Below are 134,567 nucleotides of genomic sequence, written 5' to 3'. Positions count from 1 at the left end.
GCTGCGGAGGTAGAAAATCAATCAGCGTCTGCGGAGGTAGATACTCATGGTTGTAATTCAATAAATTTTTATTACATCGTTGAATAATTTAAACTCTTAAAATTACTTAAGGTCTGATATCTATTTTTACACATTTAATGGTAAATTGATACGTAACAGTATAGTACCCAAAAAATCACTAAACTTTGGCTTAATGGCCACCAAAAAGAGGTTAATTCTTTCTTTAGATTATAGGTCGGAGGTTAAACCACGCCCCGTATATTAGGAGATACCAGAACACCCCTTTGGCCTATTAGGTTCTGTTTACCTCCTAACCCCGTATAAAGCCTCCTTAGGCTCCCCTTCCTGTACAATAGAATAGATTAGATTATAGAAATGTTATAGTTGCAACAAAGAAAAAGTGTATGAGAGTGTTTGGATAGTGTATTATTTGAAATAAGTACTGTAATATTTTTTGTCATGTGATTGAGAATATAAAAAGAAAAGTAAAAAAATATATTTATGGTACAAGCGAAATATTATTATTTGACAAAATTGAGCTATCCAATAGTACCCGAAAAGGTACGGTAAAACTCGGTAGTGTAGAACTCTCCATGCATCCTCGGAGGATACCTTTTAGAGCCCGAAAATTATGCAATTCCCTTATTTTCTCAATACGTATATCATATCTTAATTATAATAGTAATTTAAATTTTAAAAATTTTGGAATTTTACAATCTAATCATCTAAAAAACAATAATAATTTTATCATTCAACGTTGAAATTAGACTACGACACCCAAAAGATCTCCATATTTGTTTGTTTTTCATGTGTGATTGTGTGTAAAGGATTTGTTTGCTCACATGATAAGACCTCTTGGTATAGAAATAAAGAGCTTATGCAGTTACGTGGCTATGAAATTAACGTGGGTCTTACAAAAAATCTTGAAACAATCAAAGTGATGGTTTTGCAGATAAGTACTAGAATAAATAAACCATTCAAAGCGGGGCCTTTTCTGGACAGCTAAACCACTTAGTCAGCCAACCGTCCTCCTGGCTCCTCCTCCAACCTTAAAAAAGAAGGGGAAAAGAAAATCCAAGTGCAAGTCATTTTTTCCGTAGAGTTTAAGGAACAGAGACAATTTACGCCTTATCTAATACGAGTTTGGGTGGTTAGTATATTAGTTTCCTGTGAGACCTTCAAAAGTTATCGGCTTTTGAGGATTCTCACGGGATTAAGGTTAGTTAAAAATTGTCCAAAAATCTGCTGACTTTGACAAAAAAAAAAAGACATCAACCTAATCACGAGGGGGTATGGGGTCTCTTTAGATCTGGCAAGCTCCCTTGTGGAGGTTGATATCCCACATCGGAATTGGGGGGGGTTTGGGTGGTTAATATATTAGTCTCCTGTGAGATTTTCAAAAGTTTCCGGCTTTTGAGAGTTCTCACGAGGTTAAGATTAGTTAAAAATTGTCCAAAAGTCTGCTGACTTTGACAAAAAAAAAAATAATACGAGTTTGTTATCAAAAATCTAAGGGAAAAAAAAATACGAGTTTGTTATCAGATTGCTGCTCTAAGAAGGAATCTCCCAAAAGGACCCGCCGTCCTTTTTGTTTCTTTAATTTATCTTTCTGGGGCTCATTGCTTGCTACGTATTATTGTCTCCCAAATAGATTTAATTTATCTTTTTTTTTCTCCTGTTGATCTTTCTCTTAAAAAAAAAAGTTTATTAGGTACGGATGAGGACACAAACATGACGACTTATGCTGTCGAAGCAAGTTAATCCAGCTAGCTCTAGATCAAGAAATAGAAATGAGAGATGAAGTAGTGGTTTCATTATCTTGAAACAAGTTGTAAAGCTGCAAAAGAATTTTTGTCAATTGGTAAATTAAACATGCCCTATTAAATTGGGATGTATGATATAATTGGGATTCCAAATTCTCCATTTATTTTTTTTAATTCAAAATTATCTTTTATTGTTTACCGATTTAGTTGATAAGTGAGTTTGTTTAATAATTACTGCATGAATTTTTTTTCCCTTCCTTTAAAGGAACATGGGTGACTATCTTTAGACAAAAAGGGGAGATTGAAGTCCATTGCGAAATATAGAAAATTAAAAAGCTCTAACTTTAGTTCATTTTAAATGAAAAATTGGCTGTAAATTGAACAGTTAAACCATCTCATCATGCTTGGTAAATGCATTTAGAATTTGGGGATAAATAAATAAAAGGCACATGAGAATCAACAGCTGATCCCCCTTGATAATCACTTGAGCCCTTGTCTTCTGGATTACAGGTGAAGCGTTTTATCAATAAGATTACGCTTTGTTAATCACATACACTACAGTTAATTGTCGGAGAAAATTGTTGCTAATTCTTTACTATATGTTTTTTTGTCTAACTTTGTTGGATGGGGACCAAAAGAAAAGGAAAACAGACAGAGACAAAAAAAGGCCGCGGGGACTCTGATTTTCGGGTCATAATGGTGGAGACCGTTTCGTTGGATTTTAGAATGATTCTAATTTGTCTCGTTATTTTTAATAAATACATAAACTTTGTAGTGATTTTCTTACCACACATTCCAAATACAAAGATCTCATTAGTTTCAAAATCAAGACCTTACAAATGATGTTTCGCAAAGAGATAACTGAAATTACAAATACATTTCTGGTCAGAAAATTAAAAAGCGCGAGGGGATGGAATAATTAGAAAAGAAGGTGGAATTTTGACTTATTTGTGATGAATATCAAGAAGCTTTAGTATCAAAAACCCCAGAAAAAAAAAATCAAGAATCGCTGACGTAATTTGCAAAAGGGGGGTGGGAGTGCTTCCTGTAAAAATGCAATAATGCAGTAAAAACTTGTGCCAGAACGACATCAGATCGGGCAAATCATCAGATGGATCACTGCGCTGGTAAAATCAAGTCATTTGCCTTTGGGGTACTTTTTAATCAACCCCACCTTGAAAAGGCAAATTAAGCTCATCCTTCATGATTGTGGTCTTGGCCGATCATAGAAGCACTAATTAATTACTACATGATAAGATATAATCCCTCCCATCATAGTGCTAATCATGTTCTTGGTCAATTTGAACATCTATTTCGATCCCATCGATGAGAACTATCAGTCATAAAAAAAAAAGCATCATGATAATGCGGATTCTTGATGCGGCCAGTTATGCTTTGACACATTATTGTTTTTCTTGTCTTTTTCTTTTTTTTCAATACTTGTCTTTTCAACTTTTGGCCTTGTACGCTATAAAGTAGACATACCTAAGTCCTTAAACCACGGGTAACTAGGAGCATCTTTGGACCTTGAGTTATTTTTTTTTTTTTTTTCTGACGGAGTGGGTATCCGGCCTTTAGCCCGATTAATCTCACTCCGATTCGGGAGAAAAGATCCTATTCCACTCCGAGCACGATAGTAAGGGGGCTCGAATCCTAGTTGCCTAGGTAAGTCTACCATATCCTTTTTAGGAAGAGTTGACCGCTCGAGCTAACCCTTGGAGGCACCTTGAGTAATTCAGTTTCATTTTGAAAATGCAAAACAAGTATTTATAGTTTATTCTATGTCAATTGTCATGATATATATACGAGACAAAATTTTAATTATCATTTTAGTTTTGAATTAATCTTCTTTACGTTGATAGTGTTAACCCAATCGATGTAAATGTATACCACGTCATTTCAATCTAAATTTCAAATTCTACAAATCGGTATGCATCCAAATCCATTAATATATGCACTGTCAGTATAAAAAATATATATATAATTTAGTTTTTCTATAATTCAGTGCTCGCGACGTTGTTGCTTGGATTGTCACTTGTTTGGATGCATTTAATAATTAAACATTCAGAGGAGAAAAACTAAGGTCTTCAAATACTATATATATATATATATATCTGGGTTACCGTGGGTGCTCCATTAATTTAGTGGATCCAGCACAGAAGGCAATTTACTGGGGCGATTCTTTCTTGTGTCAGTTGAGAGATTGAGAGTTAATTCACAGAAAACTCGAGTGCCAAGAAGACTAGAAACTAATGGTCTAGCTTAACACGGTTTTCAAATCTAATCCGTGGGTTTACAATGCCTGCTATATAAGATGGACTGTCTTTAATAGACCAGACCCCTCCTATGCAAGAAAACAAAAGAAAGTTAGTTCATACCTGTAGACTTTTTAGTCATAGCTTCATGCTCGAAACAGCCCTCATCTTTTGGCAACGATATGGATACCATCATAAATCTATGCACTTCTTCAATGTCTTAAGAACCAAATTGAATCCCTGGATTTTCGTTTTTTTCCCTTTTCTTTTTTAAGCGAACTTTTAAAAAAAAAATTGCAATTTCACCCAATTAAGCAGTTGGAAGAAGTCCATACGTTATACTGGAGTATATTGCAGCTCTTTTCAATTGCATTAATATGATGCCTAAAGATTCTTCCGGTCGCTGTCCTCCTTGGCCGCCAGAAAACGGCATTTCAATCGCTCTGAAGATATATGAGGGCAAGATGGCCCGTACAATTATTTCTGTGACAAAACAGCCACACCGGCTCATGTGATTTCAAGACCGTATGGGCATTCTGGACCACTGACTTCCTTTGTCCATCCCGTTCTGGCTCACAATTACAGGTTCCATGTTAGGAGGTGAAGAAGCATGCTTGCTACTTTACTTCTCATCACGTTTGATGATCAAGGGGTGAAGCCCCTGTGTCTCTTCTGTTTTGATAAGGTTTGAGGAAAAGAAAAAATAAACTCAAATAGGATCTCAGGAGAATAGGAGATGAGCCTATATATATATATATATATATATATATATATATATATATATATATATATATATATATATATATATATATTGCAGTTGCTATACAAATGCACTGTTTCATTGGGGACATGGAGATCTCTGCAGATGATGCAACCGAAATATTATTTGGGATAATTGAAGTATTCAAACAAATTCAGTATTATAATCTTAATCCTGTTTAACTTAGAAGGTGAAAATTAAATGACATACACGCAACTAATCACTTAGGATGCGACTAGTTAATTAACTTGGGGTGGGAGAGGCATGGAAAGGGGTGGGAGGATTAAAAAAGAAAAGAAAAGGAAGGGTATCCTTTTCCTTATGTTACATGTATTCTCTAATTTACATTCACTTTCATCTATTACGTAGTACTGAATTGGGCAATGCGGGAAATCAATAATCATTTGTTACATAAGCACTCGCCATTATGTAATACGAGCTTTGTTTGGATAGGGTATTATTTGAAATATTATTTGGAATAATTACTGTAGTACTTTTTATGATGTGATGTATGTGAGATAAAAAGGTAGTTAAGAATATAAAAACGTGGATTGAAAAATGTGTTTATGATGTAAACGAAATATTATTTAAAATAATAGTGCTATCCAAACACTACCACACTATTTTGATTTTAGTTACCATTATGGAATACTGATTTTACCGTTCGTACGGACTAATTTTGCATTTTTAAGTATTCATTTCTTGACTTTCGATGCAAGTTAACAGTGCCGAAATATGCCCCGTCAATAATACTTGAGAAGTTGCCTTTTAAAATGGTAACACTTGGGTCTCTTACTCAACTAGTGCCCTAGGAGCAATTGTTAGACAAATCCTTAAAGTTCTTTTGAATAGTGAATTATGAACAAATAAAATATATGCTTGATTTATTTTTCCCTTTTAATACGCTCTCTGTCCCACTTTGATAGGCTTGTTTTCCAGTTTCATCCGTTCCGAATTGTATAGTTTACTTTACAAATGAAGAGTATAGTTAACTTTGAATTTATCTAAAATGCTCTTATTTAATGTAGGTTGTTTTAGAGTATAACCTAAGTTATTTAACGTAGGTTGTTATTGAAAGGTGTGATTTTCTATCAATATTATTGTTGTAATTAATGTAAGGCTAATTATTCATACTTCATTTAATATAAGGGTGCGTTTGGTATCCCATAGAATTGGGGTTTAGAATTGGAATTGGAACCCCAATTCTAATTCTTGTGTTTGGACGCTGCATTTTCCATAGAATCAACATTGAATTCTAATTCCAAGAGGTTCCAATTCCACAATCTTAATTCTTTGCCGGACCAAAAGAATTCTAATTCCAATTCCACATCTGAATTCCTAATCGGGTCGACACGCGGGTCTTCTTCTAGTAAAAACTCAAAAATGGGTCAACAATAAAACGGACGGAAAAAACGCAAACCTCTCTCCTTCCCTTTCAATTATCGATGGCCATATCAGAAGCTCTGATGGAGCATTCTTCGTCGCCGCCGCCGCCTCCTCCTCCAATTACGCTGAGATAGAGGCACTTTTGCTGCCGCCTCCACCCCTCCATGCCCCACTCCCTGCCTTTTTCACAACTCAAGTTGAAATTTTGGGGTTCCAATTAGTTTCTATTAGTCTTTTCCTTCCCCTCTTTGTGAACAAAAGAATTGCTCCGCTACCTGCGGCCATGGCGAATTTTCGAATGCAAAAGTAAATTGCAGTACTAGGGAACAAGTTGTTCTTGGATGGTAGATGCGTCGCAATCAACTTTTTATTCTGAGAAGACAAATGCTGCTATCCAACTATCTGCAACGGGGAACAAAGAAGCTAGGGTATGATTTATGAGGATTATTACAGTTTCAAGTTAGACGTTTTGAGGGAGGAAGAACTTTTTCCCCTAAAGTACAGTCTATATTTCAACTGTAATCTTCTTCTTCTTTTGCATCTTAAAGGAGTTGTATATTTCTTTCTTTCTCTTACATGTGGAGTTGCAGAAGAAATTTATATTGATGTTTGTACTTCTAAGAATCAAGATTGCTTCTTTGAACTGTAAAATGATCTGCTTACTGCATTTCTTTGGGTACTTGGGCATTTTTTTATTGATTATGAGGCTTTTGGAAAAACCACCTTTGGTTAGAAGTAAACTAATAATACTACTAGTACTATCATTTTATTCATATCTTGATTTTCTATCTCTTGCTTTTAGCTTGATTCCCAATATTAACTAGTAGTACTCCTTAATTGCCTCTGCTTCTGGCGTTTAAACATCTCCTATCCTAGTAATTCCTCAGCCTATCATGGTTAATTACAGGTTAGTGCCATCTTCTAGCATGGAAGTTTCAATTCTTTTAACGGTAATAGAAGCCCTGCAGTTTGTGTAGTGGATGCCTGAACTTTTGTGATCCATAGACTGTTGATTTGATAACTATTAAAACACTGATGAATTTACAGTTCAGATAGTGACCTAGTACCCATTCTGCTCTGCTGTTGGTTGAGGTTGCACATCCTTATCCCACTTCATAGCTATTAGAGCTATCCAGTATAAGTTTCGCCTGAAGAAAATCTGATCCTGCAGGCATTATACTCATCTGTTTAAGTGCCCTGTTTATGGTCTCATCTCATGTAAATTCAATACGTAGACATTGTCACAGTTCTTTGTCTGCTGGTCTTGGAATGGCCATCAAGAAAAGGACAAGGAGCAAACTGGAAAGACAAGAAAAGGAAATTGATAACCATTTTGATTAAGTTATCTAATTACAACTATAAAATCTGTAGTTTGAAGTGCATCTCACAAGAGACAGCCAATTGTATGTGCTGAGAGGAGGCCATATTCAATTCTTGCCCTTATTCCTGGATTTCAAGTAACTTGCATATGAAATGGAAATACGATAGATGCAAAATCAGATGAGCATTAACAAGCGAACCTCTAGTTTTGGCCACTTGTGCATTATGATTATGCATTAAAATCTACAGCTACTTCTCTGATACATATAACACAAATCCAATGGTTTTCTTCCCTTTGTAATGTCCTCGCTCTTTCGTTGGAGCAGCACAGCAACTCGTACGTAGGTCTGTTTGGATAGTTTAACTTGAGAAAAAAATTGTGCAAACATTATCCTACTTGCATTTTGGGCAAATTATACTTAACCCCCCTCTAGTTTAGTATTTTTTATGTAGCCTCCTATGGTTTCAAAAGTTATACATAAGGGGCTTTAGGCAGCTTTTGATACCTTCCAAAGAGAAAAGACTTGAGTTTCCTCAAGGTTTTCTGGAAGATATATCTAGTTTTGTGGAGGGATCTTCTCAGCAGCATTTTCTGGTTCTTTTCTTGTTTCGGATAGCTTGTTTATATATCTTTCTTTCTTTCAGCAGTGGGCCATTTTGAGAGATGCATCTTTTTTTGATATTAAGACTCATGTCATGATAATTAATGCATGTGCCATCCTTCATAATCTTATTCGAGTAGAACAACCAAATGACCCTTACTTGGATGAAGTTGATGCTGAGATGCGAAGAGTACAACATGAGGTTGATGATGAAGATGAAATGGAAGATGAAGATGAGGAAAATGGAATGGAAGATGATGGTCCAAATAATGATGGTGGTGTAAATGCTGTTAATGAGAATCGAATTCGAACAGTACAACCAACTAGTGAGTGGACACAATTTAGGAATGCTTTAGCACGAGCAATGTTTATTGACTATCAAATTAGACAAGGCCATCATGGAAGTTGAAATTTGATAGGAATTTATTCGAACTTAATTTCATATTAGAATGGTCATTTATTGAAAAATAGTAGCAATGTATAATTGTGCTTTTCTTTCTCTTTTTTTTTTTTGGCTAAAAACACTTTGTTTGCGTATTCCTCTATTTCTTGTATTCCTATATTGAAATTTCTTGTAAGATACAAAACTCAAATATTTATAATAGGTACAAGTTATGACTTTCCTCCCAATTCATATCATAGAGTAGGCTTTTGATTTTCTAAAATTTAAAGTTCTTAACTTTAAAAACGTATCAAGGTTTTAACTCGATAAATATTAACTACTTTTTAAGTTAGAATATACAATTATTTTTTATTTAATATAATTTAATTTTTTTTTAAAAAAGAATTTTTTATTTTTGCAAAAAAGGAACTAATTTTTTTTCTTTTAAAGCTTTATTAATAATTAGTTAAATGCAAGAAAAAATAAATTATTAAAGGTACTAATTGGTTTTTTCCTTAAAGCTTTAGTAACAATTAGCTAAATGTTAAAAAATTATTATATAGTAAAAAAAAGAAATTTTTTATGTAAGGAAATATTAGTTGGAAACAATTCTAATTCCTAATGAATTCTTCTCTCATACAAACAAAGAATTTGGAATTTCAAATAAATTCCGTATCAATTCTATGCATTTCCCAAACGAAAGAATTGAAATGATTTGGAATTTCAATTCATAGAATTCCAATTCTATAGAATTTCAATTCTAATTCAATTCTAATTCTGTAGAACCAAACGTACCCTAAGGGTATTTTAAAAAGATAGTAATTTAGATTTATTATTTCAATAAAATTACTTAATTTTTCTTAAATTGTGTAAAAAAATTGGAACTACCAGAATGAGACGATAGAAGAAGTACATAAATCATATGTAGAAACCAACTCCACAGTAAATGAGTTGGCAGGTGGTATTTAATTATTAGTCAGTTGACGCATCAAATTGCAGGGTAAGTGTTAGGTTGTAATTGGAAATGCTGTGACAAACAGAAGAACCGTAGAATCAAGCCCAGCAAACATCAAACAAAAGCGAGAAATATATGGCCCATTCAATCCCATTAAGAATATGCCACGGGGGCAAGAAAGTCGTGAACGCCATCATAAACAGTATGTATAGTATAATTTATAGTCATCTAGAGACCAGACGAACCCATACAACGTCTAGGTACTGAATATAATGGAAGTTGTGAGGCGGTGGGGGAGAGGGGGGGGGGGGCCTTTACCAGCCTAAAAGCATAGTTGTCAAAATTGCGATCCGGATAGTAGGATCCTACGATCCTACGATCCGAATAACCAAAATCGATCCGGATCGTATGCAGAGTCGCAAATCATATGAATCTGTGCAGGATCGCATAGAATCGTAGCAGGATCGGTAGGATCGTGTAGGATCGTAGGATCGTACGATCCTACAATTTTTTTGTAAATTTGTGAAATACGAAGCTCCATTTTGCAAATAAATGAAAATATTTGTGGTATATTTGTAATTTATCAAAGAATTGCAACCTTTAATTGCAATTAAGAGCTTTTGGTAGGATCTTATGATTTTACGATCCGATCCGATCCTATGAAACTAAAATCGATCCTACGTAGGATCCCGATTTTACAAACCTTGCCTAAAAGTCATAAAGGGAACAATAGAAAGGGTTGCGGATTCCCGTATGAGAAGTTCCTAAAACATCAAAAACATTTAGGACATTGGCCCTACTCTTGTGGAGAAATGAGCTGTACATGCACATGCACGATGCTGGGGATGAAGCTTTTCTTGAATTGAAGGGTATATACATAACGCAGAACAAAAGAAAGAGTTGCATGTGAGCAATTATTTGCAGAGAACTATAGAGGAATGGACTACTCCTTGCCGAGGGGAACGGGAACCAATGTGGCCATGTTTACATGTGCGTAGGAAGTGTTCTTGTATGGTAATTGGCATTTTGAGATGTGGAAATTAATGCAACCAATCATTTGGCTATTTATGCTTCTGAGTTTCTTTTTTTTTTTTTAAATTTAAAATTTTTTAGAAGGTGATGGGCGTTTTCGAATATGGAAAGATTACAAGAATGATATAGAGAAGGATTTTTTTTTCTTTTTTTTTTTAAATATCTTTCCATCATTTTCTACGCCCTTTTCACTCCTAACTGTCAGACACAAGAATTTAAACTTTGAAGTTGATAGCAAGAGAGGCTGTAATAACTCTCCAGTTGGGATGATATATAAAGATGTGTACGTATCATTCAACATGTAAATATATCAACTTGGAATTGCTTTCCGGGGAACTACTTGTTTCTTTACCCCAATAATTTGGACGATTGAAATGACCATGCCAATGGGCGTTCAAAGGATTGGGTTTTTTGCAGCTTTAGAATGTGGTTTGCAAAGGACTGACTGTTTAGGCGTAGGCCCATAATTCTGGGCCACTGAAATGTATAAGGTTATGCACTTTTGATGGACTACTAAGTTTTTTTTTTTTCCTTTTTTTCCCCCTTAATTTCGTGAGAGAGCTTCAAGGTGGGAACTGGGAAGCGCCAAACAGTTGTTAGCTTGTCCTCCATTGAGTGGCTAGATATTGCAAGAAAACTTGACGAAATGTCAAAAAATTTTTTTATGTTTTTCGCTATTTTTCGTAAAAAAATTGCGTTTTCCATAAACACATTTCTCGATTATTTTTTTACCTCATATATATCAAATCTCTACATTGTATTTCTCTACAAATACACTTAAAAACAACAATCCAAACAGGGCCTAAATCAGAGGAAAGCAGCAACTTTTGAAGTTCAGAAGATGCCACCTCATGTAATTGATGGAGAACTTGCATGAAGAAAACAACTTACCGACATGTTATCCGAATTGAACTTCAAAGATCATTCAAGTCTTGCATTTTTTTTGTTCATTTTAGCCAGAACTACAATAACCAAAGATGGTTTGATCTCAATCTGGTCCAATCTAGTTTGCCCCAAAAGGGCTGCTCTGATGCTTGGAGACAAATTGTGCCTTCCGGGCTTTTGTGTAGGCATTTTGGGACATCCTAAGCTAATGAAACACAGATCATAGTCTACCATTGCTCAAACAAGATCTTTTGTCAATTAAGGAAAAGGGTTCTTCTATTCGGTGGCCTGAGCTAATGAGGTTTTGTTCTTTCTTAGTTGAGAAAGCTTGAAGTTACTATGCCAAATTGAACCCAATTGGGTCTAAGATCAAACTTTTTATTTTGGGCTTCATCCTTTTTCTTCCCTGCCTGTTTATCTTATACCTTAAAGACACAAAATTTTAAAAATTAGGAAATAAGTTGGTCAAGTGGCCCTAGATTTTTATTTTGTTTTCTGTATCCTAGTGGCGAAAGGAGTTGGTGCTACCAATCCAGTCCATGGTCGATTTCAACTCCAGCCACACAGATTCACTATGTCAATGAAGGAGTGGAAATTAAAATAAGTATGAATTAATTTTCTATATACTGATAGTATATATAATTTTACTATTAGATGCACGATATAATTTAAATTTAAAATTTGTATATATGTCGTGCATCTAATTGTGACAGTGTATATACTGTCAGTGCATATAAGATTTACTGAATAAGTACTAGTAACTATTACGTGCTATTTTCTCCTTGAGTAACACGAGTGTGGATGATCTCCTTTAGCTGCACCAATTGGTGGGCTACTTACCTTGAATGATTCAAGGATTAGTAAGTCAAGATTGTCATTACATTAAGCTGCGTCCGTGACTATGTGTCTCATCTTATACGTATGATTCCCCTTTTTTCTTCCTCTAAATCTTGCACTGCAATGCTTGTTCACTAATGAATAGATATGTAGCAGATGTGGTTGAGGATTTAATGCAGTTGTACGATTATTGTATATTGTACATAGTTTGGGTACACTTCTCAATCTATAAGCACAACCCTGTACATATACCCCAAAATTATACCAAAAGCTAATTGTATCTATTCCCAATCCCTTAATAGATGAGAATGGTAATCCAACTTAGAGCAACAGCAGCGCGGGTGTAATGGGGGGCCATTACACGGCTCCATGACGTGGTCTCCCATTGGAGTGTCATGGAAATTACACGCATCATTAGAAGGTGGGATCCATGATTAAATGTAAAATAATTCTAGCCACCAATGGTTACGTCCAATTTTTACTTCAACGGTAAATTTGTCAGCACACAACACATTTTAGCTTTCCAACGGTTATATCCAACGGTTTAGATTTTAGCCTTCTATATAAACACACAACACTTTTTTTGTTTAAAAACATATCCCACTATTCTACTCTATTATTTTTTTTACTCTCTCACACACTTAAAACATATCCAATTTTTTCAATTTAATGAAAGTTAGTACTTTATTTTTTAAAAATAACAACATTATTTTTAAAAATTACTTTATTTATTTATGGGATATGAGTTATGCATTATTAAAATAAATATTTGATTTAATTGTAAACCCATGCTATTACACCTTATGGAGTGTAATCCATTGTGAGTGAAAGTGTAATAAAACAGGAGAAAATGGAATGCTGGCGTAACATGTGGATTATACTCCACAAGGTGTAATAGCATTGTGGATGCTCTGTTTGAAGGCCGCACACTACCATACGCCTTGTAAATTGATTAAAGGCATAATTTCATAAACCCTCCTCAGGTTTACCACAATTACAGGTAGTACTTTTTAGATTTTAAAAATTATGCTTACCTTCCCTCAGTGCTATAAAATGACAAGAACTTCCTTTCTTTAAATAATGAGTCTAACATCACTAAGGCAAGTAATGGACTCTAAATTGAAATTACAAAATAGTAACAAAAATTAGAGAAAACTAGGAAGACACTTTTACTCAAGTTACCTCAAATTCCTTCTTGATCCTACCACCTATTCCGTAACCAAATAGCTCCATAGTCACACACTCCTTCCAACAATTCCATTATTCCTCATTCTCTACCCTAGTCACCATGTCTTTCTCAAAAAAAGAGAAAGAAAAAGAAGACCCTCTCGAAAGAACCTTCCATGCATGGCATAAGGTGTGGAGATGGTTTTGGTGACGTTTTGAATAGAGAATTGGGGAATTAGGGTTGATAGGAAGATAACAAAATGATGGTGATTTCTAGTTTTCAAAATATTTTACAAAGGTTAAAAGGTAGGAGATGGAAGGACATAAAATGGCAAGAAATATAAGTTGCTAGTAAAGTAGTGCATTCCTATCTCAAATGATCTTGAAAGTCAAGGTAGGAAGAAGGAATGGTGGTGGTGGTTGATGAGCTTTTAGTGTTATGATTTCAAGGGAAGGAAAAAGAAGAGAAGACGATTGGATAAATAACGTGAATAAAATATGGCAGAAATCTTTATTACTAAGATTTTTTGGCGATGGAAAATCATCTTAGTTTGCAAACTTAAAAAGTATTGTTTGCAATTATCATAAGCCTCGGGAGAGGCCTATGAAATATGAAATTATCCCTTGATCAGATGCAGGTGTAGAATTTGAACAACTCACAGACACGACAACTGTAGAGGGATTGTGACTGCAAGTCCCACCTTGTGACGAAATGGCCTTCGACAAGTTGATCAGGTTTCCAACTTCTTGTAAGTTTGCAAAAATGGATATATACACCGTCACCATCCCTTCGTAATTAACCAAATCCAGTAGTCACATATGTCCAGTATCCACCGTCCCACCAGTTCACGAGAATGTTGGAAAGTATGAGTCGCATTCAGTCACCAACATCTGCAAATGTCCGTTCAGGTGTGTGCATTGTACAGGATTAAGATGCATGAGGAGCTGTCGGGCTGTCATCGCAATTCATGAACTAGTAGTACTACTATTTTAATTTAAGGAATCAGGATCTCTTCAGTTGAATCTGTCCACCTCAATCCAATTGTTATGGTGCAATAGTATGCACCACCATGTTATTATTTGGTTTAGTCCAACTCAGCACAGCTACTGCTCACTGAGTTCACATAATTGTCCACTAACATGATGAAGTGGAGGACGATGGATTGATAAGCCCTCATCTGTAACCAACTACAGTTTCATGGCATTCATGATTGGCTGCACCTCCTTTCTCGAAATTATGATGAACAGAGGCGAGAAGAATCGAAATACATCATACATCCCCTGCTGCCATCACTTTCCTTCTATCTAGTATATGCAGGTCGTGATCAATTGTTTCAGTTTCTTGTGTCGAAAATAATTTCTTAGTTATAAAACATGAAAATTTGTTGTTATTTCTTTTTTTTTTTTTTTGGGTTCTTCGGAACTTGTTAGGCCTTTAAGCAAGAAAAAGTTGAAAGAAAGAGTGTGCGTGTTTGTGCCACCAGAAGAAAGTAAACTAATGGTACCCTTTAAGCAAGAGTTCCAGGATGTGCTGCGTGCAGTTTCCAGATCATTTTGAGGCTAGGGAACTGAGGACCACCAGTTTCTTGATTGCTAAAAATTAGGCGACTAAAAGTTTTACAAGCTGAAAAGTGAAAACACACCACAAAATTGAGATTAGTAGCCCATGGATGCTGGAAATTATCCAGAATCACCGTTTCTGGAGTATTTACTTCTATTGCCATATGCGAGTCATGTGACAAAAGCGAGAAAATTAAGGAGCAACCAAGAATGGCAGCCCAGGCTCTCTTTTCTTTTAGCTTATCCTTAAATACGTCCAACATTTCTGTCTAAGAAGGCAAATCCAGCCTGGGGGCTTCATATCTCAACATAGCCCCTATCTGAAACCGATCACTGGGGGCTTTTTTGCAATTAGATTCATTATAAATTCTCATTGCCTCATCTATCATCATTAATTTATCCAAAAATTTTTTGTTTGTTTACGCTCCCAATTTATGCTATTTCTGTTTTGGCTTCTTCTGTTTCTGAAATCTGCTCATTTTTTCTTTTTTGGCTTGTTCTGCATCCAAAATCAATCCCTATCACATATTTTGCGTCAAGGCACAAATGGTTGTTCCTGTCTCATCTGGGATGTTTTAGGGTGAAAATGAATCGCCTGTTTGGATTGCTGTTTTTTTAAGTTTTTATAAAAAAATATACTGTAATGATTCGATGTATATAACATAAAAATATGATTAAAAATATGTTCATAAAAAACATAAAAATTTTTGGATGAAAATTTCAATCCAAATGAGGCAGTAGATGCATCCCAATAGAAATATATATACATATATCTGCACAGTTGATGTAAATAAATTTTGGCCTTGAATGTACATTTCTTTTTTCCTTGCACAGGGTACAGACTCATTTAATCCTAAAGACCACTATAAACGAGTGAATAGCCGAGGGGCAATCACGTTGGCCCTTGAGTTGATGACAGCATATCACAAGGCTTCCTTTTTTTTCATTGCCCCGAGGTAGCTTCTGCAACCCCACCCATTGACCAACCCTAGCCTAAGCTGTACATTTTTGCAAACTAGCCAACCAACTTTGTATGTCTGTGTGCTGGTCATCTGAAATTCTGCAAGCTTTCTACTCATAGTCATAGAGAAAAGGATACATGGGGGGAGCAAAAATGAGCAATAGTAATTGCACCGGCCACCGTGGAGGCCATGGGGCTATCCCCTTTGCCGTTCATGTTGTTCGAGGACGATGGTTCTCACTTTTTGCCTCCTTTTTGATCATGGCTGGAGCTGGTGCAACTTATCTTTTTGGAACTTACTCTAAAGAGATAAAGTCTTCTCTTGGATATGATCAAACTACACTCAATCTTCTAGGCTTCTTTAAGGACTTTGGTGCAAATGTTGGAGTTTTATCGGGCCTTATTGATGAGGTAGTTCCAACATGGCTTGTGCTCTTGATTGGTGCAGGCATGAATTTTGCTGGCTACTTCATGATATGGTTAGCTGTCACCGGGAGAATTGCCAAGCCAAAAGTTTGGATGATGTGCATCTATATATGTGTGGGAGCCAACTCTCAAAATTTTGCCAATACAGGTGCTCTTGTTACTTCTGTTAAAAATTTCCCCGAGAGCAGGGGAATCATGATTGGCCTATTGAAAGGTTTCACTGGACTCAGTGGAGCTATCTTGACACAAGTATACTTGGCTGTGTATGGGAATGATTCCAAGTCTCTTATTCTTCTTATTGCTTGGCTTCCAGCTGCTTTGTCGGTGGTTTTCGTGTACACGATTCGCGAAATGAAGGTTGTTAGGCAGCCAAATCAGTTGAGCATTTTTTACTACTTCCTATTCGTGTCAATTGCGCTTGCATTGTTTCTTATGGTTATGACCATACTTCAAAAAGCAGTAGCTTTCTCACAAGCAGCTTATGCTGGAAGTGCAACTGTGGCTTGTGCTTTGCTCTTTTTTCCTTTACTGATTGCCATTAAACAAGAGTGGCTAATCTGGAAGCAAAGAAACCGTCCTGATATTTCTAGTCCTACAGTATCTATCGAGATACCGTTAGAAATTGAGCCAAAGCAGACATCAGCAGCTCAATCTTCAAGCAAAAAGATTGATGAGAATCAGACAGCACTTTGGTACCAGAACATCTTTAAGAAGCCAAAGAGAGGAGATGATTACACTATCCTACAAGCACTTTCGAGCACTGATATGCTCGTTCTGTTTCTTGCAACATTCTGTGGACTGGGATCAAGCTTAACTGCAGTGGATAACTTGGGACAGATAGGAGAATCATTAGGATATCCCACAAAAACCATAAAGTCCTTCGTTTCACTTCTCAGCATATGGAACTTCTTTGGAAGAATCTTTTCTGGTTTCGTCTCCGAAACTCTTCTTGTCAAGTACAAATTTCCAAGAACTCTAATGATGACATTTGCCCTACTCTTGGCTTGCACTGGCTATCTCCTTATTGCCTTTCCTTTCAATGGCTCGGTTTATATAGCATCCATCATAATTGGATTCTCATTTGGTGCACAACTGCCACTGATTTTTACCATCATTTCCGAGCTTTTTGGCCTGAAACATTACGCGACGTTGTTCAATTGCGGACAGTTGGCTAGCCCTCTTGGCTCATATATCCTAAATGTTAAGGTCACCGGACCTCTTTATGATAGGGAGGCATTGAAAGACCTTGCTAGGAGGGGAATGACTAGGTCATCCGTGAAGGATCTGACATGCATTGGAACTCAATGTTATAGGTTGCCTTTTATCGTATTGGCTAGCATTACTCTGTTTGGAGCTCTTGCTTCATTGATTTTGGTTGCTAGAACTAGAGAATTCTACAGAAGTGATATTTATAAAAAGTTCAGAGATGCAGCAGAGGCAGATGATGATCCAGATATGACATTGCCAACATCCAAAACGGCCACTTCAAAGTAAGTAAGAAAGCATTTGTGGAGATTTATTTAATCCTGATTTGGCTGCCATAAAAGGGGAAGGAAATGATTATGCTTTTACCTTTTTCCCTACCTTCTGGAAGGTAAAATATACTGCCAACATCATGATGTGCAGTAATAGATTTTTGCCATCGGCTACAGGTTGTAATAACTAATACTCCATATGTTAAAGCCATGAGGTTATCTTGACCCTCTGTGTCTTTCCTCAAATCCTTGAAGAAGAGGATCTGTACCAAAGTACCAGAGTTTATTTACATCAAACATATGCAGTTGTATTGCTCGATCAACTCAAAAGTATAAAGCTTTTCAAGATTTTGTCCAAACTAATCTGCTCGTTGTTGATAATAGATGCCAATGAAGTAGCTCATTGTTTTGGCCGCTATGGTACAGAAGTGGCCAGGTATTCTGAATGGGATGATAAGATTCCTTCATTTGATCATATCCAAACTAGTGCTGATGAACTTAAAGATTAATCAAAATGAGCAAAAGCTGTGTGTCATTCAGTAGATGTTTTGAATTTTCTGTTTTCTTTTTACCCGAATTGAATATAACCATTTGGACAAAAAAACACACACACACACACACACAACAATTTACCTGACTGACGATTGATTGAACAACAAGCCCAGGTTCGACGCCCGTTAGTGTCTAGGATTTAAATAATCATATGTCGGTGGAGTTTGTCAAAATAGGGGTCACAATTTGTCTGTTTGTCTGTAGTCTTTCCGTCATTTGTTTGGAATCTCTATATCGATGTGCTCTGCCGGCGGTGGTCGTCCACAATTTCACTATTGGACGTCAATTTTCTAGCATAATCTTCTGTCTCTCTATGCCCGTGGCTGATGATAGCCAAGCAGCGCATAGCATACAGTAGAAAATTTGGGATTTGTCAAATAAATCAACTTTCTATTTGTGGGATAATAATATGTCAAACCATATAGCCTGCCCTCCTTAACAATTGACTTGATCTGAAGTTACGTGACGTCCAATCCCTCGCCTAGGTGCTCTCTTGTTTTTGAAATCTTGTGATTAGAAGTGACGCGGGTGAACTGAACGCGTCTTCAAAAAGTAATGATCATCACAGCACCTAAAGAATTTCATCTTGTGGGTTCTGGGTATCAATAAGACAATAGAAGTGAATCTTACTTAGTATTTAGGTAGAGTATTATTTAAAGAGTAAATTTTATATAAACTATCAGCGTTCGCGCTATCACTACGCTATCACGATTGAATGAATGGTACATGAACAAATTTTGAATTTGACAGTGATAATACAATATAAAAATACTGTAGCATTTTTTAAAAATGATTTAATGTATAAAAAGTTAATTGGAAAACATGTATGTGATGTGATACAAGCACAATTTTTAAAATGTCTCCTATAATTTGTACTTCCATCGGATAATTTTCGCTTCAATTCTTGCCTGCAATACTCGAAATTGATACTTCCTTATCTCCTAGTAGTCTCTGAGAAGAGACAAACCTGAAGAAAAAGCAAAAAACCAAAAAGGCCTCTATGGCCAGTGCCAAAGCACAAGGAATTGCAAAAACCCTTTTTTCCTCCCCAATTTCTGATGATGTCCACTGCAGGAGTTACATTACCAATTCCATGCTCTAAATACTGCAAGCTCTCAAGTACACATGCTGGAAAATTACAATAAGAAGCTGACTAATGATGCATATCATTCAATTAGGTGTCAAAGAATAAGATATATGTCACTCAAAAGGAAATTCTTAGCGGAGCTACTCAAGCATTAGAGTGAGACATATTTCCTAATAACTGAAACAAGTGCAATGATAAAACACTTTCGGTGCACCATCATTTTCTCTTCCCTAAACTTGAGCCACCTCACCCGGTCAAATGTCCTTTTTCTCACTCATATCTCCAGCAAATTAAAACGAGGATGTACTTCTTTCACATCGAAGGAAACCACTCAGGGTACAATATGGACTCTCCAATCAAGGCTTCACAAGATTTCTAATGAAGTCTTCCAACTGACTTATCTCACCAGTTAAACCAGAAGCTTCTCCAATGACGACTTTGTTGTGACACTGGGAAAATGCAAAGGCTTCACCAGGTGTCCCAAGTGTATATTCATCAGTGACATCTGCCTCAGATACTGCTGTTCTTGATGTCCGAAGCTTGTCACTAGATCAGCAAGAAAATTAAAAAAACCACAACTCAGGTTCTGAAAAATTTAGCAAATAGACGATCAATGAAGATGAAAAGTCATTAGTGAAATTGAAATTGCTATTAAGTGACGCAACTTAGTCACATCAAAATAGGCAACAGCATGCAAAACATTGCACAGAAATAATATATATATGTATTAATCTGAAACTACTTGAGCAAGTTGGTGCATGAGATGGTTTTGACAGCCAAAGCTAATAATCATAGAGAAGCTACGCAGAACAAAATTTGAATTTAATTATTAAAAAGCCAAACAACAGATTTGATGAGCTTACATTTCTTTCTCCAGCTGTTTTCTGATGAAATCCTTTGTGTGTGCGGTGACTTTATCCACCTTGTTGCAGAGGATGAGAAGTGGAATCTTCCTCTTTACAACACTTGCAGCTGTAAGAACTTCATAGAGATACCTGGGCACATACCAAATAAGAAATACTAATACATTGGTATCTAGAATAAACACTGGTAAGAACAAACAACGCAAGGGCGGATTTAATTACTCTGAGGCAGCACGGCAGTTAGGTAGGAATTCCACAGCATCAACAACAAAGACAACGCCAGCTGCTTGAGGCAAGAACTCATCTAGTTTGGCTCGAAGACGAGAATGCCCAGGAACATCAACAATGTGAACAGGCTTTATCTTGCCCTTCTGCAAGTCCAGGATAGTATCTTCATTAAATGACACTTCAAAACTTACTAACTGGAAAATAGTGTTGAAATGATTCCATCTCACAATATCTAACTGGAGAATCTACTAGATGACAGGTCAACTATCTTATGTTATTGACGAGAGAACAACTAACATGTCTACATGCACCTTCACTATCACCAATGAGATGGTGACACATATTTTTCATGGTTTATCAAGTCAGATATTATGATATCTTTAGCACTTTCTGTGTTGTATTATCTAGACCTAGAGAATTTTCTATTCCTGAGATAAGAATGGGCAATAAGAGCTGACAAGGATAGCAAAAAAGTTAATATAAACTGGTGTGTTTTCTTGTGTTATTGACAAGATCAGATATCTTCTCAGTAAAAACTCAGCAGCAAGCATCTCCAGTGTCCTAAATGTATCTGAAGTTTCTTTATGCTCATGCATGCTTCTGGCGTAAGCAGGTTACCTTGGTTGTCTCAGAGTGCAGTACAAAGGTGCCTTCATTAGGTTCCATAGATGTCACAGTACCCAGATGAGAGGAGCCATCACGGAGCTTTGATAAAGGCAACGAACAATATGTCAATAGTGAAACACATCAAGTTAATGAAATTTAACACCAAGAGGTACCAGGCACCCTAATTATACTAAATTCTTACTTGGTAAAAGAGAATGGTTTTTCCACTTCCACTGAGCCCAGTGAGCACAATGGTATTAGATGTTTTGCGTTTGAAAAGTTTAACTGCAATATCAACAAGATATGTATAAACTTCATTAGCTTCTGTGCAGGAAGAAACATTCCAAAAGTAATAAATATCACAAGAAAACATGCATCCTCCAATCAATCAATGCTCATAGACGTGGGGAAAAAAGCATTTATCATAGCAAATGATAGGCATCAGTTTTTAATTTTCTGCACAGAGTAAGTCGATATACTTGAAGTTATTACATGCTGGAAAAAACTATTCACTGAAAAAAGTGCGCACAAAGAGCCTATCTAGTTTCACCTAATGCAATACTAAAAACAAAATCAAATGCCTTGTTTCAATCATATCCATAATTGCAATTTCATGCTTCACACAACGTCTCTTCACCAGAGACAATTTACAGTAGCCCAGACAGACAAATTAATGTTAAATGTGGCACAATCTCCTCTTTTGAAGATATGAGCCGTTATGGTTAAATCTAACTCAAACTAAAATAAAGGTACACTTGTGGCCCTCAAAGAAATCAAATAGGCCAAAAGAGCACATTATTATCAGAGCAGCATGCAGCACATTGAAAATATATGATAAGCACACTCACGCACACAGGGCTCAGATGTACACATGTGTATCCACAGACATGAAAGTTTCTTCTGAATCTCACAGGTCAATGGAAATCTACTGTATGGTAACTCCACCATGCATTTACCAGAACCAGAAAAGCTACATTTGGCAATATCATTAACATACACCATTTTCAGCATAACTAAGATGGTCTATAGGGCACACCAACAAACATAAATGAAGCAACTCTAAATCAGCAGATACGCTCCCCATCGGCAGGTTAAAGGGAATAAAAAAAGGTTCTAACTAAGCAAATACTTATAAGTATGCGGCTGTCATGCAAAAAACTGAAAAATGAAAATTTCATCGTCAACCAAAGTGTTACCATTGCTAAACCTTTTATGTAGGTGACACGCCAGATAGATTACATCTTGCACCCTAATTTAAACCTACAGTTTCCAGGACTAATTACACATATCAAAACTCCAAATAGCATTCATTCGCATTTTAAATAAATAGTTTGATCTATATATCCGTAACACCACTTGCTCAACCTTTAAACCTAAATTACAAGAATAGGAAAATATGCCTTTCATGTTCCACTGCCTAGTTTGTGATCAATTTAACCGGTTTTGCAGACTGCAAATCTCATCAAGTACAACAGCGCTTTAAAGTCACACCCTTTAATTGTTAAGGCGTCGTGTAATAAACATGCAGGAAAATTGATACAGTTCATTCAACAAATAACTTTAGGGTAGCAGAATAAAGTACAGCAGAAAATTCCAATAAGCAAAGCACAAAAAGAAAAGGATATTACTGAGTATGAGTAAAAGCATGGTGAACACGACTACGGCAACGGCGACATAAAGTTGAGCTGGTGGTTTCCTTTGAATCAATAACTGAGCTTCTCCTACCCATTTCTGTACATGAATCTTCACTTCTGTCTCTATCTTTTCAAAGTCCATCTCTCACCTACTAAACATACACCACCAAAGAATAGGGATTAATCTGCAATTCAGATTGCAGTTAAAAAAACCCTAGAATTGATAACTCTCTGCTTTCCTATCTATTTGGGCAATTAGATCCCAATTTCAATTTCAGTTCTTTCAAAACGACAACAAAGAGGATTTATGAGCATGCTATATTTTCTACCTCGACAAAAAGGGGTTGAAGTTGAAGGAAACTCCGATGGCGACGGCGGAAGACAATCTGCTCGTGCTGGTGAAACTTCAACCGAAAACAAGTTGGGAAGTTTAAGGGAACGAATAATGGGGCAATGTTGTGGTGGTGGATTTGGGGGAATACGGCAAAGGAGTAGTGTTTGCGGAGGTTGGAGGTGGAGGTGGTGACAGTGGCCAGGACCCAGTAGAGAAAAGATCACAAACGGATTGGTTTATTTGCCCCAGTTACCCAAACCCGTTTTTTGAATTTAGTATTGAATCCTCCGTAACAATAAATATTTATAACTTGTTTGGAAGTCTATTTAATATTTCACTCTCTATTTTTGATTTTTTTTTTTTTTGCAAGAATCTCTTTGGAAGTCTATTTAATATTTCACTCTCGATTAAATCTAGTACTAAGAAAGTTGTATTTTGGACTTAATTGAATCCAGTACTTGCAAATGATATAGGTGATCCATACATGTTAAATCTAGCAGCAATTATGGCACAAAATGACACAATGAAAAATATAAAAAATTCATCATTTTTAAGATGGTTTTTTCTAACAGTGCCTTTTAGCGCACTTGTTAACACACCTAATATTCACCTAATTTACTATATATACATACACATACAAACAACTATTATCTTCTTTTACATTTATATATTTTTTTTTATTTAGTCTTATCCACCCTCCCTTGTGTTTATTTATTTTTTTTAATTAATCTCATATTTTAAAAATTCAACACAAGAAATAGTAACCGTTTTAAGATTTATTGACTATGGAAAGAAAGAACGAAAGGGACCCCAGTGCTCGTATTCCACGATGAAAGCAGTCATGGTTTTGGACCATGTTAGGAGAGTAAGCTGCTGAACACGGAATTCTTCTTCTTGCCATTCATCATCAGATGCTACATTTGATATTCATGGCCACCTTTGGCCATATGAAACACGATCCAAGATCATTATTACTTAGTTAAGCAGGAACTGTGGAAGTTGGTTGTTTGGTAATATTATTGGCATTAAAATTTCAGCGTTAAGTTCTTCCGACATTCTTCTGCCTCTCTCCAAAAAACCATCCATCAGATCAGACTATTATCGATCGATTGGGATGGCAAGTGAGATGGTCTCATGCTTTGCAATGCATTTGCTGCAAGAAGCTGGATAGTTCTCAATACAGTACTTGGGAGATGGGATGCAGGTTTTTTGGGAGATGCTCACAAGAAATAATAAAAAGCTTCCTTGGAGTTGGGGGCAATGATCAAAGCACTCTCAATCTCCTAGGCTCTCAAAAGAGCTTGGAATCAACCATGAATTTGGGAGGCTCTTACCTATTTTTACTCAAATAGGTTGTGTGTCCATCGATTTTTTCAGTCTCAAAATCCGCAAGTAGTTGGCCAGGCGGATTATGGAAGGTAATTGGCACCATTTTCACAAGCAAATTTGGAACTTGAGCACAATACTATAAGCATTCAATACATTTCAACTTCCAAAGTGTACATCATAATCATGTATCCCACAGAAATTAAATTACGAAAAAGTAAGTTTCTTCTTCTTCTTCTTCTTTTTTTACATAACAACAACAAAGTTTTTTTTTGTTTTTTAGAATTCTTAAGACCCAATTAATTGAAAGATAAATTTATGAGTCGTAAATATTTTATACCTATACCTATACCTACTCTACTCTTACATTCCAGGAAGGGAGACAATTTCAAGAGGACTTAAAGACCTTCCCAAGACCCTAGTGATCATTTGACCAATAGTTAGTTGGAACATTAATGGGTCAATTATCTGGCTCTCAATTTCCCTTATTTCCTTTCTTTTCCAAAAGATTTACGGTTTTTGGAGAACACAAAAAAAAAAAAAAAAAAAAAGAAGCTGGTCTATAAGCAGAAATAAATTGGGCCTCAAAAACAATCTGAATGTTCTAAAAGCAGCAGACTAGGCCCAGCCAAGCCGGCTCCCCAGAAAATGATAAAAAACAAACAAAACAAAATTACTACTTAATATACTTTCCTTGCCGCGCCTTTCCTCCGGTACTTGGGGTTGTGATGAATTTTGGCGCCTCCGACAGTTAATAGTTTTTGGAGGAAAATAAAGGGAAACCATTTATCTGTTTATACATTTGCCTTAGACAGACCAACTGTGTGTTGCGGAAGAACGAGATATGGAGGACATTGGTGATTATTTGGACTTCGAATTCGAGGAGCCCAGCAAGGTTCCTGCCGCCATAACCAAGAAAAAGTAAACCTTTTTCTCTTCTTCTTCTTTTAAAATTGCAAACTTACGATTGTCATAACTCGTAACTGCAATTTCGGTTGAATCTTGAATTTTAATGTTAAATTTTGGGCAGGAAAAAGGTCATAGGCTTGGATGACCTTGTAGCAGATTATTATCAGGAGAAAAGCAAGGTTATTGAAAGGGAATCCAAAAGGGCCAAGTCTGAAAAGCAGATATGTGATTCTGATGATGATTTGGATGAAGAAGATGCTAGACAAGTAAAAGAGTTTGAGGATCATGTTGATGAGTTCCAAAAAGATGTAAATTTACACCTTCTCATTTACCTTTTATTTTAATTAAGATGAGTGATGGAATTGTTGTGTTAACCTAGTTGAATTTTGCTTGCCCTCTTGAGTCTTGAGTTTTTTCTTCACAGCTCTTATTTTTTATTTATCTCAACTACAAGCACGAATTTTATGTTTAGTGTCTCTTAAATTTCTCAAAGATTAAGCCTCAACTGTGAAACTGCGAATGGCTCGTGAAATCAGTTATGGTTTGTGTGGTGTACCTGCTACTCGGATAACCGTAAAGCGTCAATTTTTTGGTGTTGTCATGTGGACTAGTTTAGGTCAATTTTGTTACTACATTGAGGTCGAGAGTCTGTCTAGTTTGGAGTGTTATTAAGCATGATCTTCTGTTCTGTAGATGGGTCAAATAAGCAATGATGATGACACACATTTTTGGGGTTTTCAAGTTTTTGGAAATCAGGTGAACTTTCCATGTTTAATTGAAATTCTTTTTCATAGCGTGACAGTTTGGTTGGCAACCTTTCAGTATAACTTGTGATGTCATTTCTTTTCGTGAAAGCTGCAGGAAGTGCTGTCTCCTGTGCGGTTTGCTGAAATTGATAGTTGTGAACTTTTACAGTCTTTCCAAAATCACAAACTGAATTCTATGGTTGAACTCGAAATGGAGAAAGGTCTTCCTTGTTGCTTTCTTATACTCACTTTTAGATGATCTTACTCTAGATTAGTTTTACTAGAGCTACTGTTTATATTCCACTCAGTTTAAAATTTCAAGCTAGCTTGAATTGCACTAGGAACAATTTTCTAATGCAATAAGCAGTTTACATTGGATGTCAAAATTCATTACTTCCTGTAATGGTATTGCAGGAGAAACTTTTCTTGAAGGATTACTAACAAATGGGTGGCTTTTGAAGTTGGTTTTTATAAGTGGTCAGTTGGAGGATTCCATAGCAACATGGACGTTCAATCTCAGTAAGTGAGAGTTTCTTCTGAAGAGATCAGGTTGCAGTGCTATTTACATTGAATTTAACAATTTTCAGTTCCCTTATGCAGTGTTGTATTCATCAAAGGATGTGCTGAGAAGAAGTGCATGTGACTTATGGTGTAGCATCCTTCTGCACAAAAACAAGGTTGCTTCTTTTCTGTTTCATGGCGCACTAGTCAAGTTTTCTACATGCAGACAAACATGACTGTCTTTCTTTTGTCTGGAACTGTATTAAATGTCTTCGTTATTAATCAGCCGGACCATTCGAGTATCAAGTTGGTACGGGTACCTAGCCATTCTGAACTAAAAAAAGCGCTTGAAGTATATGGCTTTCAATTGGATTCTTCTTCGAAGTCATCGTCTGATGTTGAGATGGTTCCTGCAGGTTGAAAATCTACATCTTCAATGCTTTAGTTCTAGAAATTGTATTCGCATATCTTCTGTTTTAAGTGGGTAATCCTCTTGAGAGAATGTATAATTACCTTTACTGAAATAATACTATAGGGAGCTTATTAAAACCATGGAATTCAGAGTATGGTAAAGTACCTGTGGCGTGGGGAAAAACCCCTTTAATGGGTGTCACAACTTTCTACTGTATGGCCTGTCAAACAAAGCTTGCCTTTGGCGTTTAATTTTCTCCTTCCAAAACATGCTTCAGATACACTGAAAACTGGTGCTTTTCAGGACACTGCTCTGACCTTACCAGTTGTTGTGGCCATGTGTAGTCTCAACAGTGTAGAATAAGAAACTTGACTAAAGACAGTTCTTTTGAAATGATTTCCCTTGTGAGAGAAGGGGAAAAAAATGAAAAGAGACACCAAGAGCACAAGGATGCTAAGGACCATAGATATGGGGAATACTAATTTAGCCACATATTGAAATTTATCCTGCATTTTCCTTATCAATTTCAGTCTTTAAGTTCATGCTTGTCTTGTTAAAGTGAATAAAAATAAATAAACAAAAGTAAAAATTCCAGGCTAAGCTATTCTGTGGATTTTATGCTAGTGTTAAATGCTTAACTGAAAAACAGATTTTAGGTCATAGGGTTGTTTTTCTTTGATTTCATTCAACAAGGTAGTAACTTAAGAATTTGTAACCTTTTTTGTTTGCATTCTTTTCGATTCTTTTCAGATTCTGATTGTCCAGGACCGCCTCAGAATATTCAATACTGGATTAAATATGTTAGAGTTTGCTTCCAAGTAAGGTATGACCTAACTGAATTTTTCGCTGCTTCTAATGTTTCAGCTATATAGAGAATCCTCATATTAAGTACTGCAAATCTTCTACTGGTTTGACTGTACTTATCTTTTGTAGGAACACATGGCAAATCTTATCTTCATCAGAGGCAGAGGATTTGACATATATAATTATCACTATGTGTCTAGATCGCGTAATGTTGGGCCTCTCCGTGGTTCTACATGAGTGTCTGGTTGCAGCTATTAGTTACTTCAAAGATGATGAATGGCAAGCAAGCTGTCACCAAATAGCAAAATGCCTTGCATTAAGGTTTTCTAGATGCTTATAATGTTTTAGTCCCTTCTGCATTAATTTAGAGAATTAGTATGTCTGCTTTATCTGGTGCCTTTCCTTGTCATTTGTCTCTCTTTGGTTATCATATAGGAATTTTAGAAACTGTACTTGGAATTATCCTTAATAATGGGCATAGACGAAACAAAAATGAGAGATTTAAAGGTGCATAAGTATTGTTCCTGACTTGGTTGAGTTTGATATGGTAAATCAAGAGGATATTCCCATCCATGTTTCTTTATGAGACAGAAGGCCAAAAGTTTTGTATCCGACAAGCGTTGTCAGTGTGACAACTAATTGCTCATATCATGAGACAGAAGGCCAAAAGTCTCGTATGTGACAAGTGTTAATTACTCATATCAAGTATGGGAACTTTCTGCTTGTGGATAGGTTTGTGAAGTTATGGATAATGCATTTAGTATGAGCTTCCAAGAATGCTACTTCCCTGTCCCAGATTATTTGAGCATTATAAATTTGCACATATTTTAAGATGTATCATTTCTATAATCATGAGACATGTCACAATACACCAAAGTTACCTTCAATTTACATTTTGTGATTAATTGTCCAGAGGACTAATGCATTCTCAAAAAGGGAATGTTGTTTATGAGTCTATGACTTAAAATTCTAGGTTATCTTTATTTGTATCCCACATCCAAGTCTGATACCTACCAATCGGTTCATGAGATTGTACATAAGACACGTAATGATCAAGTGGACATTTTCTGGAGAGAGTGAAGTGGATGGAGGTTAACATTGGGCAGAGAAAGTGCATGAGAATGTTGGAATTGCTCTTTCTTATGCTTTTAGATGATCTGCTAAGCAAAATTATCTGCTATGTTTAAAGCCATTGTCAGCCTTCTTCTTCATCCTTTTGTTTTCCTTCACCAAGTTTTTGCTGCAGATAATTTGCTGATCTTTTCTTACTATGGATTTTGTTTAATGAAGACTGCCTACAGATGTAAATTGCCTGAGAATTGTAGACAGTATCTCAGCAATTGATGGGCGTAGTAAGCACCTCAGAAGTGCTGTGGCTTTCCAATTTCTTGTGAAATGCTTTGATGCTAAGGTACAACTTGATGTCGGTATCACTGTTATATCAATTGATGGTCTGCAACCATTTGTACTTTTGTGCACAATGTGTGTGTGTTATCATAGAAGATACATTTCTTGGCTGATTGTTGGACATAAGCTGCCCTTTTTAGACTTTTCTCCTACTTTACTTCAGAATAATTTTATTTCCTAGTAACTCACTATATGTGAGCACCTAACCTTGCTGAAGCATTCATTAGCTTTGACAGAAGACATCAGATTCTGACACTAAGACAGATTTTAGAACCTAGCCTTTTTGACCTGATCACTATACGACTAAAATTAATGTGACAAAATCTGAAAGCTGCTAAACTTAATAAGTATTATGTTGCTTGACTCTACCCAGATTGGTGGAAAGTATGTTCTAGAACTGTCAATCTTTAGAAGATTAACTGATTCTTTTCTAGTGCTTTATGCTTTGCTTAGCTAATTTACCTTTTGCGGTCACGTTCTTGCTACCTTGATGTAGTTTGAATCAAGTTGTTTATACCATTGGTTGTCCAGTAGCAAGATAGTAATATGTCTATAATATTAGTTTGCAGTATGTGGTTTCTAGCTAATAGGCTGTTTAACTTGATGACTGCTTGCTGGTGTTCCTATTTGCTGCCCTGTGGTTTATCAACCAATTGTCCTGAATTTCTGCTGCTTTTCATCTTGTTACTCCATTAAAGGTACTTGATGCAGAAGAGATCTTGAGGTTGCTGATCTCAATTAATGTGAGAGACAACAAATGTAACCTTTTCAAGATGTATATAGGCTTGAGTTTGGCAGAAAATTGGCTTTTATTCGATCCCCTGTTGAACGACAAACCGATCCTACGTGAAATGTGGGGTCTCTGTTTACGTAACTGTTCTTGTCAAATTACCAGTACGGATCTGAGGCCCTTTGCTTCAAAGGTAAGAACTTGATGTTCTCTCTCATTTCTTAATAAATTTATAAGTAGTACTGAAAATATATTGATATTGCAGGTCCGGTGTAAAGCTACATATCTTCTTCAAGGAACTTCAAGTAGATGATTAAGGTAGGCCTTCCTTGAGCCGCTAGGTATTGTTCTGGGAACTCTTCTCATCTGCTTTACTTAATACAGCCAGAATAAGAACATCTGGCGTATAATTTGTCTTTATTCAGTGACGAGTCCAAGGCTGTTCTAACTCGCGAAGCAGCCAACAGGGGATTTGGCTTGTTTAGTTCAGACGATACTCAGCTGTGACTCCTTCCAGCACTAGAGTTACTCAAAGCCAAGTAATACCATTTTCGTTGTCATCATGGTTATTTTGGACACTTAACTGTTTCCTATGGATCGGTGCTTGAAGAGTGTTTATGGAAGGCAAAGATAGCTGCCCTTTTGGATGTCCGGTGAAGTATGATGATGTCCCAGCCATTTTGCCTGTAAGCAAGTCTTTTTTGTGTAAATGTTGGCAATATCAGACCTGGAGATTAACAAACTGTGTCTCGGGGTGACTGGGCAGAAGTAGTCCTGTGAACTTGCTAGATTTTTTGCTTCACTGTTCTCGTAATCTTCTGAACTATACATGTCGGGTGATTGTCAACAATTTTTTGGCGAGATGTTGAAGAATGAATGATGTACAGTGCAAATCAAGAATGAAGTCAATATTTTCTTTTACTAGCTTGGCGTGTTTTGTTTTCACATTAGTTCTGCAATGTTAAATGAAGATTAAGATGGGCATTTGCCTTGTGCCATCATCGAGTTACAATTGATAATCCTGAATTGTAAATCTAAAATTATTGATGCTAAAATTAAAACAAAAAAAAAATCATTTTCGTAAAATCTATGGAAGTGTAAAATATGTAAGTGTAAAATATGTAAATAGTTATAGACCAACTATGGAAGTGTAAAATATGTAAATCTATCTTTTTTCGTAATAAATAACATTCAAATCATTAGGATCAGTTTAGTTGCAAATCATTTTTAGGATTTTGCACACCTTTCAAAGCCAATCTTAACAAAGTAGTGTAAAATTTTTAGAACTCCTTTCTTCAATTTTAAAGTTTGAAAAACGGGTTAACATAGGCTCAGGGTTCGGAGAAAGCGCTCTGGCAAGTAGCAACTTTTAAAAGTAAGAGGCTCGGATCCGTGCCAACCACCCTTTAGCTTCGGACAGCCGTTGGCGATCCGAACCTCCGCTCACTTTCCCAAAACTGTGCCTTTTCAATTTTTTTGTCAGTGCTTGCTACAGTACTGTATTGCATCTTTGGCGCTTTCTCAATCTTTTTCTTTTGCTCCCCTTTAATTTCAATTCTCTCGTATCATTTTGTCTACTGATTCCTTCTGTTTCAGAGGGAACGATTAAATCTTTGGTAGGAAAGTTAAAGGGAAATTCTTGCTTCATACTTCTTTACAGACAAGTGTGTTCAAGAATTCTCCCTTCTGATTCTATTTCTATAGAAAAAAAACTTTATCAATCTATATATATATACATACACCACATTCATTCATTGATTTGGTAATTTTATTACACAATCAGAAATCCCAGAATACCATTTTTCTTATTTCTTGTCCCTTTTTTATTTTTACTTCTGGGGCTCCGGGTGATTTGAAAATAAACTTTAATCTTAAACATTTTATGATTTCTGTTCCAAAAATTTTCTGGGTTTTAAATCTTGAACTTGTCTGTTGAACACAAACTTCATTTTCACAAAATTGAAGTTTTGGTGTAATTTAAGGTTTAAGGTCACTTCGAGGTTTTATTTGGTACACAATGAAAGGGGATAGAATGGCAAAGAGGTCTTCTTTTGGGAGCGTCGTCAGGAGAAGATTGTCAGATATTACCAATTCTGCTCCACAGCCTAGATCTCCAAGCAATGTAGAAAAGCCCTCCTTGGATCCTTCTTCTAAGGAATATATTGATCATCTTGCCAAGGTAAAGTTTTTCTTGGTCATATTTACTTCTGCTGGTGTTCGTTGTACTTGGTTATTATTTTTTATAATTTGTTTGTATTTGGATGTTTGGAACAGGAAAATATGGCACTGGTCAAGCTTATTCAAGATAAAAAGTACGCTTTAATTGTTGTTTTTGTGTTGTGATAAAAAGTATGCTCGGCAGTTTCCCTAGAACTTATTTCTGGAATCTAATTACAGTAAGGTGATTGAATTGAATGGAATTGAGCTCCAAAAACTCAGAATCAATCTTCAGAAGATGCAAATGCAGAATTGGAATCTTGCTCAAGCCAATAGTGTTATGATAGCGGTTAGTTTCTTTTCCATCAGTTCTAAAGTTAGTCCTTTTAATACTCTACAAGAAAATTTTGCCATTGTCCTCTATAACGTGTCTAATCTTCTGATTGTGCAGGAACTTAATTTCGGGAAAGAAAAGGTTAGCTCTTCTTATTGCAATAGTAGTTAACGAATTCTGCTCATTTCTTGAAGGAGTGGTCTTAGAAAATTTATCTTGTTCCAGATGATGACCCTACAGCACGAGATTTCCTGCAAGGAGGCACTTCTTAAATCAAGGAGTTTGGAAATCAAGGCAAGTTTTTTTCAATCAGAAGGGATTCCTTTAGTTTCAGTAGAATCTTTGGTTTCAGATGTTCACTGATCGGTACATGAATAAGCATTTCCCCTCCGAAGCTGGATATTGCACAGCGAAGCTAGATTTTCTCCTTTTTCAAGAGAAATTGTGTGACTTTTTCAGCTCATATTTGAAGTTTCACAATGACTAAGAGAATCTCAACACAGCTTAAAATATCTTTTGCATTAATTAGAAGATCAGAGCTTAGCAATTTTATCACGAGAAAGGCATATGGTAGGAGGCCATAATTTAGCGTATCTGGTGTCTGATCTAATAATGCATTTGAAGACCATACTTAGCATTCTTATGGAATTATTTTTGCTAATTCACATGCCTATATTATGGACGAGTGACAATTGGGAGAGCTTCAAGTAGGACACTTGAAGGTGCATCTAAAAGTTAAAACAAATTTGTGATTGCATTTTCTCAGACGTTCATGGAAGAGATTTTCCATTATCTCTCGTGTTCATGCTTTTGAAGGACGTAACCGAGTGGAAAAGTTGGACTTTACTGTTTAAACTTGATCAAAATAACAATTATGTGTTGTCATAGCTGAGTTTGATCTATGTATTACTCTGAAATTAAATTGAGAACGATTAAAGGCAGGAAGATAATAGGGTTCGTAACTACCATTTTCACCAATCAGTAAGTCATTGTAGTAATCAGTTTATGTCACTTGCTGGCTTCAGGAGAGAGAGCTGACTCCTGCAGAAGAAACCAAACATGATAATAGCAAGAACAGAAGGCCCCGCTTCACAAGAAGTAGATGTAAGTGCCTAATACATATGATTTTGTTGCCTGCTTATGTATGCATTTTAGTTATTCAAGTTTGTGACTTGTCTGTGCTTTTGCAGCCGTAGGCCATTGTACAACTGTATCCCATCAAGTTGCAGCAAAGGAGGCAGCAGAAAACAAGAGGTTCAAGTCCTCGCCCTGTATGATTATGCATTTGTGACTGAAAAATCACATCTTGAAAGTTCTAGGCAGATAAGCTGTGGGGTGAAATTATCCCTAAGCTTCCAGCTCTCCTTAGAATCCGTACCCCTGTGGCCATCTGTTGCATTTTAACGATCATTTCAATATCTTATCTAAACAGTTATCAGCCTTTGCACATAAGAAGATGGCTTTTTCTAATCTCTATTCTACATTCTTGCTGCAGGCTCTGTTTAAGGAGGCAGTCAGCTAGTTCCAAAATGCAACAGCAGGAAAACAAAGAAAACTTGTTCGAACTAGAGGACGTGATGCTGCCAACTGCTGGCGTACCGACTGATTTTGGACCAGCTTCATCACCTTTTACTTACAAAGACTGTAAAGATGATAAGCAACATGGTGCTGAACTTAAATCTAGACGACCAGAAAGAACCTCAATTGGTGGAAGACCATTAAGAAAGGCAGCTGAGAAGGTTCAATCCTATAAAGAAGTCCCTTTAAATAGTAAAATGAGGAGAGCAAATTGAGCTGTATGAAATTTGAAAATCAGAGTCTTGTGCTATATATATTTAGCCTGCAGATTTGCTCTTCTGCACTCATAGATTATGGTTATGTCAATTTGGTTTTGATTTTGTGTAATGTGTGTGTGTATACTTCATGTCACCATCTATAACAGTACAGCAACTCTTCATTGTCCCTCGTCTTTTTCTTTTTCTTTTTTTTCCTAAGATGAAAAAACCCTCATTCTCCATCATTTTTAATTGTGTAGTTGTAATACATACATACATACATACATATATTGAAAAGGGGGTAAATTTAGTTAGATAATTCTTTTTTCTTTTTCTTTTTAGTTGGTGGGGGGTGGAGATGGGGTTGCAGAAAATTATAGGCTGGATAGAAAGCAACATGGTTAATGTGACATTTTAATAGGCTTACTATTTAAGGTTCTTGCTTGCTGCATGTGAATTGGCTTGGGCTGATTATGGTACATTGTACTTGCCAAGAGTAAGTGTTTGGACTGAACCTTGTAGCCCAATGCAACTATCTGTCAAAAATAAGATTGGACAAGATAGCAGCAAAGGCTGCAGCGTTGGGCACCTGTCCTGGAATGCAACAATAATTACATGACCGTTGGCTCCGTTCAAGTATTGCCATTAGAACCACTGAATTCATGGCCGGCCGCCGCAAAAAAGGGACTAAATCTCTCCTTTTAAACTATAAATCGAGGGGTTCGAACTTCACTTATAATAAAAAAAATAATTTAAAGGAGATATTAAAGTATTCTTTTAATTTAATCAAATTTTTATACACAATTTTTTTAGATTTTTTTTTTAAATTAAGACAGATTAAATTATAAAAATATTATCGATGCCATAAAATAAATAAGTAGACCATAGCTTTCTGGTCAAAACAGGAAAAAGCTGATATGATGAGTGATGACCCTAGTCGCAGATCCCAAAACACTGTCCACTTGAACATGCATATAATTTTTGCCGGCTACACGAACGTGCAGGTTGTAAGACGGGGGAAGGATGGTTAGGCAAGTGTGGTTTTTTGGTAAGAGGAGCTCTGCTGGTTAGACGACTGAGAGCGTACGTGAATGAGCACTTTTTTGGGATAGACCTCTATTGGCAAAAAAATTTTTTAATAGCACCGCAAATGTGTTTTTGTATTGTTTTTTAATTATTTTTTCATTTCATATATATTACATTATAAAAAATCTTATGCTATTTTTTTAATATATTATTCCAAATAAGTTTCTATCCAAATACACTAGACTATTTTATCTGCATCATATTCAATCACCTTTTTATTATTTTACATGTATCGCATCACAGAATGTGCTATAATGTTAGCCTAAATAATTTTTCAAGTAATCTTCCATCGCATTTAAGAATATTTAAATGTACAATTTATATTCCAATTACATCACTGCAATAAACTAAAATGAACCCCTCCCCCCTCCCCCAAAAAAAAAAAAAAAAAGAATAAAAGGGAGGATGAAATGCTTTATATTCCAATTACAAATCACCTTCTGCAATTAATCACTTCAAGAAAAATCTCAAACACTTCCCCTCCTCTTTTGCTTCAAAAGGGAGGATGAAATGCTTTAGTCTTCTCATAAAATTCAAATGTTAATTGCTTTCACCTATTAAGCCAAGTGCCCCCAATCTTGTTTATGCTTCTTGAACACCAAATTCCACAGGACTAGTACTCAATTAGTTATAAACCCTTGTCAAGATTCCAGTTTCTGAATGCAACTTACTTCTGGAAAACCGAATTCCACATGACTGGGAACTCAATTAGTTATACACCCTCGTCAAGATTCAAGCTGATTGCAGATCTCCTGCCATAGAATGGGAAACAGTGACTTTTCATACCTCTCATTGGTAGGGACAAAAAGTAATATTAGTCCATCATTATACCACTCCAATACCACATCGAGACAAGAAAACGCGTTATATCATTTCTTGGGTCATCCACGTGTTTTTACTTTTCCTTTTTTTTTAATGCTTTTGCTTTTGGGTACATATACATCATGATTTTTAGATTTTTGGCAAAAAAAAAAAAAAAAAACATTTTTGAATAGTCATTACATTTTATATTGAAATATGCTCATATAGAGACAGAAATGTCCATTATATATAAACTTATAAAATCGCATAGTCAATATGTACAATTATAATTCTCTATTCTCATTAAGTTCTAAACTGTTGATTTAACTTTTTTATTTAGACCAAAAAAGTCGATCTGAAGCGATTATTAAGTATGTCTAGTAGTTGAATCCAAAAATCCACTTGGACACACCAGCATTCCACTTGATTTTATTTAACGTGTCAAGTGGACTCCACTTAGCATGTAAATATGCAAATGGAATCCTTATATATCCACAAGAAGCTTCTCTGTTGATCCTGGACTAACTACTAGTAGTTGTTTCGAGAACCGATATAAAATTTCTAGTTTAGTTTAGTTTTTGGAGTACAATTAACATTTTTTTAAGAATAATGTAGCACATAGTATTTTCTCGTGAATATGATGTATTTAGTGGAGTTCTTATTGGAGTTTAGTGTAGATTTTTGGGCTTTGCTTTTGTTTGGACAAATGACTTGGGATTCTCCCTTCGATTTTGATCTAAAAATTGACGACTCACCTAAATAAGAAGGCAGGTAGAGACTATCGGCATGGACTTTGGATCCCCAACACTTTCGCCATCGAATGGATTCTACCACTACTACTACTACTAGTACTACTACTACTTTTTTTTTTTTCCTTTTTAAATTCATATGACGGGGGCCCACAAAGCTTCACAGAAAACACACTGCCCCACACGGATTTAAGACTCGATTTTCCTGGAGTCAGTTGCTTTGCTCATTGCCCTCTGTACTACTATGAGATTGCGGGTGGGGTCCCCAATCCCCCATCTGGTGACCGGCAATTTGCAATTTTCAACTCTCACAGTTTTGCCCTGCTGCGTCCGGCGCACCTGCGTTTTCAACGGTTTGAATGGGTCGCGTCATTTCGTCTTTGATCTCAGCCGTCTCTTTCAAAAATTATATGTGTCTTCTTTTTTTTTTTTTTAAAAAAAAAAATTTTCAATTAAACAGTTTTTTTTTTTTTTTTTTTAAGTGTTCGAGTCTTCAAATCTTACGAGGGAGAAAAGGAAAAGGAAAGGCTTGACGGTCAGAACCTAGGAAGCAAAAGTTTTTGTTCTTAGCTCCACATAGTTAGTTGATGCTATGTTACTAAAACATTAAAGAATATGAATTGATAGTTTTGGTAGAAAAATTTTAAAATATTTTTTTAATACACTTTTCAAACGGTCATTTTATTTCACATATATTACATTATTACACTATAATTTTCTACAAAAAAAAAAATAAACTTAAAAAGATGGCAATCCAAATGAGACTGAAATCAATTTTTATGTGTATGACTTCTTAAAACGAAATTCCTAAAGTATATATATACATATATATATATATATATAGGCTAAGAGTTTATGTCTGATAAAAGAGGGTACAATTGGACGATCTTTCAGATTTTTTTATAGCCGTCCCATTGAAAATTTGAAACTGAGTTATCTATATAAGATAAACAAAAAAAGAAAAGATTTAAGCACTATTTAAATTGTAAACTGAACCAGAGTCAATAGATTAAGACCCGTTAAGAATTTGGTGTGGTCTGCCTTTTGGTGGACAGTTTTACTCCCATTAATCCATCACTTGTTTATCCCTCTTTACATTTCCAGTTTCTGCGTGAAACTTGTAATTAACCTTCTAATACCAAATCAAATATGTGCGTAGACTGTACGTAGAATATTATTTGAGATAATTTTTTTTATATAATGTATGTAATATAAAAATATATTTATCGTACGAGCGAGCAGATAAATTTAGGTAAATAATTTATTATCCAGACACAGTCTTTACCACGCCTGGAAATTGGAATGGGAGGGGACGAAAAGAAAAAGCTTTGACACAGTGACATGCAATGGCTCTTCAGTTAACTCACATCTTTTCTTCTGTGGATGAACGAAAAAATCCATTTGCGTTTCGATTGACAAGGTACCACCCATCCGACATAGACGGGTTATTCTTGCTTCGAACACAAGCATTTCCATAACTATTGATGATGTCTCTTCGGGGACATCCGATAACTATTTCATGGTGGGGTTTTGATGGTTTCTTTGCCTAATTTTCTAGATACACAATGATACGAAAGTGATTCTCGTAACGGGTGTTAATTTGGCTCGGCACTCGTAAGCATATTTAAATTACACTTAATTTATCACGTAATTGCACACATTCACATTTATTATTACTGTATTTAGACTTTTTTTTTCAAATTAATTTTAATTTTGTAAAAATATAACATCTGAAATCTCTTTTAACGAGTGCTGCTACGCTCGTATAAAATTAATAATGTCTTTTGGTATGATAGTTTTGTTACAAGTGCCTAATATTGCATTTCAAGATTCTTAAAAAGGATCTACATGTTTGATGTTACTCTTCATCCTAGTTAAGATTGAGGTCCTGAAACTTCTTAATCAACCAAGATTCAAGGTTCTACAAAATAGTGGTGGAAAAAAATGGCATTGCATTTGTATAATCTTCCGCGTTCTGGGTGCTCCAGTGATCCTTTCCTTTAGCAACTAATTTTTTTTTTTTTAAAGAAGAAGATTACAATTCAAACATACCCAATTGTTTGACAAAATTTCTCTACTGCTTTGTAATTCCAAGAATTCTCAAGACCAACATAGAGTTTAAAGGCGAGAATCACAAATCTGACAGTAAAGGATTATATTAATTAGTGCGTTTGGATCGTTGAATTATCTCAAATAATATATCACTTGCATCATAAATATATTTTTTCAATATACTTTTTCTTAATATTTTCAACTACTTTTTTATCTCATATACATCACATCACAAAAATGTTACGGTAATTATTCCAAATAATATTCTATCCAAACACTTAAACTCGGACCGGAGAGTGAACCGAAAAATCCATCCCATTCACGATTCGACCGGTTCAATTCCAGTTCAAAGGTTTAACAATTGTTTATTCATTTTAGTATTAAAAATATCGAATAAAACTAAAATATTTATCTTGGAGACTAAAGATTTAATAAGTACCGGCTGAACCTCTGGATTTTTATCGGTTTTATTGGTTCAATCGACTCTTGACCGAGGTTGATTGATTCAATTGATTGTTTAGATTTTTAATTGAATTGGATTGGAGGCATAGGCGATTCTCGATTCGATAAGTCGGTCTGGTCCGATTTTCGAAACACTGCTGCAAATAAAGAAACTAAATGCAGCCTAAGGGCTTTTCGAACGACAAGTAAAACATCTGACCGAGTTAACCGTACATCAAAGAGTACTGAAGAAAAAAAAAAAAAGATTTCATCCCAATTTGCACATTATACATGCACTTATATTATTAAGAAAACACTGAGGATTACAACTATCAAAGCAAGCTAGGTTGAGTTGCTAACTTTACCAAGAACATAAAGCATGCATGCCGTGAACATTATTCATATCTAGTTGCAAAATCTTTTATCTTGAAATTACTGATGCACATGCTGTATTAAATAGCCGAATTGTTCAGATAGACCAATAATTCACAATGAGCAGAATAACAGGTCGTCAACCTAGGAAGTAGTAAACCAAAAGTCGTTTTTAAATAATTAACTCAACACCATGAGTTAATAATTAAGTAAATAATTAATGTCGAGGGAGAGGGAGAGGATAATTAGTAGGTAGAGAGTGAATAACTTTTTCTACAAGAGTGAGTATGGAAGAATATTCCAATCATAGAGAGAAATGCTTTTTAATTTTCCATGAAAGAAGACTTCACCCCTCGAATGGGTCTTTTTTGTGCCAAATTTTGGTGGGAAAATTTGGTGTTTCCCAGCATCCTTTTCTGACAATCGCGTACATACTTATGTTGACTGAACGGTGAAAAGAAAAGAAGATTTTAAAAAATGGTTTTGAAAATGAAGTGAGGAGAAAAAGATAGAACTTGAAGAGGGCAGGCTGCATTTTGAAGGGTTTGTGTGCTATTCACTTCCACCTTCCAGCTTTATGTTGGGAAAAGCACATGGAGGCATCAGTACTCGAGTCAAATATAGCCATTCGGTGATGTTACACGTTAGACTATCATTACAAATCAATTTCCCTTGTATTGAGTTGATGCGTAGAATGTTTCCCTTTGTAGCCAAATTAGAGATTTTTCGGTTTGAGTTACAAATTCATATGTTGAAAGAAGTATTAACGCGCTTGCTGTGTTAAAAATCATCTCAAAATGACTATAAGATTATTGTGACGAAGCAATTCTCGAATCTTTTCGGGGATATAATACTACTCATTTCTTCAATTACTTATATATATATATATATATAGTTGACGAGTATATTTAACTGGGAAATGGCCCCGGGGGTTAGCTCGACCGGTTCCGTAGTCTCCTCTTTAGGAGCAGGTCCCGTGTTCGACTCTCTCCCCGTACCGCGCTGGAATCCTTGGGGCAGGCTCTTCCACTCTGGGGGCTAGTCTGATCAAAAATTGACCGGGATACCCCCAGTCGACAAAAAAAATATATATATATATAAACTATATATATATATATATCTAACTGGGAAATGGGAATCATAGCATGCTAAAGGTACCAAACAAGCGTAGCAGATTACTTATATTAAACTTGGAACTCTCACTCAGTACTGTTGCAGAAATTCGAAAGCACAGTCGAGTCCAAGACATAACATGACGGTATAACCACTTCCACATAATTAATTAATCAAAGAAGTTTAATTGACGGGACATTTTTTTAAGCCAAAAACAAAAAAAGTTAGCTCGAATTTCTAGGCAAAAAGTAAAAGATACCCACCTAATTCCTCACTTAACTTTTTAAGAACGAATTTTATACATTTTCTTTCTGGTAGAAAAGGATGTGTCTGCGTACCTCATATTGGCGGTATAATACTCGTCTGGTCTACGATATTCTGAGGACTGAGGAGACTGCTCATCTCATCTTTGTATAATTGCATTGTACTATTCTAAAACAATTGCAAAATTTTTCTCCCTTGTTTTTTTTTGTCGGCAATAAGACTAAAATTGGAAAGTATAATGCACTGCAGTACGGGTGGAACAATAAGAACAGTCAAAGGCGGTTGTTTGTTTCAATTGTTTGTGTGGATGGAGTATTATTTGACATAATTACTGTAACACTTTTTTTTTGTAATACGATGTATGTTAGATAAAAAAAATGGTTGAAAATATAAAAATATATTTATGATACAAGCGAAATATTATTATTTGGAATTTACCGTCTGGTGGTAAAAAAGAATAGTAAAAATAATGACAGCAGTGTAGTAGGCTAGACGTTTTCTACTGACTATTGTAGAAGTTAAATTTGGAATTTTGGTAGTCAAGTGGAATAATACTGGTAAGGTAATAGATATGTATGTAGAACCAAGTAAAATTAACTTGGATCCGTTCAAATCACTAGAATGTTTGTTAGAGCAGCATCATTTGCTGTTGTGGATCAATCGATAATTGTATATGCTGTTGTGGGTTCCGCTCCAGCTAATGTCAGGATTAACTCTCTTTTTAAGTGCAATTTAAGTAACAAAGAAGTTAAAAGAACGAGAGAGGGAGGGAGGGAGTCGGATGGAAACTGGAGTGACAAAAAGGTAGAAAGTGTTCCATAGCCCTCAAGGAAATTGATTAGTAATCAACTGCTCGTGGAAGAAAGATAACTGAAGTGGATATGCATTACAATTCTATCAAAGACATATAAACTAATAACAAAATAATCTCTTTGAATAACATCCCAACTCTAGTTTCATCCTTTGAGTTGTTAATAATGACTAGAATGGCAAGCATAAACTTTTTGTTAGACATGGGAAAGAAACAAAACCAACTGCCATCGGCCAACCAAAAGTGCATTAAACTTTGCAGGAATTTATTAATGTCGTATGCCAAAGCATCCCTTTTCTTTTCTTTTACGTGTAGAGTATAAAGCATATAGATAGTTTTGTCCGTCTTAAGCAGTCGAGATATTTTCTAATTCGACTCTCAAGTTCTTAAAATTTTTTTGTTTAAAATATATGCGTATACAGATACAGTCGGGGTAGGAGGATAGAATTGTCGTGTGATTGGTGCAAGACGATCAAGAGGCTGTATTTACCCCCGCATTTGGCGCTGGCGTGTAATTCTCACTTCTCCCATAGATCTATGGACAGATAGATACTCTACTCCCACTAGTACCGTACTATATGTGCTGCGCCGAGCCATCCGACTGACTTGTTGAGTGTACAAAACAAATACTACTACTAAAAAACCCCCAGTCAGATCAAAATAATATCAAATGTGTTTCTTGGCCTTTGGGTCCCCTCCAACCCCGTAGGCTGCTCTTGGCCTTTTCTACATTTTTTCTCCCACTCCACAGTCTATACACCCACTCTTTCGGAGGGCGGGGGAGGAAAATGCAACACAAACAAATGTGCAAGTAGCATGCAATTGACTACGCTACAGCAAACAAGTCCTTATAAAATGACCACAATTATCGCTCCCTATTAATTACACATTCCTCTTTTAGGCCTCCTCCACCCGACTTCCCTTGTCTTTCTCCCTTCCAAGCCTCCGACTTCATCCATCACCAATTTAACTTGCTACAACTGCAGCAGCACTATGGAAAGCCAGAGGGGTCCTCTTCTGAATTGGCCTTACCTCTACCAGGGAAAGGTTAGGCATTATTTATATCTTCAATCCATTCATTTGATCTCATGAGAATTGTAATGTGTACTAAAGATGTTTGTTTGGCTGAAACAGGGCATGGATGAACTGAGGCAATCACTACTGCTGACTACGATGGAGCTGGAGAACACGAGGCTAAAAGCACAAGAGGAGCTCAAAATGAGAGATGATCAGCTATTTCAGCTCAAAGATTTGCTCAGCAGAACCATCACGGAAAGGGATGAAGCACAAGAACAATGCCAAAGACTTGTGCTCGATAAGCTACTGCTCCAGCAGCAGCAGCTGATGCTTCAGCGCCAGAATCAGCAATCAGCACCCCTCTCTGGAATTTCAAGCATCGAAGATGAGCCCAGAAGAGGAGGAGGAGTGGACTCCAACAACGGCTTTTCTTCCTCCGACTGCGAAGAAAGCATTGTTTCATCGCCAATTATTGAGCAAAATCCGCCGCAAGAATTGACTCATCAGCTTCAAGTTCAACCGCAACATCCCACAACAGAATTAGACCCAACATTGCCTATTTTGACAGACAGGCCATTGCCTGAAAAAGGGAAGTTCTTGCAAGCTGTTATGAAAGCTGGGCCGTTGCTTCAGACACTTCTTTTAGCTGGCCCTCTCCCACAGTGGCGCCACCCCCCACCACCACTCGACTCCTACCAGATTCCAGCGCCACCGGTGGTCGTTCCACCGCCGCCTACACCTCCAACACTATCGGGTCACTCCCTAAATCAAGATTCTTTACTCACCATTGCTGCCTACAATAGTAACATTAACAACTGTGGCAGAATGAACAGGAAAAGGGGTTACTTTGAAGGCTCTGATTCTTCAACTGAAGCCAAGTATCAAAGGCTCGTTCTTCAATGACCAGTAGTGCCGTTAATCTACTTCCACCCCATAAAGCAGAGTGATATACAAGTAGTTCTTTTCTTAGAGGAGGCTTGGAGTACGATTTTGGAACCTGGGGTCAACTGATCATATACTAGCATTCTGTACATAGTTCAGAAATTCTTGAGTTAAGAGGCTGAAAAGATCAGAGTTAATCAGAGCTGTAGGAGAAGACTAGGGAGACAGGGATGTTTGTTGTGGTCCTGTTTTTTTACTTTTTAGCTTGCTTCTGCCTCAGTATTGGTTGGTTTGTCTGCTGCACCAATGTCAAAATTCCCTCTACCTTGTGCAAAGGGGATTTGATTTTCCAATATAATTCCAAGGGGATATTTTGCAGATTCGACGTGCAATTCAAATACTGTTGAGTTTGGTTAAGTATGCAAGTAATAATGCAACAATTTTGTCGCTCATAATTTAGTCATGATGCAGATATATGATGAATAAGAAATGCACGCTTGTGATTTGCTCAAGCGAAAGGGGCTATCAGCAGAATTAACCTGACTAGCATGGTCGTACAAACGTTCACTCAACGTGCAATGTCTGATGTTCCACCAGCTATAGTTTCTTGACAATGTGTCATGCAGTGGGAGGTGGGAAAATAGAGTGGGGAAAGAGGGGTTTGGAGGAAACATCAAAATGTTTATGTAAACGGAACATCAAAATGTTTTTTTTTAAAATTAAAAAAAAAAAGATCATGAAAAATGGTATTTTAGAAATGAACGTGGATTGGTTACACTGGAGGGTAGCAGAAGGCCATAGCCAAGAGCCACTAGGTCCACGAGAGCCTCCCTGTCGGGTCGAGTGGTTCCCACAAATCAGAATCAGGATCTGCTACTTGTGTGTGATTTATTATTTTAAGTGGGATTTGATGCATCTCAAATCATTTTTAGGTACATTTTGATCCAAAGTTTTCTTTAATCTGCTGCTGCTACTGCTTTCCCCGTTTCTCCATCCACCCCCACTCCCCTCAATATTTGGTTAGCTAATTCCAAAAAGTTCAGTAATTTTCTTGTGCCGGTCAATTACAGAAGTCCAAAGCAAAGGCAAATACAAGTGTGAGTGCGTGCTGCAGTTTCTTTCTTATGTTCACAGGGCATCCAATTGTTAATAATAGACTAATAGTATGGACGCAGGGAATAATCCACCTTTGGGCTGCTTCTAGGTGTTGCCATTTCAGAACATAGACTTGGGAAGCTTTCACTGCCGTTTCCTATGGTCATAACACAAGCTACAAAGGCCAATTTAGTATACTCTTCATTTCTCTTCCTTGTCACTATCCTCCTAAAAACAACCAATTTCCAGCTGATGGAAGTGCGGGGCAAGGCAAAGAAAGAGCCTCTACTCAGAAGAAAAATGCAGAGTCGAGTCGAGTCAAGAGTCTAGGGTCCGATATTTTTAGTAGAACCATAGACGATCAGCTATCAGACGTTTTTAGCAGTGAATTACTACATTTGATCATGCGCAAGTGTGAAAGAGGATAGCGGTTTAGGCATCTTGCAAATTTCAGACCAGAAACTCTCTTCTCCTCGTTGCAAAAATTAACGGCAGAGTTTCAAAAATCCAATCCGCCCTGGTGGCGGAATTTTCTGCTACCTGATGATGACTGGAAAGAGTCAGATGGAAGTCCCGACGCGATTGCGGTTCTTTGACTTCAAAAGTCTTTTAACGAACTCTTGAGGGATAGCAGCCTCCAAAGGGAATGCTCTCAAGCCATGAACACCCATCCTTTTCAATCCCATACCTAACCTACCCCCATCCGTGCCTAATGCGCGTTTAACCAACATCATTGCCAGGTTTACTAACGTTTCCAAACCCCACAGCAGCACAGCAAGTAATCATTGGTCCCAAGAACCCAAGTCTGGTGCCCCCAAAGAAAATTTGCGAATTGATAGAGAAAGACAATATCGTGCTAATCACCCCAGACGTAGATATGAAACTGTGTAGAGGCATTCCAGTTGTATCGCAACTGGTAAACTTGAAATCCAAAACCCAACTGCGTTTTCCCGTGGAAACGCGACGTCTTCTTCCTCTTGACAACATGCACAAGCAGGTCAAGTAAATGCTCGGTCTCCAGCTGTAACATGTGCCATTTTCTAGAACACATTCAGACCTGAGGGATAATATGCTCCCAACGTATAAGCAACAGTCTTGGAAGTCCGTCTTTCTTTTTCTTTTTTTCCGCCTTCTTTCCTCTGCCCAGATATAGATCAAATTATACATGTAACAGCTGGAAACTGCTAAAGCCAGATTTTAAAATGAATCAACAGATTATATGGGAAAACTGGAACAGCAACTAAAAGAATCCGAGTCTATCTTTGATAGCAATAGAAGAAAGTTTACAGCAGATGGGAGGGTCTGCAACTTGAAAACCAGAACTGTCACCTCTCGAATTTTGGGTATCAGTATTGGAAGGATGGGAAACCAGCATTAGAATGGTGACAAACTTAATACCAAAATGGCAAAATCCTAAATGTGTGTGTGTGCGCGCGCGCGTGTGAGAGAGAGAGAGAGGGAATCCCCACCAAACAAACACACACCACCACAAAAAAAAAAAAGTTGTAAGACACGGATATGATTGTGAAATAAATACAGGGTTTTTATCTATAAAGATGCATGCAATCAAAAGTGTCTGGACAGGTTTTAACATTATTTTGGTAGCTGTGACTCATAAATCATAATTCAAGAAATTAAATGGGTTTTAAATGACATGTGCCATCGGTTATATTACTCACACTGTGAATATTACTAAGATCAGTGAAACCAGTGCATCAAATTTGAGAATAACACAAGTTTCCAGAGGGCACGACTTACTTTTGTGGTTGCCCAGACATGCACAATAGGCATCATTTCTATAAATGAACTAAAATATCCAACTAATTGCTTTCATTATTGCTCATCATCATCGCGGTTACTTTGATTGTGTTTCTGAGCTCTATACATATCTGCCACCTGCAATCCAACAACAATTCAGAAAGAGGCCCAGGCAACATTTCATTAACGTGTGAAAGATTATCAGTGAATTAATAAAGAACCAGTAATCAAAAGATTTTTCTTTACCATATCAGCAGAAGAGGCATCCTCTGGATTCTTATCTTCTCGAACCCGTAGTAAACGTGGAAACCGAAGAGAAATTCCCTTTGGAAAATTAAAATTAACAAGGTGAAGGGATATCAGATTTGAATCACAGGAACAAAATTTTTCATTGTCTAAGAATAACTCACGATCTACATAACAATAATCTCAACACCCGGTTTACCACTAGTTTGGTATGTCAGAGGAAAAAAAGGTGCCACGATGTGGCATGAAGTTCAACAGCCATATACACTTTCCTTTGGGGGACAACGAGAGGCAGCACTCCCTCCAAAATTGAATGAAGTCTAAAGATTTTACCATGTACATAATTTATTTTCAAAGTAGTCCTTTTTGACAAAAGGGTTTGCCCCTTCTAATGTTTTAAAAATCTTATAGCACTTAACAGAGCACCGCAGCCCCCCCCCCCCCAACAACAAAAAAGGAAATAAAAAAAACACCCAGCGGCTAACAAAAAGTCTTGGTTTTGCCAATGCTTGCAAAAAAGGATAGAATGATAGAAAAAGGGAGGAGAAAATGACCAGTAAAATTAATCTTAAGAGCTTAATCAAAGTATGATGGATTCACTGCCAGGAAGTTCAGATGTATTCTTTAACTTAATTGTACACGCTTGGAAGTAAACAAATACCTTGTCTGAATCCACAATACCAGTAGCAGCACGATGAACAGGACTGATAGTCAGATCAGCAGCTTTTACCTCCCAAACCTGAAAGAGTATATGACTCAAAAGATCACTGTATGAGGCAGAACAATAATCTGCATAAAAAAGGAGCATGCTAGAAGAAAGTCTATATTCACAAGGAACGGGATTCCCACATGTACAACGCGAAGAATGCTAATAAAGCATCCAAATTAAGTCTAAAAAAATGGATGTTTCAAACAAAACCCATAGAGCAAGAAAACTTCGCTCCCAACATTCCTTCCTGAGTACAGAAACAATCTGGAAAAGAATATCACAAAACATTGGCATAGAATTATTGCCTAATTCATTACGATCAATGAGAATCTCACAAAAGAATAGACATTGAAAGATTATGTGAGCCAGCTGGCACTGATGTAAAAAGCAGAGTAATGAAAAAAAGGAAGAAAATCACAAACAATGAACAGAAAAGGAAGCAGAGGATAACTTTTACTACCTCAATAGGTTCAAACCATACATCTGGATTGATTGTATCTGAGTACCGGTAATAAGACTGGGATATCATTTAAATCCAGAAGCATGTCAGAATCCGTATAAGGTTTACAGAAATACAAAATTCTTCCTATTCAATGAGGAAGTAAATGAAATACCTTTGGCTTGGGAATAACTTTAGAGCGCAAGCTGGCAGAGCGCTCTTCAAGCACAGCTTCAGAAAATCCAGTGCCTAAGCAGAACCAAGAAGTTTCTTATCACTTGATGTCAAGGGATGTATGTATTTAGAGTTTAGACAACGTAATTGAAGTTTCCTATCAAGGTAAATTTCACAGTGAACCATTAAGTAGTCACATTACCAATTTTACATATGCTCTGGAATTCTTCGTTGTTGACATCATAACAAGCAAGGAGAAAGGCTCCATAAACACCTAAAAATGGTTCAACAAAGTTATGAAACCAACTTCCAATTCATGCAGCAATACAAACCCAATTAAAAAGCAAAAGAGTATACACTGGTAACTATATCTGAAGCTAGGGTGAAGAATGTCAAGCATAGTGACACAAATCTGAATCTGAGCCAAAATAAGCGAATAATCACTTTGTGTCCTCTCAAAAATATGATATGTCAAATTACCAGTACGTTTTCCCCGGCCATGGAAAGCAGCAATGGGAACCAAATCCAGTGAGTCACCCGTACTGCAGATCATACAAGGTGAAAAGTAAGTTGCTCAAGCCCAAAAGGAATAGCCAGTGCTGTGAGTTCAATGCACATACCTATCCATGTAATCCTTTTTCAACTTCAGCCAGTTATTTGACCGCTTGGAAGGCTCATACGTGGCATCTTTCTTCAATGTCTTAATTATCAACCCCTCACAACTGCAAAGATGGATAGACAAAATAACAAACAGTTCTTGTAGAATCTGTAGAAACATTTTTGTTGATTCTGCAGAAAGAAGCTCCAAGCTAGGAGCCCTCAGGTGAAGCTAAGCACATCTCAACTTTGAAGCCAGAAAAAAGGGAGAAACTACTACTTCTTAGACAAATAATATTACATTTCACCATCTATTAATGCAGGGAAAAAAAGGGAAAAGAACTCCTTAGACCACAGCACATTAGGAACATATAACAAGAAAAAATGACAGATGTACAGAGAAAAAACTGAATTAAATTATCTAACTAGTTGACTTTTCTGACCGACCAAAATTCTAGTGCACTAGAAGCCATAAGGTTGGATGATCTTATATTGCACTAGGCAAGCATAAGATCATCGAATACAACAGGTTTGACCTAACAGAGAGAAACTGTATTGTACAAAACTTTGTCCACAGGCAAAAGTTGACAGATATAATAATTACGATTCCGCCAAGTGCAGAAGTCAAAGATTAAAAAAGAAAAATTCTAACAGTAAATAAAGTAGATTAAGCCAATTAGTAACAATACAATAAGGCTATGACAGGAAAATGATCTTGAACTCTGCAAAGACGAGTTACCTGGCATCAACAGCAGCTTCAAGGAACTTCTGTATTTCCTCAAGATCATTTGATGTTACTGCTGTAGCAAATTGAAAAAAGCCAGGTCCTTCCTCAAATGACTCGTAAAGATGCTGCATAAAACCAGTCATAAAGAGTAAAGGAAAATAACATGACTGCTAAAAGGTCGACAATCAGCATTAAAGATAATAGCCTGAGACATGTTTACTGAGCAAGCACTGTCATTTGGATTCTTTTTAGTTTATTTTATCATGGGAAAGGAGAGGAGGAGAGTCACAAGACGTTCTTTATGCGATACTCAAAACATTTTGGTCAAACCATTTTAGTAATTTGACTTTAAAAAATCCAAGAGTCTTTTGCCCAACACTAAAAGCAGATAAAGATATTAACATCATTGAACAAAAATTAGCATACCTGCCTTCGACTGTCAAGCTGTGCTTGTAGAAGAGGTTGGCCATTGATATACAAGATATCAAAAGCATATATGCAAACACCAACCTTTATTTCACTCAAGACCACATTTTTACGAGCCCGTGTGCTGAGGACCTGCCACCAATTCATACTTTTAAGTCTGAATTTGTAATACCATTCTTACAACTCTAGCATTTCATCAATTAACAATTCATGTGTGACACTCTTTCCAGCAAAATGAAAAGCCGAACACCAGAAGAAGCTGGCTCCTAAATGACAAGAAATATACTTAGAAGGATAAAGTGTAGAGACAACATATGTTTAGGAAACCTAAATGTGTCCCCTTTATCCTCCTGGTGGGTGGTAGGGACATGGTCAGTGGAAAAGAATAGCCTGATATATATAAATCAGTAAAATTTGTGGACATGTTACAAGATTAAGGCAAGGCCCCTGATGGAGACTAATGATGGTCTGTTTGCCAAAGCATGACTTGAATTACCTAAAAGAAACTAAAAAAAGTGCTTATACAAAAGCATCAAATCAAATACAATATATTCCAAATTCAATTTTCAAGTTGTTTGGCCTAACATCCATGTAGCATCATCATCCCTCAAAGTGTAAATTCCTCATTTGATCAACAAAAAGTAGCCCAATTAGTAATGAATCTACCCTTAGTCATATTCATCAAAATTTCACCACCTTCAAATATTTTAGAGCAGACACTGGACAGATCAAATTGGCCGAAACTTTAATACCTCAACACTCAAAAATCTCCAGTTCCTATCAAAGAAAATCAAGAATTATATGACATCAACTGACTCAAATGAAGCACCTGAAATAGATGCAAGAAAGAACTTGCACGTGTAGATTTAAGATATCCCATAGGGGGACTGAAGGTGTCGGGAAGCATTTCATGGGCCAGGCCCCAGGCATGCCCCATTTAAGTTCATGATGAGATAGCCCATAACAGATAGCCCTAGGATTTTGAGCATGCTCAATACCAAGATGATTCTTACAGCACCCAAAGTTGATGAGTTCACAACGAAAAACAAAGATGACTCGACCACTTTCTTCCCAATACAGGATTGAAGGAGACTTGTTACTTTGCCAATTTAATGCTTCAGCATTGATTGTACATAAATTATTAACATTGTATATGTTGTTGTCATATGCCACAACAAAGATCATGAAGGCTACACAATAAGCAATGCTAGAGCCAGAATGGGAGACTTAAATCAGTTAGCAATCGATTTTTCTATTTAACTTCAATTGTTCTGATGTGCTAGCATAGTTAAAAGGACCACATCAGCAGGCCCATGACAAAATCAGATTTACAAAGATCTTGCACTTAGGCAAGCTCAATATTACAGAAGTAAACAGTTCACCTGGAAGGGGAGAATTTTTTTCTTCTCACGATCAAATGCAACAATTTCACAATCAAGAACAAATGAGGTTACAGACGGCCTTTTAAACCTGCAATAAAACAGCTAAACGTCAGGAAAATTGAGAGAGATTTTCTGGCAGACTTGTAATGTTAGTAGGAAACAACTAGTCATTCTTAAAAATAAGCTCTACTGATATACTCTCATACCCAACTATGTAAATTATGTTTCTGCTCATTAAGAAAGCAATAGACTACAAAAACCCATCATGAGAAGGCCCACCACAGCAGTGAAAGTACAGTGCTAAGCTCAGACAGCCTTGCTCAACCAAGTAAAGAGACCCTTCCTGTTCATCAAACCATTAACCAGCTTGTGACAGCATGTTCCAAATCAAAGTTGGAATGGGCTACAATAAAAGTACCTTGAAATTGCATCCACAACATCAGGATACTTTCCCGTGTTTCTTTCTGCATTTCGACTATATATCTCCACTGTACCATCCTCCATGTAGTGAATCTGCAGGACATGGTTAGACAAACACACATCACCAAGACTGTGAAAGGAAAGGCATATAACATAGGCGTCATGTCTAGTTTCTTGCTACCTGAGCACGTTCTCCATCATACTTGTATTCACAGGTGAATTCAATATCCTGAAACTTATCCAATATTTCAGAAACTCCCTTAGTTGGTTTTGCTAGCATAGGTCCAACAGGAACACCAGGTGAAAAGCTACATGTCTTGGGAAGATCCCATACACCATCAGCAAGAAGAGCAGGGATTATTTTATCATAGACTGGAATTACCGAGTAAACTTGTTTCACGATTTTAGCAGCCTGAGGGAAGGAAAGCAATTTCACAACATGTTTATGCAATAAACAAAAAACTCTCTCTTAAATTTGCACATAGTATTAGCATAATAATAAAATCTAATTAAAAAATTGATTCAAACTCTCTCAGAAGTTTAAATTCATGCCAAGATACCTCTTCTAAAGAAGAATCTATATTTGCAGGAGTTGAAGATTGCTTATCAGCATAAACTGCAGCATGGCCCAAAGCAGCTAACAGAGTTTGCTCAGCTAAACCAATGCGCAGTTTCGCCTGCATGTAGAGTTCAAGAATAATTTTCAGGGATTAAAGGTGCCAATTTGTGATATTAGATCTTCAATTGTCTGACCTGGAGCAGACGAATCAAGTACTGAGGTTCACAATCAGTAGCAGCAACCAGTAGTGCCTTGATATGATTCTTTTTCTTCTCTTGACTATCCTTACCAGATTCCTAATGCAAGTCATGAAGAGATACAGTTACAAAACTAAAAGAAGTTAACCGTTATGGTCTTCTCTAGATCAATAAATTATAAGTTAATAAACAAGCACCAATTCATGTGCATATCTCGGCTGATTACCCATCATCCCAAAAAAAAAAAGCCTCTCTCTCTCCCCCCTGATGTTCAACTTTTCTCACCCATCTCTCTCTCATCCGTTTCCTCTGTAATCTTTATCTTACTCTCTCTCTCTCTCTCTACCTATGCTTCTCTTGCCCCCCTCGCAACTTTCACTTTTACCTCCTAACCCATCCTCTCCTCTACCAGTCAGCCCTCCCTTCAACATGCAACGACCATGGAAGCCAAGCTAGAGATAGATAATTGAGGTTTTTTTTTTGTTGGTCTCATGGTAGATCAGTCTTTCCTACATATTAACAGTGTTGTGGGGATGTTGTTGGGAATTCATGATGGATCAAAGTTTTGATTAACAGTTTGTGGTGATTTTGGCGGTTTTGCAGATATATGAAATTTTGAAAAAATAGTGTGCCGTCATTTGAAATTGGTGGGGATTAGTGGGATGATTCAAAGAGTTGAAAACATTTCTAGTTTGGCAAGAATGGATGTGATGTTAGCTGCTGCTTTTGTTGTTTGTTGTTGGCTGAGTTTTTTTTTTTTTTTTGAATTTCGTTGTTGGCTGAGTGCGGTGGCGGTCTAGTTGCAGTCATACAGAGTCCATTTGGGAAGAAAGATAACAAAGTTGGCAAAAGGGGGAAAAGAATTAGCTAGACATACTAAAAAAAAAAGTTCAGTGGATTCCTATTTCACCACAACAAACCAAACATATGAAAAGAAGTTGCTAAAACCCATTACGATTGAGGACCTTTGATACTCATTGCTATTGCCATTCCAGAATACCAACCAAACAGGTAGTTAGTGTACTCTAGCTCCAAAACATTTCAAAAAAATAGATTTCAAGTTTCATGTATGGAAACCAATAAAGGCAGCTATGAATATCTTAAGGAATAAGGCAATCCAGTTTAACTCTCATCTACAGCGAATAAGATCAAAGCTCATCATCCAAGTCCATGAAATGGGAAAATTCAAAGGTACCTTAGCAATAAGGCGAAATGTATCAAAAACTTTAACAACAGTTAGTGCTTCTGGTTTGCGCATTAAAGACTGAGACGAACGGCTTGCTTTTGCAACAAGGCCTAGATCACCAAGCTCCTGAGGCAAGTCGGATAGTGAAGTAATCATTCAAAATCAAAAAGAAGAAAGAAATTGCGGGCCAAAACTTGCAGGATTTTGATATGTCAGGAGATTCCTGCACACAAATTATTAAGCAAGTATAACTAGACTACACCATTCGCAAGCTTTGAATGAAATACTGCTCGTCTAACTACAAAATTTCTTAAAACAAGTGCAGTGTACTCATTGCAGAAAGATCAGCCAGAGCCTTCCATTAAATCAAGCAACAGAGTCACAGAAGTCAAGTAAATCATAAAGAGAATAAATGATAAATTTTTTTTTGCAAATTGTATCTTAGATCAATTAAAAAAAAAAAATTTCCAGACAAGCTACAGCGTACAAAATGTAACAACAACCAACGTACAGCTGCAGCCAAAGAAAGTAACAAGATAAAACTAAAGCAGCTTCTCAAATTATGCAGTTACTTTGTAGAACCAAAATCGAGCCCAGAACTAAAATCACAGGCAAAAGGTCGAATGTTTTTGACATCAACATAGCACCAAAGCTAAATTCAAAATATTCAATTAAATGTAGCATTTGACTGGACAAGCTTTTTTTCTAATCCCATTCTTGATAATTTGTATAAGAACAATAGTGCTTGTACTGAGTTAGTAGATACCTTGCAAACCGAATCAGACAACATAATAATCACCATAGCAGCATTCTACAGCATTGAAACCACAGCTAGGCAGAGGCCTAAATACAGCGTGGGACTTATGTTTCTTTCTCCTCCCCTATTCTCCATCTCATTTATTAATGTTTTGCAATTACTGAAACAAGGCCAAAAATCTCTAGAATTTCATTTACTAGAACTGAGAACAAGGTACCAGCGATCATTCTGTCATTTCACTTGAAGTACAATTTCTTTAATTTCTTGGCATCAAGTTAAGAAAAGCCAACTCCACAAACAATAATATTCAGAAATAAAAAAAGAAATTCAATCATTTCTAAACCACACCCAAGATTTGATAAACACGAGTGACTGGAATGTAGTAGAGTTTCACCTTGTACTGCTTCTTAATTTGTGCTTCTTTTGTTCCGCACGCCTCGGACAGAGCCTTAATAATCGAAGCATCCCCAATCCCAAGCTCCAATCCTTCATGGGCTGGAGCAATCCGGTTCGCCAAAAGGTAAACAACAGCCACCAAATCCTCTGGCGTCGTTTCCATCACAGTCCTCAACATGTTACAAACAATTGCAGTTATCGCAATCCGCCCTGATTCTTTAGAAATAGCATCCAACGCCTTCGCTACAAACATAAACGGCACCCTTTGTCCCTTTCCCCAATATGCCGCCTTCTTGGGATCAAAACTTGTCGCCTTATCCTTCAACTCAAGAAGGCTCTCATCAGGAGTAATTACCACCTTAGGTTTCTTAACCACCGCTTCCTCACTTTTCCCCAGCTGGGCATCCTTAAAGTTGCTCGAATCGTCATTTTTCATATCTTTTTCCAGTTGGGCTTCTTTAATTTGAGCTGAATCAGGTTCTTTGACTGAAATCGGAGCAGAATTTTGAGAAGTGATGGTGGGGGTGGTGGTTTTGCGTTTCTTGGGAGATGGTTTTTGTTGTTTCTGCTCGGACTTTTTCTTGCTGGCATTGGACATGAGGAGGTCGAAGGCAGAAGGGCGAGAAGCCATTGCTGCTATTGATCCTGGGTTAACTAATGGAATCAAGAGAAAGAGGGATCTCTGAGAGAAGGGTTTTGCGGGGAAGGAAGAATAGACGAGAAAGTAGGGCTTAAAGCCGAGTGGTTTTCTGAGGGGATGAAGCGAAAGAGTGTGGTGGGTAAAGTGGAGTGAAGAAGAGCATGACCTGAATGCTGTGAACATCAGCTGCCGTTTTTCTGCTACGGAGAGGGAGACAACTGACACGGGTTGCTGTTGCGGATGCGGATGGATGGAGGGAAGAGGAAGGCAAATGGCGGGAAAGGAAATTGAGGGTTTTGTGCACTTGGATTGAAAATTGCCAGAAAATTGCCAGAAAGAGTGGTTTATTATACGTTTTCTTTCACTATGTTCACGCTCTGAAGTCTGAATTATTCCAACCCAATTGATGAAAAATGTTTTAAAAATTTTTAGGACAAGTGCAATATCCATATAGTTTATTTTTGTGATATGTCGCATCGTGGAGCGGAAATGGTATGCTTGGGCTCGTGAGTTATCAAGTAATTTAGATTAATCATATTTTGTACCCCTAATTTGGCTCAAAAGTTAATTAGGCCAACCCGCGGATCAAAAGCGTTACAATTTTGACTTATTTTACTGATTCGAGTTTGTTCAAAAACTTTTTTTGGTAAAAAATTTATGTGACATGGAAACATAATTTGGCCAATTCACAAAACCATGTATATTGCACACGCAAAAATCAACTCGAAAGTGGATTGTCCAACCCAATTGTAATGATACAAGTTTTAAAAGATTAGCAAAGATGCATACGAGGTAAAAAAAAAAAAAGGTGATTAGCAAATGTGTTTATGAAAAAAATAAAAAATTTTTAAAAGAAAATAGTTTTCTAAAATTTTAACCCTCGTGCCCCCGTTCCTATACTTTTCTACTCCCAACTATCAAGTTCAGAATTCGAACTTTGAACTCGACGACGTTGGTCATTGGACTAATCCCAGTGCTTAATTTTACCAAACTTGCAAAACAAGAAATAAGAAATAAAAACCGACCGAAACGCCTATAAGTATACTGATCATCACAAATAATATAAAATCTGTTTTGACTTGCCAAACTTATTAGGTTATTTGCATGAGTTTCTTCATTGTTTTTTAATTTTAATAATAATTGATATCCCTCTTCTGAAGGTCTCTCCACAGTCTCCATACACGGGGCTGATGGAACACTTTTTGAATGAGAGCCATTCAAGTCATGTTGTTGATTGGAGTTCCAGAAAGAAGAGAGAAAAAAAAAACTCCAAATTCCGTCCGCAACTGGCTGTGGTGGTACACTGGTACAGAACAAAAAATCCATAATAAGATAAACACTGGAATGTAGTGGTAATAATGAACCCCTACCTAAACCTAAATAAACGGAATAATTAATACACCACCAAATCAATAATTGTAGTATCATATTCTACATGTTCTTTCCTTCTCGAACTAGCTTGCAACTGGTTTTGATACGTCAGGTTTCTTTACAGGGACTAGACTACAACTGCTTGTATGGAGGAAGAAACTCCTCCAAGTTCCTGAGTCCACAAATTTCGGATCCCACCACTGGTGGGATTTTTGTGTTGTTGGTCATGATTAGTTTCTTCATATCTTCTCTCCAATGCAGGACGGTTGGTCAACTGAACATGCAAGTTGATAATTGCTCAATTCTTCAATGATGATGAAAAACTCACAAATTATGCAGAACGATATGGAGCAGAAGGGCCTGCATTGATTGCTTATCATGAGAATCCACTTCACTTGGGCAGAGAGCCAGGGGGTGAGCATGAGAAATGGCAGCTACCCGTTTTGAATCACATTTTTCATGAAAAATTTACTGTTGCGATTTGACGTATGTAAGAAAAAATAATAATAGAAAAATATGATCACGAAAAACGACGCAATTTTCTGGCAAAAAATGGCAATCCAAACACACTACTGGCGTCAACTACTTGGTCCACTAATATTGCTGCTGCAATTTTTTTTTTTGTCGACAGAATGGGTGTCCGGGTCAAGTCCGTAAAGACGGCCCGACTAATATCACTTCGGCCCGGCCCAGCACCCCAACCAAACCTAGCACGTTAGATGCATGGAGAAGCCGATGTTGCTGCGGAGGTTCGACCCCAGGACCTGACGGTCCGAGAAACAGGGATTTCAAGAAAGTGCAGTAAACTTTTTTCATTCTTATTATGATACTATTATTATAGTTCTTAAGCCCCAAAAAAAAAAAAATGTAGTAACATTTGATTCGTGTAGTCATTATATATATTATTAAAATGCATGCATATACATTTATAATATTTTTTTAATTTAATTTCACCCTACTCATTTTTCAAAATCAGCTCTTGTAATTCCACTTTCACCTGCAGTTCACGGGCTTCCCATAGAAAAATCCATCCTAATTTAAACTGTGCAGTTTTTTGCGGGGAGACCGTCCATCTCTCCATCTGGTAGGTCAAGACTTGTATAGGATTTAGGCTGCTAATTGATGGGTCAACAAAAAAAACAAAAAAAAAGAAGAAAGAATCTTTACCCCTGAATTTTAAACAAACAAAACATTAAATTATTGTAGACATGACCTCGTGGAAATCTGCTCTTATATAAAAATGTTTTGAAATTAACCAAGCAGACAAAAGAAGATTTGGCATTCCAAGGAATACAAAATTAGTATCAGTTAATAAGGGTTAATTTGGTTTCTTTCTCATGTTTGGTGTCCTTCGATTTGGCAGCATTATTTACAAAGGAGTCAGAGTGACTAAACAATTGACCAAAAGAGGAATGGAACATTTGCAATGTTGACTTGACTTGACTTGACTTTTTTTACGTTTTATTTCAATTAATTACTACAGAGTGATCAGTGGCCACAATAAATTACTCTCTCCGTCCCACTTTGACAGTCATATTTTTTTTTTCGTCTGTCCCAACTTATAATCCACTTTTCAATTCTTCAAAATGTAATTATATTTTAATTTTTCTAAAATATTTTTATTTAATGTAAGTTATTATTACTATAAATCTACTCCATTTAATGAGAGTTGATTCTTTTTTTACCATCAATTCAAGTTCTCGTAAATTTATACTCTATTTAATGTGAGGGTATTTTAGAAAAATAGTAATCTAAATTTATTTTTTTAATAAAATTAATTACTTTTTCTTATATTGCGTGAAAAAATACTAAAGGAAAGCAAGTAGAAAGTAGCGACATCAACACGAAAGTCATTTCATCACTGAAACCAAATGCAAACAAACATAATAAAACGCCAAAAAAAAAAGCATAGTAAAAGCCAAGCAGATCCCCCCTGGAATCAGCCAAAATAGATCTCTCCCAAAAAGCCAAGGCAACAGCAATGAGGCCGAGCGTTATAAAGAACAACAGGGGAGGGGAAGGGAAGGGAAGGGAAGATCAGAGTTTTTATTAGGGGATAATTGCAGAAACCTCCCCTGACTTTTATAGTAATAGCATTGACCTCCCCTATCAATTTTAAAATAGCACTGACCTCCCCTATCAAAAGTTGGAGGTAATTTAATAAGCAAAAATGGATCAATTTACTAAAGTACCCCTGACATGATTTAATTTTACCAAATGAATGTGATGAGTACTTCTATCAAACCCAACAAAACATTTGTTAATAAAAATTACACTAAATTAACTATTTCTACATAGTTTAACTAATTAATTAAATAACTAATAATCTAATTAATTAATAACTAATTATCTAATTAACTATTAACTAATTATCTAATTGTTAAAAGTTATTAACTAATCAAACTATTTCTACATAATTAAACAAATTAACTATTAACTAATTATCTAATTAACTATTAACTAATTAACTAATTACCTAATTAATTAATTAACTAATTAACTAATTTCTGTTTATCTAATTAACTAATCTCTATTTATCAAATTAACTAAAGCTGTTGTCTGTCCGAAACTAATAAACTATTTGCATGTTAAACTAATTAACTAATTAGCTGCTTAACTAATTAACTACCTAATTATCTAATTAACTAATTAACTAATTTTTGTTTATCTAATTAACTAATTATCTAATTAACTAAAATTGTTATCTATCCGAAACTAACAAACTATTTGCATGTTAAACTAATTAACTAATTAACTGCTTAGCTAATTAACTAATTAACTAAAGCTGTTGTCTATCCTAAACTAACAAACTTAGCATGTTAAACTAATTAACAAATTAATTGCTTAACTAATTAACTAACTAATTATCCAATTAATTAATTAACTAATTTTTGTTTATCTAATTATCTAATTAACTAAATTTGTTGTCTATCCGAAACTAACAAACTATTTGCATGTTAAACTAATTAACTAATTAACTGCTTAACTAATTAACTAATTAACTAAAGCTGTTGTCTGTCCGAAACTAACAAACTATTTGCATGTTAAACTAATTAACTACTTAACTAATTAACTAACTAATTATCTAATTAATTAATTAACTACTTAACTAACTAATTATCTAATTAACTAATTAACTAATTTTTGTTTATCTAATTAACTAATTAACTAAAGCTGTTGTCTATCCGAAACTAACAAACTATTTGCATGTTAAACTAATTAACTAATTAATTGCTTAACTAATTAACTAACCAATTATCTAATTAATTAATTAACTAATTAACTAATTTGTATTTATCTAATTAACTAAAGTTATTGTCTGTTCGAAACTAACAAACTATTTGCATGTTAAACTAATTAACTAATTAACTGCTTAACTAATTAATTAATTAATTAGCTAACTAATTAACAAACTATTTGCATGTTAAACTATATGCAGTACGCATTACCTATTTAAAGTATCGGTTCTTTATAGGTATTTTACTTTCAAACATTTAATTTATGATAAAAATATCAATGTTTGTAAGTAAAATTCAAAAAGTGTTACAAAAAATATCAATATTCTTACTTTCAAACATTTAATTTATGGCCCTATACCCCTCCCGTTTTGTAAGAATATTATTGTAACACTTTTTGAATTTTACTTACAAACATTGACGTTTTTATCATAAATAAAATGTTTGAAAGTAAAATACCCATAAAGAGCCGATACTTTAAATAGCTAAGGCGTACTGCATATAGTTTAACATGCAAATAGTCTGTTAATTAGTTAGTTAGTTAATTAGTTAATTAGTTTAACATGCAAATAGTTTGTTAGTTTCAGACAGACAATAACTTTAGTTAATTAGTTAATTAGATAAATAGAAATTAATTAATTAGTTAATTAATTAATTAGATAATTAGTTAATAATTAATCAAATAATTAGTTAATAGTTAATTAGTTTAACAATTAACTAATTAGATAATTAGTTAAGTAATTGTCAAGCAAATAATAATTGTCAAGCAAGAAGAGGGCAAAATTGGAAGAAATTTCTTATCTCACTTCTACAAAAGCTGTCAGGGAGGTTTCTGCAACGAATTGTTACTGTTCAGGGGAGGTGAATGCAATTTCAAAACCTAGAGGGGAGGTCAGTGCAAATATCAGAAATCTCAGGGGAGGTTTCTGCAATTATCCCTTTTTATTAGAGTAGAAAGCAGAGTGAAAAAGATGGAGGTGAGGTGGGACGGTCACGGAGGGAGGTTGGGTTGGTTGTGTTGGGGACCCTAGGGCTTTTGGGGTAGCTTTCCAGGGAGGCTACTGCCGTATCTCATCCGTCACTTTCAAGACTAGTCTGTTTCTCTCGAATCCATCTCTCTCTCACCATCCCTCATCCCTTTCTCCTTCTTCTCTCTCTCTCTCTGTGGCCCTCTGCTCTGTTGTTTCAGTTGCCATAACTCCACTCCCTCACTCTATCAGAATCAGAAACAGCAGTAAGAAGAAGGTAAGGTAGTCCAGTGAGTCAGTAGTAGCGAATTCCATTTCTCAGCCATAAATTCATTTCTTTGTCCCTACGCTGCTACACTGGAATATATACACCACACCGGTACATGTATATCCTCTCTTTACACATTATTACTCTGTCTCTTACTGCATTAATTCTCCACCCTTCCTTCCCTCGCCATTCCTCCTCTTCCACTCTGGCTTTCCTGCCGGCCCTCTCTCTGTCTCCGTTTTCTCTCTCACACACTCGCACAGTTGGAGCATCAAAGCAGGAGCACTCTATTACTACTATGTAGTATTATGTATGTGCATATGAATATGTGTTTATAATCATTACATGCATATGATTTCATTAACCACGCGCATCTCACCCCTTTTTCCTTTTTTTCCCCTCTCTCTCTCTCTCGTGAAATGAAATTAATGTCTTCAGGCCCTCTCCTCCCGTAGCATAAAATAAATAATTATAGCCTAGGATAATTATAGGTTCATCGTATCGAGACGAAAAAAAGGAAAATTAATCTAGTACTACTACAACGTTTTTTTTTTTTTTTTTTTGTTTTTAATATTCTCTCTCAGTTGTGAGATCTACAACTATTTTTGTTTGCACTCTAAGCTAGTTGAGTTGCTATTTTGAAAGAAAATGCAATAGCTAAAAGCCCAAAAAAAAAAAAAAAAAGAAAGAAAGAAGAAGGAGATAAGAGGAAGGACGTTGAGAGATGAATGAGGAGCGATCATTGAGGTCATGAGCTAGGGTTTTGAGAGATGGAGGGGAGAGCCTTTATGAAGAAGCACTATAGCAATAATAACAATAGTAGCAGCAGCAGCTGTAGCAGTAGCAGGCAAGTGAACAACGGTTCCAGTGCCAGTCCTGAGAGAGCTAAGGTCTGGACGGAGAAGTCTCCCAAGTACCATTATCATCAACCCCGTCACCATAATCGCAATCAGAAACAGCACCAGCAAAACGGTAGTAACAATAACACTAGTAAAGGTGATTCAAGAGTGGCGGTGGTTTATTATCTATGTAGAAACCGCCAGCTGGAGCATCCTCATTTTATCGAAGTCCCCCTCTCTTCACCTGATGGCCTCTACCTTCGAGGTATCTTTTCTTCCTTGTGCTTTTCAAACGCGTTTGAGGAGTTCATAATCCAATTTGTTTGCTTAGTTCATAATCCAATCTTGTACTAGAAAAATTGCATGGTCGAGAACACGCGTTTGAGAAGTATAATCGCTGTTGCTTTTACAATTAAAGCAAGTTGGGTGAAATCACGAGTCATAAGCTTCAGAGGACATTCCATCAGCCTTGCTCGTTTACGAATTGCATGATATGGTGAAATGAGAGGCATCGACAGACCAAAAAAATTTAACAATACAAGACTAACAAAAATGGATTTATGCAGTTGACAAATTATTGGATAATAAGAAATTTTTATGTTTACTGATAATATGCATGCGAGTATGTATGTTTGTTTGTTTCTTTATCAGTTAGAGATTGGATTCTTGTATGAAGTTCTGATTTTTTTTTTTCCTTTTACCCTGCTGAGTAGATGTAGTTGAGAGGCTAAATGTTTTACGAGGCCGAGGCATGGCTTCGATGTATTCTTGGTCTTGCAAGAGGTCAGAACTTTTTCCAACTCTCCTCAATTTATTATAATTGAAGATTTCCTTTCTGTTTTTCTTGTTTTTGGATTTTGGATTGGTTTGTAAAATGCAGGAGCTACAAGAATGGCTTTGTGTGGCATGATCTCTGTGAAGATGACTTAATTCTTCCAGCACATGGTAACGAGTATGTTCTCAAAGGCTCGGAGCTCTTTGAAGATTCTAATTCAGGTACATCAAAATTGTGCCAGTGGTTGCAGGGCGGGTCAGTTAGGAGCCAAAGTCATTTGGACCCTCCTTGATATTCATGTTTTTTACTTTTAGGACAACGTTACTCTAGGTTAAAATGTAACTAATGGTTGGTTCTTCAAATTGTGGCAGTCTCTGTTCTTTTGAATCATCTTTTTTGGATTTTGCTCAATTTTGCTCATCACCTTTTCCCTTTTCACGAGTCTGTTTACATGCTTTCTGTTTTCAGGTCGGTTTACCCCTGCTGGAAACGTTAGATTGCAACTTCCAAAAGCACTACCAGAGCCGCCATCTTCTAGAAGCCAAGATGATTCTTCATCCTCTTCTAGCATGAATGAGAGAACTACAAAACATTCTCAAGATGATGAGTTGTCTCCTCCAGTTCAGCGTCCAGGTTCATCGGCTGTATCCCCAGAGTCTAGTGTTGGGAAGAATTCCTCCTGGAATGGTTCTCTCAGCTTGGCAGAATACAAAGTTTACAAGAGTGATGGTCTAGCTGATGCCTCCACTCAGACTGATGAGAATGGCAACCGAGTTAATAAAACTCGAGAGACTTGTACACGAGGCGTTTCAACTGATGATGGGACATCAGAACCTGAAAGTGGTGCCACTCAACCACGGGATTCACAAGTAAAAGAAACCTCAGAGATCTGCAGGGACAGAGATTATGTTTCACCTCCTCCATCTTCATCAAGTGCATCATCTTCTGGTGCTAGGACTGATACCTTGGAATCCCTCATCAGAGCTGATGCAAGAAAATTCAACAGCTTTAGGATTCTTGAAGAGGAGGAGTTCCGAATGCCATCCAGTACAAAATTTAAGGCTTCAAATATGCTTATGCAACTGATCTCGTGCGGGTCAATTTCAGTAAAAGATCACAGCTTTGGCCTTATCCCAGCTTACAAGCCAAGGCTTACTGGCTCCAAGTTTCCTTCTCCTTTCTTCTCGTCATCCTTCATGTTGGGAGAGCTTGATTGCCTTACAGAGAATCCAAGGTTCATTGGTCTGAGGCTGGAAGATAAGGAATACTTCAGCGGCAGCTTGATTGAGACTAATGCTCGGAAGGAAGGAGTAGCTACCTTAAAACGATCTTCTTCATATAATGCTGACAGGTCAGGCCAATCTCTGTTGTAGGTATTGCTGCATTGGTTATTTCTTTGCCTTGCATCAAAAATGGTAAGATGAAATAAAGAGTGGAACCATGTTATCTACCTAAGCCTGTTACATGCACCGATGCTTAAGCTGTAGTTTTCTGAAATCATGTAATGATAGTGATTTGACTGAAACAATGAATTATCCTTCAATTTCTCTCAAGTACTGCACAATGGAGTAGCATAATTCAATGTCTGTGTTTATTTTGTTGATTCTTATGCTTAATTGTTTCTTCTCCTTCAAAGATTAGGTAATACTGCTTATCAAAAGGAAAACAGAAAAAATATAGCAAGTGGTAAAATTTTATTGTGGTTGCCTTGTGTTGCTTTGCACTTTTTACGTATGTTGAGAAAGAGTACTGGAAACTGCAGGAGCAATAAACAATTTGATTTAGAGGAGGACAAAGAAGAGACAAGTACGACGCAATCAAAGTGCATCCCACGATCAATCAAGGCTTCTTTGTCTAAGCAACCAAGAAGTGAATCAATGAGATCTCCTCTTTCAGATGGACCTAGGATCTCATCTGATGGAGTGGAGAGTTCACGAAGTATTTCGTCTAATGTATCAAATGGAGGAAGTAAGAGACACACAGAACCTTCTTCTGGGAATAACCAATCAAGACGAACAGATTCCTTCAGAGGCGAGAAGGAAAATGTAATCAAAATTGAAGAAAGTTAAGTTTTGATTTTGAGTTTCTCAGAATAGGCACTCTAGTTTAAAACACAATTTTTGTTGCTTGTCATTGCTGCCCCCTGCCCGCCCTTCTCCTTTTCTTTATCTGTTTGTGCGTGTGTTCATCTGAATTGATGGGCTTTACTAAAATGTTTCAACAGGCTTGCTTCAGGAGCTCGGGTTATAATACAATCAGAGGCACCTCCAGATGGTCAAAGTGACTTGTAACCATTATCTTGAAGGTTGAGAAATTCAGAGTTATAGTCACCTATGTAGATTTTTACGTCTTTTGCTCTTGCAAGTGAATAGCATGTTCTGAAAATCTGCACTTCAGAAAGTGCAGAGCAATCAGGTCACTAGCTGTCCAGAAAATTTTGATGTAAAGTTAGCTGTAGACTTGGGGAATTCTCAAGTTCTATGGGTCGGGGAGAGCTTTCAGGTACAATGCTGTATGAGAAGGTAGTGTTTCACGGAGAATTCGGTTTAAATTGTTGCAGCTTCTGCTTTTGTAATGTGTATATGTGTTGCTTTTATTTTGCGCTGGGAGCAAAGATTCTTCTTCTGTAGGTCATCTAGCTCGTCTTAGTTAAAGAGTTCACTTCATTTAATGCTATTGTCGGTGAAATTACCAATGTTCCATTTAACTCATGCTAGTTAATTTAGGTCTAAAATGGGTAAGCTAAGCATTAATCTCCAATTCTCCAAAATTTTTTAAAAAAAAACAATAAAGATTTCAGGAGCGTTTTTGTTGGGAGGCAGAATGCATTCAAATTTGAAACCAATGCATTAATGCAGAACATTCTTCAAGGAGCATGGGATTCCTGCAAATTGGAAACTTTCTAGTATTTGGCTAAGTTACCTTTTTATTTTCTCCTTTCCAAGGTCAATGCTGCCTTTACGTCTAAAGATTGATGCCTCGAGGCCTTAAATAGTGTAAAAGGTGATATTAACAATTGAATGCTACAGGAAAATGTTGGCGGATAGCATTCCCTCCCATGTTCTCAGCTCTTCCCCAATGGAATTGCAGTCAACCCGAATTCTTAAGATTTTCATAAACAAATAGCAATACGCGGATTATGTCATGATTAAAGGCTCGTAATCAGTGTTTTACTTTTCCAACAGAATTGAATTCAATTTATAAAAGCAATTAGGGTGCTCGAAACATGGGATAAAAAAAATATATATCTGGTTTTGTATAAATGCCAAAAGATTTCTTCTCTAAGTTGATTGGATTCTGCAATGTCTTGATCGAGGATTTCTTGAAATAATTGAATGGTGCTAGAAAGAGCAAAACAATGTGTAGATTCAGTTCAAATGCAAGCATTTTCTTTAATCCTTGAAACAAGTAGCAAAATTGCAATTCAGCAGAAAACAAAGAGAATTGTCAAATTGCAATTGCTTAATAACCAACAAGTCATTTGACAAACAATAATAATAATAATAACCAAGAAGTTAATGTAATTCAAGACCTCTTCATTGGTTGTAGTGGTAATTGAGGCTATTAGTGGTTAATAACTTGGTTAACCACTAATAAGCTCTATAAATCCAATAGGATTTGCAGAAACCGAACGGGGTGTGTAATGCAACAGCGGCCAATGCAGCAACATCAATCGTTTTTTTTTTTTCAAGAAAGAGGAATTTCATTGAATAGGAGACCACTCTTTCAAATTAAAGCAGCCTGCACAAAGGCACTTTATTTACATGTGCAAACAACCAACCAAATTGAAGTGGAATATCCCGAAAAGGGAGATTGGGCTCTGGGGCATTCAATGGGCCGTTTTACTTGCATTGCCTTTTCCTCTGGAATCGCATTCTACTGAATTTCTTTTGCTTTGTCCTACTTTTTGGTACTAAAAGCGAAGAAAACTTCAGAATTTAGCACTTTCTAAGTTGTTTGCATAAGCATGGCAGGCTGTCACTTATTTTGAATCTTGTGTGCTGACTACTTATAGTTACTGTCAATTAATACACTATGTTCTAGACCAATCTCAAAGCAATGCTGATTTTTGGGGTCATTTTATTTTTATCCCTTTTTCAGTTTTTGTCTTTTTTTTTTTTTTTGAGGAAAATTTTGGGATCTTGATGTGCTGCCAAAAAATAGTTATGACATAGGGAAGACTAAGCACAAGGTACTTCTCGTAATCCATCCCAATGAATTGGGGCGTTAGGGTCATTTGGGCTCCTGAAGCTCTGGGCACAAGGCCTAGTCAGCTGAGCTAGTTTGCTTTTGCGGTTTTGCCAATGGGTTTCTCTCGGAAAGCCAGTCGATTGCATTGTTGTTTTAGATTGAAATTAATAAGATTGATAAGGCTCTGGCTCTCCCCGCTTTGTAAGAATCTTTCCTAGTTTCAAGCCAAGTGAGAAAAGAAATGATAAATTAACTTTCAAAGAAATGGCATCCAGGAATTGAAACATCAGCTGGTTAGCTAGGTTCTCTGCCCAGCTACCCCTTACAAGACTGACAAACTTCTTGAACCAATTAATCAATTATTCTTTTAGAACATGCATAAGTTCTAGCTTAGATACATTATTTCCTTGATCCCCCAAAAGTTCTTTACGATACTACTACTTTGTTAGGCGTATCTATGGATGGAGCCACCGGTATCATCTAAAAGCTGCCTTGTCTAAACCAGAAGTGTCATCTGACTGCCTCGGCAATTCTATGGCCAGAGGATGATGAGCACGAAGATGCAGGGCCTCCTTGGATCTGTCTAGTGTTATAAGACTTGCATCTTAAGCATCTGTGTGCCAAAATGTGAAAATGCACTTCAGCAATTGCACCACAGTCATTGCAGAGGATCCACACCTACAATACACATATTTCCCAGAATATGAATACTAGGATTCAGTTTCCAATAGTATTAAATTTAACTTCTTGCATGTTATCTTTATCTAGGAAACAAAGAGCCTTACCATCTTGTCCTTATACATCTCAGGCATTTGAGTTGCATCAACCTGAGATCACAAATTTAGTAGAAAGTTTTAGTGTAATCAACCTTGTATTACCAACAAGTATTTATTGGGAAAATGGGTGAGAAAGAAGGAACATGGAGACATACTTCTTGGTCGATCATTCTCCACAAGTTTGACAGGTCACAGATGGATTTTGAGCACACGGGACATGAGTACCTAGAGGAACATGAAGTAAATGAATCCGGTTACCTTAAGAGTTGCAATTATTAGCAGAAATACAGAAGTAAAAGTCTCAATGTTTGGTGAGCAGAGGATTGGTGTGGTTACAAATTTCTTACCGGCTGTGATGCTCCATCTTTTGCACGCAGTCCAAATGTATCGTGTGCCCGCACGGTAAAACAGTTATATCTTTTGTTGTATCAAATAAATACTGCAAATTGCAATCAAACGTTGAGTAACTAAACAAAGAACATTGGAGGTTTTGAAAATCATCTTTGAGAGTTTCGTTCTTCCGAAGTCGTAATAGTATACCTCAAGACAGACTGGACAGTTGTGGTGCATTGCCCTTTCAACACAATTATGTGCATCCATAATCAATTTTGAGTAGCAACATCCTGGACATAAATTGTACAAAATGTCAAAAGTTGTACAACGAAAAGGACAAAATGGAAACTTAGCTAACAACGGGAACATGAAAACTAGTAATTGTCATACCACACTTGTTACAATGAAAGAAGTTTTCTTTGCCTCCAGTTCTGTGAAGAAAATTATTTGGCAATGAATTAGGGGATATTCAACTAGAGAGTATAAGATTATACTGAACATAGTATATATGTAGCATAAATAGGAAAAAGAAACATGTACTGGTCACACGAGTGTACCTGCATATCCCACATTCATGACAGTGGTATTGTTTCTTGGAGACCTATATGTATCCAGGAAAATGTCAATGAAACAACAATAATGCGAATTGGAAAAGATTGTACAAATCAAACGAGAGGAACATTACGAAACTTACATCATCATCAAAGAATTTGCACTTCTGACAAAAGTATTTGCCCATGCAAACCCCACAACTTTGGCATTTTTGTTGAACCTAATAAGTGGATGCCACAAACAGTCAATAAGTGCCTCAAATATGCTACAACCAATACTAAATATTGTATTTAAGTTCCACATGGTAGAAGGCTTTCTAATACTCACATTTTGTTCTGTGCCACACAGGGAACATATAACCTGCAACTCACATAAAGAGAGACATTAGGGGAAAAGAAAAAAAAGGGAAAATGCAAGCAAGAAATTTCCCCAGAAATCAACAGGAGGACATTACAAGCAAGTTCAATGAATATAGATATTGAATACAACTCCTATGTAAAGTATAACAGAGAAGCTTGATATGTTTGAACAGAAGGAACTCACAGTTTTAACTTCATGCCGAGGAAGGTCATGCCTATGAAGGGGATCAACCTCCAGAGAGTTCTGCTCCCAATTACAGTTGTATCAAAACAAAAGACAAAGTATCAATCAGCTTGGGAAACCATCAGATATTGTAATTCGTGGGCATAAAAAAGAAACAGTAATAGAGAACAGGGTCACACCATACCTTAGCTTCGTTATGACAATGCCTGCAATTAAAGATCTCATTGCAACATGGGGCTCTAATCTTGCATCTCCTACTGTAATGTTTGCACCTAAAACAAATCCCCATACAACAGATTACGCAAGCAAATATGCTGAAAAGTTACAAAGAGTGGCAAGAAGAAAAGGGCTTAAATGAAATCCGATCAAGAAAGAGAGGAAATTGAGAATTACCCGTGATCTCCAGAACCAAGATCCCTCAAATTCTCATCTTTCCCAGCAAATTCAGGCCCCGGTAAAATTGATAGAGACAGAACTTCACTCCCCATTGTCAAGAATTCTTCTTTGGCCTGCACAACCGAATCCAGTGTAATACAGTCGAAAAAAAAGAGGATAAGATGATACAAATTACCACGGTATTATCCATTACTATTAGGCATTTATCAACCTTTCTTCACTTTACCTTACAAACTGTCGAATCAGTGGCGACTTTGCGGGTTGGGTTTTGCGCTTCAAAAGTTGAAATAGAAAGATGGGGTGAGCAGTGGTGATTAATTAGTAAGTTCGTTAGAGGGATGGTGCTTGGACGAATGGCGGGCAGGAAAGGTATTTATAATCATGGGGGCGGGAAAACGACGGCTCTGGCTACCCTTTTCGGATGACACCATTTCGATAAGGCCCACGTTGTTTTCGGTTTCTTTTCCCCCTCCTTTATCGGTGGATGTAAGAATCTAAACCGACGAAACTGCTACCGGACAACCGTAAATGGATAACTCGTTGGATGCAGAAGAATTTCCGACATCCCACCGGCCACCACCATTCAGTATCCAGAGCGCGTGGAGCGTAGTAAATTCTAGCACTTTAAGAATCTCAATCCCCTTCTCTTTTTTCCTCTCTTTTCTCGAAAATAACTCGTACTAGCATGGAGTGCGTCTGTGATATTTTATGGATGACGTATAAAAGTTCAACCTTTATCCAATTTCACTCGTGTAATCCACTTATGTTTAATTTTGCCTCTTTTTTTTCGCACATATATTATTTTCATTTTCATTTTGTAATCGTGACTTCTTAAAATTGCCTATCTTTGCAATATACTTGAATTAAAACCAAAAATAATTTTATATGCTGTTGACATTGCACTTGACCTGATCAAATTTTATAAATTTGATCACAACCTGAGTTTCAATGATTTTTTAGCTTAAAATTACTATGTTATCCATATATATTTATTTTTTATGTACGAAAAAGGTTGGATTCTATTATTTTTAGTGATAAAATGAATATAGATTGAGTCAGAAAAAATCGATATGGTTCGGGTTAGATCTTATTCTTTTAAGGACAAAAATGAGTATGAATTAGGTAATTTGATTTACTATGTGTGGAATCTAATATTTTTGGTAATAAAAAAATGATCATTTGTGGTCATATCATATGATGGATTTAATTCAGGATAAAATTTAGTTGAAAACTTAGATTGAATCCAAATTTTACTGATTTTATTTTATAAGAAATATAAAATTATCACTTTAAAAGTGAAGAACAAAAAAAATTATTTATAAAATATAAGAGATATTTAGAACGATTTTTCCATCGGTAATTGTCAAAAACGATTTTCTTTTCTAGATTCAGATAAGGAACTTCTTTCACTGTAAAGGAACAAGGTAGGACCATAGAGTTTTCCTATCCTATTTTCATAATCGATATTTTGTTCTCTGCTGTGATACAATTCACCGAGTTTATCCCACGCGCCACTGTGTTTGGCTATAAAATGACGGTTTTAGCCTATCATGTTTCAAGATTTGCAACTGACCACCCTCGAAATGGATAGGCATCCATTTGATGAGTCAGCAGGTCCCACCCCACGTCATTTTTAGCTTTTTTTTTTTTTCTCTGGTGGGTAACAAGTGAAAGATAATCTTCGTCAGCTCCATTGCTTTCCAACTCATTGCACGAATTTTCCACTTTCCATGGTGAAGGAAGAATCTGGATAATGGAAAATTCAAAATCTCTTGATCAAGTGTATCAAATTTGACTGTCGACAGGTTACATCGGAGGCAAAACAACCTCATCAATAGTGATAAATTGAGACCATAACATATACATACTACGGTACCGGCTTTTACTAGACTCTGAGATGCAATAGTACGTTAATGGTGTAAAAGAATTGCGCTAGACTCTGTTTAATAATTCAATTTATCACTTAAATTTAATAAATTTAGATTTTAACATTTTCAGATGTATTTGATAACAAAAAATTAAATATTTGAATTAATTTAGTGACACTAAATTTTCTATCCAAAAAAATAAGTAATAAATTATTTACTTATAACTTAACATGAAATATATTCAAATATATTATATTTTAATATTTAACAATTAAATAAGTTACTAAATTCATATTTCAATTTTCAGAATTCAATTTTCATCAATCCAAGCTACACACATACCTCTTTTTTTTTTTTTTTTGTTTAAATGCTCAAATTATGTGGTGGGATCTTTTTCTTCACTACAAAAGTTAGAAGTGGGAAAAAAACAAGAACAGCAAAACAAAAGCTGGATTAGCATACAAATTATGTCTGTTTGGATTGTGAATTATTTGTCAAATTATATCTGCTTACATCATCATTACAATTTCTAATGCACCTTTTTATCTTTCCAATTACCTTTTTATCTCACATACATCACATCACAAAAAATGCTACAGTAAAAATATCTCAAATAATTCACAATCCAAACAAATCCTCAGACGAGAGGTCATGACTCATGAGAGGCGGCGTAAATCATTTGGATCAGGACCACAAGTGGCTTTACTTTACAGGTGGATTATGGCGCGGCCTACTTCCACAGCTGCATATATTTGTGCTGTGTCCACTGTTGCTTCCAGATATGGATGGATGGATGGATAAGCTATGCCAGTTTGCGTGGAAATCTTGCTGTTCATATCCCTGAAACATGCGTAGATGGGCTGATAAGCAGGTGACAAATAGCCAACAAAATTCTGATAGGTAGGTAGCTATTTTCATACTTGTTCGGGCATCTATCTACCACTTGGTACAAAATTATACGGGAGAATGTTCGGATGTAAATGTTGATTATCTGCTAGCCAACAGCTGCGAAATTTGCAATTCCTGTATAGCTATAAAACTCTCTTTTTAGATTGGAAAAGCGATACTTTATCTTTTTATAGCTCATTTAGGTAAGAAGTTAATTGCTTTAAAGTTCCTAAAAAATAATAGAGCTTCACTTATCACTAAGGTTTAGTCAAACATTTATTATTGTCCAAATATGAAACGAGGGAAGGGCTTATTTTCTTGGAACAAGAGAATTCCACTCTGAAGAGTTTAATTGGGACTTAATCAATTTCAATATCCGAATTGACACTTTGGTCTATTTTGAAGGGCCAAATTGAAATTCATCTTAAAACCATTGTCTTTTAAGTGAACATTATAGATACTAAAATATCTGAGAACATAAGATGATTTACAGTTAATTGCTTTAAAGTTCCTAAAAAGTAATAGGGTTTCACTTATCACTGAAGTTTAGTCATACATTATTGTTCAAAAATGAGATGAGGGGAGGGATTATTCTTGGAAAAAAAATTTGCATTCTGAAAGGTTTAATTGGGACTCAATCAATTTCAATGGCTGAGTTCACATTTTGGTCTACTTTGAAGGGCCAAATTGAAATTCACCTTAGAAACAATGCCATTTATATTGATTATGGATTTTTATCACTTTACCCCTTTAAATTATATCACTGCTATCAGTTTATCCCTTAACATTATCTTTTAGTCACTTTACTCCCACAAGTAATTCAACTCAATATGTTAAGAAATTTTGGACAAAAATATCCTTTTATTTTGTGGCATTACTAATTGTTATTATCACTTTATTCGTTTAGATTATAGTGATACAATCACTTTAATTCCTAATATTATTTTCTAGGCATTTTACCTCATCGTTAATCTAACTAGTATGGTCAAAAAATTTTAAATATATTTACCCTTTTTATATATAATTAAAAATAAAAAAGTTGGAATGGTTATTCTTCCTTTTTTTTCACTTTAAGAGATCGAAAAAAATAAAAATAAAAGGGTTTTCTCAAATTTTTGTTTGTCACATTTATTAATACTAGGAAAAGAAAAGGAGATAGGAAAGAAGGAGACCAAAAAATAGATTTTGCCAAAAAAAAAAAGAATAGTCTAACATTATCGTATTATTCTAAAATTGTCGAGATTAGAATTGGAATTTGGCGGTAAATAAAAAAGTGAAATAATTTTCAAATAATAAAAGTATTTAATTCTTTTTTATTTGTATTTTTTTTAAAAAAATTGATCTCTCTCCCTCTCTCCCTCTCCCTCCCCCTCCCCCTCTCCACATTTCTATTTTTTTCAATATTAATTAGATTACCAAGAAGAAAGAAATTAATATTTTGACTTTTTTTTCTTGATACTATAAAAGAGGAGAGTCACTTTAAATTTTTTATTAATTTTTTATTCAAAGAGGAGGGTATTTTCTTCTAAAATTTTTTAAATTGCTAAATTGATTTAATGATAGGATAAATTACCTAAAAAATACCTCTATAGGGTAAATTGATAATGAGACTATATTTTATGGGGGTAAAGTGATAATAATTTTAAGTGTTAAACATGTCTTTTCACTTTAATTAACAAACTCCGTTAAGTTTGACCATTAGTGTTGGGGGTAAAGTGACTAAAAGATATCATTAAGGGGAAAATTAATAGTAGCACCAAACGTTAAGGGGGTAATGTGATAATATGATTGATTTATTATTATTATTATTACTATTATTTTGTATGTGGGAGGTCTTGTTCAAGACTTCCTATTTACAATTTCTTTTTTTTTTTTTACTGTCCAACTCAATCCTTTTTCTTAAAACGAGTGTCATTTAAGTAAACATAAATATTAAAATACCTAAAAAAAAATAAGATGATTTAAAAATTTAATTTCCTGCAGAACCAACAACCCTTATAAAATATCCTTTCATATTGATTTATTCTCTTAAGCATTCTGAAGACGCCATTAGCTTCATTACTTCTCTGTAATATAAGTTTTCAACGATTAGCTTAGTTTAGTATCATTAATTATGAGCCATCTCGACGTGCACAAGCTCAGCCCGTGGAAGCACAAGATTTAGCAATGTCTAGCATGACTAATTACTTAAAAATCTTGGTTTCGAACGTGCTATGTTTGACCCATGGATGTGTTGCCCACAATCACCTTGTGCTGGCCATTGGATAAGATGATGACGGTAATATGTTATTTTTTATACGTGAATCTTATTTCCTAGAAAGCTTATTGAAGTGAAATTACGTATTAAGCTTGCAGTAGAATATTGTAGTTAGGTGAAATTCGAAATATACAATTCATTCATGAGAGCAGAAAGAGAAGGATTACTTGTCTGTGATATATATATATATGGTTCTTGGAGAGTCTAAACTAGCCTAAAATCCATTGGTACCCCCACAATATATATATATATATATATATCATTTCTAATCTGATCTCTGTGGTCATCTGGTGGCTCTGAATAAGGGATTACTTCTATTTTAACCAAAAAACAAATTAATTAGTTGTTAATGGTACCCAAACTTGATTTGTGTCACTTAATTATCTAGACTACTAATTTGTATCTCATTGATCCTGTAACTAGAGTGTTGATGAACGATTGAGGAACATTTTATCTGGCCACAAGGAGCTAAACGAGGAAAACATTCACAGTACTCCTAAATTGCTTATGAATCGCGATCACTGTATCTAGTTGTCGCACTCGCATGCATGAGACAGAAGGGATTGCTTGATTTCCAGAATTCCCATACCATATATTTAGTTTAAAGATAGACTGGAAGCCCCTAAATAATCTTTTGAAAAGATGAACTACTTGTGGAATTTTATTGAGCTTTCTAAGGTTGACTTAATTTATCATTTGAATCATTCCTGATATCAACTAGCATGATAATAATTGGGCTTAATATGAGACAGCTTCAAAACTTGCTGTTTCTAGTTGATGCTACAACTTAAAACATCTCGAATGACATATTCCAACAGCGTAAACGTTCAAACGAGTTAATCGTCAGTAATTCAAAATGAAAACTTGCTGCAGATATCTTAAATAGCATAAGATGCTGTCCTTAGAGGGCTCTAGTTGCATACTCTAATATGAAAAAGGACTTCATCTCATGCTTTAGGGAGGTGACTGTATATATATCTTGTGTATCGCTAATGTAATCAAGCTGCTAGCTTGATGGCTAGTTTAATAGATAAAGTTATTTTTGAGTTAAACCTCCCCTTGATCTTCTTACCATTGTAGAGGAAGATGAGAGGGCGAAGCTGTCGGTAAAGAGTGTAAAAACTCATCCATACATTATTGTTTCCAGAAAAAGGAAAAACTGCGTTATGAAATTTCTGCAAGAAATATGTGGGATGGCACAGCATTTTCTGCTTTTTAACATTATGAACCCCAGTTATAAGCTTTATTATATGAATGCTTGTTTGGTTTAAGAAAGTAGATAGTTATTTGAGAATCAATTGCTCCTTATTAAAGGGAGTAAGGTAATGTAGTTACGTGCAAAAGAAACTGCAATGCAAGTAAGGTATGTTCTTTCCATCGCTGCTGCGTGCTAAATGCCTGCACTTGGTTTCTTGAATTGATTAATGTTTTTAGATCCTAAACCTCAACTTGACGAAGACGACCAAGTACGAAGAATTCGACAACATTCATATCATTCTCGTTTCACAGAATTGAGCATATTTTACTTAAGATCGAAAGAAACAAAACTGAGAGGCTAATTTTTATCTTATTTGGTATACTGATTATGTTTCTTCTATTTTCCCTGAAACAAATAACGAAAAAACAATCAAATTAGGTGCTGTATGACAAGTGCCAGCAGTAAAGGCACAGCAATTGAGTTGATGACAATATTATCAAATTGCTAAATCCTGAGACAACAGAACGGTTAGAGTTAGAGCATCCCAGTCAAGGATTAGAAATATGGAACCAAATTTTTACCTTTTGGTGGATATTAAATGGGATTGTTAGTATTTGTATGAGTTGTAGTATTTGTATGAGTTGTTACACTTGTAAAGGATATCACTAGCTTGACTTATTTGAGATGATACAAAAGTAAACGTCTTGAAAGTGACAAGATATCAGTTCTTAAATTCGGTGGCTTTCCTCAGGTTGTTACTTGTAACCTATTGTTGGAGCCTGGAGGTAGGAAAAGAAAGAAAAAAGGAAGAAGAAGAAGAATAAGAATAGGCGATTGGAATCTGCAAGACTATTTGGTTCTCTTGCTCAAGTGGTTATTCTGCAATATAAGTTGTTGGTTTCAGCATGACGACTTGTACATATATGAATGATGATGCTGAAAAACCATTATTCTCAAACTGCTTTCTTCTTTCTTTAAGAACAAAGCAATGGGGCCAATCATTTCCAAACAACAAAAATATATAGTTGAACTACAAATTGCAGTTGATAATCTAATATTTCTTCCCTTAGATCATCAGCTCAGGAACAGAAAAAACTAGTAACTAGTCAAATACATGAAACCGTCAACTGGACTTTAGCTACATTGTCTTTTTCATAAACTTGTCAGCTGTTTGATACTAATGTTTAAAAACTGTGGATTATCTTAACAACAGAAACCACAGGAATGATTCCGTTCACACGAAGAGTTTTAATAAAATTCTAGAAAACAAATAAAATTTCGTAGAAGAACTAAATATAAACTCCCAGCGTTAAGGGCCATGTAACATAGACAATGGAGGGGACTGCTGATATCTTGGGGCTTGAAATGGGGAATATCAACGATTTTGGGTTCATAGATTTCATGGATGTAACCAATTTTGAGCAGTTTATTGAACTCATTAGAGGTGAAACTGCAGAACCAGCTGTTGAATTCTGCGCCAACTTTGATTGTGACCACATTACTGGTTGCATTGCTGGAGAAAGCGAATTGGTGCAACCCCCGGAAGATCAACTTTTTGATTTCAATATAGCAAGCTTTTCTGAGTTTAATTTAGTACCTGAACAGACTAAAGTAGCAGAGGAGGAAAATGATGGGGAGGAGGAATCTTCAGCTACAACAACTACTCCAACTAACAGGAGTAAGAAGACTGATCGATCAAGAACTTTGGTTTCAGAGAGGAAAAGGAGAGGCCGGATGAAGGAAAAACTCTATGCATTGCGTTCCCTGGTTCCTAATATCACCAAGGTTTGCTATCTCTTTTGTCTGCCAATTACAACTAATTACTTTTCCAACAATAGCTATGATCATGTATTAAGCTATGATCATGTTTTAGTCGGTTTTTCGTAGTTTGGCATCGATCCCAATTTTTTTTATTGACAACCAGATCTAAAGGGCTTGTGAGACCTTGCATAAAAGTAAGTTATAATAACAGAGAATAGCATGACGCATACATTCTAGCCTAGTAAGACCTGTACTAGCCTAGTAGGTAAGACTGTACATCACAGGCTCAATTTGCTAAGGTTGACAGCCATCCGTTTGACTCCTAAACATGAGAAAATTAAAGTAAATTTTGATCGAATGCTGAAATTTCGAAATTGCTATATTTATAGATCGATCTTCCAAGGAGTGCTGCATGCAAAGTATCAACTAGTACCATAAGTTTACTAGCACAGATGATCAGTTCTGAACAGTGAATGGCAATTTGAATTTGTTAGTGTAAGTTGTTCTGTTCACTCACAATTGGAGCATGCAGATGGATAAGGCCTCTATCATTGGGGATGCTGTGCTGTATGTGCAAGATCTGCAAATGCAGGCAAAGAAGCTAAAGGCTGAGATAGCTGGTCTTGAGTCATCTCTCAGCCAGCCTAATAATTATCCAGGGGAATCCTTCCTAAATGCCAAGAAACCAAACTTCACCATCAACCTTCCACTAATCAAGAAGATTTTTCAGGTTCAAATGCTGGATAAATCCTGCTAACTAAAAGCAATCAACTGATGTGATAAAAAAAAAATTACAGGATGAAAAAATCTGATATATCCTCATTTTTGTTTTCTATTGGACTACAGATGGAAGTTTTTCCAGTGGAGGAAAGAGAATTTTACGTAAGAATGGTATGCAACAAAGGGCAGGGCATAGCAACATTACTTTACAAAGCACTTGAGTCCCTAGCTGGCTTTATAGTTCACAGCTCCAACTTGGCAGCAGCTGCCGAAACTTATATCTTCACATTCACTTTGAACGTAAGTTTTCATTTTGATGAGCTAGCTTGGACCCCTCCTCAACTCTTCTGCAATGAACTCATTTACTTTCGTGTTAAAACAGGTTAACGAATTTGAGGTGGAGATAAACTTGCCAAACTTGAAGCTATGGATTGCTAGCGCTTTTCTTAACCAAGGATTCGATTTTGTTGCATTGCCATCATCTTAGATCATATTATCAAAACATGTATCTGATGAAACCAGCCAGCAGTCCCGTTACTTTTTATTGTTACATCTCGGGCCTCTGGCTATTATTAGTGTTTTATTTTCTGGTTGAGTGGAGGCGGAAAGGCCCAAATGATGTGTTGGAGTCCTGGATTGCAATCGAATTGGGTTCCAGGCAATCAAGCCCAACAACCGGTTTTGCGTGTTCTTGATGGAAGGAAGCACTCTGCTTCCCCTTAGTTCACCAAGGAAGATCTGAAACCCTTAGTTTCGCTCAGTGGTTTGGTTGTTGAATGAGAGGACTTGGCCAACGAATTTCAATTTCATGACACAACTCAAAAGATTTACTATTTCTTTTTTCCTTTCCCTCTGCGTTTCCTGTACAAATTGATTTGAAAGAAACTCTAAATTTAAAATTTAGCTGGGCCGAATTGACTTGGCCCAATATGGACCAAGAACCGTTTTCAGCAATTGTTTGTTAACTGTTGAGACGCTATGGTCTATGTGTAAAGCATCACGCATGTGGTGTTTGGTGACAAAAGTGATGGTTTTTAGTTCCTACAACTAATGTTAATTTTCCTCGCCTCAATATAGCAAAAATTGACATTGAAAAGAAAAAGAAACAACTCCAAAGTGGCTGGCTCTGCTCGTCTAGAAACCTTTGTCAGCTAGGCTATTTGTCTCTTGAATAAATGTTCATGGCTATAGAATCCAACCTCAGTCCTATTTCTTTAACCGAAATAGCTATTGATAGATTACCATGATTAGGCCTTTAGAATTTTAGGTCTTGCTTGATAATTCAGTTTAGCACTTAAATTTAACGGATTCAAATCTTAATATATTCAAATCGTTTGATAACAAAAAACAAAAATTGAACATCTGAATTAATTAAATGGCACTGAATTTTTTAGATAAAATTTGCTCGTATCGCAAAATTAAGTAATAAATTATTCACTTATCATTGAACAATTCAATAATTTAATGGATTCAGACTTCAAATTTTAGACTAAAAATGCACCCTTAAATTCACGTCTCATCAAATTTACAATGCTGCAACACTAAAGATGTTAGCAAAGACAGAGTATCATCAATTCATGGTACCTATACATGCAATTCTCTACCTACCCCCCGGCCCAACAAAAAGGAAAATAAATCATGGTACCTATGACCTGTCCACATTGTTGCCAGTTGCCGCGAACTATGATCATTTTCTTTTGTATGTGTTAATGACAATTATGAGAGGAGGGGTTGGGAGGGCGGGAGGCCATTCAAAAGAGAAATGGCAATGAATATAAGGAGGTTTTGGTGAACGGAATTGAAATTCGTCAACAAAGTATCACCGACCATCTCTTGATGATTCTCACAAAATAAATACGACCAGCCATTTCTGTAGAGTCACTTTCACGGAGGACCAGAGCATTTTGGTTTTACACAGGACACGAGATCAAATCATTTTCCTGGATCCCGTGGTCCACTCCTCATCACTGGTCCCCAACACCTCCACCGCCAGCCCATCCCCGTCCCTAACTAAAGACGCTATTGGCTGATTCTTAGTCACCTCAATAATCACGTGAAACTAGAAGTACAAAGGGTATTCATTTTTCACCCCTTCAATTATGATCAATAGACTCGACACCTTTTTTTTTTAATTTTTTTCCCTATCCTACAATTTTTTTTTTTAACTAGATCATTTTTCTCTTTAAGCTTTTCTTTGAATTTTTTTTTTTGGCCTTGTTTGCACATATTTTCAATAATTGAAGACCATACTCACTTCAATGCTATTTGTTGAAATTTTTGTAAAAAAATTGTACTGTACCGATTTGATATATACGAGATTAAAAGGCGATTGAAAAATGTGTTCATAAAAAGCCTAAAAGTTTTGTAGAAAAAAAATAGCAAACCAAACAAAACCAATACTCTAAAAGAATGTATGTCGGGTAAGATTTCAAGAAGAACGTTTAGTATGAACTTATATTATAGTAGTATACTTTTGAAGCAAAATACACTAGGGTTTCTCTTTTTAGGGAAAAAAAATTAAGTGGAAATTAATCATTGAAAAATTCCAGAAGGATTACATTACGCTAATCTTTGACCCAAAAACAGTAGGATTTGATGGAGTAAGCTGACGGACTCGGGGCACCTGCAACCGTCCCTGACAAATTTCCTCTTCATTAACAGCGCGTAACTTCTTTTGTTCACCGTGTAACTTTTTTTTCACAGGTTGTATTTTCACAACAGATAGTGATGGGCCCCACACTTGGCGCAGAAATCGAGTTACCACTTGTTATCTGAGCCGCACATTTTTTTGAGGTCCAATCTGGACCATGAACCGTGCAGGGACGGTCATATCCCTGCCCCAAATCCGTAAGCTGACATGTGTTTTGGAATCATTGGGTCCTAGAATCACATATAGGATTAACAATCTTAGATGCTAGGATCGTTGACTACAAGATCTGTCCCGTTCACCTCATTTCAGATCACATATACATGCCTTAAAAGATACAATTCTCGAGCTTCATTACCATTTTACCACTAGGGTACAATTTGAGCAAGGTATCTGCGAAAACCATGCCCAGCTAGCTGGAGATTTGGAACTTTGAAGTATGGACAGATCTCCAATTCTCCGTATCATAGTCAAGACTGAGTTGGATGAGATCCACATATTATGACTTGCTGCAACTTGAACGATGGCTGCAGTTGAAGAATTAATTGTTCTAGACATCTACTAGTATATCACAAACAAACAGAACTACAATCTTTGTTCTCAGCTGATTTTCAAGACTTGATTTTAGATTTCGGAAGAGAGCGGTGAAATGACCTTCGAAACTACCTAACTTGCATTCACGAAAATATATATATTAATACAAGCGTGAAAATTACTCTAGTAAAAAGGGTTTTCAAATTATTCATTACATCTTACTGAAAGTGCTGTACTCTTCATTTTGATATGTTTCAAAATGTTTGTCATATTAAGAAAATCGAAGCATTTTTTAGTCTCTCTTTCTAATATAACTAGAATTTTACTCATGCCTTAGCACCGTCTTTTTTTATTTATTTATTATGAATTTATAAAGATATGAATTTTCAATTTGTTTGTGTAATTAACTATTCTCTGTTTTGCACTAAGTTAATTCAAAATTAAGGGAAGGGATGATGAATAATTTGAATACTAACCAATGATACGGTGGTGAAAGGAAATAATTTATGGAATATGTAATATTTCAATAATTGTGATTTGAAAAATGTTTTACTATAGTTCTATAGTATGTTATAATTTGATAGAAAGTAGAATCATTAAGAAAAAATTAGTTGATTTTTAGAGCAATATCACTAAGATAAAATTAGTTATTTTTAAAGTTATTTTAAAATTAGAGATAAATTTGCAAGCATATAATATAAACCAAAAAGGATTCAATATGGGTAAAATCCAAGTGACTCATAAATCATAATCCGTTAATTCTTTTCAATTAGGTATGTCATGTAGGAGTGAGAAACAATTCTAATTAAAATAGTTACTTTCATATATATATATATATTTTGTTAAAAAGTTGAATTTTCGAAACATAACAAAATAATTAAAACAGAAATTAAGAACAAGCCTAAGCTATTCCATTGAAGCCTTGCAAACCCCGGAGGTTTGCAACTCTGCAGTCTGCATTCATAAATACGTCTCCTTAAGACAGGATGCAAACGACATTTACCAGCGGATGGGTCGAAAAGGCGTTTGAATATGCACGGTTTTCTCTTTGATTTAACACCATCGTTCGCCTTTTTATCTTTTGGTGAATTATGCAATTGGCAGCTGCGAAATAAATCATTTGGGTAAGGTACCAGTTGCACATGCTGCTGAAACTGAAAGAACATGTTTTGAATCTTTTGATATGGGCTTTTTGGGGGTGGGGGGTCCTTCACAATCATGTCGGAGATAAGAGTTAATTTGGTGGGGCTAGCCGTGTATCCTCGAGATGCCTCTTCGGGTCCTGTTGTCTCGCAGCAGCGAGTGAAGTGCCTTTATTGCAAGCTACGTACAGAAACAGACTAGTCATTTAGCAGTAGTGTTTTGTTACTCTACTTGCTACTCCTGCGGCCTGCTATGGATATTCCCAGGCAAATTGTTGATCACTACTATTTCAAAAAAGTTTTAAGTAACAACAAGAGCATAAACTAGAAAAGACAAAAAATGCTATTACAAGCAGAAGGATTTAAGGAACCCCCAGCTCAAAGGCTAGGTGGGGTGGGAGGCAAGAACTGCATTAAAGCTTGACGGATTTCAGTCCTTGCCTCCCACCAATTTGTCACGTTAAAAAAAACGATTCTGCTTAAAAAATTTAGAAATGTGCGTAATGAACCCATCTAATTCGATGGTAGTTCAATTCCCTTCGAATTATTTTTAAATCTCTTCATGTCCTTTTCCTCCCCCTAATGTAATTAATGGAGAAATCTAACGTACCGACAAAAAAAAAAAAAAAGCAGAAGGATTTAAGGGTAAATGGACTAATGACTAGAAACCAAGTTGATGGTGTTATGTATCAAGAACCTCTTGCAACTACCAAAATCAAGTAAATCATATTTACTTTCAAAAGTGATCTAAAACTTGAATCGAAACAAAAATTTTGCTAATTTAAATTTACAAGAGACGTAAAATTAATATTTTAAAAGTAAAAAGTAAAAAAAAAAATTATTTGATAAAATGTGACAGGCGTTTTATTTTGTAGAATTTTGCCTAAATAAACACTACTCATGGCGTACTAAAACCACTGCAGCGTACTTGGCCCTCATCTTAAACTCTTATGTAGTCATGTGGCGCTGTTATCCTTGAGCCATTTTGGTCTCCCATCCTATACTCGATAGTTTCAAGTGACCACCATCATCGGCTCACAACCGTGTGGTGGTGATTTAAAGCACAAGGGAGCAGCCGAAGCGGGCATGATTCACGAAATTGAAAGTTGGCCCCTCTAACGCGTGGCACCCGATAATTACGACAATTGCAGATTAGCTTGAAACTTTTGGCCTAGTCACCTTTCAAGAATAATAAAATACAACTTGCTATTAGCAATACATTGAAAGTGACAATAATTATTATGAGTGGTGCTTTGAATCATCCTTCAACAATTAAGACTTAAATTAATGGAAGCGAGGACAAACCAATCAAAACTACTCCCATAACATTACTATTATTATTACTTTCCAAATTGTAAAGAACAAAGTATAAAAACATATTGGCAATGGGGATGAGAAATCAAATCAAGGATGAAGAATTGGATGATGATGATGACTAAAAATACAACCACAAAACTAAGAAGAAAATGATGATGACTAGAAACAACCAAACAATCCATTATTATACGCAGCTAAAACTAGCCGAAACAGAGCATTTGATCATGAATATAATGAAATGAAGGCCGGAGAAATGCATGGCACAACTGACCAATTGAACCCATTCAAGAGCATAAACGCCACTGGACAGGATGATGATGATGATGATGAAGGGAAAAAAAAGCGCTGAAAACAAAAGAAAAGAGAAAAACTCCCCAACTTCTCGACCCACATAAATTACAGAGCAAAGCAAGGAAAAATAAGCCTTTCTTAATTTTTTTTTCCTAGTAATCTGCGGCGGGCACGGCCTCGTGAGAATGGTCCATGAAGAAGATTTCATAGACAGCAGCAGCAATCACAGCTCCAACGATGGGGCCAGCCCAGTAGACCCAATGGTGAGTCCAGGTCCAGCTGACCACAGCAGGCCCGAATGACACAGCCGGGTTCATGGATGCTCCATCAAAGGCACCACCCGCCAGAATGTTGGCCGCCACAATCAAACCAATGGCAATGGGTGCAATCGTTCCAACATCACCCTTCTTCGGGTCAATGGCTGTGGCATAGACGGTGTAAACTAGCCCGAACGTCATCACTATCTCCAGAATAAATGCATCCCACACAGATACACCATGCGCCAGAGATAAGGCTGAAGTTTTCTGCCAAATTCAAGATTCTCATTCATCACTATCAATCATGTAGACATGGCACCAAAAAATGGCATAGAAATCATGATTTTACAGCATAAGTACTAATTGATCTTACAAAACCAAGAATCTGCAACTTGGATCAACCAAATTCTCGTAGACAATTTGAAATACATTTATTGCCACCTTGGGATTAGAGGATCTGGATTTATAATCCTTCTTAGCCCTCTTTGGATACCTTTTGGTTGGTTCTAAAAAATTTAGTTACCACATGTCTCCATGTTTGTTACCTCCTTGAACGTACTATAAAGGGTAAGATATCTATATACATATTGAGCTGGTAAGTATAGTAGTTGGATCTTTCACTGTCCAGAACCAAAATTCCAAAAATCTCGTACTCTTTTTTTTTTTTTTTGGGGGTCAAAGAATGGATCTACATATTTGATAAAAGAACTTGATCATAGGACAAAAGATGTTGTAAATAAAAAGCCCAAATATTTACTCAGTTTTTACTTGACTACTGCCTACTGGCAGTGAAGTGTTAAGTCAGCTTTTTTATCACTAATGGTTCGTATTTATCTATCGTTATACTTTCGGATCGTCTAGCAAACATGAATACTCACCATGCCTCCAGTGGAGACCTTAAGGAGCAAGCAAGCAATGATTGATCCTACCAACTGGCCGATGATGTAGAGAATACCCCTGAAGAGGGTGATGTTACCGCCAAGAAAAGCGCCAATAGTCACGGCCGGGTTGACGTGGCCGCCGGAGATGTTAGCCGAGACGGAGACGCCCACGAATAGCCCTAAACCATAAGCCAAGGCGGCGGATATAAGCCCAGCTGGAGTACTTGGAGCACCACCAGTCAACTTGCTATATGCCATGCCGGAACCCTCACCTGCGAAGACAAAGATGAGGGTGCTGATAAGCTCAGCCAAGGCTGCCTTGATTGCACCGGGCTGCCGGATTTCTTCACGGTTTCCGAATGCAATTCGCCGGAATGGCACCCTGATCACTTCAGGCATTTTTGTTTTTTCCCTTTCTTTCTTTCAAGAGTTTAATGAGGTTTTTGGAATACTCGAAAACTCACTCACTCACTCACGCAGCGGTCAGGACTGAAGTAGGTTCAATGGTTGCGTGAGTGATTTGGCCTGTTTATATTGGAACTTTGCATGGTTTAGTAGGAACTGGGTTGACCGGTAACAGGTGAGTGTGGATGGGGCAAATTACAAAAATAGTTCCTTGTATTTGTTGAAAAATCACTCACTGTTACTCATATTTAATATCACTGTCCCTTATATCTTTAAGTTGCATCACCGATCCTTTATTGCACTTTGAATCATATATTAGACCTAAGAGTGAAAAATAAAATTTTACTTAGGACATACAAAGTTTGGACTCATATATTAATGAGACTGTCACACTATCTTCTAGAAAAATTGCAAGAATCAAACCATTAAATACTTATGAAGCTCTTCTCAATATTTTAAATGATTAGAAATCTAATTTTTGAAGTCTTAAAAAGCTCGTTTGAATTGCATTTGTTGATAGCTTTTGTAGAAAATAACACAGTAACACTTTGTTTGAATACGATGTATTTAGGATAAAAAAGAAGTAGATGGAAAATGTGTTAAGAATATTTTCAACTAATTCGATATAAAAACAACAATTCGATTAAAATCACGTTTTGCGGTAACCTCTCTCATAAGCTTAAGTTCCCCCGTGTCTCTAGTCGAGTCATTAAATGCAGTAACTATGTTTAGTACCAATGATTTGATAAGCAAAAAGTGAAATAAAAACTACATGTGCTTTGCTCTAATATGAAATTATAGATTAATTATACGATCATATTATAGATTAAGTACATGGTATCTTATTACCAGCATTGAGGAAGCCATAACGTGCATGAAGACGTGTAGCTGAATTTTTATGATAGAACAACCACGTTTGTACAAAATCAAAAGGGAAGATAAAGAAAGAAAATAATTACCAATTAATTAATTGCATCTTACTTCTTAGCCCAAAATGGCAATGTTTAAAAAGTGTGGCATGGGAAAGGCGTTGTAAAAATATATATGAGGCCCCTTTGAGCAATTTGGTCCTTGTAGATAATATCAAAGGGTTTAAATCAGAAGTTGTGGGCGAACGGGAACCAGGGACCATCCATTGGCTCCAGTGCCAGCTAGGTTGAAGTAATAATCCTAATTGATCGAACGTTAAAGATAAGGGACACGTCAGATGCGTTGTGGCTGATGTGACGTGATAATGTATCGGGTTTGGCCCTTTCTTGCCACTTTCGGCCGGTGTCAATCATGCTAGAAATGTCTAGAATTTAATGCACTCTATCATTTCACAAACCTCTCTTGAGGTTTGACTTAATACCAATTAGCGCCCATATAGTTTTAAAAATCTCTCTTACCTCCCTAATCAGATTGATAGGAAAATAGATCTCTTTCATGGATGATAAATTGATGATTCGATATTACCCTGCTGGAACCCCTAACTGATTAATTAAAATTGGCACAAAAGAAAAATGAACTTGGAAAGCAAAAAAAAAAAGAAAAATCAAGTTGATTGTTAGTAAAACTCACCATTTATAATAGAATCTTCTTTTTTTCTCTGTAATAATAAAAGGTAAGGAACTTATGATATAATTATTTCCTAACATATTAAAAGCATATCAAATGGACATTAGTAGAAAATATAGTTTATTTGAATTCATTTCATTATCTGAAATCTTGATTGTCGTCTGCTCGTTATAACTTATGTCTCTTATTTTGTTGTCCTATTGCCTTCACAGTTTCAAAATTGAAATACTACCCGTTGCAATAACAGTTGTAAAGTTACTTAATAAAATGTTATCTCTTCTCTTATATGAATTTTTTAATCCATAATGGATGATAATGTTACAAAATATGTCAATTATAGGGTGGTGAGATAATTTTTAAAAATATGAAGGTGTTCAATGATATTAAGGCAAACTTCAGGGGAGGTTCGTGAAATTATCCCCAGAAATAGGAAGGGTTTACGATGTAATCGAGGTGAATTTCCCATTAACTCTATACCAGTGTTGTTCGTTGCTGTTTGGCCATGAAATATCTCCTATCAATTATTGCACAATAAAAATTCTTTGATGTCATCATTTTTTAATATGTTACTTTCAGATTTGGTTTGGTAGAGCTTGAATGAGAAAATTTTTGCGGTTGAAATTTTTTAATATTGTATAATTGCCTTGAGTAAACTTGCAAGAGACCTTATTCTTATTTTAGAGAATCTTCATAACAAACAACGACAAGACTTTGGAGCGGCCTTGTGGATAAACTTGCACGACTTGGCTTACTTATCTTTGCTAATGCTACTTCTGATATAACATTTCTTGAAATATTCTTATATAAAATATTGAACTTGCTTTGAGCTATTACATTTCTTTTTCTTTCCTTTTTGGACAATAATAATGTTTGGTTTACTAAGATAGAAAAAACTGTTCTTGTAAATTAAGTAATTAGAAAAATTTTTTTTACTAAGCTTGGTTTGGATTGACACTTTTTGGAGAATTTTTTCTATTTTTTATGAATATTTCTTTTATACATTTTTCATTCATATTTTTATCTCACATATATACATATCATATTCTAAAAAATGGGTTACAGAAATTTTTCTCTAAAAATTCAACCCAAAAACATTTCACAGCATAATATACTTTCAACTAGCATATTAGAAGAATTTGAATGAACCTTTTAGCAGTCACAATCGATTCACATCAACCTGTTTGGATTGTTATTTTTTGAGTTTTTGCAAAAAAATATACTATAGTTATTTGATATATATGAAGCAAAAAAAGTGATTGATAAATATATTCACAGAAAACTTAAAATTTTTTTGAAGATCTAGGAAGACAAAGAGGATTCAACTTTCAAAACTACGGCCGCAAACGAATCGAGCCGATTGCGTGCAGTTTGAACCCGAGATTGAGTTGAAAAATACTAAATTCGTTAAATTGCGAGTTGGCTCGGCCTCAAATATATATAAATATATATATATATTTTAATAGTAAAATTACATATATATTGTTAACATTTTATTATTTGTTAAGAAAAATATTATTTTATTTTATTTTTAAAAATAAAAATTTTATTTTTTAAGCTTTAGCTTGGCTCAAATTCGAGTCAAGCTTGAGCTCAAACTCGAATTTTGTAAATTTATTTTGAAACTCGATTCGATTAGATCCAAACGCGATTCGACTCAACTCATTTACACTCATATTCCTAACAGTACGTGTCACGTTGGTTGCTAAGGACGAAATAATCCCTAATCATTTTCGTATACCCTTTCCTCCATTATCACTAGAGGGTAGGATTTGAGTAGACCCAAAAAAAATATTTAAAAAAACCTCCAAAAAAAAAGGGGTATTAGATGCTTTCACACTGTAATGACGCGTTTCTTTCATTTTGGCCATGAAATGTAAAGATGAGAAGCCGATTATCCTAGTTTTCGGCACGGCTTCAAAAAATAGTCCCAACTGTCGTTTGAGAGAGAATTTAAAGCTCACGAACCAGCCATTAGTGCACTTAAGATAGCATTCGACCTCATTTTCAGAAATAATCTTTGGAAGGAAAGGAAGAAACGTCAAGCTGTTAATGAAGTTTGTGGAATAAATACTTTGAAAGTTCATGTTTAATGTAATGGTAATGGTAATAGAGAATGTATTAATTGCCCCGTGGGATGTTAATTAGTAATAGATAAGAATGAGTTGCTAAAACAGGTTAAGAAATCTGTTCCTCAAAACTTTAGCTCATAAAGACAAAAAAAGATAAAACGATTCTAAGGGTTAAAAAAGAGGTTGAAGAAGATCATAACATAGAGGTTGAAGATTCTCAGGAGAAGCAGCTCAACTGAAAAAAAAAAAAAAAAAAAAGAAGAAGAAAATCAAATACTCCACAGCTCCAAGAATATTCCTTTGCATGATAATTGCCTTTTGATGATTGATGCTGACTTGCTATAATTATGCCTTGCAGAGTATGTGGTGGCAAAATATTTTGAAATGAACCTACGTATAAAACAAAAGCTACTAGTATACTGTATGATACATACTAGGAAAGGGGTAGTAATTAGTGAACGACAAGAATTAAAGGTAATAGGTACAAGCATTGGGAGAAAAATAAACCCTTCTCAATAATTTCTTTTTTTTTTTTTTTTTTGTACACAATTGGATACAGGAACGACCCTTTTTGACAGACGGACACCCGTTCATCAAAGGCATACATAGAGCTGCTTTTTTTTTTTTTTTCTTTTTTGGCCCTTTCCGCTAGATATTGATCGTCCCGACATTCTATAAAAGGGAAAGTGCATTTTCACCTAAAAGTCGAAAGCAATCCATTGTTATTAAGTAATGGAAAATTTTCAATTGAGTGGGAACTTCTATCACTCCCCAACCTTTTGCCCTGTTTACAGGGAATACATCCAAACATTTTCACGTGCTTTCCTACTAATCATAAAGCAACAAGTGATTTTTTAATTTTTTTTTAACGAGTATCTAATGAAAATCAGTTCAGTAGGTAAATATTATCAAGTATTAAGAAGGGTCGTACTGACATGGAATCAAGAAAATTGGGCATCATCAATGGTACCATGGCACAGTTAGAGCTGCAAACGAGTCGAATCAAGTCAAACTTTTGACTGATAGAGTCGAGTCGAGTCTTGATTTAATTTTATTAAATTCGAACTCGAATTTGAACTTGAGTTTGATTCAAATTTGAGATCGAGCTCGAAAAAATAAAAATTTTATTTTAAAAAAATAAATAAAATAATATTTTTCTTAATAAATAATAAAATATTAAGAATATATATATGTAAGTTTGCTATTAAAATAAAAAATAAAAATATATGCTCAAGCTCACGAGCCGACTTGCGAACTAATGAGTTTAATATTTTGAGTTCGAGTTCGATTTGACCAACTAGAGCTTGATCAATATCGAGCTCGAGCCACTCAATGCAACGCTAGGTACAGCTACATTTTTTTTTAAAAAAAAAATAAACAGTAAGAAAGATAATAATTCACATTGCTGTACCATCTTCCGAGTCAATTTCTTATTTAATTCGCCTATAACGTTTCGTGTGGTGGTGGATTAGTAGCATATGCCACTTTCAAGAGACTATCCATTTTTTTCCGTCCTGCATCCCACATCGATTTGTTGGGGTCTGTGGGTTTAGGATTTAAGTTTCATAGGAGGCTCCAAAAGTTAGCGCCTTTTGGGGTTCTTCTGTGAGATTAGCTTAGATATTAAGTTTGTTGATTTCAGTAGAAAGAGTCTATCCATTTTTAAATTAGACTAGAAAAAGCTCATATGGCGGTGGAAGAAAGTTCCATCTACCTATAAACCTTCATTTTGTTATTATTATTCTTTTCAAGAATGAAAAAGGAGAGGGAAATGTATACAGATCAACAACTCCTAATAAAGAACAAAAAGTTGTGGATGGGCAGTAAGGACAAACCTAAATTATGCAGGCCTTCTCTAGTCTCTCTTGATAATAATAAATATATGTTTTTGTATTTGTATCCAATATTGAAATGTGTATACATTTCTTTGTTGGTGTGTAGTTTTCAGGATTTTGGCTGTTTGGATAAAGTTGAGAGAAGTTTGTTTGTTGACCCAGAAAAGGCATTGTAGGAAGGACGCGGGAGCGTTGGGCATGTGATTGATTGTTGCCATTTGATCCCATAAGTTTTCGTCCATCCATTCATCAATCCTCTGATACGCCCAAACCCAGCCTGGCTTTCTACGATTGTGTGGACAGATATAAAGATTCTGTCCAGGATTTTTTGCATCTAAAAAAATGCGTTTTTTTTTTTTGGTCTGTTGTTGACCGACTTCACGGTTAAAGTACAAAAAAAAAAAAAGAAAAAGAAAAAGAAAGGACATCGGCAAAATTAATCATTCAAACATGTTTCTCGCGCTCTTAGTCTACTATAATAAGAACCCGTTTGAATTGCTATTTTGAAGAATTTTTGTAGATAAATATATTATAATGATTTGATATTTATGAGTTAAAAAAGTGATTGAAAAATATATTCAAAAAAAACATAAAAATTTTTTACAAAAAATTACAATCCAAACAAGGAGACGCTACGACTCGGACTCATCGTGTAGCTGCTTATGGAAGCAAGACTTGTTAAATTGAAGAATTTGGATAATGGCTTCAAATATGTAATGCTTTTCTTTCGGTTCTCAGCAATGGTTTGATGATGCATGCACAGACGTCAGCGAAAAGGATGCAATAATTGTTGGTCACAGCTCAGAATTTAAGGCTTCGTTTGGGAGTGGAGGATTCAGACAGAAAAGAAAGGGAAAGAAGAGAAAGTTAGCTTTTCTTTCATTTGTTAGTTTTTAGTAGGAAAGAAAAGAAGGGAAATGGAATGATTTAAGAGGATGAATAGTATGCAAAATTTTTCCTTCCAAATTGGAGAGAAATGGAGAGAAAGTTGGAGGAAGCTTATGAAAGTTTTTTAAAATACCCATTTTATCCTTAAAAATGTCTTGAACAAATATTTAATGACTTTCATATCCAAAATCATTCCACTAATTCTCAAAACTCCCAAACAACATAACAATCCCTTCTCTTCTCTTCTCTTCTCTCATAACTTAAGTTTTCCCTTCTTTTCTTTTCTATCCTAAACTCCCAAACTTAGCCTAAGGATTGGTTAAACTGTAGAATGAGAAAACATTGGACGCAATAACTTCCCATGCATTCATTTTGCAAAAGAAAATGAAATACAAATGTGACAGGTAAATTGACAAGTCAGTATGAAGCCATCCGCAGAAGAACTAATGAAAACTGCATTTTTCACATCCTTTATTCAAATGTGGCATGCCCAAGTTGCCATCAATATGATTAAGCAGATCCTCCTAGGAATGGACCTCTCGGAGAGGGAACTTCTTCAGATGGGATAAGGCAGTTGCCCCCTCCCTAATCCTGTAAAAGTAGGCCTCCAGATGAGTTAAATAATCACATTTATACAACTCTTTCAACTTTCCTAAAGCGCCCGTGAATTCTACCTTCCATTGGAACTTGAGGCTTTTGAGCAACCGGCTGAATTCATTCTGGCAGAAAATTGTGCTTTGTCATAGCTTGCAATCCCCTGATTTAACTGATGCATCAGCTCAGGCAACACACACCCTCTCCATGTACATTAAAAACAAGAACAAGAACCAAAAACGTTGGCATAAATGGCAATTAGCAAATAGTTGAAGGAACATTACTGACAATATTTTCTAGTAGCATACTGCTAACAAATTGTATTCTGCAGATGCAGGAAGATTAACCTGAACCTTAGTGTAAGCAACTAAAAGTAATTGTTCCATCCATTCAATACTGCTGTTCTTCTTTTTGACTCCATTCGACTTGTTTTTACTTTGTGTTCCCCCTCACTAAATACTAAAGAACTCTTATGCAAACACGCTAGAACTACAAGTTGAAAAGGAATTGAGATTTGAGAAGGCAAATATATAGCACGCATTCCCCAAAAAAAAGAAAAAAGATGGCATGAGTTGAAACCTTCCCGCCTGACTGATTACTTACACAGACATGCATAACTAGTTTACTTTCGAAGAAATTGAGTGCCCAAGCCACACAACAGGATAGCTCTAATGTACTAAGAATTAACCCAACATTGTTGGCTTCTCATAGTTTATGATCAGGTTCAAAAAATAAAAAAGGATAAAGGAATTGTACCAAAGGTTTCTGCCACCCGCACAAGTGTCATCTACCATGGGTCCATGAATAGCAGCATGACAATGTGATCTCAACATGATTGAGGCACAGGTCAATCCAATTATCTGAAAAACCACTAAATTAAAGTTACAAACTTGGAATTCCTGGCAATTGCTGGACTTTATTGACCTCTAACTATGTATATCCAACTCTTTTAATTGCAGAAAAAAAAATTTTTATGCATCAAAATGCTTAACTTGATTAATGCTTCAATCAGACATAAAAGCAACTAGTAAGAACTCTTGAGTTATTTAAAAGCGCTATACACGAACACTTGAACAAATTCAAGTACAAAGCTCAATTATAGTAGAATCATTAGCTTTTAAAAGAAGGAATTATGCAGGAGTTAAACTAAAGTGCTGAAGAAAGAAATTTCAAATTTCACCACATCAACTATTATGAAGTCTAGATGGTAAAGTGCAAAGTAACTTAGGGCCATATAATAGATGCTAATCACGTTACCAATATTTCACACACTTACATCTCACATTTACTAATTTTAAAACCCATGGATTTCCTTTTTCATGGTATCTTTCCCAAGATTACATGTTCTAGAGTAAGAAACAAGATGCTTTGTGAAAATCAGATACATCAACTGCCATTAAATCCATTAAATAGGCACCAGGTTAGATCCATCCACATAACGCCACATTTAAGATGCAGAAGGAAGCACTATAGTGCATGACTCATGAGATTCCGTCACCTTTAATAGTCTCATTTGGTCAAGAAGAAATAATTCAACTTGCCAAAACATTGTAGATACAAAAAATTAATAAGTTTGTTTTTGTCAAACGCATAGGATAAATTTTGAACTTCACCCTTTTCTTTCTTTCTATCATCTTAACAAAAGTTAATTGTGGACTTCAGCAAAGAGCGTATTTGTTATAAAAAATATTTACCAGACAGCAGGCTAGCTGAGCAATCTGCCTCGGAAAGCGCAAAGTGAACCATACTATTTTTATCATCACTCCTCAGGTTCACCAAATTTCACTACATGTAAGCTCCTCCAGCAAGATTGCTTCCTTGAGATACAACCTGCAATGTGGTGCCTTTGGTAATCCAGGCAGTCAGTTGCGGTTGATCCTCGAAAGGCGTAAGAGGATGCACTTTTCCATCATCCAACTTTACACCATAAACAAAGGGAAGCCTGAGTGAGAGAAAACTGTCTGGAGGCAAAATTACCCGACAGCCAAGGCCAAATTGCAGCTTTTCTTGGCAATCTGGGACTGTTGAAGGGAGGCATGAATCCTGTGAATTAGCCAAATTATCTTTGATCAATTGAAAACCGTTCCAAATAACATATTGTTGAATACACCAAATTAAGCTGCAACCATATCTATATTATTCAATTCTAATCACTTGAATGATTCGAAGCTAATATATGATAACATACCATCACGTATTTAAGATAATATGTCATAATGATCCAAGCATGCAATGGAAGCAAGTCCTATTTTTTATAGACCACAAGCTGGTGCAATAAGCAATCACAGTTGAGTCAATTATCAAACAGTAGTTGAGAATTTCTTGCACACCAAACAATTTTACATTTGCAACAGCAACACCTGAATCTATGTTGAGTTGATGACTATGGTCATAAAAAGAATACAGTGCCCGATGCCAGCTTGGTGCAACCTTGGATAGCAGTAAACACTTTAAATAGTTTAAAAATTTAAATGAGTCGTTTTGAACTATAAATAGACAACTCATATTCAAATGTCCCAGGAAACAAATAAAGCAAGTTTGTAATGAAAAATCCTAATAATGATGAAAGCACATTTCCAGCAACTGGTGCATACCTCAAATTGCACAACTGGGCAGGCTGCTAAAATGACTGGAAAGGCAGGCGTGACCTACACATTGAGCAACACAATAATTAAGATGCGCAGTCACAATAAAATAATCAACAGCATATCAACAGTATCTGAATTCATAAAAACCACACTGGCAATGTAGATCTTAGGGAATAAAATAATGTAGTTAATCTCCTTGGGTGTCCATTCACATGTGATGTAGAAAGTATAAAAGAAGGCTCTCATGGACATGCATGGCAATGCAGTAACTTTTATTTAAACGTGCTTCTAAAAATTCACTTTACCATGGTGGTATAAATCTGAATCTAAGTTACCAAAAGAAGACAAGATAAAGATATGACAAAGTGAGTCAGATAAATGCAAAGAGAAGAATAATATCATTTACAAGCTTGGACTAATTTCGCACTGATGACTATCAATATGCATGACCAACCCCATTTCTAAGTTCTATCTTAGAGATGCTATTCCTTTATTATCTCCCGACTTCATACATGTTATAGCCTAACAAACTTTTCCAGAGATCTAGTTTCATTACCAAGACAAGTATTATAAGTAATCTTTACTGGTCGCTGGAAGTACAATTAGGCAAGTAATCATCCTGTGAAAACCTTTAAACTTGCATTGATGCATCAAAGAATAGAAATTCAATTTTACATGAGGCATGTAACTGTTTACTAAGAGAAGATAAATATATTCAGACACTCACAGTCGCACTTAATTGTTAAGATGATAAAAGACATTTTTTCATACCAAAAAGATCCTTTGCAGCTGTGAAATAGTGCTAGCAAATTTAACATTCATTGTATCTTTTTTCTTCCTTGACTCCCTGCAGTGAGGGCAGTTCATGTAAATGGGTAGACTTCTATTCAAGAGGGAGAAAGCAGTTCCACCATCATCAAGATTAACAGACTGAAAACCAGCTGCAAGGTCCATCACTGAAGAAGTACCTTTAGCTTCACTGAGATTTTGTTCTCTTAATATATTGGAAACTTGCATCTGTCCATTTTCATATACAATTTTATTGGTGCTTCTCACTTTTGACTCTTCCAGATTACTTGTCATGCGAAAAGCATTGTTAATAATTCCGTTTGACTGTTTGCGTGCCCTAGCATGACCACCATTCTTACCAGATTTAGAAGAATCTGCCATATTATGATCTGAGTTCTCAATGGATGATGTAACAAGAGATTCTTCAGGCATTGCATAAGGGGAACCAAGGCCTTTGAGATGATCTGGCGTCAATATAAACCGGTGCCCATGGGGACACTCATGCTCGAACCCAACATAAATCGATACATGCTTCAGAGGAATAAATTCTCTCACCTTAACTCCAGTAGCCATGTTCAATGGAACATCATTGCTACCTATCTGTAATAGTGGATCACTATTTGCATCAGCATTAGTATTAATTGCAACCCCATTGGTTGCATGATCAATAGTAGCAATATTTGGAAGTTTTTGAGACCCTTGATTATTGGCAATTTCCATGGCCTTTGACAAACCCTTCTCTCTTGTATCATGCTGCTTAATTCCCTTCTCAGAACCTGGCAGAGGTTGTTTTCTAGTCTGAAGAGGAGGAAACCCTGAATGTGTTCCAGCAGATCCAGCAACCACCTCAGAAAAAGGTTTTCTCATTGTCGAGTTGGAAACTCCCATCATTTTGTCACTAGCTTTATTGTTTAATAAAGGCTGCCTTTTTGGTACTTCAACTTCACTCTGCACTTCTTGTGCCTGAAAATGAGCATCACCAACCTTCTTTGTGTCTTTACCTGCAAGAGGTTCATCTTTGTCGCTGCCACTTAATTTATTTGAATAAACTTGTAGCTGATTACTCAAAGACAAACCATTGCTTATCTTCTGTTTTCCAAGAGCAATTGACCATTTTAAAAGGAATTTCTGAGTTGTACCAAAGCCACTTTGGAGTAGACCTTTTGCAGGGTTATAGTACCTTGCACCACCAACACGTATCAATCTCCAACAAGAAGGTTTAATAGGCCCTTCAACACTACCTTGAGGGATATGTAGTGCAGGAAGAAGCTTGTCACATTCTGGAAAACAATTGAAAGAAATGTTGGCTGTTTCAAAATCAAAAGGATCGGGTCGTAGTTGTCTTGAACGACCACATGCACATGCATGAAGGAATACAAATCCACTGGAATGTGGCTTGATCCTGTCGGTTACAAGCAAATCATCAGTTCCAACACTGTGTCTTTTATGCATGCATGGTTTTCCTGTCAAACTAACAGCATCACACAATTGTCTACCAGAACTCCAGATGGATGTACATTCATCCTTGAGTTTTTTCATGTAAATTTGCACGGCAGGCCCTTTTACCATTGACTTAAAAGCCACCAGAGCCCTCTCCAAGTGGGCTTCATGCCGTGAAGTTGGATAACAGGGTGGCAACTCATTCAGATAAATCTCTTTAGCGATTGGAAGGGATTTTTCACACCACAAAGTAGAAAATTTGGCGCACAGCCCTCTACCACTCTCCAAAATAGATATGGCATTTTCTAAGGAATCAGTAGCTTTTGCTGCATTCCCTTCAACGGCAGGCATAGCAGCATTTTGTTGGTCCGGTTTTCTTTTGCTAAATTCACTTTCGCCAGTATACCCTGGTTTCACAGAAAGGATTCCATGGAGAATTGGTTGACTCAAAGATAGCCAGGTCTCTAAGCTGGGAAGTTCAGGAGTACTAACTGTCTTCCCAGAAGCAGCTGAGGCCGCTGCGGCAGCGGCAGCAACTGCGACCATGCCAACACCAGTAGCTGGGCCACTGCTGGTGCTAGTTACCATACCCCCTCTTCCTCGCAGGATATCAGACTGCCTTAAAATGAATTCTTTAACTGAAAGTATGTCCTCCTTGTTTGCACTCTGGCTATTGCTTTCGAGCAAAAGAGAATCTGAAGTTGCCTTCCCATCAATAACATCTTCAACAAGGCGAGTGGCAAACTCAAGAGATTCACCTCTATGGTTTGAGCACAAATCTACAAGTATAACAGCTTTTGATGCATCTAGCAAAAATAAAGGTGCTGCACTTGAAATGCCTCCACTTCTTGTACCAGCATGACCAGTTTCAGAGCTTGAAAGTATTCGGCATTTTTTGATAGAGAAACGAATTTGTGCTTCAAGGGATGACTGTAATTTCTTCCTGAAACCACCTTCAGGTTTATTGACAGGACGAGCCAGTACAACAACTGACCCAGATCCCTTTGTTGGTAAGTTTGGCCTAGCCATATTGTTTGAACTTGATGACTGACTTAACGGGGAACCCTCCACTTGCTCTCCCAAAGCAGAACTAGAATTAGCATCACTAAAATCATCAAGAAAAATGAAAAGAATAACAGGATAACACTGTCCCGGCAATAAAGAGGAGTGTGAACCTAAGCCAGACATCAATGTCACTGCAGCACCACGATTTAAGATGCTGCGGCTTCTACCAGGAGATGGACTATTTGATGATGCTCCTGACAGGAACATTCTAGAAGAAGATGAAGCATGAGAATTTGGTGTCAATGGTTGCATACTCTGTGATTTGAAATAGGGAGACATAGCATGTTTTGCAGCTTGCAACACTCGAAACTTTTTCAAAATCTGTGTGTCAAAGCGTGATCCTTCTTGGGTTAATATTAGTACATGGCAAACCTGCATTGCTAAATAAACTAGAGTCATTTACTAGTTGTAATTAGAACAGGAGACCATTTTATTCAAGGGGAACTAGTAAATTCAAGAATGGAAATTAAAAAAAAATGGAAATAGGAATATAACAAAAAAAAATTCTGTTCAAATTTGTAATTAAACTCTGAAACTATTGGGAATTGCAAAAATTACTCTGAGAAAATAACTTTGCAAAACTAGAACCATGGTGTTGAAGTAATAGTGTCTCTACTTCAGAAAACTATAAATTCACTTTTCAGAACGATTCAAAAGAATCTTCTGAAATTAGTAGGTAATCTAAGCCTACAACTTCCTGCAAACTTCTGTTTCAATCTTAATGTAGTCCTCATCAAAATTGTTAAATTCCAAACTCTTCATCTTGCTGTCATAACACAGATGCCCAACATACTCATGCAGACCTCCTTTTAAGCTTTCATGTTTATCTAAGTAGAATACCATCTATAGAAAGGAACTGAATACGACTTCGTATCTAGATATACGTCTATGAAGCAATTAACAACTTAATGTAAAACCTTCTACAGAGTGCAGCCTCCTTCAAGAAACAAAACTATTATCGGGCGAGTTGATATTAAATTACCAAATGAATCTGTTCCTATGAGCATCTTATTGATGTACCACTATACTTCTAGATTCTTACCTTGCATGTGATAGATAGTTCATAATACAGTCTGAAGACAGCTTTCTTGCATGAATATGCAAAATTTCCCAACCGTACAGAGTGGCAGAGATAAAAAAATCACCTATTTATAGATGCAACTCAAAAAGTATCCAGAATTCCTACTTATATTTTGGTCGGACAAGTGCAATGATTGATGTGTACAGACCTGGCTATCAGACAAAAACTTGAAAGGCGGCCAATGGATCTCAAATGCCACCTTCTCATCCATGGGAAACTATAATAGTTATTCTCCATAGATAAAAAAAAAAAAGGCCATTTTAACTATCAAATCCAAACTCATGCCACGCCTTACATTTGCAATGCTGAATTAAACAAAAAAGGCATCAACTTCGAATATTTAACTGAATGTCTAAGTTTGCTAATCTGCCTATGAGGTGTAAGCGTTAAACAGATAAACTTCAGTCCCTTTTTTAATCTACGACCTAAACATATTGAGTATTTTAGACAAGAATATTTGAATCTTTATACAAACAACTTCACAATATGAAAAGAGCCTTAGAATCGAAGGTAACAGCACAAATAAGATTCAGAATGTAAATAAAGTTAAATGCTTCATAAACAATAGGGAACGAGAATGCTCACAGAGAACATAAAAAGCAATCCTTGAAGATCACCGAATTCACGGTCCTCGAATAAAGAGTCAAATCCCAATTGAGACTCCAAATCCGCGTCCATGATAGGACAAGAAATCGAAGAAAACTGCAAATACAAAATCCCTTTTTCCTCCTCAAAATAATAGCTGATGCATCTCAGCTTAAACCACTCCTCAATCTCCTCACTAATCAATTCTTGCTTATTGAAACGAAAGGGGGTGTCAAGATTCCCAGAACCAAACACATTTGCGTCAATAACTCGGTTAATCAGTTGGGTTACATCGCCGTGGCGCCTGCCCACGAAACCCACTACAACGATGCCGTTTTGCTGAGATGGGATGGGAGTTGGATTTTGGGTGGGTGAAGGATCAGGTGGTGTAGGAGGAGGAGGGGAGGGTGGTGGTGGGTTTGGAGTTGGGGGCCGAATAAGGACTCTCATAGGTTGGGAATTGGGGTTTGGGGAATCCATGTATGGAATTTGAACTTGGAGGTTTTTGCCTTTTTCCCTTCCCTTACTTGTTTTCAGTTTTGAGTATAGCTATATGGGCTGTTGTTTTGGAAGTTTGTTGCATTCAGATGATATTCTTACATGGGAGGTAAGATAGCTGCTGCTCTGTTGAAGAAAGAAGATGACCAGAATTAATTTAAAGAAAATCAATCTAAAAAGATGGTTGTCTAATGGGGAATGGTGCTGCCGCATACCCGCCTGGAGGGTGGGGAGGAGGAGGACAAAAGGTGACAAATTTTTCGATTTTTTAGGCCGTCAAACAGAGGGACTATAGCAAGTTTACACTAACTATTTAATTTTACTTTTTTGGATAACAAAAAATTTTGAGTGAGTTCAACTTCAGCCATCACCACATGGATCAAATCAGGACATGTATTCGAGAACACATAAAAACGTTCTTTCTGGGGGGAGGGTTGGGTTGGATTGGGTGGTAAGGAGGAGGGAGTATAAGTAAAAAGTATCAGATTCGAGTTCTTCCGCTTACACTAATTTAAAAAAAAAAACATTCTTTCTAGAGTAGCTGTTAATATGAATAAGAGGAATTCTATTATAGCCATTTCTGTACATTTAATGTACACCGCAAATAGAGAACTACATAGAGTTGAACATAGTAAAATAAGAAATTGAAAGATTTTGTTGAAATTGTTCGTTTGGAAATTTTTTGAAAAGCTAATCATGGGTTCTTCTCTCCATCGGAACAATAGGATCATTTTGTTCGTTACTAAACTTTGTTGAAAAGATTAACCAATGACCCACGAAGAAGAAGAATCCTAGGACGATGATGATATGAAAAGTAGCTAACCAACTTCTAGGAGAGACATAATTAACTACATTGGTCTCAGTAGCTACGCCTCCCACGGAATTCAAAAAATCTAAAGGGACATGAGTCGTATATTTTGCAAAACACCAATCTTGCAAAGATTGTATGTCTTTTTTCAATTTACTCAAATTCAATTCATTTGGACCTCTTATATATTCTAATAATGGAGTGTGCAAGTTCAAAAAATGCATGGTTTCTCCTCAAAAAATGATTTTTCCAAATTGCAAACTTATTTAATATTTAATTAAAGTAGTAGACCCTTGGGCGGCACATTAGTCTCAAGATGTTGGTCTCTAACTAAAAAAAAAAAGAGTAAATGTCTAAACTTGAAAAGTTTCTGGGAGTTTTTACAGATCGTTCGTCAATATAACTCTCTCATCGATAACAGAATTCGAACAGAACACAATCTTTTATAAGGAAGTGCCCGTCGTTGTCACTAGATTACTCTGTTTTCTTCAGCTACATAGAAAAAGGATTAGGAAGGAGTGAATAAGGTACAATAATCTTCGACCTTGTAATTTTTCACATTGAACTGCTTGAGAAGGTGTTTAATGAGTACTTCTTGTTAACATTATAGATTTATGATTTATACACAAAAAACTTGTATGACAGGGTGACTAAGTTCCAACTCATAGATTCCATACTTAAGCATTTCTATGTATTTATTACCTTTAAGATTATGAGATTATGTGGTATACTTGGTATGCTTTTGTAATTGAAGGACGTGGGTACTTTCTTGATTTTATTTCACTTTACCAAAAGAATTTAACATTGGCTTCCTCTAACTAGTGTCCAGCTGTCCACTAAAAATCAACTAGACATATCTCTTAGCTTCTAAAATTATATGACAAGTCATGTTCAAGAGATAGTAAAATAAAAAGAAATGTTTAGTGGTTAATCTTGTATATAGCAGTGGTACATACACTAGTGAGTGTGGGTGTGAGTCACTTAATCTCAATTCGAGCTTGAATTTCAATTATTGTACATTGTGACATGCATCTATGTTTATTATCATATACATTATTGGTGTATATAATATTGATTTAAATACTTAATAATCAATAATCTAATGAGTTAGCACTACTTTTTTCTTTTTTTTATTAGAGTTTTACTCTTTTAGACCTAGGATGTGGGGGGAAATGCAAGAGGTGCAAATTGAGGGTAAATGGTATGTGTATGGAAAATATTTAGGTGAATTTTGTATATTAGGATGCAATCAAAGTTGAGATGAGTTGAGTTCACATACTATGGCTTTTGGAACCACTTGAAATAATTTTAAATCAGGTCAATCCAAACCAAAACAAATACTTTAATAGGAAGACAAGATCGCTAGATTGTAAGTTTTAATTGAAACTCACAATGGTGGAATGCATACAAATGGAGCGCATATGACCAACAACACTATGTTATGTTGTCAAAAGTTATTTAGCAATTGCACACTAGCTAACTCCTCTAATCAACTCATTCTAGAGGAGTTGGCCACCTCATTAATTATGGGGTAGGAGGTCAAGGTTTATCTCCCATCAATATGCCTCTATATGAGACTTGTTCTAAATTCATACGAGTGCGTGGTACACCCGTCTGGTCTGATGGTCGTTTAGTTTCCATCCGATTCTGTCAGGACCAAAGGAATTTGAGTACATGTAGTTTAGTGTAGGGAATTGTGTGTTTTAGAAGCAAACAATAAAACGACACCGTTACACTTAAATAAGGGCGGTGATTGTAATTGGAACACAATTGAATACCATTCAATAGGGGCAAATTGCATAAATAGCCCTTGTAACAGAAATACAGTTATTACATTTATTGCAATAGATTCACTCTCCTTCCCTCTCTTCTTTCTGTTACTTTTCCCCTTTCTCTCACTTTCCTCTACTTCTTCTTCTTGTTCCTTCTCTCAATTTCTACTCAATTTCCTGATTTAGCCTGCGAGCCTAACATTTGGTATCTGAACGGTTAATTCTTGGCGGCAAAAATATCCGAAATGGCGGAGAGCATGAGATTTAGGACCCTGGAAGATCAACTCAAGAAGCAAGAGCATCAACTTCAGGAACTGATGGGATCTATGACGACGTTGCAGAATGCAAGTTCTGAAGAGTTGCGGCAAAAGTTCCAAATAGAAATAGAGCAAAACAATGCGAAATTGGAAGCGATAGTCGGAGGCTTGGATCAGAAGTTCAATAAGGTGGAACAAAGATTCAACATAGTGCTGAAGCTGCTGATGAAGGAGAAAGGCCTGCCTGACATTGATGGCGGCGGCGCTGAGCCAATCCTTCCCACACCACCAGCTCATTTGAGATTAACATCATCAATCGAAAGGCCAGGGATCCAGTAGGAACATAGAGGTAGACAGTTCACCCCTAATATACCTCAAATGGAACTGCCAATGTTTAGTTCTAGAAATCCTAAGGAATGAGTGAGGAAATGCCAAAAGTATTTTTTGAACTATCAGATTGCAGAAAACCAAAAGATAGATGTGGTAGAGATTTTTTGGAAGGAAAGGCTGACAATTGGTTTCAAGGAGTGAAGCTGGTGAAGCTTGGTATGCCTTGGGGGGAGTTCAGTGAGCTCCTATGCGAGAGGTTCTCTGGGAGTAGTTCTCGTGACATTGTGGAAGAGTTCAACAAGTTGCAACAAAAAAGTACTGTGGAGGCATATGAGGAAAAGTTTGAGGAGTTGAAGACACTAATACTGATGAAAAATTCCAAGTTGGATGAACCTTACTTTGTATTTAACTTCATTAGTGGTCTCAAGGAGGGTATCAAGCCTATGGTGAAGATGTTCAGACCACAAACATTGATGAAGACCTTTAAGGTAGCTGAACTGCAGGAATCTTCCTTGGAAATCCAGTCTAAGCAAAGTAAGGCTTCAGGGAGGGTTGCAGTGGAGCCAATATTTGGAATGTATAGGAATTCTGCAAATAACCAGAATCGCCAAAACTCCTACAAGTTACCTGCCATCAATCCCCTTTCCCAGAAAACTGACTTAGTGCACAGAGAGTTCAGCAGAATATTTGCTGAGGAAATGCAGTTTAGGCATAAGCATAACCTGTGTTATAGATGTGAAGAAAAATTTGGAGTTGGACGCTAGTGTGAGAAAGGAACTTTGAACTGTCTAGACACTGAAGAAGGGGAAGATACTGAGTTTGAGGGTGCAGAAGGAGAACAAGATGAACTTACAGGAAGAGTGGGAGAACTTGCAGAAGTATCCTTAAATGCTCTTTCTAGTACTCTAAAGAGAAAGTCTATCATGTTGATGGGCAATTTGGGAGGGTTTCCAGTCAAAATTTTAGTGGACACAGGAAGCTCTGATAGCTTCATTAACCATAGGATTGTCAACTTGTTGCAACTGTCATATCAATCAGTTAATCCATTCATTGTAACTTTGGCTGATGGCACTGATATTACCAGTGGAGCTATGGGCCCCAATGTCACTTGGTTGATCCAAGAGTACAGATTCCAATTTGACCTGAAAATCATGGAATTAGGGGGTGGGACATCATCTTGGAAGTCGATTGGATGTGCCAGTTCAGCCCCATCACATTTGATTTTCACTTTCTCAGTATTGTTTTTAGCAGTAGAGGGAGTTTACTGCACCTTCAAGGTTTTGTCAACCAATCTGAAATGGAACTAGTGAGAGGCAAGGATCTCAGAACCTTCATACAGGAGAAATAAAGAAGCTGTGCAGCCATGCAAACAGATGTAGCAAGGGGGCCAGAGGAACTACTGTCTGAGCCTATAGATAAGGTCTTACAACAATACTCTTAGGTGTTCACAACTCCAAAAACTTTGCCCCCAGAGAGAGAGCTAGACCACCGGATCAACCTTAAACCAGGAGCTGAACCTTTCAAGCTCAAGCCTTACAGGTACCCCCACTCCCATAAAACTGACATTGAAAGGTAAGTTGCTGAGATGCTTACTAATGGGATTATTATTCATAGTACCAGTCCCTTTGCCTCCCCTGTGTTGCTAGTTAAAAAGAAGGATTACACCTGGAGACTGTACATTGATTACAGAAGATTGAATGACTTGACTGTAAAAGACAAATTTCCTATCCCCAACGTAGATGAACTATTAGATGAGTTACATGACACGAAATATATGTCCAAATTGGACCTCAGGGCTGGTTATCATCAGTTGAGGGCGAAGGCAATTGACACTCCCAAAACTGCCTTCCAAATACATCATGGACATTTTGAATTCTTAATAATGCACTTTGGATTGACAAATGCACCAATTACATTTCAAGCACTGATGAACAGAATACTCCAACCGTATCTAAGGAAGTTTGTCTTAGTTTTTTTTTTAATGATATTTTGGTGTACAGTCCCTCTCTGGAATCACATGCACAACACTTGCAGACCGTGCTCAGTGTTTTGGTAGAGAACCAGTTGTACTGTAAGAGGTCAAAATGTTCATTTGCTCAGACCTCAATTGAGTATTTGGGACATGTGATCTCTGAAACAGGAGTGAGCATGGACTTTGCTAAAATTGAGTGTATTTAGTCCTGGCATACCCCTACAACAGTCAAAGAGTTGAGAGGTTTCCTTGGTTTGACTAGATATTATAGAAGATTCATCAGAGGGTATGGGGTGATTAGTAAACCACTGACACTGTTATTAAAGAAAGAAGGCTTTGCATGGAACCATAATGGTCAAATGGCATTTGAAGACTTAAAGAGAGTTATGACCACAGCTCCTGTATTGAACATGCCAAATTTCGAACTTCCTTTTGTGATAGAGACTGATGCCTGTGGGGTTGGCATGGGAGCAGTGTTGATGCAGCAGGGTCATCCTATAGCTTTTCTTAACAAAGCTCTATCAATTCAAAATCTAGGGTTGTTAGTGTATGAGAAAGAATTGCTTGCTTTGGTGTTGGCTGTCAACAAGTAGAGGCATTAACTGGTCGGCTACCACTTCATCATCATGACAGATCACCAAGCTCTCAAGCATCTGCTAGAGCAAAAACTCACCCAACCACTACAACACAAACGGCTTACTAAGCTACTTGGTTTAGATTATGAGATACAATATAAGAGGGGTGTAGAGAATGGTGTAGCTGATGCTTTTTCCAGAAGAAGAATGGAGGGGGCCTCTGATAGCAATAGGGAAGCTGAGCTGCAGGTAGCTCAGGTGTGTGCCATATCTTCTATTCAACCTAGGTGGACACAGGAGCTTCTGGAGAGCTACATAGGGGATGCACAGGCTCAGCAGAAGTTGTCTGAGCTAGTGTTGACCCAATGTAGACCCAGATTTTCATATGAAAAATGGAGTGCTCAAGTTCAAAGGAAAGCTGTATGTGGGCACAACTAATGGAGTCAGAACCAACCTGATCAAAACCTTGCACGATTCAGCTGTTGGAGGGCACTCAGGACAGAGGGATTGTCTTCACAGGGTGTGGTATTTATTTCATTAGCTTGGAATTAAAGGAGATATCATCCAGTATGTGAGGTCTTGTGATGTGTGTCAAAGGAACAAACATGAGAATGTCCCTTATCCTGGCTTGCTGCAGCCTATTCCAGTGCCTCAGCAAGCTTGGTCCCACCTCACCATGAATTTTATTGAACAGCTGTCACCCTCTCATGGCTTTGACACCATCTTGGTAGTGGTGGATCGTTTCACTAAGTTCAGTCATTTTATCAAACTCACTCATCCTTATTCTGCACAGCAAGTAGCTCAGGTTTTCCTTAACAACATTTACAAGTTGCATGGGTTGCCAGAGACAATCATAATTGATAGGGACATGATTTTTCTTAGCAACTTCTGGCAAGAGTTGTTCAGCTTGGTTGGAGTAAAACTACACTATAGTTCCTCTTACCATCCACAATCAGAAGGTCAAAGTGAAAGAGTCAATCAGTGTTTGGAAAACTAGCTCAGGTGCATGTGCAGTAAACATCCTTCCCACTGGAGTAGTTGGCTTGCCACAGCCGAGTTATGATACAACACTAATTTTCATACCAGCTTATAAATCACTCCCTTTGAAGCACTGTATGGATATAAGCCGAACCATATCTCACTGGGGCCCTTTCATGATAGCATCATACCTGCTGCAAGCAATATGGTTCAGTCAAGGTTACATGTCATATCTCTCATCAAGGAGAACTTGGCTAAGGCTCAAAATCGTATGAAGTTATTCGCTGACAAGCATAAGTCTGAGAGGATCTTTCAAGAAGAGGATTGGGTGTTCCTCAAACTACACCCTTACAGGCAGCAATCAGTAGCTATACGTAGGATTGTGAAGCTGGCTGCCAAATACTTTGGATCCTTTCAAATTATTGCAAAAGTGGGAGCATTGGCTTACAAGCTTAAATTGCCAGAGGGGGCTCGCATTCACCCAGTGTTTCACGTATCACTACTTAAAAGGAAGATGGGAGTGACATAGGTAGTGGAGTCTACCCTGCCAGAATTGGATGCAGCAAATCAATGCTTATTAAGGCCCGAGAAGGTACTCCAGAGACGGGTCATCATGAGAGCTGCTCAACCCATCATCCAGTACTTGGTGAAATGGAATAACCTACCAGAATCCGAATCTTCATGGGAGGATAGAAGCTTCATAGACAGGCAATTTCCAGGTTTCAAAGCTTGAGGGCAAGCTTTTGTTTAAGGGGATGGGATTGTCAGGACCAAAGGAATTTGAGTACATGTCGTTTAGTGTCGGGAATTGTGCGTTTTAGAAGCAAATAATAAGACGACACCGTTACACTTAAATAGGCGCGGTGATTGTAATTGAAACACAATTGAATACCATTCAGTAGGGGCAAATTGCATAAATAGCCCTTGTAACAGAAATACGGTTATCACATTTATTGCAATAGATTCACTTTGCTTCCCTCTCTCCTTTCTGTTACCTTTCCCCTTTCTCTCACTTTCCTCTACTTTTTCTTCTTCTTCCTTCTCTCAATTTCTGTTCAATTTCTTGATTTAGCCTGCGAGCCTGACAGATTCCCCCGATTCAGTTGGGTCATTTCTTAGAGTAGGCTCCCTCGGTAGGAAGTTAGACTATACTAGATGTACAGTTACATAAAAAAAAAAAAAATTGCACACCGTACGATTGATCTGACAGATGCTTAAAATCGAAGAACTTGCAGTTTGCAAATTGAATACTCAAGTTCAACTTGATTATCTACTTAGGTTGAATCACATTAAAAGCTCAGTTAAAGTCCGACATAAATTGCAATTACCAAAACAGATGCGACATTTGTAGTTTTAGTGGTATAGGCTATTCTTGAAGTTGAAGCAGATCCCTGGTATAGGCTATTCTTGAAGTTGCTTGTGGTTTCAATTGCAAAAGCAGCATAGTTAATTCACTAGAAAGTCAAATTAAACCTTGACAGAGTGATTCTTAAATGCATGCAGAAGGAAAAATGTAGCAGAATCATATTAGGACCTTCATCATTAATAGATAATATTTTCATCGGCTAAGTTAGGTATTAAAGATATTATAAAGAATGTTTGCATTATTGCTCATGTGTCTTGGCTTAGTGCATAAACTAAGTTGGACTATTTTCAAGATCATAGAAGCAGTCAAGCAGACTAGAACCCCCAATAAAACAGGTACAGTACACAATGTACAGGTGTTTTATTCTTCAAAGTAACAATTGGACCAGTAATTCAAAGTTGAAAGTTGAAACAAAATGATACCAAGTGCCAGATTCGTCTAAATGCTTGAATCGGTTCAGGGGTTGAGGTTAGAGCATGCCTCCGTTTCCGGGACCAATAAGTCAATAACACGGCTCGGCTCCAGGACCACAGGTGGCTTTCAGGGCTCTCACCGGGAGTAATGCATATTTTAGTTGGCTAGTGACTCCAGCAAACATAAGAACAACCCAGACAGAGAAATCCCGCTTCGCACCTCCCAATCACTCGCTAGCCATTATCAATTTCTTCACCTAAATGCAAGCTGCTCTTGCAGCTATGGCCGCCCATTTTATCCTCTCTTTCACGGCCGTCAACCACCATCCTCTCCTCTCCCAACTCTCCAATCCCATTTCCGCTTCTTCTTCGCCTTCTTCTTTATCACTTCATTCCTCATTTCATGGGGCATCTCTCAAGCTTCCCCGCCAATTTTCCGCCGCCGCACCTAAGCCTATCACTGTCGTGGCAGCCACCAAGAAAGCGGTTGCTGTCCTCAAAGGCACCTCGAATGTGGAAGGCGTCGTCACTCTCACCCAAGATGATGATGGCCTCACAACTGTGACTGTAAAAGTTAATGGGCTTACTCCAGGGAAACATGGGTTCCATTTGGTTAGTCTTTTTATTCCTTTAATTTTGTTCCACTTTATTACTGTTAGCCAAATATCTATGGTTTGTCTTGCTCAAATTTTTTTTTTTTTTTTTCCAATTGGGATTTTCATAGCATGAGTATGGTGATACCACAAACGGGTGTATGTCAACAGGTTCGATTTTTATTAGTATTTAAAGCTTATTTTAGTGGAAATGATGGTTTATTCCTGCATTTTTCTGGGCGAAATCTGTTGGTGATTGTGGTTTACCGTGCATTAACAGGAGCGCACTTTAATCCGAAAGGGTTGACTCATGGAGCTCCTAAAGATGATGTCCGTCATGCGGGTGACCTGGGAAACATAGTTGCCAATGCCGATGGTATTGTTTAGATTGATCGTTTTATTCAGTTTGAGAAATATAGAAGGCGTTTTCGTAGTGAATTACAAAATAAGAAAGGAAATGTAACATGAAGGGAGGATAGGAGGAAATGGATTTCTTACTCGTCGACTTTTAAGTTGATATTGCAGAAACCAACTTATATATTTATGGAGACCTAATAAAAGCATACATATTTCTTAAATTCAAAGTTATTTACTGGAAGTAACCTGTAATTGTTTACTCAAGATTGGATCTTTTTGTTTTTATCAGAGCTGATGATTGTGACTTTTTCTGTAATCCTGATGTTGTTCAATGTTATCCAGGTGTGGCTGAGGCAACCATCGTGGACAATCAGGTATATTGGATAACTTCATGCTGCTCTGAATTGTGTGTATGATCATATATTGACAATTCTTATTGAGGAATGTGATTCTATTTTCACGTCCAGATACCTCTGAGTGGTCCAAACTCGGTTGTTGGAAGGGCTTTGGTAGTTCATGAGCTGGAGGATGACCTTGGAAAGGGTAAAGTTACTGTTTATGTTCATATTTTATTCAAGATGTACTGTTCTTGTTGTTTTTGAGTCCGTAGAATCTAAGGATAACCCAAATTGCTGCTGTTATGAGCTTTATTAGTATGTCATTAACCTTTCCTTTTGGCTGTCAATCTGTAGGTGGTCATGAACTCAGTCTAACTACAGGCAATGCTGGTGGAAGATTAGCTTGTGGTATGCAAATACATTTTTCTCCCACACTTCATTACTTTCTTATTTTAAGTTCCAGTACCTGCTTTCTTTTTTGCCTGGGGGAGCACAATGACTACATCATGCACCTAACATTATGCCTAAGTTCCTTCCTTGCCAGCCACCAGCTAGTTTATTGCTAGTTTCATTTGTGATGAATTACTTTCAACTCTTGATAACAGTATTGAAAAAGTTTAGTTTATGGCTGTGGGGGAGGTCTTATTGCAATTCCACACTATCTATCTGTGTTGCGTAACCTTCACTGTTTGTTGAGGACCTTATGGAAAACATTGAAATAGTGTGGTTGTTGTTATTGTTCTTGCAGCTGAGATTCTTGTGACTTTCGTGGTGCATCATAATCTCACAGAAATTTTGCTGTTGATCCTTGTTTTTCTACATCATAACGCTGCTAGTCCATTGAGTTGTAGGAGGTTGTTTTCATTTGAATTCATTTCCAATTGGTCTCTTTTGTTCTAACTGAAGTCATATAATTAATCTGCTGGTCTTTTGTTAATGTCCCTTTTCCTTCTTCCTTTTTTTTCTGTTCCCCTAAAAAAATTCTGGATAAGACATTCTGACTATGATCGTCAGTATGCCAAAGTGTTGAGTCAGTTATAGAACTCAACTTTCTGTGCAATCACGAGGTAGACCGAGTGTGTCTGTCTTTTGTGCTTCTCTTGCTTGGAAATCTTCTACAAACTCATTTTTGTTGGATGTTTTTCTCCAGCCCTGGTGGGGGGAGGGTTTGGTTGGTCCCCTTACTAAAATTTTGGATGATGATTTACATGGTTAATGCACCATTGATCTCTTTAATCCTTAACGCATGCTTCCTTTCTGAACAAAGACATCTTGTGGAGGAGCATATCGTGGAGAGTGGTTTTGGTTTTCTGCCACTAGAACCTTTGTCCTGTATCCGAGCAGTTATTTGGCCTTAGAAGTTAAGTCTTAGTTTTCTTCTCAAATAAATAGTAAAGTGATACGAAGCTTACATGCAGAGTGCAAGCTAAGAAAGCATGGATTTTTTGCATGTCTGCATCTTTTCATTGTAAAACTTATAGCGTATTTGACCAGATTGCTGTCTATGTCTCATTTTGCAAATATTATTTAGCTTTATGGCATTGCAGCTTTACTTCTTATTTTAACTGTCATATACAGCCCATGCAGATTAATCTTTCTTGTCACATCTAGATGAATGGATTAAGGTTCTTGAGTTAGTGCAGTGTAAAAAGAATATCTAGAAAGCCCTATGGTGTTTCAGTGTCTCTAAATGATGTGCTCAGAAGTGTGTCTGAAAAGAATATTGCTAGAATTTAAGTTTTCCCCTTAATGTCCCCATTCCCATCCAAACATTCAGCATAGCTGATATTCTGAAGTCTCACCTGTTAGGGACCTTCCCAGATGCCCTTAAAAAGATTGGGCAATAAAATTTCATTCTTGTCAGATGCCATTGGCCACAGATTGAGAGAGCAAGTAATCATCATTGCATTTCATTTATAACCACCTTTGCTTGGGGTCAAACCCAGAATATCATAAACAGGAAACATACATAACCAAGTGTACAGATGATGCATTTAGTAGGTGCACAAAAACAAATTATGAGGAATGGGGTGATGCATTTCTTCCAGAAAAGTTGTCAATTTATTAAGAATATACATAAATATTTCTGTTGTTACAATTATAGGATTTGCAAATACGATCAGTCTATAGTTGATCAGTTGACCTTTGGTTCAAGGAATATTCAATGGCAACTTTTATCTAGATGCATATTTTCTTTTCTTAAATTTAGTCATAGGACTGATGTAGAAATCAAAATCACGCCAGTGTACTTCCAAGACTTTGATTGTGCCTGTTTCCAGAGGCTTAGAGATTGTAGCTTCTGTATACCATGCTAATGTGTAGTTCTTGGGAAAAAACTTCTTACATCGCTCCACTCTGCATGTGGCTTTCTTGATCAAGTAATGCATTGTTCCAGAACTTGTTTATGTTAGTTTATTATCTTAGGACGCAAGCTGTTGAAGGGCATTTTTTTTTTTTTTGTTGCATTTTTCGGGTATTAATAGTTACATGTCGTGAGCTCCTCTTTATGAAGGTTGAATCATGGATGTTATCCTTTGTGTTTACTTTCTTTCTTCTTGTTGAAATTTTTCGAAGCAAGTTGGTTAATATGCCTCAAAGAGATCCATGTAGTCTGTAAATAGCATTCATGAGGAAAAGGTCTAGTTCACACAGAGGTACATGTACAGTTCCTGTACAAACAACTTTGTTATTCCTCCGTATCTAGTGATACCACAACTTTTTCCTCCTGTGTGATGTTTTCAAGACTAGGCATGTACATATATAGTAGATAAAATTCCATAGTGCATGATAACATGCCTCTGGTGTAATGATGCTTTAGAAACTACTAATAGTTCGATTAGGATGTGATTGGTTCTTGATCTCAACAAAGGGCTCTAGAAAAGGCTTCTCATGATGGGATGCAAAATATTGGTATACCTGGACGATCTAAATTCTTTCATATTTATGTGCCTTATCCATGATTTGTTGGTGGTTTCACTTTCACCTGCTATGCTTGATCCTGTTTTATTTAAGATAGCTGGCATACTTTATCATCTGATCTTATCTGCAGGTGTTGTCGGTTTGACTCCCATATAAGTGAGCTAGCTTGGACCTAAAGATCACATCGGTGAACACTTGTGGTGTTTAAAGTTTGATATGGAGTTGAATGGAGAGGATGTCCAATTGGAAGAGCAACTGATTGTTGTCTTGTGAAGATGCAGCTAAATGCTGTATGAACGAATTTGCATACTATTTGTTTATGCTTAAATGAAGTGAATAAATTTCAATGCTTGGACTTAGATTTGTGGATATTTTTCTGAACTCTCAGTATTGTTCTTCCTGAATGACCTCGGTTAGCATTTTGGCTTTACTAGCGCATTAGCCTGATCTTGATGATTAACACCAGTGTTCGAATTCCTCCCCTCTCCCCTCTCCCCTCTCCCCTCTCACGGCTCCATGCTTGACAGCAAAAACCTTAAGAATAAGAAGATCCACCTTCTTGCACTGCCTTCCTAGCTGTTTCTTTTACGGCCTTTGCTCGACCTCTGATGTTAAGGGCTTTTTCTCCATCCATAATACGATCCACTGCCTTGGTTAAAGCTTCTGCTTTTATGATTTCAGTCGTGATTCTGCTCCATTCCTGAGCCCCAACGCTAACACCAATTTTCAAGACATCCGTCAACAATTTTTCATTGAAAAACTGCTCTGCAAACAAGGGCCATGCAACCATTGGCACACTGCAACGTACGCCCTCTAGAGTTGAATTCCATCCACAGTGAGTCACGAATGCTCCCACAACTGCATGCTCAATAACGGTAGAATTTGAAGCAAAAGGCATTCAAAGAGATGCAACTGAAACTAATGTCCGACATGAAACTGTCATTAACTTCTTCCACTAATAATGTTCTGGCAAACCATGTTCTCCAAACCTTAATTGAAAACTAAGGAGTTTTAATTAATTACAACTTACACCAACAAAAGGCTATTATTAGCACTTGTACCAATTGCTTGAACGGTCACTCCAACAAAATGACATTCCCAAAATACCCATCCCCAATTAATTCATGACACTTATTGTCAACAAACCCCTCTCTCCTGAGTTTAATTACTAACTAAGAACGTTTACATAAATTCAGTGAAACAAATGTTGTTGTCACTTGTACCCACTGCTAAAAATACAATTAAAATAATGGTACATTCCTATAATACCCGTTTTTTTTTTTTTTTGTAAACAACACTTTATGGGCATTTACCGCATAGAAGACCGTATATGCCAAAGCTAAAAACAAAAGTTGTACCAACAATTATACTCTGCGCTATAACAACACTCTAAACAACCTCACAATCCCAAAATGCCTGTATCCTTGCGGTTGAAATTCAAAAGTCATTTTGTCCTAAATTTGTTCTTATACAGTGTAAGGAAACGCATCGTTAGAGGTTGAAGATCTATCAGCTCCACGCGTTCTGCTGCCTCCACCTCAAAAGATTCCAAAAACACATTTAACATCACTACAATGCCGCCATCGGTTGGTGCAGTTTAGGTACAAAAGAAACATCATGTTTAGGACTCGGGATGTCGAGGAAATGCTAAATAAATAATAGATGCAATAATTTGCATGACAACTGATAAATCTAATCAAGCTTTTTATAAGGTAAAGATACTTGATAGTAAAACCTTTAGTAAATCCAAAAGGCATCTTGGCAACTTTGTCTTTCTTTTCTTTAGTAAGAAAAAACGGTCAGGATAAGCAGTGGCGGAGCTAGAAAAAAATTTTAGTGGGGGCAAAAATAGTACTAAAATTTTTTATCTACTCTTTTTCTAGTTTTTTAAGCAAAAAAATAAATAAATTCCCCAACAAGTACAAATGATATGTATATTCCATGAAAAACATAAAAGGACAAACTCAAAATTATTAATGTAATAATAATTTTATTTCAAAAACAAACTAAATTATTTACAATTGCTCACGACGAATTTTCATATTTTAATAATGGTTTATAACTTTCTCATTTTGAACTTCACAAAGTAAATTTTTCTTAATATAAGTAACTAAACTAAATTTTATGATCAATTCTTTCACATATTTTCTAAAAAAATTCTGGAGGCACACTTAAAATTATGTCAAAATTATATAAGTATCATAGAAATTTAAGTGGAGGCCCGTGCCCCGGTTCCTCCACCTTAAATCCGCCCCTGAGGATAAGTTTTTGGGAAAATAAGTAGATTATCTACTAATATAATTTTTATATCGATTAACAAAATCTCTGTGAAAAAGGTACCTGTTCTTACTAACAGATCCTACATGTGTAACAATTGTGCCTACATATGATGCTATAACCATACATACTGATCTTTATCTTCCCCCAACACTCCCCCGCCCCAACTAAAGTATGCGGATCAGCCAAAAGGGTTGAAGGATTAGTGAAATACATATTCCAAGATTGATGGGAAATTTACACTTGATCAAGACATGTCATTAGATTGTGATTTATCAGAGCAGTGGTATCACCATATCGGGCCTCTAATTAACTCAAACCATCTGTCGCTGTTGTTCATATTTGATCAAAGAACCTAGTCAAGTGGAATAAAAGATTTCCGAGTAAAAGGATTTTTAGGGTGTTTCAGTCCACCAGTCACCAGATGAGCCAATTGCACCAATGAAATTTAGCAATTCTTTCTGACAATGTTACATGATTGCTCTACTGTTTCTCGATCTATTATTCTATTCCTTGAATAGTAAATGATCAAAATATTTGGTACTGTGTGAGTGCGTGTGTTGTGAGGGAGTGGGATACCATGCTACCAAACCAGAGGGAACAGCGTAACAGTGGCGTTGTTACTACCATACGTGCTTCTCACACCAAGCCATCCCTTATTTATTTGTTACGCCAAGAATCTCCCCACCCCATCCAAATCTCATTCTTGACTTTTTCGCTTCTTAATTCCTTTAATCTTTTAAAATTTAATGGGCACCATGCCACCCATTTGGAGTTCCTCATCACCGGTTTGGATTATTAAATCATCTCTCCCGATCGAGGGTTAGTTTCTTTTATCTAATGGCCTCCATTTTCTTGCTGATTGCAGTTTTTTCCTGCATTCTTCACGCATGTTGAACTCCATTTTTCTTGCTGATTGCAGTTTATTCTACATTCTTCATGCATGTCGGATCAGATGAAGCCTAAATCATGTCTAACTCATTCCTATTTCCCCGAGTCCGAGTGCAGTTCGTTCAACTCCTCCATTAGTTAATATGTATACATTTCTACTTGGCTCTAGCGATTGGCTTTTCCAGTTTAACAACCTCTCTATGATTTACTTCTTTCATTCATCTCTTGCCATGAAAGTTCGAAATTGAGATTAATCTCAATCACTATTTGTAAATGAATGAAAGAATATTTAATTAGCTAAGGCTTTATTGTGTTAATTTCCATCGACGCGTGGTTTTCTGAATTGATTTTCCCATGACATAATAGTCAGACATGGCTTTTCCGATGACTTGATGCCTCGCAGATCAAGTTATCAGGAAACACTATACAATAATGTAAAATTAAACGCCATGCCTTCCTTCTCATTTTGTGATGCGGATTACTTGACATCAGTTGTTTGACTATGATATAAACTACTAAGAGTTTCATCATCTCTTGAGAAAATTTTAGTGTTTTGGAGAAAAGCTAATTGGATTTGTCTAAGATTAACATTTTATATAAATGGGAACCATAAAAGTTATACTGGTTGGTTGAAAGCTCAAAATTTATGCAGCAACGAGTCTTGTGCTAATGTAATTAGAGATTGGCAGAGAAGCAGTGCCCATACAAATGTTCATTGGCTGAATCTCACACGAAATAGAAAAACTAAGGATGATAAAGCAATTCTGGTTGAACCTAAGCTAGCTTCTGAGATTATAGCAATTCTTTTGACGGAAATTAATTTAGGAGTGTACTTTTAATATCTGTGGAATAAACTGATTATTGGGACTTGCAAAGATACAATCAAGTAGCCTATTCTTTTAGGCGAGCGATGTATAATCAAATCGTGTTGAACAATTTTCATCTAGGCTATTTAGTAGTGACATATATTTATTTTTTTTTAAATTCTGGCTGCCCAACTATAGGTACCTACTCTCACCTTTAAGAAAAGGAAGTTGAACATTTATATAACAAGAGATTAGCACAATACTTCTTACAGTAATAGCATTTTTTTGGCCAACTAAGATCAAAATTAAGAGCATTAATTAATAACTTCTTTCGAATTGTTTCACGAGCCTTATCTTCGCCCCAAGTTATCCCGATTGCTCGGATAAAAATTGAATAGAATCCGAGACTGCAACCATAAGCAGTAAAAGCTTCGGCATATGGTACCTAAAAAACCAAACACTAGAAGCCTGATAGAAGGTATGCCATTCGAAATCTTTAAATACACGAATAAAAGTTGATGTTCGGACACATCTGTACAATATATATTCATGTAGACAATTCATAAGTAATTCTATCAGCAGTTTTTTCTTTTTCTTTTTTTTTTAAGTAAGCAGCCAACCCATCTGACTACCACATCGGCTGCTGTAGTTCACTTAGAGGAGGACCACTCACATGCAGCAGAAAAGAATATTGTTATTTGAAATCAATAAACTTTAAATATCAGATAAATTAATGTAAGTAGCATGTTATTGTCATATGTATAAAGATTAGGTGTCATCTTGGGATTTTGGGGCTCAGTAAATAGCAATCAAAAGGAGGGGATTTTTTTTTTTTTTTTTGGGTAGAAAAAAGTTTGAGTGTGTTCGTCTCCGATCACCACCACAGGTCAGAGCATATCTCGAAACTATAGGTCAGGAGTTCTTACAAATTATCTACCAACACTGCTCTTAAAAGTCATATCGGTAGCAGAATTCGAATACACGATCTTTTGTGAAAAGTTGGTTCATCTTTACTAATTGAGCCAACATAAGCTGATAAGAAATGGATCAAATTATTTGTAAGACACAAATTTTAATAAGTAACAATATTGATTGGATTAATCTTATATACACTGTCAGTGTATACACTATATCACCGTTAAATATATGATACATGTGCAAAATTTGCTCATGTGTCATCCATCCAACCGTGTTAGTGTATACACTGAGAGTGTATATTAAATTTACTCATATTGATTGTACTTTTGCACATTAATATTTTAGTGTTAATATTTATTGTCATAATAATTACATCTATTTTATAGTACATTATATGGTTCACGATAATTGCAGAGGTCACAAAAAAAAAAAAAACCGGTGTCATTGTCAACGGTTATGAATAAAGAAAATAAGTAATAGACTTTTGATGCTTAATTACCCAAGCCGGAGAAAATGTCCACTTGAGTAGAAACCAAGTTGTTCTTGATTTGCGATTAGTACACGATTTGGCAACCAAACCTATGAGCATTTTGCTTAATAATAAAAAACGACGTAAGAGCATGGTCCTCGAACATATGCTTTTTAAGTTCGACCACCATCCACATCGTTCATTATGGCCTCCACGTGGATGATTTTACTCTAATCCATCCTTTTTAGTCCTTGAATACTGTCTTAAATTTCTATTTTCAAGCCATATTTTGTGGGCCCATGAAAGTAATCAAAATCAGGCTGCTAATTAATACTAATGTTTGTGGCTTGCACTTAAGTATAAGAAACCATAAACTCTGTTACTCTTAGTCCTAAATTAGTATACAAGTGGAATAGATGTGCCTAATTCACTTGAAGTAGAAAAATTATTTTGGGGGAACCACAAAAAGAGAGTTGGTATGCTTCCTTCAACAGCCATCTTGATCGAACTGCTTGGCATTTTTTGAAAAATAATTATGTAGAGAATCTGAGTAATGCTGTTGCCCCTCAACAACTAAATCAAGAGAGACTAAAATAACAAGAAAACTTGTCACTTTGGACCAATTTTTTAGGTTTCATTTCCAGCCTTTCATCATTAATTGTGATGGTCAACTAATCTACGCAATTAATAATTGATATGGAATTATTAATGGGCCGACTTTACTAAAATGTTTAATCAATTTTTAATGGTAATATAATTGCGAAACCTTGCACATATTAGATTAAAATCAGCTTATTAGTTAACCACTTCGAAATATTCATTTAGTTTTAGATTCTGTTGAAGATAAAAATACCTTTCAAATCTTTTTGCAACAAGTTGGCAAACTGTTGCAAAATTCACGTAGCCAGATGTAGATTTTTATATTGGGCAGCAACATCTTAGCTATCAATATTAGCGGAGTATTAATTTGTCATTTTTTTTGTTTGGACAACTCATTCCGATAATGTATTGGAGCAATTGATTTTTCTTCTCGTAAACAGCACCTAACAGGTTTCGCAGTTCCTTCCTGCAATCTTCTCTTGTTATAATGTCTGTACAGTTTAATCCATTATAAACTATTCCAAAAAAGAACCGGAAAAGCTATAGAACAGAAAGGTATATATGAAAGGCCAATTGGATGCTGTTTTTCTCTTTTTCTTTCTTTAATTTTCCTTATGTAAGACATGGCCAGGCATTTCATACTTTCTGTTTCACTTTGTGTGTGTGTGTTCAATTTTTTGAGTCATATCATCTCATGATATTAATTATTTCTTGATCTACTTTATAGACACAGTTAGACACCTGATTAAAGATTATTGCGAGTCCTCTTCAATTGTCAGAATTAAAGATTAATTAGCTGAAAAATCCTCTCTTAATTAATCATGGCCCAATTGGACCTGGAATATGATAGACAAAATTGTTTTTCTTAATACTAATCATCATCATCATCGGAGAGATGTCAGTTCAGCGTTAGGTTCCATCAGCCCTATCCTGCGAACATGTGGTGCCCAAGTCGTATGATAGTGAACTGTTTTAGCTGATCCAGCAATAATTAATTAGTCCCTCCACCACCATAATTCACACTTGAAATTAGATGATTAAATCCAAAAAACAATTAACGCAATAAACTGCTGGCTGTTAATTTTTGGCATCACATTCAAATTCCATTGCTTCGTGCCTGCGGGATCATTGTACCATCTATGATACCGCTCTAAATTCTCTGTTCCGAAATTATTTTTCTGTCCCATCTATCCTGTACGTATTTGTACAACAACCACCACGTACATTGATGCGTTGATAACACAAGCAAACTGATAATACTTCACAGTTCACTCTGCTGACCCAAGAAAGATACCCCTACGGCGCAAACTGCAAACTACAAAGCGGGCAGCATGTATAGAGCCTCAGAAACCAATGGGCAGTTTGCCAGCCAACTTTGATCTCATATACATGGGCATGCACGAGCTAGTGTGTGCGAGTGTCCCTACTCAAGCTGCTTTGCTTACACCTCCCACCAGCTTTGGACGAGAGAATGGGAAGAAAAGATAGAGACAGATAAAAGGAAATATACTACCAATTTTATCATCAATTTAAGAGAATAGTTGCTGAAAAGGCAGTTGTGGTGAGCCAAACGAATCTCGTTATTTTGCCTCTTGAATCCCTCTCTCTTTCACGCACACACGTAGTTAGGACTGACTTAGTACAGTGGCACTTTTTTCTTGATGATCAGTTTAAGAAGGCATGGAGGGAGTGAGGTGGAGCATGCTTTGAACGTGCAATTCCTTAGCTTTAATGGCTGTATTTATTCGTGACTTTCGCTGGCAAAACAATGCGTACAAAGAAAGTGTGAAACCGACTTAATTAATTAAAACGCTGTTAATAACTTTCCCTTCATCTACTTTTACCCTAACCTTGTGTCTCATCTTTGCTGATCAGTTACAACTGGACTTCCCCATAATTCTCTTCTGTAAGGATTCTAGCCAGTTAGTGTAACATGTATGTATGTTTTCTATGTAATTGCAAGTCAGTTCCATTTGTCACAGTGTTTTAACTCTTGAGCCTCTAATTAAGAAGCGTATTAACTATACTAATCTTTTTTCCTTGGTTGTCATTTTAGGAGTTTAATTGACGTACTTTTTTTAAAAGGGGGGTTTTTTTTTTTTCCTACACTCTACACACTTGAGTGTACGATCGTTCATGCAACGTACATCACTTCCCATAAATTAATGCCTAAAACAAACTCTATGCAATACTGACCCTCCAAAGAGGGGATTAGTTAATTGTACCTAAGAGGTTTGACATGTTAGGAGTACCTTTTAGAGTGAGTGTAGTTAATAAGGAAAAACACTTTTTTCTTTTCCAAGTTGGAAATGAAAGGAAAGATTGGTGGCTACAAACTAACACATAGAAAATGTTCACGAGGCTGGCTTTTGACTCCAAACACTTCCTTACCATTCACTGTCCTCGGTGCGTGTATGTATATATACATATATATATATATATATATATATATATATATATATATAAACCACAACAAAAGCCCACTATCACTCCTATTTCTCACATCACTCTTCACTTGGCTGGTTACTTCACTTCTCATTTTCCCCTCTATTACTCAATTTCTTCAACACACTATTTCTTGAAACCAGTTTTTGGTATGGAATTCATGGATGCCTTGGAAGAATTCTCAGGCTCAAATGATCATTCTATTGTTATCAAAGGCAAGCGCACCAAGCGTCGCCAAAGGCCTCTATCTCCGGTTGGTAGAGCGGCTGTGGTCACTTCTTCTTCATCAAGTGGTGGTGGGGGAGATGATCAGGGTGGTGGGAAAGATGGAGAAGTGTTGGGCTATATTTATTCTCTAATTCCATCTTGTAACACTTCTACTAGTGACATATCAATATCCGCCACCAGTACAGATCAAGAAGATGAAGATATGGCCAACTGTTTGATTCTTTTGGCACAAGGAGAAAGCTGTAGAAAGCAAGTTGATCAGGATCGTGAGAGTAAGATGGAAAAGTTCACTAGTAGAAGGTTCAATGAAATGGCTACTACAACAACAGGTGGAAAAGTCGGCTTCTTTGTTTACCAGTGCAAAACTTGTAACCGAACTTTTCCATCATTTCAAGCTTTAGGTGGCCACAGGGCAAGTCACAAGAAGCCTAAGATCAATATAGAAGACAACAAAGCCACAATTGTTACACCTTCCAATGATCATCATCATCATCAAGAAGAAGAAGAAGAAGAAGAAGAAGAAAAGGAATCTGCAGGAGAAGAACAGGCTGCAGGCCAACTGATCGGTAGGCAAAGCCCACCTCTTTCTATTCAATCAACCAACAAACCTTGTTCTACTGCTGCAAGCAACAAGGCCTCAAAGAGTCATGAGTGTTCGATATGCGGAGCAGAGTTTGCATCAGGACAAGCTCTGGGAGGTCATATGAGAAGACACAGGAATTCTATGACAGCTAGTACTTCTAAAGTTGCCACGATCCTTGAAACAAGCCCAAGTATTGATCATCATGACCAAAAGCCCAGGAATATTTTTCCCTTGGATCTTAACCTACCAGCTCCATCTGAAGATGATGTCCACAGGGACTTGAAGTTTCAGTTTTCAGCCAATCAACAACCACATCTTGTGTTCTCAGCCCCTGCCTTGGTGGATTGCCATTACTGAGGGGGGGGGGGGAAAAAATAAGAGAAAAGAAAAGTTGTTGATAGCTACTTGAATTATATCCAATTTGAATTATGACAATTAGTTGTTATTACTTGAATCAATAATAATATTTAACAAATGATTCTTTGAATTGTTTTTTACTTCTTCTTTTTTTAGTACTTTATATGTTTCCAATGCTGATCATCTACTTGTGTTGAAGCTGAATACTTTGAGTAAGTGGTTAGTGTACAAGGTTGCCTTTCATTCACGAAATGTGACTGAGAGAAGGCATCTTTTTGTTTTTTGTTCCTTTTTTTTTTTTTTTGGTGATAAATACTTAAGTGTGTAATTTTGTTCTTACTTGAGAGGGAAGAACGATGTATGACACTCCTAAAGTGAGAGGAGTACTTGGGGGGCATGGCTAGGTTTTGGCATAACCAGAACCACAACCAAAAGTCGTGGATTAGGTTCTTTTTGTTTCCTTCAGAATAAAGCTGAATTGCCTAACTGAAATAAGAAAAAAAAAAAAAAAAGAGAAGGAAAAAAAAAAAAGAAGAAGAAGAAAAAAAAAAGCCTCCCTTTCTATCTGTTCCATTAAATGACAAAAGAATAAATGGATAGGAAAGCAAGGTTGGTAACAGCCAGGAATACTCCTATGCTATGTATGCGTAATCTTTCGTACATGTATGTATATATATCTTCAGCAATTCATCCACTTTAGACCAAATGATGTTTATTAGTTGGAAACTATTAAACATTATATTTAATCCTCAGTTTATGATGGATTACTTCATTTGTAGCTCTCATCCCACCAATCACACCTAATTATTTAACTTTGCCATCCCTTACTCTCCAAGATGATTTCTTAACTAACCAAAACTAACTAAAGCATTGTCCATCGACAGACACCAGAAATAGGTACTGCTACCTCACGTCATATGTATGGTTGGGTCTGAGAAGCCTACATGTCCCCTCTCTAATTTTGGTTCTATTAGCTCACTGTTGAATTAGGCCTATTGCTTAGTTTTTGCATAATTTACTCTTTAAGGACAATTAGTCAGGTGGTGTACCATGGGTGAAGGGCTTCTGGTTATTTGTTTGATTCAATTGTTGAGATTGAGTTCAGTAGCCACCTTCCAAATTATGTAAAAATATCATTCTTTTGCAATTAAGCGTGTGTGTATGTGTGTCTATATATATGTATAATCATGATGTACATACTTTTTATGCAGTAATTGTAGAGGTCTCTCTCTTTCTTTTTCTTTTTTTTTTTTGTAATAAAAAGTTCGGGTAGATTCAGTTCTGATTTATAAATTGTTCACTAGTATAGCCTTCGCATCAACATGACCTTTTTGTGAGGAAATAACTATCCTTACTAATCAATCAAAGTATCAAACCAACTTATATTGGCATTGTCTAATCTGTGTATCACTACTTCATAATAAGTTTGCACCTAAATGGAAGAATCTGTCTTGCCTTGTGGATATGACTAGACCTTTCTAATCAACACGCACGGGCAGGATTTCCAACTGATCGTAAATCAGTGTCACTGCTTTGAGCCAGTGACGTTTAGGGTTAATTAGCCAATGAAACTAATTAGTCGATCAGGCAACCATATTCCATAGATCTTAGTGGAGAAGATGGAGTTGATGAACTTAATTTGTTTTTAGGAGGGTGGGGGAAGTTTGGCTGAACCGATCAATACTCTTGAATCTGCTCCAAGTAGTGTCTATTACGTGCACGTTTAATTTGGTGAATCGTGGTAAGGAATCATGTGGACACATAGCGTGAGAGATGTCCAAACAATGTGTTTGGATAGAGTAGTATTATTTGAAATAGTATTTAGAATAATTACTGTAACACTTTTTGTGACGTAACGCATGTATGCGAGATAAAAAAATAATTAGAAATATAAAAAGGTGGATTGGAAAATGTGTTTATAATGCAAGCGAAATATTATTTGGGATAATTCAGCAATCCAAGCACAAAGATTAAGATGAAATTTGCACATGGTAGTGGTCAATCACACACCACCCTCTAATCCATAACCTCCACATAAAATGTCATCCAGCAATTAGAAAACTACTAGTACGTCTATTCCATTTAACATCTTTATAAAATTTTCCATATAATAAAATTGACGAATATTGGAAAAGAACCCTAGCAAGCCCTCTTTTTGGCAGCAAAATATGAGGAAAAGTCAAGTAAAAAATAAAATAAAATATGTATAGTCTATTACTACAATTTTAATTAGTAGTGGAGAATCACTTACAAAAAGTCAATGGAGGTTTTCTCAATTTACTTTAATATGACTAGCATGCACAATAATCCTATTCCTTTACAAAATCAACAAAAACAATATTCAACCACCCATAGTGTGCTGGTGACGGTGCTGTAGCAAAGCATAGGCGCGCAAGGTCATGTGGTTTTTTGCCAAATTTGTCGGTTACAAGTTTTTTAAAAACTTTAATTGCAGTAATTTCAAAAAAAAATTTCAAAATTTTTAAACTATACACTTCAAAATATTACAAAAAAAATACACTTCAAAAATTTTTTTAAAAAATTTTTACATTAAATTACAATAAAATTTTAGATAAATACCCAAAAAACTCACCTTCCAAACGGTTCCTTTTTTCATTAGCACAATCATGTGAACAACTCAGCAAACGTAGCTTTGAGGTGGCGTCCATTCCACCTAGACAGCTGGTTGGTTGTGAAAATTGCAGGCATTCTGGTTTTAAAATAAAGAACTCTGTCCAACAAATTTGGGATGTCGTGGGCTTGTACTGTATGTAAATCTAGATGTACAGCAAAATGTGGCCACAAATTGATGTCAAGGCATCCACTTTTTTGGTATCTTCGACACTCAACTATATATCCTATGTTTGGATGTGTGTCTAATGTTAGCAGAAGTCATCATCGAATGATGAAAGGTGTTAATAACCTGTTATTTGTCCTTTCTCTGATGCCATCTCGGAGAATGCCATTTGCCAGCCATTGTATAAGTAGAGAAATTGCAATTAATGGTATGAAAAAATGCTACCTCTTTCAGATTCTTGAAATTTTCTCTTCTTGACCCGTCTAGCTACAACCACTGAGTTTCGCTCAATGGCCACCAAAGAAAAATTTAAGTCCCTCTTGGCTGCAGGTGGAGATTTAAACCCCTATTTGCAGCAAAACAAATTTAAAAATAGTATCAAAACATCTTTTTGATTTAGTTAAGTTTATATATTTACTAGTCTCTAATACACAAATCTCTTTAGACTCTTCCTCAATAGAATATGTTATACAATTGTTATCGTTACTGAAAAAAAAAAAACACTCGTCTAGCTATGTTTTATTTGTACGTTTGGTGCCTACCTTTACAATTTTAGAGTGTGCCTTACCTGCCTTTTCTTTTTTCTTTTTGTCTTGTGGGAGTGAAAAAAGTTATTGTTGAACAGTTCAACATTAAATAATAATTAGAGAAGATTTTGTTATAATAGTTTAGCATTTATAAGGGATAATGATGAATATTTAGATGTTCTTGCACTAATAATTCTGGGCATTTATCGAATTTGGAACCCTTTGTTCATTAGTTACGAAGTGAGGATAGATCCGTACGTTCTAGGCTTTGTCTTGAAAGTAACCAGACATAGGAAAATCAAATATGGTACTTCAGACATTGGGAATTCTCAGTATCCTAATAATATGACATTTTCTGCAAGTTGTACCAAGATGCCGTTTTGGGAAAAATAAAAAACCACTAGGTACAAAGTAGGGCTGCAAACGAGTCGAACCAGGTCAAGTTTTGAGCTAATCGAGCCGACTCTCGACTAAATTTTACCAAACTCGAGCTCGACGAGCTGGCAATTTTCGAGCTCGAAAAAAATAAATAAAATAATATTTTCTCTGAATAAATAATAAAATATTAAGGATATATACGTAATTTCACTATGAAAATAAAAAAAAATATATATATATAATATACGTAATTTTATTATTAAATAAAAAAAAATATATATATATATATATATACTCAAGCTCGCGAGCCGGCTCGCGAGCTAACGAGCTTAATATTCTGAGCTCGAGCTCGACTCGAGCTTGCGAGCGGCTCGATTTGTTTGCAGCCCTAGTACGAAGTGCATAAGTGCGTTACGAAAGTAACTCAAGCTCGCATTCAACACTTAAAATTAATTGATTCACATTTTAATACGTTGAAATGTGTTTGATAATAAAAAATTGAAATATGAATTAATTGATTGACATTGAATTTTTTAAGCAAAACTAGCTCCCAAACATACATGATAGGATATTCACTTATCATTTAATGAAATATATACTCAAATGTATGAGATTTAATATTTAATAATTCAATAAATTAATAAGTTTAGATTTCATATTTCAATTTTCAAATTTCAGTTTTGTCAAATGCACTTTAAGTACATTTACATTCCTTGACTTTTTGTCATAGATTTTTTTTTCATCTCAAGAGGATGAGAGGACATTCCTTAGTGCAGAAAATTTGTTCCTAGAAATCTTTTCTATTATTGTTATATATTACTCCCTTCATCTCATTTTGATAGTATTGTTTTTCTTTTGCATCCGTCCCAAATTGTAGTCCATCTTCTAATTGAAAAATATAGTTAATTTTTTATTTATCTAAAATATCCTTATTTAATATATTTCGTTATCGATAAATACTCTTATTCCACCAACAATTGCTTTGATATATGTCTTGAATGGTGCAATATACCATCATTATGGTTATTGTAGTGATACTTCTAATATTAATGTAAGGTTATTTTAGTAAAACATTAGGTTAGACTTACTTTTTTAAATAAAGTTAACTAATTTTTTTTTTAAACTGTGTGAGAAAAAAGACCAAAATTATCAAAATAGAACGGAGGGAATACTACTTTTTGCATGTATATATGTATTTTAGATGTTCTAATATATATATATAATATATGTATATACGTATACTAAATATATGCCAGTATACAAACTTAATGAATAAATGGATAAACAAATTTTACGCTCAAAGATCAGTCAATTGTGTGTTCAACTTTCAGTTGTTACATTACATTGGAATCTTGAATCCTTGCCCGTTTGGATTGCTATTTTGTAGAGTTTTTGTAGAAAAATATGCTGTAATAATTTGATATATATATATGAAGTAGAGAGATAATTTAAAAAATGTGTTTATGTAAAACATTTTAAAAAAAATTGCTTTCCAAACAAGGCAGTCGACCTAAAATTCACCTTATCAACTACCAAGTACATGGACAAAAAAAATAAGGAAAAGAAATGCTCTAATGACTAAAAGGCTCCTGAGAACAAGAAGAAAGGCAAATCTCACTCCAAGACAAAACCAGCTTCTCAGTTAAGCAATAGTCAGATCTATGGAATAAGCAAAGTTTCTCTTTTAACTCTGTGTCTAATACTCAATATCAACCACAACCACAATGTATACTCCAGACAAGATTTTAGGATTGGGTTTAACCACCTTGCTACATCTTCCAAGTCTGAGTGTGACTCCTCAGGCAACTAACCATATCACTCTCAGCAACACCTAATATTGATGCTTCACATCTGACCAATTGAAGCCTAGTACTCCAAACTATTCAAGTGCTTCTCCTTTTTTATCCAATAGAAAGATGCTGAAAAGGACCCAACTCAAAATTCATAAAACCTAGTTGCCTAAACTTCATAATTAGATCCAGTGAACTATTCCATATGTATGTGTTCAAAGTACATGTTTCCATCATCTAGGAAATTAAATCCAATGAACTATTCCACATGAATCCACTGCAGGGTGACAGAAGTTAGACACAAGCAAACAGTTTAGAGTAGTATAACAAAGCTTAGTTTACTCAGCAAAAAAGATTGCCACTGGACAGAACAGTAATTGCCTTTCAAATTTCAGTCTGTGCTCAAAATTTATTTAAGTGTTGAGCTAACTCTTTCCTTCTGTATTCTATTTTTTTTTTTTTTTCAAAAGAAGACTCAAAAACTTACAAGTAAAACCGAGAAAATTAAGGATTTAAAAGTCAAGTTAGACGCCTCACCCTCTTGTTTGCTTGGCCAATGTTATGACTAATTAAGCTAGGTATTAAGACTTGAATTAATCTTTCCTATACTGTCAGTGTATATACTGCCAGGATTGGATGAATGCCAAATCATCTGAATTTGTATTTAAACATCAAATTTTATATATATGACATGCATCTAGATCCACTAGTGTATATAACATCAATATATAAAAGATTTACCTTTAAAACTTATGCTAGTCTTATTTAACAATTCAAACAATTTGACATTTTTTACTATCCCAATCAAATATCAGCTAACCCATGAGCTACAACTGGTTTCATCTGTTCTTTTCCAGTTGGAGTCATTGTCTGTACCAATTCTTGCAAAAGCAACGAGAACCAATAGTAGTCAGGACAGGTCAGGTCGACAAACAAACAAGTGAACAATTAAATTTGGGCCATATCTTAGCTGGGCAAACAAATAAAGGGCACATATTTCAGCTCTAAATTATGTATCATGGTGTTTATAACAGGAAAGGAGTGAGATTTTGCCCAGCACACAACACCTTGCTATGAACGATTTTGCACATAATGCTATCACTTTTATAATATAACAAATAGTTAATTATCTAGAATTAATGGAGATGTGCAAAAGTACACCTTGAAAAGTTGATACAATGTCAAAGTTTGTTACAAAGAAATGTTTGGTTGCCGAAGAAATTAAACGCTCCAATCACCTTCCCAAGTCGAATATGACATCACATCTCTTCTTCCGTTGTTTTTTCCCATATTCTTTTTCAGGAGGGGGAGTAATCTTCCAAAAATGAATCCAATCATTGAATGATCATGTACATTAAAGGAACCAGTCCAATCCAATAAAAGAGCAAAGTCTATAGCTTGATTCTACTCTCTTGAAAGGTGCCTTTCCTCAGTTGGCATACACAATCAACCTTACTCTAGCAGTAACTTCAGGATGAAGCTTCAATTCTGCAATGTATTCCCCCGTTTCCCGGATCTCTGGAACAGATACTATCCTTTTGTCCACATCCCTGTTGAAATATTTAGATGAATATTAGACTCGCGTCGGGGGTTACAACATGCAGTTAGAAGTCATTAACAGAGCAAGGAAAAAGGATGGGGATAAACAAATCAGCACAGAACATGTTAAATATCTCTTAAAACTTCAAAGCTACATGAATCTGTAGCAACTGTAAGCGAGTACCTCTGTGTCTGCGCCTTGATTATGTCAACAAGATCCTGTGCAGTAACGCTGCAAGGATAAATAGTTGGTAAGCTATGAAGATAGACAAATAAAAGGATAACATTATACACCTTCACTCACCTTCCAAAAATTTGTTTTCCCTTGCCACCTTTTCGCTTTACTTTGAAAGCTCCAACAGTTTCAAAAATTAGAGCAAGCTGTTGTGCCTCTTCTCTCACCTGAATGAAAGGGGCTTTTAAATATGTAAAAAGACCAGCTCCAATGTAAGAAGAAATGGTAAAACCACGAAACAACTCCCTCTCCATGGAATTCAGAGACAGAAAAGTCATTCAGACTCTTCATTTAATTATCTTGTTTCCACCACTTTTCAAATGGACATTGCTATGATCCTTCCAGATAGATCAGTAACTTACTAAACTTTAATGACCGTGTCAGAAACATAACAATAATGACAGCTTACTACAGGAATTCAGTTAGCATAGCCCCTCTTGCAACACAAGAACATACCCAGACAACACTCTTAACTAAAAAGTGTGAATAATCCAGATTCTCCCAAGCTACCACTAGTTTCAATACACTGAAGCTTAAAGTGATAGCAATTTTTCACAAACCAAAATGCATGGGAATACACCTTGGACTTGATTGAATCAGTAACCTTTCAAGTGAAATTTCCACAATAAAAATTTCTTTTTTTTTTCACAAAAAAATATTCTTTTATTAAGTCTTTCAAAGACAATAACATCATAAGGTGCTTCAGTACCCTCTTTTTCTCAGCCTCAATTCTCTCCTCTTCCATCTTCATTTCCCTGAAAGAAGATAAAAGCAAAGAAATTAAAAATTTATTTTGATATCAGCCATTTATTCACCATGATTCTAATATATGCATTTAGCACTTGTTATCCACCACCAGCCTAAAAACAAGTGTAAATGCTGTCAGACGTAATCTCTTTTAAGAAAATATATGCGCATCGCTATCTACCCTTGTAGTCACTTTCAAGATCAATCTAAATTTAAGATCTTGCACTACAATGGGTCTTTAAAAATAGGTGCCAGAGTTAGTCGCAAATATGAATCTCAAAACTGCTCAAAAAACATCAACTGCAAAAGGGTTGTTAGGGCTAACTTGCAATCTTAAAGGGTAGTATACATAACCACAACCTCTGAGACGAGTCAATTTGTTGTGCGCACACTTCTGAGACCATCCTTGGTACTCTTGTTGCAACTAGCAAGTAGAGCTATGGCCTCTTAGCTGTTAAGGGAAGTAATCCTTCACAGATTTAATCATCTTCAGAACTTAATTTCTGTGATCGCCATACCAGGACTAGTGAACTAATGAACCCTTACCCTCAAAAGGCGATAAATTAAGTGATCTTATAACAGGTCTCCAATTAACAAGATCTTATTAGTGATACAGAAGCAATTCCTTTTGTAATATCAAAAAACAAAAAAAATTGAAGGTCCATTTCCTTCAATAGAATGGAGACTTCAGAGTTTTGGTTAAGTGCTAGCAAAAGTTACAGGAAAACTCAGAGAAAAAGGCTTCAACAAATACAGCATCCCGGAAGGACTAACTGTACACAAACACGCGTTAAAAGGTAGAGAAGATTGTTCTGCCAACCAAATTACGATTCTCAGAATGATAATCACGAATTCCTCAACCCCTCCCCCGCCTCCCCAAGAAAAAACTAAAATCAATCATTTTCTTCCATTTGGTGACACTGCGACAACTGAACACACACAAACACAGACACAGTGGTGTGTGGAGTTGCACCTGATCATGTCCCAAGGATTCTATCAACTTATACATATTTCTCAAGTCTATCCCATCATGTTTGTAACATTTACAACGGGGATCCCCAATATAATGCTAAACAAGAATCAAACAAACAGGTAGTAAAAAAAAACAAGTGGTTTTGCATCTTCTAAATAAAATTCCAACAGTAAACATTTCTTACTTGAGAAGTAGGGGTGTCACAATTTGAGCCTTGCCCAATGGGAACAAATAATTTCTATAAAAACCAGCTTTAACATCCATAAGCTGACCCTTTTTGCCTAAGTCTGCTACATCCTCTTTCAGTATAATCTGCATATCAACCAAAAATCCCATCAGCTATTTCTCCAAATAACATAAATTCCCATGAATTGTCTAGCATAAAAATGTATAAAGCACCAATCTTTAGCAAAAATAAGATAATCCCATTTTATTTGAGGAAGCATATACCAAACCTTCCTGGTTTTCTTGGCTTTTTTTTGAGCCACCACCATTAAAATTGAAGTTTTCTCAGGCAATTTTGTGGCGTCAGGTCTCATGCATTGGGTTAAGCAGTGACTGCTGAGCCAAGAGGATGAACCCCATGACAGACTTGCTGCTGCTGATGCCATTGATAGTTTACTATTCTACTTCCACTCTTTCCTCGAAATATTTCGAGTCTTATCTTTGTATTCAGTTGTTGCTCCGCTGATGAGGATCAGAAACCGTGACAAGAGGCCGTCACATTTTTGGGCCAAATGATCGGGTTGTGATCCCATGATGGTACAGGGAACAATTGTGGGCTATCACACTCACAAAAGCAAATTTCATCACCAATTCACCATCTCTTTCTTTTGTCTTTTTTATTCAAGGCCCAAAAGACTATGGTGTTAAACTAGTATTTCTTGCTTTTGGCAAGGAAGATGGACCAAGAAACATCAAAGTAAACCAAAAAAAAAAAAAAAAAATTCAAAGAGAAGAATAATAATTTTTCTTTGCCATTAGATACTTAAATTATCTTAATTTTTTTTCCATGGTTTCTTTTGCCATTGACGGATTTTCTTGAGTAGTACCGTGCAACTAAAGCAGGCAAAACGTGATTAGAATTAGTGTGAGAAAAAATGTTAGAGATAAATGTCCATTTTGAGATAAAAAAAACAAGTGACAACAAGTACATAAATGCGATGGTAGCTAAAATAAAAATATTAGTGGGATAATGAGCTTAAAATAAAAGAAAAAAAAACAACATTTGCTGCATATAATACTAAAATTTTCCTTTTATTCTGGCTAAATAGGTATATTATTAGCAGAGATGGAGCAAATAAAATTTGAGAAATGTTGCAAAAAATTAATAGGCGAAAATAGTAAACAGGCTATAATTGATAGTTTAGGGGCGCGTCCCCACAATATATATCGTGCTCGTGCTGATAACTTAATAGGAAGAATTCTGTAATTAACCCAAAATTTTGTTCAAGTACATATATTAATGAAGAATTGACATTAATCTCCACACAAAAAAAAAATCTCCACAAAGCTTTAATGTTTAGAATATGAGATGATATTATTGGTAGAAGGGCATCTCTTAAGAAATCCCAAAAATTTGTTAAGTGTGACTTTGTTTGTTTCATAGGATGAATTTCTTTTCTTTTTAAATACTGATGAGAAATAAATATGCAAGTCATAACTTTCTTCATCACGAAAAGTATTTTATTTCTTTAAGTCCATTCCCAAAAGTTAGATAGACTATTTTACCACAGCTCTTACTACAGCGCCACACCCCCCCCCCCCCCTCTCTCCCCTCTCTTTGGATCAACTTTTGGACCATTTCAAACAAGGGGAAAAAAACAGGGGGAAGAAAATCAAAGCTAACAGAAATAAGAAGCTTGAGAGAAATGGACATATAAGCAATTAGAAACTGTTTTCCTAAAGTACAAAGCAAGAGTGGGGGAAAAGACCTAAGCAGAAACTTTCGTTTTGTTTCCTCCTACTAGAAGCCAAAGCTCTTTTTTCTTTCTTGTTCCTCTTCTTTTAGATATACTATTTGGTTATTTAATTTTTTTCAAGTTGGATTTACTCGATGCTCTCTTTTCTTTTCTTTTTTTAATGTTGCACCATGTTCAACAATTGTGCTGGAACTCTTTTTTTTTTTTTTTTTTTGGAAAAATGTCTTAGGTCCCATTAGAGGTAGCAATTTCTGACATGATCTAAAAATACAATACGAATCTAATACGAAATTGATAGATTTGGGTTGAGACTGTACGGGTTGAAGTCAAAATCGAATCGAACCTGATAAACCCGAAAAGCAAACAAGTCGAATTCAGATTACTTACGAGTTGACTCGATAACCCATCTATGAATTAAAAATAATTTAATAAATATAAAAAATATTTTATCTAATTAGACTAACTTACTCTTTTCTTCCCAAAGGCATTGTCATTAGCAACTTACCCCTAAATCCTTATTGATGGTTTCTTCACCCT

At 36.2% G+C, this 134,567-nt stretch overlaps 16 protein-coding genes and 2 long non-coding RNA genes across 30 annotated transcripts; 11 read left to right on the top strand and 7 right to left on the bottom strand.

Annotated features, from left to right (window-relative positions):
• The first annotated feature begins 5,919 nt into the window (after nucleotides 1-5,919).
• Nucleotides 5,920-8,716, top strand: LOC113742220 (uncharacterized). The gene is made up of 2 exons (XR_011839686.1): nucleotides 5,920-6,592; nucleotides 8,227-8,716. It is a non-coding gene; the product is annotated as an uncharacterized lncRNA (long non-coding RNA).
• A 6,993-nt stretch (nucleotides 8,717-15,709) lies between these two features.
• On the top strand, nucleotides 15,710-18,125 carry LOC113727293 (protein NUCLEAR FUSION DEFECTIVE 4-like). The gene has a single exon (XM_072076605.1). The coding sequence runs from the start codon at nucleotides 16,004-16,006 to the stop codon at nucleotides 17,783-17,785; it is 1,782 nt and encodes a 593-aa protein (XP_071932706.1). The 5' UTR covers nucleotides 15,710-16,003; the 3' UTR covers nucleotides 17,786-18,125.
• A 1,343-nt stretch (nucleotides 18,126-19,468) lies between these two features.
• Nucleotides 19,469-23,347, bottom strand: LOC113727285 (uncharacterized). Of its 2 annotated transcripts, none has more exons than XM_072076601.1 (7): nucleotides 23,066-23,347; nucleotides 22,731-22,885; nucleotides 21,305-21,387; nucleotides 21,115-21,201; nucleotides 20,491-20,639; nucleotides 20,269-20,400; nucleotides 19,469-19,951 (listed from the first exon to the last, which is right to left on the bottom strand). In XM_072076601.1, the coding sequence occupies exons 2-7, from the start codon at nucleotides 22,876-22,878 to the stop codon at nucleotides 19,762-19,764; spliced, it is 789 nt and encodes a 262-aa protein (XP_071932702.1). In that variant the 5' UTR covers nucleotides 22,879-22,885; nucleotides 23,066-23,347; the 3' UTR covers nucleotides 19,469-19,761. The 2 variants fall into 2 exon arrangements, with proteins under 2 accessions (XP_071932702.1, XP_071932699.1); XM_072076598.1 differs by having other exon boundaries at nucleotides 22,731-22,888; nucleotides 23,066-23,344.
• Nucleotides 23,348-25,008: 1,661 nt separating this feature from the next.
• Nucleotides 25,009-30,829, top strand: LOC113695297 (uncharacterized). Of its 3 annotated transcripts, none has more exons than XM_072076593.1 (13): nucleotides 25,009-25,317; nucleotides 25,427-25,613; nucleotides 25,999-26,061; nucleotides 26,167-26,272; nucleotides 26,466-26,570; nucleotides 26,652-26,728; nucleotides 26,839-26,968; nucleotides 27,715-27,787; nucleotides 27,898-28,089; nucleotides 29,059-29,179; nucleotides 29,874-30,098; nucleotides 30,171-30,223; nucleotides 30,331-30,829. In XM_072076593.1, exons 1-12 carry the CDS (start codon nucleotides 25,241-25,243, stop codon nucleotides 30,216-30,218), a joined length of 1,404 nt encoding a protein of 467 aa, XP_071932694.1. In that variant the 5' UTR covers nucleotides 25,009-25,240; the 3' UTR covers nucleotides 30,219-30,223; nucleotides 30,331-30,829. The 3 variants fall into 3 exon arrangements, with proteins under 3 accessions (XP_071932694.1, XP_071932686.1, XP_071932681.1); XM_072076585.1 differs by having other exon boundaries at nucleotides 30,171-30,246; XM_072076580.1 differs by having other exon boundaries at nucleotides 30,171-30,829.
• Nucleotides 30,830-31,209: 380 nt separating this feature from the next.
• LOC113727271 (uncharacterized) lies at nucleotides 31,210-34,358 on the top strand. Its single transcript, XM_027251327.2, has 8 exons — nucleotides 31,210-32,084; nucleotides 32,180-32,217; nucleotides 32,303-32,411; nucleotides 32,514-32,537; nucleotides 32,622-32,690; nucleotides 33,422-33,500; nucleotides 33,587-33,650; nucleotides 33,892-34,358. The coding sequence occupies exons 1-8, from the start codon at nucleotides 31,923-31,925 to the stop codon at nucleotides 34,187-34,189; spliced, it is 843 nt and encodes a 280-aa protein (XP_027107128.1). The 5' UTR covers nucleotides 31,210-31,922; the 3' UTR covers nucleotides 34,190-34,358.
• Nucleotides 34,359-42,535: 8,177 nt separating this feature from the next.
• On the top strand, nucleotides 42,536-44,137 carry LOC113727269 (uncharacterized). The gene is made up of 2 exons (XM_072076568.1): nucleotides 42,536-42,907; nucleotides 42,995-44,137. The coding sequence occupies exons 1-2, from the start codon at nucleotides 42,854-42,856 to the stop codon at nucleotides 43,778-43,780; spliced, it is 840 nt and encodes a 279-aa protein (XP_071932669.1). The 5' UTR covers nucleotides 42,536-42,853; the 3' UTR covers nucleotides 43,781-44,137.
• A 2,356-nt stretch (nucleotides 44,138-46,493) lies between these two features.
• LOC113742203 (DNA ligase 1-like) lies at nucleotides 46,494-55,866 on the bottom strand. 5 transcript variants are annotated; one of them, XM_072076541.1, is made up of 17 exons: nucleotides 54,826-55,859; nucleotides 53,684-53,800; nucleotides 52,486-52,587; nucleotides 52,293-52,409; nucleotides 51,914-52,144; nucleotides 51,731-51,825; nucleotides 51,313-51,400; nucleotides 49,931-50,062; nucleotides 49,517-49,629; nucleotides 48,801-48,902; nucleotides 48,661-48,722; nucleotides 48,383-48,454; nucleotides 48,182-48,255; nucleotides 48,028-48,084; nucleotides 47,520-47,597; nucleotides 46,859-46,936; nucleotides 46,494-46,750 (listed from the first exon to the last, which is right to left on the bottom strand). In XM_072076541.1, the coding sequence occupies exons 1-17, from the start codon at nucleotides 55,648-55,650 to the stop codon at nucleotides 46,688-46,690; spliced, it is 2,406 nt and encodes an 801-aa protein (XP_071932642.1). In that variant the 5' UTR covers nucleotides 55,651-55,859; the 3' UTR covers nucleotides 46,494-46,687. The 5 variants fall into 5 exon arrangements, with proteins under 5 accessions (XP_071932642.1, XP_071932643.1, XP_071932649.1 ...); XM_072076542.1 differs by lacking the exon at nucleotides 52,293-52,409 and having other exon boundaries at nucleotides 54,826-55,860; XM_072076548.1 differs by lacking the exon at nucleotides 53,684-53,800 and having other exon boundaries at nucleotides 54,826-55,860.
• A 5,153-nt stretch (nucleotides 55,867-61,019) lies between these two features.
• Nucleotides 61,020-65,523, top strand: LOC113727254 (protein SOSEKI 3-like). Of its 2 annotated transcripts, none has more exons than XM_072076537.1 (7): nucleotides 61,020-61,319; nucleotides 61,749-62,414; nucleotides 62,863-62,932; nucleotides 63,030-63,145; nucleotides 63,393-64,275; nucleotides 64,687-64,989; nucleotides 65,149-65,523. In XM_072076537.1, exons 2-7 carry the CDS (start codon nucleotides 62,081-62,083, stop codon nucleotides 65,213-65,215), a joined length of 1,773 nt encoding a protein of 590 aa, XP_071932638.1. In that variant the 5' UTR covers nucleotides 61,020-61,319; nucleotides 61,749-62,080; the 3' UTR covers nucleotides 65,216-65,523. The 2 variants fall into 2 exon arrangements, with proteins under 2 accessions (XP_071932638.1, XP_071932634.1); XM_072076533.1 differs by having other exon boundaries at nucleotides 61,020-61,620.
• Nucleotides 65,524-67,345: 1,822 nt separating this feature from the next.
• Nucleotides 67,346-70,368, bottom strand: LOC113727264 (E3 ubiquitin-protein ligase RZFP34-like). Its single transcript, XM_072076522.1, has 13 exons — nucleotides 69,942-70,368; nucleotides 69,713-69,828; nucleotides 69,504-69,591; nucleotides 69,320-69,379; nucleotides 69,104-69,136; nucleotides 68,919-68,996; nucleotides 68,782-68,825; nucleotides 68,615-68,655; nucleotides 68,432-68,514; nucleotides 68,239-68,330; nucleotides 68,047-68,116; nucleotides 67,901-67,942; nucleotides 67,346-67,793 (listed from the first exon to the last, which is right to left on the bottom strand). Exons 2-13 carry the CDS (start codon nucleotides 69,805-69,807, stop codon nucleotides 67,626-67,628), a joined length of 894 nt encoding a protein of 297 aa, XP_071932623.1. The 5' UTR covers nucleotides 69,808-69,828; nucleotides 69,942-70,368; the 3' UTR covers nucleotides 67,346-67,625.
• A 6,785-nt stretch (nucleotides 70,369-77,153) lies between these two features.
• Nucleotides 77,154-79,340, top strand: LOC113742197 (transcription factor FER-LIKE IRON DEFICIENCY-INDUCED TRANSCRIPTION FACTOR-like). The gene is made up of 4 exons (XM_027269963.2): nucleotides 77,154-77,711; nucleotides 78,220-78,417; nucleotides 78,534-78,707; nucleotides 78,790-79,340. The coding sequence occupies exons 1-4, from the start codon at nucleotides 77,259-77,261 to the stop codon at nucleotides 78,892-78,894; spliced, it is 930 nt and encodes a 309-aa protein (XP_027125764.1). The 5' UTR covers nucleotides 77,154-77,258; the 3' UTR covers nucleotides 78,895-79,340.
• Nucleotides 79,341-84,203: 4,863 nt separating this feature from the next.
• On the bottom strand, nucleotides 84,204-86,139 carry LOC113727246 (probable aquaporin TIP1-1). Its single transcript, XM_027251284.2, has 2 exons — nucleotides 85,474-86,139; nucleotides 84,204-84,862 (listed from the first exon to the last, which is right to left on the bottom strand). The coding sequence occupies exons 1-2, from the start codon at nucleotides 85,873-85,875 to the stop codon at nucleotides 84,491-84,493; spliced, it is 774 nt and encodes a 257-aa protein (XP_027107085.1). The 5' UTR covers nucleotides 85,876-86,139; the 3' UTR covers nucleotides 84,204-84,490.
• Nucleotides 86,140-92,572: 6,433 nt separating this feature from the next.
• Nucleotides 92,573-101,158, bottom strand: LOC113727234 (uncharacterized). 5 transcript variants are annotated; one of them, XM_072076499.1, is made up of 7 exons: nucleotides 100,373-101,152; nucleotides 96,184-99,027; nucleotides 95,419-95,472; nucleotides 94,519-94,867; nucleotides 93,581-93,684; nucleotides 92,905-92,987; nucleotides 92,573-92,821 (listed from the first exon to the last, which is right to left on the bottom strand). In XM_072076499.1, exons 1-4 carry the CDS (start codon nucleotides 100,850-100,852, stop codon nucleotides 94,610-94,612), a joined length of 3,636 nt encoding a protein of 1,211 aa, XP_071932600.1. In that variant the 5' UTR covers nucleotides 100,853-101,152; the 3' UTR covers nucleotides 92,573-92,821; nucleotides 92,905-92,987; nucleotides 93,581-93,684; nucleotides 94,519-94,609. The 5 variants fall into 5 exon arrangements, with proteins under 5 accessions (XP_071932600.1, XP_071932599.1, XP_071932598.1 ...); XM_072076498.1 differs by having other exon boundaries at nucleotides 92,905-93,027; nucleotides 96,184-99,078; nucleotides 100,373-101,151; XM_072076497.1 differs by having other exon boundaries at nucleotides 96,184-99,078; nucleotides 100,373-101,151.
• A 2,965-nt stretch (nucleotides 101,159-104,123) lies between these two features.
• On the top strand, nucleotides 104,124-106,602 carry LOC140005938 (uncharacterized). The gene is made up of 6 exons (XM_072047300.1): nucleotides 104,124-104,772; nucleotides 104,830-105,314; nucleotides 105,479-105,609; nucleotides 105,652-105,859; nucleotides 106,038-106,108; nucleotides 106,272-106,602. Exons 1-6 carry the CDS (start codon nucleotides 104,124-104,126, stop codon nucleotides 106,600-106,602), a joined length of 1,875 nt encoding a protein of 624 aa, XP_071903401.1.
• Nucleotides 106,603-109,469: 2,867 nt separating this feature from the next.
• LOC113727224 (superoxide dismutase [Cu-Zn], chloroplastic-like) lies at nucleotides 109,470-113,907 on the top strand. Its single transcript, XM_027251261.2, has 7 exons — nucleotides 109,470-109,953; nucleotides 110,066-110,105; nucleotides 110,215-110,310; nucleotides 110,634-110,665; nucleotides 110,759-110,834; nucleotides 110,984-111,037; nucleotides 113,679-113,907. The coding sequence occupies exons 1-7, from the start codon at nucleotides 109,603-109,605 to the stop codon at nucleotides 113,702-113,704; spliced, it is 675 nt and encodes a 224-aa protein (XP_027107062.2). The 5' UTR covers nucleotides 109,470-109,602; the 3' UTR covers nucleotides 113,705-113,907.
• Nucleotides 113,908-114,083: 176 nt separating this feature from the next.
• Nucleotides 114,084-114,446, bottom strand: LOC140005936 (anthocyanin 3'-O-beta-glucosyltransferase-like). The gene has a single exon (XM_072047290.1). It carries the CDS (start codon nucleotides 114,444-114,446, stop codon nucleotides 114,084-114,086), a length of 363 nt encoding a protein of 120 aa, XP_071903391.1.
• A 2,076-nt stretch (nucleotides 114,447-116,522) lies between these two features.
• LOC113726584 (uncharacterized) lies at nucleotides 116,523-117,037 on the top strand. The gene is made up of 2 exons (XR_003457568.2): nucleotides 116,523-116,647; nucleotides 116,748-117,037. It is a non-coding gene; the product is annotated as an uncharacterized lncRNA (long non-coding RNA).
• A 4,934-nt stretch (nucleotides 117,038-121,971) lies between these two features.
• On the top strand, nucleotides 121,972-123,252 carry LOC113727217 (zinc finger protein ZAT5-like). Its single transcript, XM_027251250.2, has one exon. The coding sequence runs from the start codon at nucleotides 122,106-122,108 to the stop codon at nucleotides 123,120-123,122; it is 1,017 nt and encodes a 338-aa protein (XP_027107051.2). The 5' UTR covers nucleotides 121,972-122,105; the 3' UTR covers nucleotides 123,123-123,252.
• A 6,508-nt stretch (nucleotides 123,253-129,760) lies between these two features.
• LOC113727208 (large ribosomal subunit protein bL9c-like) lies at nucleotides 129,761-132,777 on the bottom strand. The gene is made up of 6 exons (XM_072076489.1): nucleotides 132,564-132,777; nucleotides 132,293-132,420; nucleotides 131,098-131,143; nucleotides 130,458-130,555; nucleotides 130,338-130,385; nucleotides 129,761-130,164 (listed from the first exon to the last, which is right to left on the bottom strand). The coding sequence occupies exons 1-6, from the start codon at nucleotides 132,717-132,719 to the stop codon at nucleotides 130,044-130,046; spliced, it is 597 nt and encodes a 198-aa protein (XP_071932590.1). The 5' UTR covers nucleotides 132,720-132,777; the 3' UTR covers nucleotides 129,761-130,043.
• Between the last annotated feature and the right edge of the window lie 1,790 nt (nucleotides 132,778-134,567).

This window comes from Coffea arabica, chromosome 1c (genome assembly GCF_036785885.1).
Source record: "Coffea arabica cultivar ET-39 chromosome 1c, Coffea Arabica ET-39 HiFi, whole genome shotgun sequence".
Lineage (NCBI taxonomy): Eukaryota > Viridiplantae > Streptophyta > Magnoliopsida > Gentianales > Rubiaceae > Coffea > Coffea arabica.
This window is presented reverse-complemented; position numbering and strand designations above follow the sequence as displayed.

What these genes read in the sequence shown, in the direction of transcription:
- LOC113727285 (XM_072076601.1), bottom strand. Translation starts at nt 22,878, where the DNA reads ATGGACTTTGAAAAGATAGAGACAGAAGTGAAGATTCATGTACAGAAA. An exon ending in CATGCTTTTACTCATACTCA is followed by an intron (nt 21,388 to 22,730) that starts GTAATATCCTTT and finishes TTGATATTGCAG; the next exon opens with TTAAACTTTTCAAACGCAAA. An exon ending in TGCACTCTGAGACAACCAAG is followed by an intron (nt 20,640 to 21,114) that starts GTAACCTGCTTA and finishes CTGGACTTGCAG; the next exon opens with AAGGGCAAGATAAAGCCTGT.
- LOC113727208 (XM_072076489.1), bottom strand. Translation starts at nt 132,719, where the DNA reads ATGGCATCAGCAGCAGCAAGTCTGTCATGGGGTTCATCCTCTTGGCTC. An exon ending in GTGACACCCCTACTTCTCAA is followed by an intron (nt 131,144 to 132,292) that starts GTAAGAAATGTT and finishes ATCTTCTTTCAG; the next exon opens with GGAAATGAAGATGGAAGAGG. An exon ending in TTGAGGCTGAGAAAAAGAGG is followed by an intron (nt 130,556 to 131,097) that starts GTACTGAAGCAC and finishes CCTTTCATTCAG; the next exon opens with GTGAGAGAAGAGGCACAACA.
- LOC140005938 (XM_072047300.1), top strand. Translation starts at nt 104,124, where the DNA reads ATGAGTGAGGAAATGCCAAAAGTATTTTTTGAACTATCAGATTGCAGA. An exon ending in GCATAACCTGTGTTATAGAT is followed by an intron (nt 104,773 to 104,829) that starts GTGAAGAAAAAT and finishes TGAACTGTCTAG; the next exon opens with ACACTGAAGAAGGGGAAGAT. An exon ending in CATAAAACTGACATTGAAAG is followed by an intron (nt 105,610 to 105,651) that starts GTAAGTTGCTGA and finishes TATTATTCATAG; the next exon opens with TACCAGTCCCTTTGCCTCCC.
- LOC140005936 (XM_072047290.1), bottom strand. Translation starts at nt 114,446, where the DNA reads ATGCCTTTTGCTTCAAATTCTACCGTTATTGAGCATGCAGTTGTGGGA.
- LOC113727269 (XM_072076568.1), top strand. Translation starts at nt 42,854, where the DNA reads ATGGAAAGCCAGAGGGGTCCTCTTCTGAATTGGCCTTACCTCTACCAG. An exon ending in CTTACCTCTACCAGGGAAAG is followed by an intron (nt 42,908 to 42,994) that starts GTTAGGCATTAT and finishes TGGCTGAAACAG; the next exon opens with GGCATGGATGAACTGAGGCA.
- LOC113727234 (XM_072076498.1), bottom strand. Translation starts at nt 100,852, where the DNA reads ATGGATTCCCCAAACCCCAATTCCCAACCTATGAGAGTCCTTATTCGG. An exon ending in AGCTGCAAAGGATCTTTTTG is followed by an intron (nt 95,473 to 96,183) that starts GTATGAAAAAAT and finishes CTCAATGTGTAG; the next exon opens with GTCACGCCTGCCTTTCCAGT. An exon ending in GCCCAGTTGTGCAATTTGAG is followed by an intron (nt 94,868 to 95,418) that starts GTATGCACCAGT and finishes GCTAATTCACAG; the next exon opens with GATTCATGCCTCCCTTCAAC.
- LOC113742203 (XM_072076541.1), bottom strand. Translation starts at nt 55,650, where the DNA reads ATGTTCACAGCATTCAGGTCATGCTCTTCTTCACTCCACTTTACCCAC. An exon ending in GAAGCTGCTGTTGATGCCAG is followed by an intron (nt 48,903 to 49,516) that starts GTAACTCGTCTT and finishes CCATCTTTGCAG; the next exon opens with TTGTGAGGGGTTGATAATTA. An exon ending in GTATTGTGGATTCAGACAAG is followed by an intron (nt 46,937 to 47,519) that starts GTATTTGTTTAC and finishes AATTTTCCAAAG; the next exon opens with GGAATTTCTCTTCGGTTTCC.
- LOC113727264 (XM_072076522.1), bottom strand. Translation starts at nt 69,807, where the DNA reads ATGGGGAGTGAAGTTCTGTCTCTATCAATTTTACCGGGGCCTGAATTT. An exon ending in TGTGTGGCACAGAACAAAAT is followed by an intron (nt 68,997 to 69,103) that starts GTGAGTATTAGA and finishes TCCACTTATTAG; the next exon opens with GTTCAACAAAAATGCCAAAG. An exon ending in ACTGTCCAGTCTGTCTTGAG is followed by an intron (nt 68,331 to 68,431) that starts GTATACTATTAC and finishes TGCAATTTGCAG; the next exon opens with TATTTATTTGATACAACAAA.
- LOC113727246 (XM_027251284.2), bottom strand. Translation starts at nt 85,875, where the DNA reads ATGCCTGAAGTGATCAGGGTGCCATTCCGGCGAATTGCATTCGGAAAC. An exon ending in AGGTCTCCACTGGAGGCATG is followed by an intron (nt 84,863 to 85,473) that starts GTGAGTATTCAT and finishes TGAATTTGGCAG; the next exon opens with AAAACTTCAGCCTTATCTCT.
- LOC113727224 (XM_027251261.2), top strand. Translation starts at nt 109,603, where the DNA reads ATGCAAGCTGCTCTTGCAGCTATGGCCGCCCATTTTATCCTCTCTTTC. An exon ending in AAACGGGTGTATGTCAACAG is followed by an intron (nt 110,106 to 110,214) that starts GTTCGATTTTTA and finishes GTGCATTAACAG; the next exon opens with GAGCGCACTTTAATCCGAAA. An exon ending in GGAGGATGACCTTGGAAAGG is followed by an intron (nt 110,835 to 110,983) that starts GTAAAGTTACTG and finishes GTCAATCTGTAG; the next exon opens with GTGGTCATGAACTCAGTCTA.
- LOC113727271 (XM_027251327.2), top strand. Translation starts at nt 31,923, where the DNA reads ATGAAAGGGGATAGAATGGCAAAGAGGTCTTCTTTTGGGAGCGTCGTC. An exon ending in CCAATAGTGTTATGATAGCG is followed by an intron (nt 32,412 to 32,513) that starts GTTAGTTTCTTT and finishes CTGATTGTGCAG; the next exon opens with GAACTTAATTTCGGGAAAGA. An exon ending in TTAATTTCGGGAAAGAAAAG is followed by an intron (nt 32,538 to 32,621) that starts GTTAGCTCTTCT and finishes ATCTTGTTCCAG; the next exon opens with ATGATGACCCTACAGCACGA.
- LOC113727254 (XM_072076537.1), top strand. Translation starts at nt 62,081, where the DNA reads ATGGAGGGGAGAGCCTTTATGAAGAAGCACTATAGCAATAATAACAAT. An exon ending in TCTTCATATAATGCTGACAG is followed by an intron (nt 64,276 to 64,686) that starts GTCAGGCCAATC and finishes TGGAAACTGCAG; the next exon opens with GAGCAATAAACAATTTGATT. An exon ending in GTAATCAAAATTGAAGAAAG is followed by an intron (nt 64,990 to 65,148) that starts TTAAGTTTTGAT and finishes ATGTTTCAACAG; the next exon opens with GCTTGCTTCAGGAGCTCGGG.
- LOC113742197 (XM_027269963.2), top strand. Translation starts at nt 77,259, where the DNA reads ATGGAGGGGACTGCTGATATCTTGGGGCTTGAAATGGGGAATATCAAC. An exon ending in TGGTTCCTAATATCACCAAG is followed by an intron (nt 77,712 to 78,219) that starts GTTTGCTATCTC and finishes TGGAGCATGCAG; the next exon opens with ATGGATAAGGCCTCTATCAT. An exon ending in TAATCAAGAAGATTTTTCAG is followed by an intron (nt 78,418 to 78,533) that starts GTTCAAATGCTG and finishes ATTGGACTACAG; the next exon opens with ATGGAAGTTTTTCCAGTGGA.
- LOC113727293 (XM_072076605.1), top strand. Translation starts at nt 16,004, where the DNA reads ATGGGGGGAGCAAAAATGAGCAATAGTAATTGCACCGGCCACCGTGGA.
- LOC113727217 (XM_027251250.2), top strand. Translation starts at nt 122,106, where the DNA reads ATGGAATTCATGGATGCCTTGGAAGAATTCTCAGGCTCAAATGATCAT.
- LOC113695297 (XM_072076593.1), top strand. Translation starts at nt 25,241, where the DNA reads ATGGAGGACATTGGTGATTATTTGGACTTCGAATTCGAGGAGCCCAGC. An exon ending in TTCAAGTTTTTGGAAATCAG is followed by an intron (nt 26,062 to 26,166) that starts GTGAACTTTCCA and finishes TGAAAGCTGCAG; the next exon opens with GAAGTGCTGTCTCCTGTGCG. An exon ending in AACATGGACGTTCAATCTCA is followed by an intron (nt 26,571 to 26,651) that starts GTAAGTGAGAGT and finishes TCCCTTATGCAG; the next exon opens with TGTTGTATTCATCAAAGGAT.